At 45.2% G+C, this 143318-nt stretch overlaps 3 protein-coding genes across 8 annotated transcripts; 1 reads left to right on the forward strand and 2 right to left on the reverse strand.

Moving 5' to 3' along the window:
• Positions 1 to 968: 968 nt before the first annotated feature.
• On the reverse strand, positions 969 to 27195 carry LOC309395231 (uncharacterized protein). 5 transcript variants are annotated; one of them, XM_081959220.1, is made up of 6 exons: positions 27103 to 27195; positions 16900 to 17064; positions 13565 to 13720; positions 10218 to 10391; positions 2946 to 3752; positions 969 to 1374 (listed from the first exon to the last, which is right to left on the reverse strand). In XM_081959220.1, the coding sequence occupies exons 2-6, from the start codon at positions 16993 to 16995 to the stop codon at positions 1075 to 1077; spliced, it is 1533 nt and encodes a 510-aa protein (XP_081815346.1). In that variant the 5' UTR covers positions 16996 to 17064; positions 27103 to 27195; the 3' UTR covers positions 969 to 1074. The 5 variants fall into 5 exon arrangements, with proteins under 5 accessions (XP_081815346.1, XP_081815347.1, XP_081815348.1 ...); XM_081959221.1 differs by having other exon boundaries at positions 27083 to 27145; XM_081959222.1 differs by lacking the exon at positions 27103 to 27195 and adding an exon at positions 19450 to 19558.
• A 121-nt stretch (positions 27196 to 27316) lies between these two features.
• Positions 27317 to 78934, forward strand: SLC25A42 (solute carrier family 25 member 42). Of its 2 annotated transcripts, XM_081939137.1 has the most exons (10): positions 27317 to 27472; positions 54008 to 54219; positions 55081 to 55157; positions 58811 to 58936; positions 62784 to 62895; positions 68020 to 68045; positions 70215 to 70381; positions 71397 to 71513; positions 73126 to 73277; positions 74917 to 78934. In XM_081939137.1, the coding sequence occupies exons 4-10, from the start codon at positions 58850 to 58852 to the stop codon at positions 75240 to 75242; spliced, it is 987 nt and encodes a 328-aa protein (XP_081795263.1). In that variant the 5' UTR covers positions 27317 to 27472; positions 54008 to 54219; positions 55081 to 55157; positions 58811 to 58849; the 3' UTR covers positions 75243 to 78934. The 2 variants fall into 2 exon arrangements, with proteins under 2 accessions (XP_081795263.1, XP_081795264.1); XM_081939138.1 differs by lacking the exon at positions 55081 to 55157.
• Positions 78935 to 81692: 2758 nt separating this feature from the next.
• On the reverse strand, positions 81693 to 106545 carry TMEM161A (transmembrane protein 161A). Its single transcript, XM_081959438.1, has 12 exons — positions 106415 to 106545; positions 100934 to 101037; positions 97335 to 97415; positions 95857 to 95957; positions 93649 to 93805; positions 90690 to 90841; positions 90527 to 90587; positions 89793 to 89936; positions 87702 to 87815; positions 86697 to 86871; positions 84192 to 84288; positions 81693 to 83018 (listed from the first exon to the last, which is right to left on the reverse strand). The coding sequence occupies exons 1-12, from the start codon at positions 106415 to 106417 to the stop codon at positions 82741 to 82743; spliced, it is 1467 nt and encodes a 488-aa protein (XP_081815564.1). The 5' UTR covers positions 106418 to 106545; the 3' UTR covers positions 81693 to 82740.
• Positions 106546 to 143318: the final 36773 nt, after the last annotated feature.

Consider the following 143318-nt stretch of genomic DNA (forward strand, 5'->3'; position numbering starts at 1 on the left):
GAAGCACTCCCAGAATTCCCCAACTAGACTCTTCCTGTAGTCGAGCCTTTCTCAACCGCAGTTCAGGGGTGAGTTCCGGCTGCTGCTACTGCCAGTTCGCTCAGGGACATGCCATGTGCATGCTTGATGCACGCTACATATGCATGTGCGGTGCTAAAAACAATGTGGCGCATGCACAGAAGCAAAAAACAAGATGGCGCCACCGAGAGAACCGGTTCGGGGGCGTGGCAGGCCAAGTTACTACCTATTTGGCCAAACTGGTAGGAACCCACCTCTGCCTCAGTTTAATACGTGTGGATTTCAACTCCCAGAATTCCCCAGCCAGACCCTCCCCTTTTCCTGTAGCCCAGTGTTTCTCAACCTCAGTTTAATATGCGTGGACTTCAACTCCCAGAATTCCCCAGCCAGATTTTTTTTCCCTCCACATGGCTGGCTGAGGAATTCTTGGAGTTGAACTCTATGCATCTTAAACTTGCTGACCTTGCAAACATTGCTTTAGTCTGTGGAAATTCTTAGTCATCCAGACCATAGTTGTCTCAAAGGTGCTTTTTCAAAAAGCAATTCAACTGTTTTTTCCTTGAGGAACTTCTAATCAGCTTCCAATGAAGCTTTTTGGGGGGATAAAAAACAATTCGGTTGCCTTTTGAAAAAGCAACTTTGAGACTGCTATAGCCCAGGGGTCTCCAACCTTGGCAACTTTAAGACTTGTGGACTTCAACTCCCAGAATTCCTCACACCAAAGCTGGCTGAAGAACTCTGGGAGTTGAAGTCCACAAGTATTAAACGTTGCCAAGGTTGGAGACCCCTGCTATAGCCTACTTGACTTGTGGGGCAGCATAATAATTAAGTAGCCAGGACACTCCACCCAATACCCAATCTTCAGCGCCTTCACAGTGACAGCAAATATATATATATATATATATTCCACTCTTTCTTTTTTCCACTCTCCCGCTCTCTTTTTCGCACAAAAGAGGAAAGCAGAAGTTTTTAATGGAAAGCATCAGTTTCTGAAAAATATTTCACATCCCCCAAGGAGCTGTCTCCTGACTCTCCCCAGAGATGGGTGACAAAATATCACGGCGGCCTGGGGTGAATGCGGCTGCTGCGTTGAGTGAGCCACAGTCTTAGCCGAGAGGTTAGCGACTGCTCGCTGCCTCCCATTTCCGTTTCACCGCTGGTACTAGGCTGCGGCTGCGCCGATGGTGGTTTCTTGAAGATCTTCCAGACCCAGGAGACGATGGTGTGGAAGCTGAGACGGGAGGAGGCGGTGTGGGGCTTTGCAGAATCCGGGGGAGGCTCAGCTGCTATGGTGGAGCCCACAGCAGAAGGAAGCTGCCGAGGACTGGGGCTATTTTTTTCTTTTGTAGGTTGGACCTGCAAGACAATGAAAAAGCCACTTTCAACATCTGTCCATTAAAATCACAAATCTGTCTTTCTGCTCCATCCTTGGCATTGCTTGGCAAGGCCATGATGTCGCCAACCTGGATTGTGTGCTGTCAACCGGCATTGAGCCCAGATGAAATGGGTGGGGACACATCCTCAGAACGGATGGACGCATCACCAGTTCTTCTGTGGTGGACACGAGAAAAAGCCAGGCTTAATAGCAGTGACTGTGAGAGGGATCCACCTACTGTAAATACCGTGTTTCCCCGTAAATACAACAGGGTCTTATTTTCTTTTTACCTACAAAATATGGCTTGGCCTTTATTAGGGGAGGAAGGTTTATTGCTTTGGGGTTGCCTGCAGAGCATACAACCATAGAGCATACGCCCAGAGCGGCCACTGCCGAAAGACTCGGGTTGCAAGCCGCGGAAAAAGCCAGGCTGAGATGGCGGCGGTGGAGGTGCCCTGGCTCTGTAATGAGAGCTGGGCCATGCATCCTGAGGCTGGGAGGCGGGTGAGCGAGAGCAGAACAGCCGCTCGCGCAACCCCCCTCTCCAGCCGTGCAGAGCGCCATTCACTGGCATTTGGAAGGCGCCAAGCCGCGGGAGCCGGGCGGTGGCGAACAGGCGCTCACGCGGCTTGGCGATACCCCTAGGTCAGTGAATGGCGCTGTGCCTGGCTGCAAAGTGGGTTTGCCGGGTGGCTGCTCGTGAGCGTGGTCGCTTCATGGCTGTTGTGTTGCGCTGCTGCAACAGCGCAACACAGCCATTCGCCCATGAGGCTGCGCCCGGCTCTTTGGGAGCCCGCTTGCAAGAGAGCAGCCGCCCGGCTACCCCCCTCTTCAGCTGGCACCTTTGAGATACCGCTGGGTTGGTGAGTGGCGCTCTGCCTGGCCAGAGGTGGGGGGTTATATGCGGGGGAGGGGGGATTATACTTCTGCCCACCAGAAAAATGTGGCATGGCTGTATTATGAGGACATGTCGTATTTTCGGGGAAACATGGTATGAGCCAGCAGTGTGCAATGGCAGCCAAAAAGCCAATGCAATCCTAAATTGCATTAACAGAGGGATTCAATCAAGATCAAGGGAGGTACTAATACCACTCTATAAAGCCCTAGTAAGACCACACCTAGAGTACTGCATCCAGTTTGGGTCACCACACCATAAAAAAAGATGTTGAGACTCTAAAAAAAAGTGCAGACGAGAGCAACCAGGATAATTAGGGGACTGGAGGCTAAAACATGAAGAACAGTTACAGGAACTGGGCATGGCTAGTGAACAGAAGGACCAGGAGAGACATGATAGCAGTGTTCCAATATTTGAGGGGCTGCTACAGAGAGGAGAGGCTCAAGCTATTTTCCATAGCACCCGAAGGAAAGCCTCTGAATCCCGGGTAAGGCAACCACCCTCCCCGCGGTGCAGGAGGCTGACTAGGCTTCGCCCACCCAGCCACCGGGCAGGGCACCCCTTGGTAATAAGATTTTTGAAGCCCACCCCTGATGCCAGGCATCAATTAAACCTGCTAGAACCCTTCCAGAGTCTCTGCATGGGGTTCATACAGACCTGGTCGTCCTCCCTCGCTTGCTCTGTGCGATAGCAGCGGATCCCTAGAGATCCCGCCTTGGCCTCTGGACTCGGGGGCAGTGAGCGCTGGTCCTGGAGCAGCGGCTTTAGTTCCATGGCGGTGGCCTGCTCCTTCTCATCTGCTTGGCTGCTTCTGTGCTTCCGTTTCTGGGGAGATTTCCTGCTGAGGTTGGCCGTGGGCAGCAGGAGGTTATTCCGTGGTAGTGAGGCTGGTGGCTCTTTGGAGGTTTTGAGCCTTGCGCTCGACTTGTAGGGGGAGCTCCCTGGGGTGCGGGGTTTCAGCGTTCCCTCTTGCTCCTTCCGAGCGCTCCCTGACTCTTGGTCACTGCTGGATGGCCTCAAACGCCTCCCTCCAGGTCCTTCCAGCTTTCTCCCACCAGATCCAGGCCTGGAGCCCCCGGTTGGTTGGCGGTGGGGAGAATCCTGGAGAGCCACTGGTAATACCTTAAGCTCTTTCGTGTTATTATTTACTTCCGTTCCTCTTTTCTCCCTGCCGACAGTTTCTTCCTCCAGACACCCATCGCATTGGACACTGGCATCGCAGGGACGTCCTTTCTCCTGGCTGGGGCTGCTCGTGTTGGAAGGCTGGTAGCGGGGGAACTCCACATAGGTTCGATAGCAGGGATAATAGCCGGTGGAAGCACTGGATTCTTTTAAAAGGGCTTCCTCATCACACAGATAGTAGCCCTCGTGGTCCACGCAACTGCTGTCCAGGCAGCTGGGCTTGGAAGGATTGGTGTTTGTCGTGAGTTTTCCATCAGATTCAAAACTATCTATCAAAGATACCTGAAAGAAAGACACTTCGTTTTAAATAAATATTACTTGACACGGACCGTTATAACTTTGGGTAGGTCAATACAATACAATACAATAAAATAGAATAGCAGAGTTGGAAGGGACCTTGGAGGTCTTCTAGTCCAACCCCCTGCCTAGGCAGGAAACCCTACACAGTTTCAGACAAATAGCTATCCAACATCTTCTTAAAGACTTCCAGTGTTGGGGCATTCACAACTTCTGGAGGCAAACTGTTCCACTGATTAATTCTTCTAACTGTCAGGAAGTTTCTCCTCAGTTCTAAGTTGCTTCTCTCCTTGATTAGTTTCCACCCATTGCTTCTTGTCTACCCTCAGGTGCTTTGGAGAATAGTTTCACTCCCTCTTCTTTGTGGCAACCCCTGAGATATTGGAACACTGCTATCATGTCTCCCCTAGTCCTTCTTTTCATTAAACTAGACATACCCAGTTCCTGCAACCGTTCTTCATATGCTTTCGCCTCTAGTCTCCTAATCACCTTTGTTGCTCTTCTCTGCACTCTTTCTAGAGTCTCCACATCTTTTCTACATCGTGGTGACCAGAACTGAATGCCATATTCCAAGTGTGGCCTTACCAAGGCATTATAAAGTGGTATTAACACTTCACGTGATCTTGATTCTATCCCTCTGTTGATGCAGCCTAGAACTGTGTTGGCTTTTTTGGCAGCTGCTGCACATGGCTGGCTCATATTTAAATGGTTGTCCACAAGGACTCCAAGATCCCTTTCACAGTTACTACTATTGAGGAAGGTACCACCCATACTATACCTGTGCATTTAGTTTTTCTTGCCTAAATGTAGAACCTTACTTTTTTCACCTAAATTCACCAATTTAGGTCAGCTAAATTGGAAATGGTCATGAAATTGTCAGCGTGGGAATAAGAGATGGGGCCAGAGCGGTCTGACACTTATCAGCTGCCTTCAGTGTCCAACATCAGTGGGGCAGAAGGACAGCTGGAGCTTGTTCCCAGTGTGCACATGTGCAGAGTTGCCAGACGAAGGGAACAGCTAAAGAACAGGGGTCGACCTGGGAGTAAAGCCACAGGTGGATGATGAATGGTCCCTCCCATTGGGAATAAAAGAGGAGCGAAAGGGGAGGGGAGTTTGCAGGAGACAATTAGTTCAATTCCTTAGAATGAAGATCTATTCTTGACTTCTTGCCTAGTAATTGCTGCTACAGCATGGCGTTTTGAAGATATCAGCCTGGCAACTCTCCAAGCCTGGTCAAGGTCTGTAGTTGTGAAATCTCTTGAAAGACTGTTTGCCGGGACTTTGCTGGAGAGGAATTCCCTTTAAAACTAAATAAAAGGGGTTTTATTGGGACAAGGAGTCGGCTTCGTGCTTTTGGGAAGCCTAGGTCAGAACAGCACCTTAGAAGTACAGGTAATCCTCAACATACGACCATGGAACCCCACATTTCTGTTACTAAGTGAAACATTGGTCAAGTGCACGTTGCCCCATTTAATGATTTTTCTTGCCACAGTTCCTAAGTGAATCACTGCAGTTGTTAGATTAGTAGCCCAGTTGTTCAGTGAATCTGGCTTCCCCATTGGCTTTGCTCGTCAGAAAGTCTCAAAAGGTGATCACATGATCTTGGGTCACAGCAAACGTCATAAATATGAATCAGTTGCCAAGCGTCCACATTTTGATCACATGACCATGGGGATGCTTCAATGGTTATAAGTGTGAAAAACGGTCACGTCACATTTTTCAGTGCTGCTGTAACTTTAAACGGTCACAAAACGAAGGGTTGTAAGTTGAGGACTACCTGTGGAGATAGTCTTTGACGTCCGACCTCAATTGAGATCAATATTAACATTGCTAAGCAAGGCAGTTGTTCAATGAGTCGCACGCAATTCATGACTTTTTTGTTGCCAATGGTTGTTAAGTGAGTCACTGCAGTTGTTAAGCAAATCCAACTTCCCCATTGACTTGGTTTGCCAGAAGCCAGCAGGGAAGGGCAAACATGGCAAACATGGGATACATGCTACAACCATCGGAAGTACAGGCCAGTTGCCAAGCACCCGAATGATTTTGAACACATGACTACGGGGATGCTGCGTTGGTTGTACATGTGAAGACTGAGGTTGTAATTGTAAGTAACCTTTTACGGTGCCATTGTAACTTCGAATCAGGGGTCTCCAAAGTTGGCAATTTTAAGACTTGTGGATTTCAACTCTCAGAGCTCCTGGCTGGAGAACTCTGGGAGTTGAAGTCCACAAGTCTTTAAAGCTGCTGGCTGAGGAACTCTGGGAGTTGAAGTCCACAAGTCTTAAAGCTGCTGGTTGAGGAACTCTGGGAGTTGAAGTCCACAAGTCTTAAAGCTGCTGGCTGAGGAACTCTGGGAGTTGAAGTCCACAAGTCTTAAAGCTGCTGGTTGAGGAACTCTGGGAGTTGAAGTCCACAAGTCTTAAAGCTGCTGGCTGAGGAACTCTGGGAGTTGAAGTCCACAAGTCTTAAAGCTGCTGGTTGAGGAACTCTGGGAGTTGAAGTCCACAAGTCTTAAAGCTGCTGATTAAAGAACTCTGAAGTCCACAAGTCTTAAAGCTCCTGGCTGGAGAACTCTGGGAGTTGAAGTCCACAAGTCTTTAAAGCTGCTGGCTGAGGAACTCTGGGAGTTGAAGTCCACAAGTCTTAAAGCTGCTGGCTGAGGAACTCTGGGAGTTGAAGTCCACAAGTCTTAAAGCTACTGGCTGAGGAACTCTGGGAGTTGAAGTCCACAAGTCTTAAATTTGCCTACGTTGGAGACCCCTGCTTTGAATGATCACTAAATTAATGGTTGCAAGTTGAGGACTACCTGTATCATTTCTCCTGGGTTGAAGTAAGCTGATTTTGAAGAAAAACTGGACAATGGATGCCCCATGTGGGTGTGGCACCTTTCACTATTCTAAGTGGGCCACCTTTTGAGACTGCACAGAGCACCCTGGGATGTTCCACGCTGCCCCCAACTCAACTGCAGTGGTGAATATACCATTCCTCATGAAAAAGTCATGAATTTCTAGGGCAGTGTTTCTCAACCTTGGCGACTTTAAGTCCTGTGGACTTCAACTCCCAGAATCCCCCAGCCAGCTGTGGTGGCCAAGTGCTAAGGCAGGACTTCCCTCAGACCAGAGGTGGGTTGTTCCTGGTTTGGCCAAACCTATAGTGGAATTCAGGCCTGGGTCGCAGAATATAATCATAAAACCACACACACGCATTGGCAATATGCCCGCTGCAACTGGTACCATCTTCAAAGGCAGCCCTGTGTAGAATTTGTGGTAGTAGTCATGATATTGGATAACTACTTGCCTGAAATGGTATAGGGCCATGATGGCAAACCTATGGCACTTGTGCCATAGGTGGCACACAGAGCCCTCTCTGTGGGCACGTGCGCCGTTGCCAGCTGCTCTTCTGGCTTCCGGCACATGAATCTGCACTGGCCAGCTGGTGCACTGAAAAACGGCCTGAAAACAGCCAAAAACCAGGCCATTTTTCAGCCTGAAAACAGCCTGAACAACAGCCTGAAAATGGTTCAAAATGTGTGCACCAGCCAGCTGGTCTTTGGGTTTCCAGCGTTCCGGCACACACACACATGCAACAGTGGTGGGTTCCTGGCGGCATCCACATGGACGCAGCACACACATGCGCCTTAGTGCCTCCGTGAGCCTCTGCGATGCTCCAGCTGCTCAGCGGAACGTTGTGCAGGTTCTGTACGTGCCATGCGTGGAAGCACCGAAGACCTAAAAGACCGGTAAGGAGCTCTGGCAGGCAGGTGGGACCTCCGGAGCACCGTACCAGAACGGTATCTGATGCTCCGGGCAGGCTCCGGTATGTGCGTACCCACCACTGACATTCAAGCACGTTCTGCTAGGTTCACCATCACTGGTATAGGGTTTCCTGCCTAAGCAGGGGGATGGACTAGAAGACCTCTAAGGTCCCTTCTCCCAAAGGTGTTTCTTCAGTCTCCATAAGACATCCAAGGTCCTTTCTATTTCTATTTCTGTTTCTATTTCTATTCTCAGTGCTAATGAACAGAAAAGAGCCTTCCTGGTTTGGGTAGGGCAGTAACTGGTCCACTAGCTAAAGTTGGGTAAATAGAGGTAGTCCTTGACTTACAACAGTTCATTTAGTGACCATTCAAAGTTACAACGGCGCTGAATAAAGTGACTTATCACCGTTTTTCATGGTTATGACTTTTGCATTATTCCCCATGATCACGTGATCAAAATTCAGACGGTGGTTCATATTTATGACTGTGTTCCAAGGTCACGTGATCTGCCAAGCAAAGTCAATGGGGAAGCCAGATTCATTTAACAACCGGGTTACTAATTTATCAACTGCAGTGATTCTCTTAACAATGGTGGCAAGGAAGGTCGTAAAATAGAGCAAAACTCACTTAACAAATGTCCCATTTCACAACAGAAATGTTGGACTCAATGTCGGTCATAGGTTGAGGACTACTCCTGACCATGGATTTCACCTGCTATTCCAGTGTGAATCGCAGAGAATTCCTAAGTCTTTTTTGTGCAGGAGTCACCAACCTCTGAGGTGTTTGCAACCGGATCACAGAAATGGGCGAGCACGCATGGGCATCCCCACTTGTGTGAGTAGCAGGCGAGTGCATGCACGCACACTCCATTTGTGTGAGGAAGGGGCATGTGTGCATGCCACTCATGCAAGCAAAGCTGCAAACATGCACTTGCTGGCCACCGGGGGTGGGATTGAAATTTTTTAGCAACCAGTCTGGTTGCTTGGGGGGCGGAGCATGGTAGGCATGGCCTACTCGGCCTCCTGCACCATGGCGGGGGTTGCATTTTCACCCTCCCCAGGCTCCGGAGGCTTTCCTTGAGCCTCCGCGAGGGCGAAAATGGCTTTCCCCAGGCTCCGGAGGCCCTCTAGAGGCCAGAAACGGGACCGTTTCCGGACTTCTGGAACTTTCAGGAGGCCCATTTTTCGCCCTCCCAGAGCCTTCAAGCGTAGCCTGCACTTACCTGGCAAGATGAACGGGTCACATGGAGACTCCTGGGAGGGGATGGATGGGCGGGGCCAGCCAGTCCTTGCAACTACCGGTTGGGTGAACCAATTATAAAATTAGCATGCGGTTCCCCCGAACTGGTACGAACCAGTTGAATCCCACCCCTGCCGGCCATTCACCTGCATCCATCCCCTCTCCCCACCACCCGCTGGTCCATAAGAAAGTTTAAGGGAAGTTGTTTTAATGGGAAGTTGATCCCTCCTAGGGCTAATGCTTGTAAAGAATGCCTGGATCAGGGATGTCCAACCTTGTCAACTTTTAAGACTTCAAATAGAACGAATGAGCTGGAAGGGACCTTGGAGGTCTTCTAGTCCAGCCCTCTGCTCAAGCAGGAGAATCTATACTATTTCAGACAAGTAACTGTCTAGTCTCTTCTTAAAAACCTCCAGTGAGGGAGCGCCCACAACTTTAGGGAGAGAATCTGCTCCACTGGTTAATTGTCCTAACTGTTAGGAAGTTTCACCTTAAGCTGCTTCTCTCTTTGGTTAGTTTCCAACCGTTGTTTCTTATCCTGCCCTTTAGTGCTTTGGTGAGTAATTTGACCCCCTGTTCTTTGTGGCAGTCCCTCAAATACTGGAATACTGCTATCATGTCACCCTAATCCTTCTTCTTTTTAGATTAGCCAAGCCCAAATCCTGCAGCCGTTCTTCATATGTTTTAGTCTCCAGGCCTTTGATCATCTGCATTCAGTTTTGGTCACCACGATGTAGAAAAGATGTGGAGACTCTAGAAAGAGTGCAGAGAAGAGCAACAAAGATGATTAGGGGACTGGAGACTAAAACATATGAAGAACGGTTGCAGGAACTGGGTAGGTCTAGTTTAATAGAAAGAAGGACTAGGGGAGACATGATAGCAGTGTTCCAATATCTCAGGGGTTGCCACAAAGAAGAGGGAATCAAACTATTCTCCAAAGCACCTGAGGGTAGAACAAGAAGCAATGGGTGGAAACTAATCAAGGAGAGAAGCAACTTAGAACTGAGGAGAAACTTCCTGACAGTGAGAACAATTAATCAGTGGAACAGAAGTTGCCTCCAGAAGTTGTGAATGCCCCAACACTGGAAGTCTTTAAGAAGATGTTGGATAGCCATTTGTCTGAAACGGTATAGGGTTTCCTGCCTAGGCAGGGGGTTGGACTAGAAGACCTCCAAGGTCCCTTCCAACTCTGCTATTGTATTGTATTGTATTATCTTAGTCGCTCTTCTCTGACCTTTTTCCAAAGTCTCCACATCTTTTTTGTAGTATGGTGACCAAAATTGATTGCAGTATTCCAGGTGGGGTCTTACGAGGGTTTTCCAAGACTTGTGAAACTCAGCTAGCCATGTTGCCTAGCGTGTTAAATATGAGTAACCACTGCTGACATCCTATAGCTGAGACGTCCATAAACCGGGTTACGTGTGAAGTTTCCAAAAGATGACCTAATTATTTACCTCATTCAGTCTGGTCTCCAGATGTTCTTCAGTATTGTCCCCAGGTGGAGGCCAAAGCCCTTCCTGAACATCACATGCTGAATGTTTCGCAAATAACCCGTGGCTGCTAAGATCCTCCGTCACTCTACTAGAGTCATCTTGGTGAGCTGCCTCTTCCTCCTCCTTCTCCTGTAGCTGCAGGACGAACAATACTTTTTTTTTGGTTATAAATATTATACAGGCAGTCTCGACTTACCACAGTTTGTTTAGAGCAGGGGTGTCAAACTCGATTTCATTGAGAGCCGCATCAAGGTGGGGGGGCAGGAGGGGGGCGGACCTGGTCATGGTGGCTGGGGGGGGGGGCATTTGACACAGGCTCAAGATCGGGGGTGAAATCCAGCAGGTTCTGATAGGTTCTGGAGAACCAGTAGCAGAAATTTTATGTAGTTTGGAGAACCAGTAACTGCCACCACTGGCTGGCCCCAGAGTGGGGAGGGAATGGAGAATTTTGTAGTATCCTTCCCCTGCCATGCCCACAAAGCCACACGATGCCCACAAAGCCACGCCCACAGAACCGCTAGTAAAAAAAATTGAATTTCACCACTGCTCAAGATGCGCTTTTCCCCTTCTTTCTTTCCACAGTACTCCCCGGCCTCCAGAAGAACACTGCCAGCCAAAAATGGGCTGCATGGAGGCCCTGCAAGGTCCCTGCACTGTCCGTTTATGGCCTCCCCGGCCTCCAGTAGCACTCGGCCAAAAACAGGGCCCGGGAGGTCCCTGCGTGGCCCATTTCAGACAGCAGAGTGCTCCTGGAGTCCATGGAGGTTGAAAACCGGCCAGGCGGGGGCTGCATGTGACCCCCCCCTGTGGCCCGTTTCGGCCGGCAGAGGCACCGACCGGTCCTTCGATATTTCCAGGCCGGCCCCGCGGGACACACCTTGAGTTTGACACCTCGGATTTAGAGACTGTTCAAAGTTACAACGGCACTGAAAAAAGTGACTTATGACCATGCTTCACACTTAGGACCATCGTAGCATCCCCATGGTCACATGATTTACATCCGGATGCCTGACAACTGACTCATATTTATGACAGTTGCGGTGTCCCAGGGCTTCGTGTGATCCCCTTTTGCGATCTTCTGACAAGCAAAGTCAACAGGGAAGACAGATTCACAATCATGTTAACTCATATAACAACGGCAACGACTGACGTCACAAACGTGGCAAGAAAAGTCGTAAAATGGGACGATTTAACACATTTCTCCCTTAGCAACATAAATTCTGTCCTCAATTGTGTTCATTGGGAACAACCCCACCAAATCAGGTCAAATGTTCACCTACGCTGTTTTCTCACTTCCAACATGAGCTGTTCAGATGCTTCTAAGCTCAGCTAGACAGGAAAAAATAGCTCTCTCTTTCCTGTGTTCTATCACTTCAGCATTTAACTAATTTCAAGAGACTGTTCTCATGCAAGAATGATCTACTTTTGTTCTCATAAGATAACCTCAGGACGTGCTTTATCTAACCAAAAAGTCCATGTAGCACTTGCTTTCATTTGATTCTGATAATAGGTAATCAGTTGATCAAAGGGAAGCCGCAAAAAAAAAGCTTGAAGGAACCAGTTCTCTTCTATTAGACTTATGATAGCATCTCTTGAGCTTGGAAGCCATGCTTAGCTGTCATGACTAGTGTTGTTGTTAGTTGTGAAGTCGTGTCTGACCCATCGCGACCCCATGGACAACATTCCTCCAGGCCCTTCCTGTCCACTACCATTCCCCAAAGTCCATTTAAGCTCACGCCGACTGCTTTGGTGACTTTATCCACCCCTCTCATTCTCTCCCGTCCCCTTCTTCTTTTGCCCTCAATTGCTCCCAGCATGAGGCTCTTCTCCAGTGAGTCCTTCCTTCTCTTTAGGTGGCCAAAATATTTGAGTTTCATCTTCAGGATCTGGCCTTCTAAAGAGCAGTCAGAGTTGATCTCCTCTAGGATTGACAGGTTTGATTGCCTTGCAGTCCAAGGGACTCACAGGAGTCTTCTCCAGCACCAGAGTTCAAAGGCCCCAATTCTTTGGTGCTCAGCCTTTCTTATGGTCCAACCTTCACAGCCATACGTTGCAACTGGGGAAACCACAGCCTTGACTATACGCACTTTTGTTGTCAGGGTGATGTCTCTGCTTTTTAGTATGCTATCTAGATTTGCCATAGCTTTCCTCCCCAGGAGCAAGCGTCTTTTAATTTCTTGGCTGCAGTCCCCATCTGTGGTGATCTTGGAGCCCAGGAAAATAAAATATGTCACTACCTCCATTTCTTCCCCATCTATTTGCCAGGAATTGAGAGGGCTGGATTAGTTTTCTTAAAGATGAGTTTCAAGCCAACTCTTGCACCCACATCAAGAGACTCTTTAGTTCCTCTTCAGTTCCTGACTGACAGTGATGATTAGTAGCTCTTGGTAAAACAAGACAGCTATAAATGTTTCTAAACCAGTGGTTCTCAACCTGTGGGTCGGGACCCCTTTGGGGGTCAAATGACCCTTTCACAGAACACGTATTTTCGATGGTCTTAGGAACCGAGACACCAATTTTAAGGTTGGGGGTCGCCACAACATGAGGAACTGTATTAAAGGGTCGCGGCATTGGGAAGGTTGAGAACCGCTGCTCTAAACCCTTCTTAAAGCTGTCCAAACTGATGGGCCTTATACTGAAATGAAGAGCGCCCCAAATATGGAATTCATTCAATGCTTAATTGACCTGTGAAACATAATCATAAAACAACTAGGTTGTTGGAGTTTTTTTCACATTAAATATAACATAGCTTGTTTGGGTTCAACTTAGACGTGCATGTAAAAACAGGATGGGACCCTTGCCATCACAGTCTCTACCTTGACTTTTTTGACCCCCCATCACTCTGGACATTCTCAAGGTTCAAGTACTACTGCTTCAGGCCAGTTCACCCAAACCAGTAGTAAAAAATGCTTTAAAAGTTAAAAAAAGTTCCGATGATCAGCTGTGCGACAATTAGCTGTGCCTGATTGTCTCTGAGGTTCCTGCTTGTTGCTGGGGCCATTTTGTGTGAAGTCCAGCTGCTTTTACATTGTGTGTGAGTCAGTTGTGCCGGTCACATGACCACCAAGTCGTGCCTGTCCAGTCACATGACCACCAAGCCACACCCACATACCTGGTATGGAAAATCTTTCAAATTCACTACTGGGTCAAGTGACATCATGCATATCATGACACTGTTTACATTATACAAAGAGTATACTTTGCACGATGGTATTATGATTTATGATATCTGTGTCATCACAGCTTCTGCAGGGCAGTTAAATCCCGTCCCCTTCCCCCTCTCCCAACAAGAAAGAACTTTCACCTACCCATCTAAAATCAAGCAAATTGGCATATTGTGTTTTCTGTTGCTCTTGATTTCCTTCCTGTTCTTCCTTCTGATAGCTACTGGGCACTTGCTCTGTCTCTTTGTCTTTGCCAACATACACCTCCTCATTGTGGGGAATTACTTCAGAAGTCAATTGCTGGTAGAGACAGGGAGAATAAAAAGAATAAAAAAAGAGAAGAATAGAGGACAAAATGTAAACAATGAAGAAAGTAGTAGAATAGAAGCCTTAATGCTGGGATTTCTGTGTGTGTGTGAGAGGGGGGGGGGGGAGAAATGATCCAGAAGAACATTGATGTCAGGATTAATCTGGATTCTCTGGAAGGCTGCTTTATAATACAGAATCTCCTCCCAGGCTCAATGTCCATAATTTGATGGTTGTGTAGAATTATAAGGAAGCCAAGGTGGCACAGTGGTTAGAGTGCAGTACTGCAGGCTACTTCGGCTGATTGCTGCCCTGTTTCCCCAAAATAAGACCTCCCCGGATAATAAGCCCTATCGGGCTTTTGAGCGTGTGCGCTAAAAATAAGCCCCCTCCTGAAAATAAGCCCTCCACGAAAATATTGCAACACAACAGCAGCCATGAGGTGATGGCGCTCGCCGCCTCCTGCACCTCAAAAGTAATAAGACACCCCCCAAAAAAATAAGCGCTTATTTCAGGGTCATAATAAAATAAGACCCTGACTTATTTTCGGGGAAACACGGTAGCTGCAGTTCGGCAGTTCAAATTTCCCCGGCTCAAGGTTGACTCAGCCTTCCGAGGTAGGTAAAATGAGGACCCAGATTGTTGGGGGCAATAGGCTGACTCTGTAAACCGCTTAGAGAGGGCTGTAAAAGCACTATGAAGCGGTATATAGGTCTAAGTGCTATTGCTACCGTGTTTCCCTGAAAATAAGACAGTTTCTTATTTTCTTCTGACCCCCGAAATAAGCGCTTGGCCTCATTTTCGGGGAGGTCTTATTATTTTTGAGGTGCAGGAGGCGGCGAGTATGGTCACCTCATGGCTGCTGCTGTGTTGCAATATTTTCGGGGAGGGCTGTGTATTCAGATGTCTCTGTCTTGCCTCCTCCTCCTCCTCCAGCGCAGCCAGCACAAGCGGTTTGAGAAACTCTGGATTTGATTAACTGCTCAATTCTGATGAATGGCTACACTTCCCAAAGCCAACAAAATATGGCTATGATTAACTAGGGTAGGCTTGCCAACACACTGTGATTTAAGTTTGACAAACACTCCAATTACACTGATAGAGAATTGATAGTGGCAATGACTGTGCCAGATTGAAGGATCCAAGTCTGAGGAAATCCACGTTTTATACTCCGAAGTTCACATGTGGTCAGGAGTGAGATTTTACCGGTTTGGATCAGTTTGGGCGAACCAGTAGCTCCGAAGATCAGCTGGGAGCGAACTGGTTTGCTCCCACTTGCAAGTGGGCCCACACGCTCTGCGCCTCAGGTGTTTTCCTTCCCAAGCAGTAATCCGGAAGGTAAGTTTTCTCTAAACTGCGCATGCACACACTGCATGCGTAAGGAGTGCGCTCAGCAAACTGGTTGTTCAATGCCTCCTTTTACAACCTTTCTTGCCACATTCGTTAAGTGAATCACTGCAGTTGTTATGACAACACGGTCGTTAACTGAATCTGCCTTTCCCCCTTGACTTGGTTTGTCAGAAGGTGGCAAAAAGGTGATCACATGTTCCTGGGACTGTCATAAATATGAACCATGAGATGAATAGGTTGGCAATGAAAATAAAGGATAAAGAGGAATCGGAGCACTTCAAGACATGGGGAATTTTTTATGATTGGCTAAAGAAAGGAAACTAGAAAAGAAAGTAGGGAGAAGATAAAGAACCCCGACGATGCACTATTAAATGGAAAGGGCGGGGGGGAGAAGGAGAAAACAGAAAATATATATAAGTATATATTCAAGAGCGAGATATAAAGGGGGGTGGAATATAATTAGGATAGATTAGCAAAGGTAAGGGAATAAGAAATGATACCAAATTATATCTGGGTTTGCGGGGGGGAAAAGGCAACACAGTTCTAGGCTGCATCAACAGAGGGATAGAATCAAGATCACGTGAAGTGTTAATACCACTTTATAAGGCCTTGGTAAGGCCACACTTGGAATACTGCATTCAGTTTTGGTCACCACGATGTAGAAAAGATGTGGAGACTCTAGAAAGAGTGCAGAGAAGAGCAACAAAGAGGATTAGGGGACTGGAGACTAAAACATATGAAGAACGGTTGCAGGAACTGGGTATGTTTAGCTTAAGAGAAAGAAGGACTAGGGCAGACATGATAGCAGTCTTCCAATATCTCAGGGGTTGCAACAAAGAGGAGGGAGTCAAACTATTCTCCAAGGCACCTGAGGGTAGAACAAGAAGCAATGGGTGGAAACTAATCAAGGAGAGAAGCAACCTAGAACTGAGGAGAAACTTCCTGACAGTTAGAACAATTAATCAGTGGAACAGCTTGCCTCCAGAAGTTGTGAAAGCCCCAACACTGGAAGTCTTTAAGAAGATGTTGGATAGCCATTTGTCTGAAAAGGTATAAGGTTTCTGCCTAGGCAGGGGGCTGGACTAGAAGACCTCCAAGGTCCCTTCCAACTCTACTATTGTATGGTATTGTATGGTATTGTATTGTATTGTATTGAAATACCATCCCAAGGAAACATAAACTGAGATTTGAAATAGACACCTGTAATAATAGAAAAAGAAAGGGAGAGAGGAGAGAATGAAAGGAAGACGGGAGAAAGAAGAAAGAGGCAAGGAGAGGAGGATGGGAGAGAAAGAGAAGGAGGGTAGGAAAGGGAAGAGTAGGAGTAGGAGAAAGGGAAGGGGAGAAGGAAGGGGAAGGAGAGGAGGAAGGAAGAAAGTAGAGAAGGGAGGGAGGGAGAAAAGAAAAGGAAAACAAGGAGGTGTTACAACAGGAGGAAGGGATGGTAAATAAAGCAACCTAAACTGTATATTATAACCTATTAAATGGAATAACAAACGTATAAGAACGACAAATGTAAAGAAGAATAACAATCATGTGAATGTATACTTACAATGGTCTGCTAAGAGAATAAAAAATAATATTTTTTTGAACAAAAATAAATAAATAAATATAAACCAGCATCCGAAGTTCGATTACGTGACCATGGAGATGCTGCAGTGGTCATATGTGTGGACAAACGGTCATAATTCTCCCCTCCCCATGCCATCGTAACTCTGAACAGTCGCTAAACGAACTGTTGTAAGTCGAGGACTACCTGCATTCCCCTCAAAGCGGCTGCCTGTGCAGCTCCATCCCTCTCTGGCCCTTCTCCTCTGCTGTACCTCCTTGAGTTCTCCAGAATCCACCAAAGTCTCACTATCATGAGATATGTTATCAAAGCTCAAGAGGCTGGCAGACTTGATGTCTCTTTGGGGCATGTAATGCTTTTTTCCGGATGGATTTTTTCTACACGCTTCCTCGGAATCGCCGATATACGTTTCAGGAAACTGTGGGAAGATACAGAGGAAAAGTCTACGTCAGCGGCATCCTAGAGATTATGTTCACGGCATTTTTGGATGACATTTGGAACACGATTCCTAGCGATCCGTGATCAGGCAAATTTGAGAGGTCGCTAGGCCTTTGGGACAAAACTGAATTTTTTTTTCCTCTGAAAAAGAAAGGCATTGAGTTCCACCTTAAAGATGGATCATGGGAAGCCACAATGAAGCTCAAAATTAATGTTGCTAAGCGAGGCATTTGTTAAATGAGTTTTGCCCCATATTATGACCTTCCTTGCCACGGTTGTTAAGTGAATCACAGCAATTGTTAACTTAGTAACACTGTTGTTAAGTGACTCTGGTTTCCCCCATTGCCTTGCTTGTCAGAAGGCCGCAAAAGAGGATCGCATGACCCCGGGACTCTGCAACCATCATAAATACATGCCAGTTGCCAAGCATCTGAATTTTGATCATGTGACCATGGGACGGCTGCTGCAAGGGCCGTAATACAATACAATACAATAGTAGAGTTGGAAGGGACCTTGGAGGTCTTCTAGTCCAACCCCCTGCCTAGGCAGGAAACCCTATACTGTTTCAGACAGATGGCTATCCAACATCTTCTTAAAGACTTCCAGTGTTGGGGCATTCACAACTTCTGGAGGCAACTTCTGTTCCACTGATTAATTGTTCTAACTGTCAGGAAATTTCTCCACAGTTCTAAGTTGCTTCTCTCCTTGATTAGTTTCCACCCATTGCTTCTAGTTCTACCCTCGGGTGCCTTGGAGAATAGCTTGACTCCCTCTTCTTTGTGGCAACCCCTGAGATATTGGGAGACTGCTATCATGTCTCCCCTAGTCCTTCTTTCTCTTAAGCTAAACTGTGTGAAGAATGGCCATAAATCACTTTTTTTCAGGGACGTCGTAATGTTGAGGGGTCACTAAATGAATGCTCAAAAGTGGAAGACTACCTGTACGGAATGCCTTTTAATATTTGAAGCAGATCAAGTAAAAACTCTGCTTCCACCTAAGAATAACTTGCTGAAGAACTAAAAAAAAAAAATCCCATTCTGAAGCCTTCCAGTCTGAAGTTTCAAGATGTAGTCCTACATCCACCCACCTTCCGTTAAATTTAAGGAAGGTAGCAACTAAGACCTGTGATGTCGAACTTATGGCAAGGGTGGCACGGGTGGCACGCAGAGCCCTCTCTGTGGGCACGCAGTCGCCCCAATCCAGCTCCACTGCGCATGCGTGCACGCCTCCCATTGGCCAGCTTATCTTTGGGTTTCTGCCACACATGCGCAAGGCGCATGGGGGATGCATGCACGGGGGTGGGCTGCATACGCAGGAGGCGCTTGCATTGCATTTTGAGGGTGTGCACACTGCCTTCTCCCCATGCCCCATTTTGGGCCTGGAAGCAGTGGTAGGTTGCAGGCGGTACACCCTGGTATGGGCATACCGGAGCCTGCAAGGAGCACCGGGTACCATTCCGGTACAGTGCTCCGGAGGGCCCACCTGCCCACCTGAGTTCCTTACCATGTTGTAAAGCTTTTGGCGCTTCCGCGCACACTGGCGCGTATAGTGCCTGTGCAACGCTCCGTCAAGCAGCTGAAGCATCGCGGAGGCTTGCGGAAGCGCCGTTTGCAGCTGCAATGCATGCATGTGCCGGAACCCACCACTGCCTGGAAGGCTTCCTGCACCAACTTGGAAGCCAAAACGAGGCACAGGGGCAGCATACGACAACCCCCTCCCCTGTGCCCCGTCCTGCACCAACCTGGAAGCCAAAACAGGGCGTGGGGGTGCATATGTGGTGGATGGGGCGCATGCACAGTGGGGCGCTCATATTGCATTTTGGAGTTTGGGGCACGCGCTTTGGGTCCTTGGCACCAAAATCGTTAGCCATCCCTGAGCGAGACACTGCGACTATTAAATCCCCAAGATGAAAGATGGCAGAGAAGAAAAGATAAACAGTCTGAAAATCTAGTCTGGCTCCAGCTGGGCTTGGGATCAAGCCCCCCCCCCCCCCCAAAAAAAAAAAAAAAGCGGTGCGGCTTTGGGAAGGGTTTTGAAAGGAGAAAGGGAACAACTTTCAATTACACAAGCAAAAAGATAATTCCTTACCAATTTCCCAGCCATAATTTTCTACACAATCCCTGGATTTTTCCTAGCCTTTTTTGAAATGATTCGATTCCTTCTCTTCTTTGTCTTTTGTGGCGGGATTAGTTTGCTTGTTCACCCCCTTTCCATGGGATCCCCGCTGTTAGATTCTGGCCCATCAAAGCCAAGCCACCACCTACTGTTGACTTAGGCTGGGCTCCCAACTGAAGAGTGAGACAAAAGTTCTAGATTGGTGTCACAGACAGGTTCTAGATTGATTCACTTAGCCAAGAATCCATACCTGGTGGAGTCACCATAGAAACCTGCAAAGCCAGCAGAGATGGAAAACCTTCACACTTCTTCAATATCTTTTCCAGTTGCAGCTGAACAGGACATGAGCATGCCACCCTGACAACAGAATAGAATAGAATAGGAATAGGAACAGGAGAGGAGAGAATAGAATAGAAATAGGAACAGGAGAGGATAGAATAGAATAGGAATAGGAATAAAATAGGAATAGGAACAGGAGAGGATAGAATAGAATAGAATAGAATAGAATAGAATAGGAATAGGAATAGGAACAGGAGAGGATAGAATAGAATAGAATAGAATAGAATAGAATAGAATAGAATAGGAATAGGAATAGAATAGGAATAGGAACAGGAGAGAATAGAATAGGAATAGGAACAGGAGAGGATAGAATAGAATAGGAATAGGAATAGAATAGGAATAGGAACAGGAGAGGATAGAATAGAATAGAATAGAATAGAATAGAATAGAATAGAATAGAATAGGAATAAAATAGGAATAGGAATAGGAACAGGAGAGGATAGAATAGAATAGAATAGAATAGAATAGAATAGGAATAGGAACAGGATAGAATAGAATAGAATAGGAATAGGAACAGGAGAGAATAGAATAGAATAGAATAGGAATAGGAACAGGAGAGGATAGAATAGAATAGAATAGGAATAGGAACAGGAGAGAATAGAATAGAATAGGAATAGGAACAGGAGAGAATAGAATAGAATAGAAATAGGAACAGGAGAGGATAGAATAGAATAGAATAGAATAGAATAGAATAGAATAGGAACAGAATAGGAATAGGAACAGGAGAGAATAGAATAGAATAGAATAGAATAGAATAGAATAGGAATAGGAACAGGAGAGGATAGAATAGAATAGGAATAGGAGTAGGAGTAGCTAGAGGAGAGGAGAGGAGAGAATAGAATAGAATAAAATAGGAATAGGAATAGAATAGGAATTGTTATAGGAATAGGAGGGGAAAGGATAGAATAGAATAGAATTCCCATGGTCATGTGATTAAAATTCAGATGCTTGCATATTTATGATGGTTTTAGTGTCCTGGGGTCATGTGATAACCCTTTGCAACCTTCTGAAAGGCAAAGTCAATGGGGAAGCCAGATTCATTTAACAACCATGTTATTTTAACAAGTGCAGTGATTCACTTAACAACTGTGGCAAGAAAAGTCATAAACTGGGGCAAAACTCACTTAACTAATGTCTCACTTAGCCAGATAGATTTGGAAGTAGAGTAGAGTAGAGTGGAGTGGAGTGGAGTGGAGCGGAACGGAATGGAACAGAACAGAACAAACCTTTATTGTCATTTTCCTGTATACATAATGGCATTAAATTCTCATTCAATTCTCATTACATTTTCATTCATTAAAATGAAATTCCGATGCATCACTCTCGAAAGAAAACATTCCACCCATCAAACAATATCACCTTTCCAAGGATAATAATAATAATAATAATAATAATAATAATAATAAAGTGATAGAACCTGCATCTAAAAATGCCAAATTGTACAAAGATGACATGCGCGCACACACACACACCCTATGTAAATTCATCACACTCCATCTTGAATATATATACTGTCTGAAACAGTATAGGGTTTCCTGCCTAGGCAGGGGGTTGGACTAGAAGGCCTCCAAGGTCCCTTCCAACTCTACTATTGTATTATTGTATTATATAGTGGAAAAGAGAGTCTTGAGAATTTACAAGGTTGATACTACAGGTAGTCCTCGACTCAACGACAATTGAGTCCAAAATTTATGTGGCTAAGTCAGACGTTTGTTAAGTGAGTTTTGCCCTATTTTACGACCTTTCTTGCCACCCTTGTTATGTGAATCACTGCAGTAGTTAAATTAATAGGGGGGGGACGACTCAAATGTCTCCAGTGATAAGACAGGATAGGGACTGGCAGTGGGGACACCACAGTTCATGCTGGCCTTTCTGCCAACTCAAGAATGGGTGAAGGGCACCAACTGGCAATCAGGAAACAGCGTCAATAACGGGTAATGATTCTAATAATAGCTGTCTTTCCTAGTCTGGTGCATTCCAGGAACATTTGGACGATAACGTCAGAATCCTTACTTAGTCAGCAATCTCAACAGATCTGAGAAAGATTGAGTTATATAGCTCAGTTGCAAATGATAGAATAACAGAGTTGGAAGGGACCTTGGAGATCTTCTAGTCCAACCCCCTGCTTAGGCAGGAGACCCTACACCAAATCTAAGCACTTATCTAGAATTGAAGGAATAATGGAGTAGAGTTACTTCAGATCTTGTTTTAGTGAACTAATTGCTCTTATCGTTTGTAGAGATTCCCTTCACATTCCATTCCGAGTTATACACAGTTAGTCCTCGTTTAGCGACTACTGTTAAGTAAGTAAGCTCCCCGTTAGGAGAGCGAGTGTGCAGAGAAGCATAAGTATGAGAGTGGTATGGAAGAACACGCACAAAACAGCATACAGGGACACTGAATAGTATAAAATATAGTAGTTTACTATGTGGAAATATAGAGGTATTCAGAGTTCAATTTACAGTCCAAGTCATACACAGTTCAGTCAGTCAGTTATCAATGTTCTCAGTTAAGGAATGATCCTTTGAACACAGTCCAGTATCAAATAATCATTTAGCACACAAAGCAGCTAACAGTAGCAAAAACACAGTAACTCATGATACATCCTCCGATCAGCATCTAACAAACAGAGAGCCAACGGTCATTCTGGCTCCCTCTTATGGCTGCTTGAGGTAACAGCAACCAATCACATTACAGCAGTACTTAAAGAAACAGTACTACCATCCTGGTTTATATATTGCTAACCCAACTGTTAGCTTACATTCCTAACAACTACTATTAAGATTAGCAACTTGGTCACTGAGTGGAAAAATCACGTGACTACGACTGTGCTTATGGTTTTACTTCAGTTTCCATTTACCCCCCACTCCTCCATCCTAACCAAACATATCTAACACAACTTCCTCCTCCTATTTTCCCCATAACAACCCTCTGAGTTGAGTGGGGCTGAGAAAGAGTGACTGGTTGAAAAAAAATGCCTTGTTCACTGTTTTGCTCATGTCTTCATTAGCTTTCCTTCTGTTAAATTTATAGTTTAGCATGTTAGGTAATCCCAACAAACTGTGCTTTTCTCAATAATCCAGGGCTGAAGAAGCCATGTTTGGCACAACTTGGGTGGTATTTACTTACTTTCCCTACCGGTTCGCAAATATGAGTGTGCGCGGCCATGCGCCTTCCACGCATACACTTTGGCTAAAAAAAGGGCCTAAATGGGATGCCATAGAACTGGGGCATGGGGGGGGGGGGCACCCGTGATTTCCACTACCGGTTCAGTTGAACTGGTCCAAACTGGTAGAATACCACCTGTGGTGTCAAAGCAACTTGTGATTCCCAAGGCACAGCATCTATAAACATAACTTACTCAATCGACCCAAATTGACGTGGTTGCATGAGACGCATAATTATATATTTATGGTATATAATAATATATTTATCCAGCTATGCTCAGTACTCCCTGCTCCAATTTTTCCTGCACAAGGATTGTGAAATAGTTTGGCTGGAGAGGGTGACTAATCCAAAATCATCCAGCGATATTTATTTATTATTTATTTATTATTATTTTATTAATTCAATTTATAGGCCGCTCCCTCTCCACAAAGGGACTCGGGGCGGCGTACAATTCAATATACAAACAAATGACGAGGAGGAGGTATATACAAAAACATTTTACAATACATAAATAAATAATCATGAGTTAAAACAACACAGTAAGATTAAAACAATTAAAATACCCAAAAAGTCAGAATTAATTTAAAATTTAAAATTGTCCAGGGGGATTAGAGAATGTAATTATAATTCAAGCCAGGCCGGCTAGTTGGAACAGGTGGGTCTTGAGTTTTGTGCGGAAGGAGCGGAGATCGGTAGTTGTCCTAATGTCGGGGGGGAGGTCATTCCAGAGGGCTGGGCCCATCACAGAGAAGGCCCTACTCCTGGGCGCCGCCCTCTGGCACTGCTTAGTGGACGGCACCCGGAGGAGTCCCTCTCTGTGAGAGCGAATTGGTCGCAGGGATGTATGGGGCAGGATACGATCCCGCAAGTAACTAGGTCCTGTGCCATGGAGCGCTTTAAAGATAGTGATCAACACCTTGAAACGCACCCATAGCTAAAGGTGGGATTCCATAGCTAAAGGTGGGATGGAAATCGAGTTTCCTTGATGTTAAACCAGTACCCCTATCATCACACCCTCTTGGCCCTTTGGCCATTTAGGACAGGGACTGTCCTAAAGTCATCCGGGAAACTGACCAAGTCTCCAATCATAGACCAACACCTTAATCATTAAACATACAAAATGAGCTAGGTTAACATAATGTAGCATTCAGGGAATCCATTGGTTTAAGGTCCAATGTATTGTGTAATCCTAAACAACTGATTTCCTTGAGTAAAATCAAAGGTCATCCAAGCATGGGAAAACATGTTACACAATTATTTATTTATTTAATTTCTATAGTTACCCATCTCAGTCAATGACGCTGGGTGGCTCACAATTCAAAAACGACATTACAATTCAAAATACTAAAAGCATTAAAAACACTAAAAACATTCAGATTAAATATACACGGGGCAGGATACTTGACCAGCTAGCAATATAACCCGAGAAATGGGGCCCTTAACACATTTAGCATCCCAGACACGAGAAGATAGGCAGGGTTTTAAGGGCCTTATGGAAGGCTAGCAGGGGGTTGAGATGATTATAATCTCTGAAGGGAGAATTCTCCATAGAGCAGGGGCCACTGCAGGAAAATCTTGTCCTCTGGTCATCACCAGCAGACACTTTTTGGCTAACGGGATGTGCAGCAGGTCCATTCTGCTCGACCTGGTTGGATGGATATAAATTCTTAGAAAAAGGTGCTCCCCCAGGTACCCCAGTCCCAGGCCATATAGGGATTTAAGGTAATACAATACAATACAATAGCAGAGTTGGAAGGGACCTTGGAGGTCTTCTAGTCCAACCCTCTGCCTAGGCAGGAAACCCTATACCGTTTCAGACAAACAGCTATCCAACATCTTCTTAAAGACTTCCAGTGTTGGGGCATTCACAACTTCTGGAGGCAACTTCTGTTCCACTTATTAATTGTTCTCACTGTCAGGAAGTTTCTCCTCAGCTCTAAGTTGCTTTTCTCCTTGATTAGTTTCCACCCATTGCTTCTAGTCCTGCCCCCAGGTGCCTTGGAGAATAGTTTGACTCCCTCTTCTTTGGGGCAACCCCTGAGATATTGGAAGACTGCTATCATGTCTCCCCTAGTCCTTCTTTCTCTTAAGCTAGACATACCCAGTTCCTGCAACCGTTCTTCATATGCTTTAGCCTCCAGTCCCCTGATCATCTTTGTTGCTCTTCTCTGCACTCTTTCTAGAGTCTCCGCATCTTTTCTACATCCTGGTGACCAAAACTGAATGCCGTATTCCAAGTGTGGCCTTACCAAAGGTAACCACCAGCACCTTGAATTGCACCTGGAAATGTACCTCTGCAGCTCACACAGAAGTAGTGTTACATGTGCATGGGTGTGGTGCCATTTACTACCCACATAGCTGCATTCTGCACTAGTAGAAGTTTCCAAATGGTCTTCAGGGGCAGCCCCATGTAGAGCTTGTTACAGTAGTCTAACGTAGAGGTTACAAGGGCATGATACTCTGTAACTACCATGGGTAGTTTTCAACTGATAATCATTCATTGAATGACCTTTTGGAGTTATGACAGCAGTGAGAAAAAAGTGATTTGCAATTAGCTCTTGCCCTTGGAATTGTTGTAGCATCCCTATAGTCCCATGATCAAAACTTGTGCGCTTGACAAAATGTGAGTGCTTATGGCTCGGTTATTTCTGTGAATTAATGGATAATAATTTGCCAGAATTATTTGTTAGTCACAACTTATTGGTTTATCAGTTCCTGGTTACAGGAAGGTGTTTGTAAGCATTTACACAATATTCTGTGACACCGGTGAAAGTATCTAAACTTTGGTTTATCTCTTTTTCAGTTGCCTTTAATTGTTTCAAGCATCAGGGTCTTCTCCAATGATTCTTGCCTCAGTCCATAATAGCTTTATTCTTAGTGTTTCCAGTCATCAGCCTGTTTTTCTACATCTATAATAAATTATTAATTCTTGTGGTTCAGGGAGCAGCATTCACACCCAGCCAGAACAATCCCGTGGTAATGTGAAACACAAGATGATGTTATCTTACATATTTGCGTAACAATTTCTGATACAATTTTCTACAGCACCACATTGATGTGGTTTTCATCGTCACGTTACTATTGGGAAAATAACAGTCTTGGCAATATATTGCCTCTGCACTTCGTTATTGGGTCTGGACTCCCTCTGATTTTTCCAAACATCAGGATATTCTCCAATGACTCATGCCTGCACATTATGCATCCAAAATATTTAAGACTGAGGTTTTATATTAATGCTTCCTCACAAGATTGTTTTGTGGAGAAATAAGAAGGCGAGAGTTTGTATGCCATCTTGTATTCACTAAGTGTATTCACTAAGTGAATTCACTTGTATTCACTAACAACAAATCATGTTCTTTCTGCGCCAAATCAAGAAGCTCAAACTGCCCAAGGAGCTGCTGATCCAGTTCTACAGAGGAATTATTGAGTCTGTCATTTGCACCTCTATAACTGTCTGGTTTGGTTCTGCAACCCAACAAGACAGACATGGACTTCAGAGGATAATCAGAACTGCAGAAAAAACAATTACTGCTAACCTACCTTCCATTGAGGACTTGTACAATGCATGAGTCAAAAAGAGGGCCATGAGAATATTTACAGACCCCTCGCATCCTGGACATAAATTGTTTCAACTCCTACCCTCCAAACAATACTATAGAGCACTGCACACCAAAACAATTAGACACAAGAACAGATTTTTCCCAAACGCCATCACTCTGCTAAACAACTAATTCCATCACCACTGTCAAACTATTTACTAAGGCTGCATTACTATTACTATTAGTCTTCTCATCGTTCCTATCACCCATCTCCTCCCACTTATGACTGCAGGACGGTAGCTTTGTTGATGGAACCTTACGATTTATACTGATTGCTTATTTGTACCCTATGACTATCATGAAGCGTTGTACCTTATGATTCTTGATGAATGTATCTTGTCTTTTTATGTACACTGAGAGCATAGGCACCAAAGACAAATTCCTTGTGTGTCCAATCACACTTGGCCAAAAGAATTCTATTCTATTCTAAAAATAAAGGCAGGGTAAAAATCTAATCAATAAATGGCCTTGTCACAATATCACAAAGTTATACATATGTGGTGTCATACCTAATTACAAATGTGTACTAATTATATTATTAGTGATACTCAATTATTGGGCAAGATATGGATTTACTTTGTAAAATGCCTAGTGAAATTATTTATCACGCCACACACTGTTAAGTGTTTTTGTAATGAGTACAAACGCATAAATAAAGCTTAAACAATGCATAAATTAACCCAATACTTCTCATTCATATGTGTGTGTGAGTGGGGGTATATACATACACACACAGATTTAAATTAGAGTGATAAAAGAAATAACAAAACGAAATACCAGTCATCTACTTTACACACCTCCCATCTTCCTGTAGGCGTGGCCTCCCATCACCAAACCCCGCCCATCCTGGTTGAGCACCTTCCTCCAGGACTGTTCTGAGCCTTCTTTCCCCACCCGCCCGCGTCAGCTTTCTCTCTCTCTATTGGCGAGAGCAGCAGCCAATCACACAAACCGAAGCTCCCTCCTCCTCTGCGATGACCTTCCCTCCTTCCCCTTAGTTTTCGCCTCGCTCCTCGTCCACCTCCCTCCTCCGCCTCTTTTTGAAACGGGCCGCGCTGATTGGCCAGGACGAGGGCATAAGGGGCGTGTCTCGAAGGGACGAGTCTAGACGAGACGAGACGAGAGCGGCGACAGCAGCTGGAAGAGCAAACGCACCTGAAGGGAGGGGTGAGTGCGCATGTGCGATATGCAGTTGCTCCCCTTTCCTCCAAAATAAATAAATAAATAAGAGAGGGGGGGTCGTCTGAGTGTTTCTCCCCTCTTTAGGGGCAAGTTTGGGGGGGTGCTATGAAGGCAAGTGGGAAGGGAAGATTTTAAAGTCCTTCTCGTTCTATTGAAATGAGGGTCTTAGAGACTGCTGAGTTGTGCCTGGAGGGGGGGGGGAGAGGCATGTAACTTAAAAGCCAAATTCCTCCTCCCCCCCCCCCTTGATGTGACAGTGGCTAATTTGTATTCTCCTAAAGGGAAGGGAAGTCTTCAGACTTATTTGGATCAGATGAGAGAGAATATAAAAGCTAATTTCCCTGCTTCCAAAAGAGACTAGGGGTGAAAATAAAGGCTTAATTGCCCCCCCCACTCCTTGACAAGGAGGGGGCTATAGAGGGATCATCTCCACCACCTTGGATTTAAAGGGTGGGGGGCTCAAATGCTTCTTTCCCCTCTCTTTAGAGGAGGGGGTCCAAAAGATAGGGAGGGGGAGAAAAGCAAATGTACCCCCTGGTTCTAATAGGTGGGTGGTTTTAATTCAAATATTGCTTCTTCCGAAGGGCGGAGAACTTTGAGTTTCTCCCTTCTTCATATTTACCAATAGAGAAAGGGTTAATAGTCACTCCTCTTCCCTTGAGAGGAAAGGGGGAGGGGGTCAAGGGCTGAAGGTGAGTTGCTCCCCTCTTTTTCCTCCTCTTAAATTGAATTGGGGGAGGGGGCTTGAGGCTATTCGGTTTCCAAACTTGAGTGTTTTTGCTGTATGTGTTGTTGAAAGTTGACCTTTGTGTCTGCAGGACACAAAAGGAGCCACTTTCCTTTTGCCCCAAATTCCATCCAGGATAGAGAGGGGAATCCCCTTCAATCTAAACAATATATAATTAAATTGGGGGGGACGATGACAATTAACCTGTATTTTCTTCCCCCTCCCCAAAATAAGGACTGAAGGAATGAACTTGTTGAACTGCAGTGCAATGGATAATTCCTCCGCTTTCCTTCTTGACTTAGTAGACTTGATTTGAAAGGGGACAACAACAAATGTTTAAAACCTCTTTCTTTTTCTAATGGGGTTTTGTGGGGGGGTTAACAATTAAAACGGTTTCTAGTGTCTTGTTTCTTTGGCTAAAAAGCAGTGGAGGCTGCAGGTTAGCTCCTCCCTCAGTTGAACGATAGAGGATTGAAAAGCTTAAATCTGACCGCATTCATTTGAGAAGCAGATGATGGATCAAAGTTTAATTCCCCATTCTTTGTGGTTGGGAAAAGCTTAAGGTTAATTGACCTCTTGTTTAGAAGAACAGCTGGAAGATTGAACCGAAACAATGGTTAATCTTCCTGTCAATTTTTTTTAAGCACCCTCTCCAAACATTTGAGGATAAGGAAAGTACCCCAATCCCTAAATAGAGAAATCTGTAGTAATAACACACTGTATAGCACTTTCAACATAGTTTTAAGGAAGTGATTTGTTGAGGTACATAAAATTAAAACAACTGCTTTTGCAAGTTTTGGTGGAATCATATTATATTGGCTTTCTTTTTCAGTGTTGCAATTCACCACTCATAAAATCCCTATTCGTATACCCCCTCAGTGGAGAAATTAGTCTATCCTTCAGTGGTATTTTGTGAACAGACCTATTCCATTTGTAGCTTCCCTTCTGTCTGTTTTTTTTCCCCTCAGAAGAGTTCAATATTTCATTTTTGAATCGATCATCTGAAGTGAGGGTGAATAAGAGTAGCTAGCTTGATCGGTGAGCTTCAGGCGTGATTAATCTTTACACCATGCTAACTTTTTTTATTTTATGGAAATTATTTTTAATGAATTATTTTTGTGAACGATTGGAAGAAGCAAGTAATGAATAAAGTTGTCCTAGTTATCTCAGAATACTGTCCTAAACGGGTTGATAAGGGAATCTTGACTTGACAAACCAAGAAACATTTGATTGGGGGTAGAAGCCTAAAGATTTGGAATAAGTTTTCTTCTCTTCCCTCTATTTCTCTCCCCTTCCCTCCATCCTTGTGAAACCGTTTGCATTTTCTGTTTTTAAGGCAGGAAATGATACCATATATTCAGTTGGTTGAAACATGGTTTTATTTGTAAAGGTCTGCTCTTAGTAACTCTGGTATGCTCCCCTCCCTCTGTCAAAGATAAAATTGACACCAGTCTAAGCCTGCAGCACTGGAATAGAAAGACCAATGGTTATTCAGTGAAAATGGGTTTTGGCTGCTTAAAAGAAGGGCAAAGAATACATGAATACAGCAGCACCAGTCCTGGTGTTCTTTGTAAAACTTTCTTTTAGCTAGGGCCGTTAGCTCCCATTGGTAATGCTGAGAGTTATGGCCAGCCATAAAAGACAGCTGTATGAGTGGCCACTTGTATGAAATACCTTTCTGTATTTCAGAAAAAAGGGTTAGGGTACAATGGAGCTTGGTAATATGGGGCTGCAACAAATCAAATTTAGGGAAAATTTCCTCCCTTTCCCTTCAGGCTAACTTGCATTGGCCTAGACATTTTTCTTCCTTTCTATCACAGTGTGACAGAGGTGTGTATGTATGTATTTTCGTAAGGATAGAGAAGATAAGCAATGCTATTCAAGATAAAGCTGGTATCTGAATCAGCTGATGAAGCTCTGGTGTTACGGCTTTGACTTTAGTTGTGCTAAAAGTCTAACTTGCTAGTTTAGGGGTTGACACACCCATGCCATTTTATTTTCTGCAGAGATCCTTGAGTTTAATTCTCAGATTGTTGTGGGTGACTCGGCTGTCAAGGAAATCTTCAGGACTGACACGGGTACAGCCTCAGTCAACAATGCTTGAAAAGTATATGTTTTAATTAGCTACAGAAGTTTTAAATCCTTCTGGGAAAATTTCTCTTGTCGTGTGCATTTTGGTTGCATGGTTTAGATCAGGGGTGTCAAACTCGATTTCATTGAGGGCCGCATCAGGATTATATTTGACCTTGGCGGCTGAGATGGGCGTGGCCAGCTTTATGTCACTCATGTCGGGAGGGGGGGTCTGTGGTGACCCAAGCGCTCTGCCAATGAAAATGGGCTCCATTTTCAGCTGTGACAGCTTCCTGCCAAACTCTGCCAGTGAAAACCGAGCTCCGTTTTCACTGGCAGAGGGCGGCTGGAGGCCATCACAGCCGAAAACGGAGCCTGGCAGGACTGGGTGTGGTTGTCCTGAGCTCCATTTTTGCTGGCAAAGGCACTGTGAGCCAGTCTATGGTGGCCCTGTGGACCAGATCCGGTCCCTGGGCCTTGAGTTTGACATTCCTGGTTTAGATTTTCAATACTGAGACTCTGCAGATGTTTTAAAAGTTATTCCTACCTGGGCCACATTCTGAAACATTGTCTTCCTCTTGTACAATGCTTTATAGCTCTTCCCCCCATTGTATTCAATACAAACAGGTTGTCTTTAAGGCTTTGATTTCCACAGAGGTGGGGTAGTCAGTCCTGACTAATCACTTGGTCTTCTTGTATTGTTCATGGTGCGAAGGGACAAACCGGGAGCAAAATATGGTTAGCTGCCCAATGACGAACATCATTTTTGAGCAGTGTTTTGAATTAAATGTGCCTTTTGCATCTGAATTTTGAGTTCACTTGTTGAGCCACATTGCAACATTCCACTAGAAAGTCCACTTTTGCGAATTTCTGACAAGCAAAGTCAACGTGGAAAGCATATTCCCTTCACAACCGTGTCCCGAACTTAACAATTGCAGCGATACGCTTAACAACTGTGGCAAGAAAGGCCATACAGTGGGGCAAAATTCACTTAACAAATGTTTCACTTAGCAACGGAAATGTTTGGCTCAATTGTCATAAGCCGAGGACTACCTGCATTGCTCAGTGTAGGAAATCCAGATCTGGAGCATTCCCAGCCAATTTCTATCCAGTCAAGGGTGAAAAAAACCCCATTACTTGTCTAATAATTAGCTCCCTGATAATTGCCAGTCCATTTGATATACAGGTAGTCCTTGATTTACGACTGCAGTTGAGCTCAACATTTCTGCTAAGTGAATTTTGCCCCATTTTCTTGCTACAGTTCTTAAGTGAATCACTGCAATTGTAAAGTTAGCCACACGGTTGTTAAGTGAATCTGGTTTCCCCCATTGAGTTTGCTTGTCAGAAGGTTGTAAAAGGTGATCACATGACCCTGGGATACCGCAACCGTCATAAATATGTGTCAATTGCCAAGTGTCTGAATTTTGCTCACCTGACCATGGGGATGTTGCAATGGTCATGTGAAAAACAGTCATAAATCTTTTTTTTTTCACTTCCTTTGTAACTTTGAATAGTCACTAAATTCACTGTGGTTAGTCGAGGACTATCTGTATTGTCCAGCTTTCCAGTTGTAAACTGGAGTGATGAAAAGTATTCTGATAACATCGAAAGAGGGATTAGTTCCACTTCTGGTAAACTGACTGACAAGAACTATATAGGAATTTACGTTGATCTTTTCTAGGAATTGCAACTATTGAAAATGCTTTCATTTCCCGTCTTCGGTTCATTCTCAGTTTTTTTTTATTACCGTGCTGGCTTGTCTGGTTTAGGCATTGATTTTGTAACCATACCAGGTTAATTCTTTTTGTGTTCCTGGCTTCAGGAAGGTTTATTTATCCTTCCCGTTTTCTAGGTGTGACTGCTCTGAGTCTTTTAATTGCTCCCAGTTGCTGATTCTCTGGGAGCGATTTCTACATCCCTCGTCCCAAAACTTTCAAAAGATTCGAAAGTCAAACAAACTGTTCTTGTCCTGAAAGTTTATACAGACGTTATGGAAGCAAAGGTTATTTCCACACTGAAAGGTGAAATGGAAAAGTTTTCTCAACTAGCAAGAATTAAGGAAAGAGATGCCAACTGGAGCATTTAGCTGCTGGACTCTCTGCAAGAATTTCCAGCATGTTAGAAAAAACATTACAGATCGTATTGAATATTTACTAGAATGTGTAACTAATGTTGAAAATAAGCTGACAAAAATTACTCATCTACAGAAATATTTACCAGCTAAGGGTTGCATCCTTTTCTAAGCTGAATGAAGGCAAGACACTCTTCTCCCAAGCTAGTATGCTATCCACAAAAAAAGCAAAATGTTCCAGTTTGGTCTAGTGGTTAAGTTGTTGTTAATTGCAAAGTTGTGACTGACCCATGGAAAACATTCCTCCAGGCCCTTCCTGTCCACTACCATTCCCCAAAGTCCATTTAAGTTCACGCCAGCTGCTTCGGTGACTCCGTCCAGCCACCTCATTCTCTGCTGTCCCCTTCTTCTTCTTTTGCCCTCAATCGTTCCCGGCATTAGGATCTTCTCCAGTGAGTCCTTCCTTCTCATTAGGTGGCCAAAGGATTTGAGTTTCCTCTTCAGGATCTGGCCTTCTGAAGAGCAGTCAGGGTTGATCTCCTCTAGGACTAACCGGTTGGATCGCCTTGCAATCCAAGGGACTCGCAGGAGTCTTCTCCAGCACCAGAGTTCAAAGGCCTCCATTCTTTGGTGCTCAGCCTTTTGATGCTGTCCATGGGGTTTTCATGGCAAACATACTGGAGTGGGTTGCCATTTCCTTCTCCAGTGGATCACGTTTTTTCAGAGCTCTCTGCTATGACCTTCCTGTCTTGGCTGGCCCTACACGGCATAGCTCATAGCTTCATTGAGCTACACAAGCCCCTTTGCCACGACAAGGCAGTAACCCATGAAGGGGTTAAGACACCAGGCTAAAAAAAAATGGGAGATACTGAGTTCAAGTCTCGCTTTAGCCATGAAAAACGGCTGAGTGACTTTGGCCCAATCATCAGGAGATTTTGACTTCTAGTCCTGCTTTGGACATGAAAGGCGCTGGATGGCGTTTAGGCCAATCGTACTAGGAAATTGAGAGTTCTAGTCTTGCCTTAGGTACGAAAGCTTCTTGGGAGAGTCTCTCAGCCCAACCCACCTCCACAGGGTTGTTGTTGTGGGGAAAATAGAGAGAAGGAGGTATGTTGGATACGTTCACCACCTCGAGTTATTTGTAAAAATAATAAAGGTGGAACACCAATAATTAATTTGTGACATCATTCATTCACGTGCTTGGATTTCTTTATTCCTCTGTTCATATTTATCTGAGTTCTCTCCCAACTTCACTTTGTGTAACTCCTATTTAACCAGTCTAAGACTTAAAAAACAAGACTGGGGTTACTGGATGCTGGGCAAAGCAAATCCTGCCTTTAATCTCCTCAGGTGAATTTGAATTCTGATTTTTTTTTTAAAAAAAGAAAACTTTGGGACAATTGCAGTGCTGTGGAGAACCGACCATATAGCATGAACAGTAAAAAATCTGAGAAAAAACAACGTGTTTGCTTAAGCCAGGGGTGTCCAAACTTGGGAACTTTAAGACTTGTGGACTTCAACTCCCAGAATTCCCCAGCTGGGAATTCTGGGAGTTGAAGTCCACAAGTCTTAAAGTTCCCAAGTTTGGACACCCCTGGCTTAAGCCATGCTGGCTGGGGAATTCTGGGAGTTGAAGTCCACAAGTCTTAAAGTTCCCAAGTTTGGACACCCCTGGCTTAAGCCATGCTGGCTGGGGAATTCTGGGAGTTGAAGTCCACAAGTCTTAAAGTTCCCAAGTTTGGACACCCCTGGCTTAAGCCATGCTGGCTGGGGAATTCTGGGAGTTGAAGTCCACAAGTCTTAAAGTTCCCAAGTTTGGACACCCCTGGCTTAAGCCATGCTGGCTGGGGAATTCTGGGAGTTGAAGTCCACAAGTCTTAAAGTTCCCAAGTTTGGACACCCCTGGCTTAAGCCATGTTGGCTGGGGAATTCTGGGAGTTGAAGTCCACAAGTCTTAAAGTTCCCAAGTTTGGACACCCCTGGCTTAAGAAATAGGGTGGATAAACTTGCATTCTAAAGCAGGATTTCTCAACCTTGGCCACTCTAAATTTTTAAAGTTGCCAAGGTTGAGAAACATTGTTCTAAACCAGGGTGTCAAACTGGATTTCTTTGAGGGCCGGATCAGCATTGTAGTTCTCTTTCGTATGCCAGCCAGGGTGGGTGAGAGACGGGACAGATGCCACCTGCAGCACCCTGCTGGCCAAAATGCGGCAAAGGGGGGACTGCACAAGGCCCACCATACCCTGTTCTCGGCCTGCACGGCCTCCTGCAGCACTTTGCCGGCCAGATGGGGTTTGGGGGTGCTGTACGTGCTCCCCTGCCCCCATTTTGGTTGCCAGAGGCACTGCAGGCCAGTCATTTGCTGTTTCCAGGTTGGTCCTGGGGCCAGATTTAACTACTCCATGGGCCAAATCCGGCCTGCAGGGCCTTGAGTTTGACACCCCTGTTCTAAACCAAGCTTTAGATCCTTGGGGGCAACCCTCAATTAGTGGCATCTTCCACTGATTAGGAAGTCTGGGGGTTTAAACATCATTCCCTCCTTCCAATTTTTCTCCCCGTCATAAAACCTCCCCATGGAGTAATTAGACCAAGAGTTAGTGGTTGACCCATGCTTACTTAATGAAATGCCAAAAAAGCCAACGCAGACCTAGGCTGCCTCAACAGAGGGATAGAATCAAGATCACGTGAAGTGTTAATACCATTTTATAATGCCTTGGGAAGGCACACTTGGAATACTGCATTCAGTTTTGGTCGCCACGATGTAGAAAAGATGTGGAGACTCTGGAAAGAGTGCAGAGAAGAGCAACAAAAAGGATTAGGGGACTGGAGACTAAAACATATGAAGAACGGTTGCAGGAAATGGGTGTGTCTAGTTTAATGAAAAGAAGGACTAGGGGAGGTATGACAGCAGTGTTCCAATATCTCAGGGGTTGCCACAAAGAAGAGGGAGTCAAGCTGTTCTCCAAGGCAACTGAGGGTAGAACAAGAAGCAATGGGTGGAAACTAATCAAGGAGAGAAGCAACTTAGAACTGAGGAGAAACTTCCTGACAGTTAGAACAATTAATCAGTGGAACAGCTTGCCTCCAGAAGTTGTGAATGCCCCAACACTGGAAGTCTTTAAGAAGATGTTGGATAGCCATTTGTCTGAAACGGTATAGGGTTTCCTGCCTAGGCAGGGGGTTGGACTAGAAGACCTCCAAGGTCCCTTCCAACTCTCCTATTGTATTATTGTATAACTTCCATAGCTGAGGGTAGACTTTAACTTGGTCCGAGTCTAGTCCTTCAATATTTACCAACCCCCTGGCATTCTTTTCAACATAATTGTTTAAATATGGCATTTTAAAAGGTGGGTACAATTGTTGATATTTTGCATCCATTCCCATAGGGCAGGGACAGGGAACTATGGTACTTTTATGACTTGTGGACTTCAACTTCCAGAATCCCTGAGCCAGCCATTTCCTGGCTCAGGAATTCTGGGAGTTGAAGTCCACAAGTCATAAAGGGGCCAGAGTTCCCTATCTCTGTCCGTGGGATGTGCCCCTAAATATCAATAGTGTGCTGGAAGAATACTGAATGATTAGCAGAATGTCCCATTTTAAAGATAACACGTTGTCTTGGACACAGAGTACTTTATGCACTGTATCCAATTGTCCCTGAATGCCAAGAGACATAGATTGCATTTGAAGTTGGAAGTAGTATATTAAGAAATTTATAAGAATAGAAAAGCTTTTCTTTTATCTAAACCTCATCTTAAAGAGAGAGACTCACAAAAGTGTGTGTGAAGGATAGGATTGGGGTTGGACTAGAAGGCCTCCAAGGTCCCTTCTAACTCTGTTATTCTGTTTTGTTTCCCCAAGGATAGTCTACTTTTGTCTTTTAAACATATTCATTTATAGTAGTGAAAAACAATGCAGGAAGTGTGTAAAGACCCTTCTCCTTTTCTTTTTTTTTCAGTAATTTGCTTTCAGATCAAACAACTCACAGATGCAAGGCGAGGAGGCAGTCTCCCACAAAACATGCATTTTCCCTTGAGGTACAAGCACTCCTCCACTTACAACCACTATTGAGCCCCAAATTTCTGTTCCTATGCGAGACAGTTGAATTTCCCCCGTTTTAAGACCTTTCTTGCCATGGTTGTTAAGTGAATCACTGCAGTTGTTAGGTTAGTAGCCTAGTTGTTAAGTGAATCTGGCTTTCCCCTTGACTTTGCTTGTCAGAAGGGCGCAAAAGCTGATCACGTGACACCGGGACACTGCAACCTTCATAAATTGCCAAGCATCTGAATTTTGACCATGTGACCATGGGGATGCTACAGCGGTCATAAGTGTGAAAAAAACAATCATAAGTCACTTTTCTTCAGTGCCGCTGCAACTTCAAACGGTTATTAAATGAACTGTTGTAAGTCCAACTGTTGTATATGAAAAATATTTGACCCCCCCAGAAAAATATGAAAATGTATTCTTTCTCATTCTAAAGTATAGGATTCAGAACAAGGATCCCAAGTTATATAGGAATTCATTGTGTGAAAAAAACAGGAAGAGCGTGTGGGCAGTGGAACCAATTAATCAGAAAGAGTGGGCTTACTTTCACTGGAAGTATTCAGGTGAAGAGTAGAACCATCTGCTAAGAATTATTGAATTTGGGTTACTCATCTGAGTAATGTATTAGATTCGAAGCCTAAATCGGTGGCTTTCAAACTGGCAAGTTTAAAGTATGTGGATTTCAAGTCCCAGAATTCCCAATGTCGGGGAATTCTGAGAGTTGAAATCCACATATTCTAAAGTTGCCAAGTTTGAAAAAACACTGGCCTAAATAGCTCCTTTCAATTCTAGTTTGCTGGATTTACTCAAACCTGAGCTGTAGTATAGTGGTGTCAGAGCTTGTAGGATGTTAGATATAGAAAGCAATATCTATTTAAGATTGCAGAAACTTCCTTTTTTCCTTGAAAATCTGAGATAGCATGAAGTTCACCAGGATTTTATGGCAATTTACAGCTGTGTTTTTCAATTTCGGGAACATTAAGAAGCATGCTGGCTGGGGAATTCTGGGAGTTGAAGCCCATGCATCTTAAAGTTCCTGGAGTTGAGAAACACTGATCTATAGTAAATTGGTAGGTTTTCTGAAACTGGTAGCGGAATATAAATAAACCTTTCCTCTTTGGCGTTCTGAGCTGGTTTGGAGAATGTGTCAGCCCATTCTGCTTCTGTGCTCAATTTTATCCTAGAATCTATGTACCAGCTGGCAGGTGTAATCTGTCTTCTTTAAGTCTTGTCATTTGCAGTTATCAGATTGATGCATAAATATGAGATTGTAATAAGTTATTGCTTTGGCTCTGCAGGGTGTTTTTTAGAACAGCAATTATACAATACAATACAATAGTAGAGTTGGAAGGGACCTTGGAGGTCTTCTAGTCCAACCCCCTGCCTAGGCAGGAAACCCTATACCGTTTCAGACAAATAGCTATCCAACATATCCCACACTGCTAAGGGACTGCCATTAGTGGCAGTCCCTTAGCAGTGTGGTGGTTTAGTGATGAAGATGCTCGAAAGGTTGAGAGTTCAATCCTAGGTAGTGGGAGATATTTATCTCCTAGAGCACAAATGAAAAACATCTGCTGAGAACTACGAGTAGGCATCAGGAAGGGCATCCGGCCAGGAAAGACTCGGCTCCATTCACTTGTCCTGACTGTACCCCAAATAGGGAGTTTTTATTTATTTAGAGGCAATCCTTAATATGATGCTCACAGTGGTTTGCGTAGATGAGAATCATTTATTGAATAGTTTCTGGGGTGTATTTTGGCTGTACAGTTAGGAGCTTACAGGTAGTCCTTGACTTATGACTGGTTACTTAATGACTACTTGAAGTTTCGACAGACCACAAAAATATATTTACGACCCAGATTTGACGTTCTGATGATCGACACACCCTTTGCAGTGTCCCCTGGTCACACAACGAAAAATTATAACATTTTTTTGCCAAAAATCAACATTTACCTCTTGTTTCCATCAAAAAAATGTCCACTGCAGATAATGGATTTGCTTAAACATCGGTGGCATTCGTTTTACTGCCATGTTCACTTAATAAACTTATGCAAAATGATTGTAAAATCAGGTGTGGTCATATGATGATTCACTTAACGACCTTTATAATGTCATGTAACCTTAATGACTTATGACCATAATTGAGCCCGGAGTTAATGTTATAAGGCGTATCGTGTTTAAGTGCTGGGCTCTTTTTTTTGATAAAGTACAAAATTTTAGCAAAACAAGGAAGAAACATTCCACAAACTCTATGTTCTATCCATAGTTTTAAGTAACATTTGAAAAACTTTTAACTGTGGAAGCATGAAAACATGTGCAGGCAAAGCTTTTGAATATCTCTCTTACTGCAGCTTCTTCAGATCTGTGAGCCTTCCCCACTATTCTTTTCACCATTGCTGTTATTTTATCGCAGAATATTTTTTTGCCCTTTGCCTCTAGTTTGTGCATTTGTGTACTATGGTATTAGCAAATCGAAGGTGGATTATCCAGGCAGGTCAGTTAACCTGCCGAACAAGTTTGAAAACAAACGTACTTGTCATAACTCAGAGAAAAAAGATTTGTTTGTGGTGCATCTCTGGAATTGTCGGAGGTAACTTGCCTACGGACGGCCTCTCCTGCTCCCTCCCAATTGTACAAGACTCGGTTTCAACCTATTGTTCCTTCACCTATGAAAAGAAATCATGATTTCTTCTTACTGGAAGCCATATTCTTCTATACCAGGGATGGCAAAACTTTTAGCCACTAAGTGCGCAAAGTGCGTGTCCGTGCATGCCCAAACTGAAAGGTGCTTAAACGTGCGCATACACAAACATGCACACATACGCAGCAAAGACCCAAAGACCAGCTGGCCAGCGGGAGGCTGAGCACCGGAACACCGGCAGTGTGGCAAGAGGTAAGATCTTTTTCTTTTGTGACCTTCTGTTTCGTCTTTTGCAGGGAAACAGAAGCTCACAAAAGAAACGCCACAGAGATCTGACCTGGGGCGACAGCGCGCATATCAGCAGAGAGGGCTCTGCATGCCACCTCTGGCATGCGTGCCATAATTTCGCCATCACAGTTCTACACTAATGCCAAATCATGTGTGATAAACAATCCATTGTAATAATTGCCTAGGACAGTGATGGTGAACCTATGGCACGTGTGCCACAGATGGCACGCGGAGCCATTTGTCAGGGCATGCGCACGCTGGCCAGCTGACTTCACCCTTTTTTAAAGCCATTTTTCGCCCTCCCCAAGCTCCAGAGCCTTTATAGGAGCCTGGGGAGGGCGAAAAGAGCCCCCTCGCCCCCCCTTGGAGGCTTCATGAGCTTCCCTGGAGCCTCCGGAGCGCAAAAAACCGGCCCTACGGGCAAACCGGAAATTCGGAACGGACTTCCTGTTTGCTTGGAGGGTCATTTTGACTGCTCCGGAGGCTTCAGGGAAGCGTCCTGAAGGTCCCTCAAGCCTTTGGAGCTCTCAAAACGACCCTCCGAGCAAACCGTAAGTGACTTACGGTTTGCTTGGAGGTTCGTTTTGAGTGCTCCGGAGGCTTCAGGGAAGCGTTCGGAAGGTCCCCCAAGTCTTCGGAGCGCTCAGAATGACCCTCCGAGCAAACCGGAAGTCACTTCCGGTTTGCTCGGAGGGTCGTTTTGGCGGCTCCGGAGGCTTCAGGGAAGCATCCTGAAGGTCCCTCAAGCCTTCGGGGCGCTCAAAATGACCCTCCGAGCAAACCGGAAGTCACTTCCCGTGGGGGTGTGTGTTTTCGCCCTCCCCAGGCTCCTATAAAGCCTCTGGAGCCTGGGGAGGGCAAAAAAAGCATGCAAAAAATGGGGGGGGGGTCACGCCTGTAGTGCAGGCATGCACACTGGGGGGGTAGTGCATTGCATTATGGGTGCGGCACGCCCGCACACTATCCCCCTGCGCTCCCCCCACTTATGGCACGCGAGCCAAAAAAGGTTCATCGCTGGCCTAGGATAAGGGTCGGCAACCTTAAACACTCAAAGAGCCACAAAGGTCCTAACTGGAAGCCCCCCGTTCAATCCTGGAGCCGACCGGAAGTCCAGTTCCTCCACCATAGAGTCTCCTCCTAGCGTGGCGTCCTTTTTCCTGTACCTGTCCTAACCGAACATTCTATCAATTGTGGAGCCAACTGGCGACAGGGAGCCGCTGCCCAGGGATGAAAGAGCCACATGCGGCTCCTGAGCCACGGGTTGCCGACCCCTGGCCTAGGATGAAATTATTCCAAGAAAATAGATATGACACTTTTATCCATTTTAGACCCTTGATTTTGGCCAGAAACCAAAAAGAACCGCTTTCTATCGGATCGCTCACAGATTGCCCTTGCTGAACATTTTAAAGTTACAGTAGGGCTGAAAGAGTAACTTTAGGATTGGTCCTCGCACTTAAGACCATTGCAGTGTCCTGCGGTCATGTGATTACCATTTGTATGTTGTAATACTTACTAACTGAATTGAGCAAGCTGAGTCAATGGTAAAATTGCAAGTCGTGGTCCTACGATCTTTCGTCTAACAATCACATCGCTTAGCAACCGAGTTGTTGGTCCCAGTTGTGGTTGCTAAGTGAGGACTACCTGTGTTTGTCTTTCCATTCAGGATTCGTGATACAGGTAGTCCGCGACTTACATCAGTTAACGGCCGTTGCAGTATCCCCATAAGTTATGTAATCAAAATTCAGTCACTTGGCAATTGACTCGTATTTATGACAGTGTCCTGGGATTGTGGGATTCCCCTTTTGCAACCTTCTGACAAGCAAAGTCAATGAGGAAGCCAGATTCACTTAACAACCAGGCTACTAACTTTACATTTGCGGGGATTCACTTAACAACAGTGGCAAGCAAGATGATACAATGGGGCAAAGCTCACTTAACATATATCTCACTTAACAAAAGAAATTTTGGGCTCAATCATGGTCGTAAGTCGAGGACTACCTATACTATAGTTATACAATCAGCAAATCACCAAATGTGCAGTGTAACACCCTATGTCGCTCCAGATTGTGGAACAGCAAGTCTTCCATCTGCTTCTCCCTTGCTTCTCAGTTTTGGGAGTACGCATAAGGGAAAATGAAAGGGATGCAGTGGCTCAGTGGCTAAGACACTTGTCGATCCGAAAGGTTGGCAGTTTGGCCGTTCGAATCCCTAGCGCCGCGTAACGGAGTGAGCTCCCATTACTTGTCCCACTTTCTGCCAACCTAGCAGTTCGAAAGCATGTAAAAAAGCGCTGGCTCTTCGGCTTTGAAACAGAGATGAGCACCGCCCCCTGGAGTCGGGAACGACTAGCGAGGGGAACCTACTACCTTTACCATTACCTAATAACTCAAATGGCATCAATTATTCTCTTTTGACTTACATTTTAGCCCCTTCATATACCATTAAGCCCACCCTCTGACTTCCTTGTACATGCACTCCAGGCCAGCAGATTAGAGCATCTTCATTCAAACTTTAAATCAGGGGTCTTCAAACGTGGAAATTTAAGACAGAGGGATAGAATCAAGATCACGTGACGTGTTTATACCACTCTATGGTGCCTTAGTAAGACCACACTTTGAATGCTGCATCCAGATGTTGAGATTCTAGAAAGAGAAGAGGACCAAAGATGATTAGACAAAAACATATGAAGAACGGTTGCAGGAATGTTGGGTTTAATGAAGGGGACACGGTGGCCCAGTGGCTAAGACGCTGAGTTTGTCGATCAGAAAAGTCAGCAGTTCGGCGGTTCGAATCCCTACTGCCGCGTAACAGAGTGAGCTCCCATTACTTGTCCCAGCTTCTTCCAACCTAGCAGTTCAAAAGCATGTAAAAATGCAAGTAGAAAAATAGGGACCCACTTTGGTGGGAAGGTAACAGCGTTCTGTCCGCCTTTGGCATTTAGTCATGCCGGCCACGTGACCACGGAGGTGACTTCGGACAGCGCTGGATCTTCGGCTTTGAAACTGAGATGAGCACCGCCCCCTAGAGTGGGAAAGGACTAGATGCATGTGCGAGGGGAACTTTTACCTTTACTATAAGGGAAAATAGAAAATTTGGTGGTTGCTAAAAATATATATGTATGTATGTGTGTATTATGCATGTATGCATATATGTATTTTGCTTGATTCATGTTAAGCCTGGAAATTTTAAGTTAAATTTTAGCCGTGAATTAATACTAATAATGTTAATTAGCTTAGCTTTTGGTTCCCCAACCACTGCTTATTTTTTTCTTTTATGTGGTCCTTGACTTACGACTGTAACGGAATTTCCATCGTCAGTCATGATGATCATAAGTCAAGGCACCCACATAACTGGACCCGATTTTATTACTCCTTTTGTAGTGGTCACTAAGAGAACATTGTGGTTGTTAAGTGAATGCTGTGGTTGTTAAGCCAATAAATGTAACTATGGGTGTTTTTTTGCCGGAAATTGGCTGAAATGTCATAAATCGGTTGTAAAAGTGAGCTGGTTGTCAAGCACCCTAAATGCAATCGTATGATCCCGGGGGCCTGTGTGGCCATCGGGAACTCCAGAAACAGGTCATAAGTAGCTTTTGATGGGTGTGTTGTAACTTCAAATGGTCACTAAGTGAGGTCGACGTGTACTTGCTTTTTCAATTAGACTATTTGGAGTAATTCTTAACTCAATAAGAGTTGCATACCTCTGTTTACACTGACTAGCAAAAACTTTCCCCGAATGTTTTGTAAGTCCTGCCAACTGAATATTTATCCCTTTTGCAGATATAACAATTTCTTGAGGGCTGGAATTATTCGCCATGGCTACTTCTTGTGGCTTTCCTCTGCAGCAGAGTCCCTATATACATACCTAAGAAGAATATATCGAATTAAAAGTGAAAGAATTACAAGTAGAAGACAATGCATTTCTTTATGAATTTGTAATTGAGACATGATGATTGATTTGTTTTTTTTTTTAAAAAAATGATCTGGAAACAAGCCAAGTCTGTTTTGCCAGCAGGGTTGATGAGGCCACTTGGGTGTAAGATCAGATATGCTGCGAAATACATTTAATTTTTCTCTGCCTCTGTTTTTTGGGTTCTACCCTACTTTCTTTTAATTGCCTTGCATGTTATGACCTATATATGCTGATTTCCTAAGAATACTTACAAACAGTCCCAAAATGTAGGCCACTTAACAGACGAAGTTGAGCAAAGAAAATATGGCTTTTATGTGCGCTTATAGGAAAGAAGAACTTTGCAGTAAAATCAGTATAATCAAAATCTGAACAGAATTTATTCTACTGAAGCTCTTCCTCGTGGCCACATTAATCAGTTTTCCTTCTGTCCTCGGCAATTTCAGGCAGCCCGTTTATTATCTCAATTTACATGGCAGCCCATCTCAAAATCATAACTCTGGGCTGCTAACAATGTTTAAAGACACTTTTGATTTAAACCTTCCATTCAGTCATGTTTGATTCTGAGAGAATGCCCGGAGAAGTCCCTGCAGTTTTCTTGACATTTTTCAGAAGTGGTGTGTCATTGTCTCCTCCTTAGGGTTGAGAGAAAATGACTGGCCCAGCAGACTTCGTGACCAAGGTGGGATTAGAACTCATCTCCTCCCCGTTCCTAGCCTGATGCCTTTACTACTAAACCAAACTGGTTCTCAAAAACACCATTGAAAAAAATATAAAACAATAAAGACAATAATATGCTTAAAATCTACAATTCAGATAAAAACAGAATAACAGAGTCGGAAGGGACCTTGGAGATCTTCTAGATCAACCCCCTCTTCAAACAGATCTTCTAGTTCAGGGGTGCCAAACTTATACAATACAATAGCAGAGTTGGAAGGGACCTTGGAGGTCTTCTAGTCCAACCCCCTGCCTAGGCAGGAAACCCTGATACCGTTTCAGACAAATGGCTATCCAACATCTTCTTAAAGACTTCCAGTGTTGGGGCATTCACAACTTCTGGAGGCAAGCTGTTCCACTGATTAATTGTTCTAACTGTCAGGAAGTTTCTCCTCAGTTCTAAGTTGCTTCTCTCCTTGATTAGTTTCCACCCATTGCTTCTTGTCCTGCCTTCAGGTGCCTTGGAGAATAGTTTGACTCCCTCTTCTTTGTGGCAACCCCTGAGGTATTGGAAGACTGCTATCATGTCTCCCCTGGTCCTTCTTTTCATTAAACTAGACATACCCAGTTCCTGCAACCGTTCTTCATATGTTTTAGTCTCCAGTCCCCTAATCATCTTTGTTGCTCTTCTCTGCACTCTCTCCAGAGTCGAACTTGATTTCATTGAGGGCCACATCAGGGCTGTGTTTGACCTCGGGGTGTGTGGCCAGTGTAGGCATGGCCAGCTCGACATCACTCATGTCTGGAGCACGTGTGGGGGGGTAGGTGTGGCCCTCCCGACCTCCATTTTCTCTGGCAGAGGGCTGCAGGAGGCCGTCGTAGCTGAAAACAGACCTAAGGAGGCCCTCCTGAGCTTCATTTTCTCTGGCAGAGGCACCGTGGCCCGGTCCTTCATTGTTTCCAGAGCGGCCCTGTGGGCCAGCTCTAAGCATCCCACAGCTGGATCCAGCCCGCAGGCCTTGAGTTTAACATCCCTGTTGTAGTTCAACATCCTCATATACCATTCCAAACAAGTTGTCCAATCTCTTCTTAAAAACTTCCAGTGTTGGAGCACACACAACTTCTGGTGGCAAGTCGTTCCACTGGTTAATTGTTCTCACTGTGGGGACATTTCTCCTTAGTTCTAGGTTGCTTCTCTCTTTGATTGGTTTCCAATCCACCCATTGCTTCTTGTCCTGCTTTCAGGTGCCTTGGAGAATAGGTTGACCCCTCCGCTTTGTGGCGGCCTCTCAAATACTGGAACACTGCTATCATATCATCCCTGGTCCTTCTTTTCATTACCAAATTCCTGCAACCGTTCTTCATATGTTTTAGCCTCCAGTCCCCTAATCATCTTTGTTGCTCTTCTCTGCACTCTTTCTAGAATCTCAACAACTTTTTTATATCATGGCAATTAAAACTGCAGTATTCCAAGTGGGGTCTTACCAAGGCATTATAAAGTGGTATTAACACTTCACATGATCTTGATTCTATCCCTCTGTCAATGCAGCCTAGGACTGTGTTGGCTTTTTTTGGCAGCCGCCACACACTCCTGGTTCATATTTAAGTGATTGTCCACTGGGACTCCAAAATCCTTCCCACAATTAACTGCTATTGAGCCAGGTGTCACATATACGGTACCTGTGCATTTTGTTTTCCTTGCCTAAAGGTAGAACCTTACTTTTCTCACTATTGAATTTCATTTTGTTAGATAGGGCCTAGTGTTCAAGTCTGTCAAGATCCTTCCTGTATCTTGAGCCTACCTCCTGGACAAACAAGAAACAAACTAGAAAAAGTGAGAAAGAAACTCAAGATTGCCCCAACTTGATTCTCTTTGGCATAAGAAGGAGGGAAGAGAAAACAGTCGGGTTTTCTGATGTTTTTTGGTGGTCCCTTCCCGACCTGGCCTGCTTGGAAGGTGTGATACTGGATGATTTTATCGACAAATCGTTGGGCAGAAATATCTCAGCTGTTTTCTGAAAGGTAGGGCATTCTTTATCCTAAATAAGACAGTTGGTTGACAGCCAACTAAGGGTAGAGAAATGAGAGTCAAATGACAATAAATATTGTCTTTTGACAGTAAATAGTGTCACTCCATTGATTTTGAATCTGGATCTTTGAAAAAAAGCTCAAAGCGTCTCCATTTTCAGCATCTGATGCCACTGTTGTTGTTTTTTTGTTCAAGAAATAGCAAGAGATAATAACTTACGTTGTCAGCTTTCAGGAATGCATTGGGCGTTTAAATAATGCCAGTGGCAGCCGTGGAAGGAAATTTCAGGAGTGTCAGAATTGAACAGCAACTTGACAGAATGGGATGAAACAGCGAATTCATTATATATTAAACTGTTCGTTGTATAATGAAAGACTTGATGAAAGACTATATTTTTGTGCCAGCACCTGCCGGAAGGCCTCGTTTGCAATAGAAGTTAGAAAAACCAGAATGAGAATTGGGAATTACCTGGTTGTAAACCAAAGTGAATATCTATTGCAGTCCATCTATTTGTGGATTTCAACTCCCAGAATTCCCCAACCAGCATGGCTGGCTGGGGGAATTCTGGGAGTTGTAGTCCACAAGTCTTAAAAGTTTTCCAAGGTTGGAACCCCTGATTTATAGGTTTAACAATGTACCTTTATTAAGGGACAGTGGCTTTTTCTGTAAATGGGGAATGTAACAGCAATCACAAGAATATCCACAATAAAAAGATATCGCTCACCTATGGTTGGAATGGTAAATTATGATGATGTTGTACGTTTTAGTGCTATCCAAGCTGAATGTGGGAGACTCAAGATTTTTTTTCACAAAGTGTTCCTGGCTAAAATATGGAGATCTATGTCACTCTGGGCCGTGAGCCACCAGTGCAGTGTTTCTCAACCTTGGCGACTTTAAGTCCTGTGGACTTCAACTCCCAGAATCCCCCAGCTGGGATTCTGCACTCGTGGGCTATGAACTGTTTGCAACGGGGCCGTGGAAACGGCGGGCGAGAGCATGGATGCATCCTCACTTGCATGAGCAACGGCAGGCACGCAAGCATGTTGCTTGTGCAAATGGAGCTGTGTGCACATGCTTGCCAGCCGCTCATGCAAAGCCATCCCCTTCCCCCCTCCCCTGCCGGTCCCCAAGGAAAGGTTGGGGAACTGTATTCTATACCGTGAAATATCTGATGGCAATCAAGCTGGATGGCTTTAAAAAGAGATTGGACATGATTGGAGAAGGCTACAATATGGGTTCCCAGATTACTGGACTCGTGACTGCATTTTATCTTTCATTAATAGAGGTAGTGTGTTTGTGAATGGTGGGGGGACATGAACAAGAGCAGCGTTTTTTCAAACTTGCCAATATTAAGGTGGGTGGACTTCAAATCCCAGAGTTCCCCAGCCATGCTCCCAGGATTCTGACCTAGGCCTCCCAAGATCATGAAGCCAACTCCTCGTCCCGATAAAACCTCTTTTATTTCTGTTAAAGGGAATTCCTCTCCAGCAAAGTCCCGGCAAACAGTCTTTCAAGAGATTTCACAACTACAGACCTTCATCAGGCTTGGAGAGCTGCCAGGCTGATATCTTCCAAACGCCATGCTGTAGCAGCAATTACTTGGCAAGAAGTCAAGAATAGATCTTTACCCTAATGAATTGAACTAATTACCTCCTGCAAACTCCCCTCCCCTTTCGCTCCTCTTATTTCCTCTGGGAAGGGCCATTCATCATCCACCTGTGGCCTTACTCCCAGGTCGACTCCTGTTCTTTAGCTGTTCCCTTGGTCTGGCAACTTTGGGAACAGGCTCCAGCTGTTCTTCTGCCTCACTGATGTCTGACTCTGAAGGCAGCTGATAACTGGCATACGGCCCTGGCCCTATCTCTGCCTCCGACACAGAACCCTCATCAGAGCCTTCCCCAGACTCCAGGACTGGCCCATCTTCCTCCCCAACCTCCTCACTGTGAGTCTGCCGCCAGCTCCTCTGACCGCTGGTGGGCCACAACACCTTGCAAGTCCATACAGTTAGTCCTTGACTTATAACAGTTGGTTTAGTGTCGGTTCAAAGTTGCAGCTAAAAAATTAATGTATAACCTGTCCTTGCAATTTTGATTGCTGCACATCCACATGGTCACATGATCCCAATTCAAGCCCTTGGCAACCAGCTTGCACTTACAACCGGTTGTAGCCTCCTCCGGTGGTCATGTGACCATGATTTGTGACCTTCCCAACTGGTTTCCTGCAAAATATATCAATTGAGAAAGCTGGTTTCGCTTAACAATCACTTAACGAGTGAAGTGACTTGCTTTATGACCGTGGTAAAACGGTATAAAATTGGATTGTTGACACACTGGCTTAAGACAGAAATTGTGGTTCCAATTGTGGTCATAAGTTTGAGACGACCTATACGTCTTAAAGTTGCCAAGTTTGAAAAACACTGAATTAAGGAGTAGTGTTATGCTGTACAGGTAGTCCTCAACTTACGACAGTTCATTTAGTGACCATTCAAAGTTCCAAAAGCACTGAAAAACGTGACTTATGACCGTTTCTCATAGTTACACCCTTTGCAGCATCCCCATCGAAATTGATCGAAATTCAGACGTTTGGCAACTGCTTCATATTTATGACGATTCTTGTATCCCGGGCTCCCCTTTTGCAGCAAAGCAAAGTCAATGGGGAAGCCAGATTTGCTTAACAACTGGGCTACTAACTTAACAACTGCAGTGATTCACTTAACAAACGTGGCAAGACAGGTCGTAAAATGGGGCAGAGCACACTTAACAAATGCCTCATTTAACAACAGAAATTTTGGGCTCCATTGTGGTCATACGTTGAGGACTACCTGTGTTTGTCCTGCTTACGGTCTTCCCTGTTGCACTTGGCTGACCGTTGTTAAAAAGAATGCAGCAGCCTCTGCAGATGTTTGGTCCGATTCAGTAGAGATCTTGTGATTTTTCCTGGTCTATCTCTAACAAAAAATGTGCAGAGGAAACCTAAACGGGAAACAAATATTGAACTACTGGGTCAAAATGGCGTGGGAAGCAAGTGGAATGCTGAGAGTGCTAATTGAAGACAATATAATATGTATTGAGGAAATGTTGTGTTCAATCAGAATAGAGCTCGAAGGGACCTCGGAGGTCTTCTCCATAGTGAGGGGAGGAATATGCAGGATGCGTTGACCTTGTCCTCTCTTGATTGGACTGAGTCAGGTAAGCTCTTTTAGCCACGCCTTGGTCACCAGGCTCCATCCAGTTATCGACTCAGTCCATCTACCGACGGCTGTGTTCATCCTGAGATCCTGAAGAAACTAACCCCACCGGAGGCACTGAGGAGCCCTTAAAAAGGTTAGAAACAATCTTGGAGGCATCAGCCAAGGGCGGGAGAGGCACGACAAAGGCCAAAAAGGAAGCATATCTCCACCAAGGGGGCTAAAGAGGCAGGCTGTGGATCCAACCCCCCCCCCCCAAGCCTAGCTCCAAGTATGAAAGGCAGAGGCACCAAGCCTTCGAGCGCATCGGCCACAAGGCCAGCAGCAAGAAGACACCCCCCCCCTCCTGGGCCTGGAACCTGAGGAATGATTACCAGGTTTCTCTTCACCTGGCAGGGCTGCAGAAGGGGACCCCTCCCTCCAGGTGAGGATTCCCTTCGACTCCTCGGGCTTTGTCATCCTGTGTTCTGGCAACCTTGCTGTCATGATTTATGCAAGCCCTATTCAATCCTTTTCTGAGTGCCTGACTAGCCGGAGAAGCCCAGACAGGGCAACGAGGCTCAGATCACTGCTGAGGCTTTCCCTTTAAAGAAGGTCTTCCCTTTAAGGAAAAACTTTCTCTTTAAGGAAGAGAAAGGAAAGCAGCTGGAGGAGGGGGTGGCAAGGCTCTCAGCGAGCTGCTGTTAACAGCAGGAGGCCACAGGGGAGAGTGTGGCAACTGTTAGTAGTACAAGCCGCTTTTTCAAAGCCCTGACCAGCAGGGCTGTTGTATTTGCCGCGCAGCGCCATTTGAAAAGAAGGGGGAGGAGAGTCCCCACGTGGTCCAAGATGGCAGCCTCCTGCAGCTCGGAGGACACAGGCAGGAATCAAGTCCTCCCTTCTAAAGCCCACTGGAAGGGCAGAAGAGCTTCCAATCAGGTTAGAGATTACCCCTGAAGGTCCATCCAAGGATGGGGGCAGCAAGGCAAAAAGCAAAATGAAGCACACCTCCTCCAGGGCGGCTAAAGAGGCAAGCTCCGGCTCCAAACCTGCCTCTAAATATGAAAGGCAGAGGCATAAAGCCCTAGGGCGCATTTGCCATAAGGCCATCAGCAAGAAGGCTCTCCCTGGTCTGGAGCCTGATGCGATCACAGAGGAGGATCCCTCCCAGCAAATGAGGATTCCCGTTGATACCTCAGGCGTTTGGGGATCTATCCAGGGATGGCAGTCACCCTCGCTACAGGGCATTCTCCTCAAGCCTCCCGAGGCAGAACAGTGTAAAGATGAGGTTATTTTGAGTTCCCCTCGAGTAAAAGGGACATTGAAGTTGAATCCCAAACTCTGTTTGCAGTCTAACTGAAATCAGCTGCCGGGATTTCCCCCACCCCCTCTTGGAGCAAAGAGGAACATCCCCTTTCAGTGAGAAAGGCTGATTATCTCTCCTGAGATGAAGGACTCTGTTGTGATTAAGAAAATATGTTAAAAGGGGGCCAAGAGTTGCATGAGAAATGCAGCGTCTGCCACCTAGCTGATTCAATCTGCTCTGCAAAGCCTGTTTTTGTTCTTCTCTGATACACTGAGAAAGCAGATCCTGCAAAGTTAGAAAAGCATGTTTCCTCTCTCTCCTTGTTTGAAAGCAAGATCGACCTTGTTTCCATCTAACTGAGCTCCAGGAGAAGGGGTCCAGGAATCGCATGATAAAGCAACCCCACCCCCTTCCCAACCTATGTAATTGAACTGCTGTTGTTAAGGCCAAACACATGTGGCCTAACAAAGAAAGAGAAACCTGATGCAGATTCCAAGCCTTACTCCTTAAGTGGTTGTAGAAGCCTAGTGGAAAGATCTCCATGGAAACGAAACTTGAATGAGAAAGACGTCAGCTAGCCCAGACCCGGCCTTCCAAATCCTCTGAACTTTAATGAGAAGTTGTCCTGACAACGAGGGGCAATAAAGACGCCCCAACCATCCCAACATCAGCTTACCTTGTGTGTGCAAAGCCTTCGGGCAGCTAAAGGGCCAAAAGGCAGATGTAGTTCAGCTGAAGACATTGTTATGCTCTTGTGGATTGGTTACTATTGTTTATGAATTATTTGGGAAGGGCTCAACCCCTATAGAAAGTACCAAACTAGCCAGTCCAAGACGGTTCCGAGTTCGGGTAAAGACCCTTAGGAATTCCAAAATTGGAGAGTCAGCTTGACAAATTTAACCAGCAGAATAGCCTTGGCAACTAGAGCCGAGGTGGCATAGGGGTTAGAGTGCAGTACTGCAGGCTACTTCAGCTGACTGCTAGCTGCACTTTGGCAGTTCAAATCTCACTGGCTCAAGATTGACTCAGCCTTCCGTCCTTTAACAGCAAGGAAGGTGCCATTACCAATTGCTCCAAACAGTAAGCACAAGCAGCGCCCACTAAGGGCTCCTGTACAAACTGCAATCCAGTATTTCAGGCCAACACTTGCAATGCCTAGTGGCCAACAAGTGATGTGCGCCTGCAGCTACAAAGCATTGCATCGTACCCTAGTGGCCAACTCGTGAACTGCGCCTGCATCTCCAAAGCCCTGCATCTCACTCTAGTGGCTGACCAGTGAACTGCGTCTGCGTCTACTGAGTTTTGCAACGCACTCTAGTGGCTGACACATGAACTGCGCCTGCATTTACAAAGTCTGGCAACACACTCTAGTGGCTGACACGTGAACTGCGCATGCATCTACGAGTTTTGCAGTGCACTTTAGTAGCTGACACGTTAACTGCGCCTGCATCTACAAAGTCTTGCAATGCACCCTAGTGGCCGACAAGTGAATTGAACTCAAAGAATTCATAATACATTCAAGAAATTTTCTGAGCTAATCCTAGTCATAGAATCATAGCACCCTTCTAGCCAGCTTCAGGAATTACAAGTTGGACTCCTTTGCTTCTGCGGAAGCCTCATTCGGACGTAGGGTGTTTCAGGCTGTTCACAGGGGGGGGGGGACACGCCTCACCAGGCATAAGTTTGGGTATATACTCAAATGTGTAACCCTCCCTAGGGACGTGTAGGCTTTTGTACATCCCATCCTGGATATTCCTCCCCTCACTATGGAGAAAGGGCGTTGGTACTTACCTGATACGCCTGATTCTGATAGTGGGGGAGGAGTATCCAACCCCTCGCTGATATGGGTATTTTACGAAATTGTTATGTTGTTTGTTGAACTGTTCTGTTGAAGTAATAAATAAAGGTTTGAAACTTAAATAAAGTCTCAAGTGGATGACACACGGGAGTCGGATAGAGTTCTTCGCCAATAACTGGGTGGAGCCTGGTGACCAAGGCGTGGCTAAAAGAGCTTATCTGACTCAGTCCAATCAGGAGAGGACAAGGTCAACCCATCCTGGATACTCCTCCCCCACTATGAGAAGAGGAGTATCAGGTAAGTACCAACGCCCTTTCTAGTCCAAACCCCTGCTCAAGCACGAGATCCTGGACCAGTGATGGCTAACCTTTTTGTTGCCGTGTGCCAAAAGGGTGCACGCATGTGTGACGGTGCTTATACCCATAATGCAATGTGCTGTGACAACCCCGTGTTCCCCCCGCCCCCTGCGCTCCTCCCACGCATGCGCACATGTCCCCCCCTGCGCCCCGTTTTCGGCCTAACAGGCCTCTCTGAAACCTGGGATCACAAACTGGGTGAAGGGGGGAGTACCCCCTGCGCTTCCCCACCCCCCTGTGCATGCACACACATGTCCTGCATACGCCTTTCCCCCCCCACATGCTCGGCAGAGACCCAAAAATCAGCTGGCCAGTGGGAGGTACATGTGCATGCGCAGTGGAGCTTAGCTGGGGCGACGGCTCACGTGCCCGCAGAGAGGGCTCTGCATGCCACCTGTAGCACACCTGCCATAGGTTCACCCCCATGGTCCTATACCATTATCAGACAAGTGACTGTCCAGTCTCTTCTTCAAAACCTCCAGTGATGAAGCACCCACAACTTCTGGAGGCAACTTCTGTTCCACTGGTTAATTGTCCTCCCTGTTAGGAAGTTTCTCCTTAATTCCAGGTTGCTTCTCTTCTTGGTTACTTTCCATCCATTGTTTCTTGTCCTGCCTTCAGGTGCTTTGGAAAATAAGTTGATCCCCCTCTTCTTTGTGGCAGACTCTCAAATACAGGAACGCAGCTATCATGTCCCCACCGAGTCCTTCTTTCCTCTAGACTGGCCAAACGTCCATAGTTTTCGTGTGCAAAACCTGAGAAGGAAAGTCCTATTTTGTCCGATAGGAGCAAATTCGGCAGAGTTCGGGGGTGTACGAAGAGAATACTTGCGGGATCGCATCCTCCCACATACATCCCTGCGGCCAATTCGCACTCACAGGGAGGGGCTTCTCCAGGTGCCGTCCACTAGGCAATGCCAGCAGGCGGCGCCAAGGAATAGGGCCTTCTCTGTGATGGGCCCAACCCTCTGGAATGACCTCCCCCCCGATATTAGAACCACCACGGACTTCCGCTCCTTCCGACAAAAATTGAAGACTCACCTGTTCCGATTAGCTGGCCTGGCATAATTATAACTGTTATAACTGTTACCTCCTGGAAATATATTTTTAGCTGGTATTTTAAGGGTATTGTTTTAAATTTAATTGATTTTAGGGGTTTTAAAGCCATATTTATATTCTTGCTGTACAGTTCTTTTAATTAACCTCCTCCATATTTATCTATTTAATGAATTTTACTGTGGATGATGTATTTGCTGTGTGGACTGTACACCGCCCCGAGTCCCTTTTGGGAGAGGGGGCGGTCTAGAAGTGCAAATAAATAAATAAATAAATAATAAATAAATACCCCCAAAAATAAAATGTAAAGGAAGGGCTGTTCAGAGACAACTATTTAAACTGCCCCCTCCCATCCTTCCTCTGAAGTTTAATTGCAGCTGCCTTCTTGGGTTACTTTCTTTTTTAGGTCAGGATTTCTTGCCTAATCTCCCTGGGACAGGCAGACGCAGACAAACAGCTTCTATAATCTTCACTTGGACAGCCCCAGCTTCAAGTAACAAGAGCCGCTTTGTTGATTTGCCAAACTACGGAGCGATTTACGAGGGGTTCCGTTTTGCAGAAGCTGGTTGAAAAATCTCTCAAGCTCTCTCAGCACAAAGCTGCCTTCAAGCAAGGAAGGTATGTTTATTTTATTTTGTTTTTTAACAATCCTCTTTTGCTTTCTTTTATATTTTGTTTCCTCAGCTTGAATTATTGGGGAGGCGACTGTCTTATGGGACAGGAAGGAATCAGGATTGCATGACGCAGGTAGTCCTCGACTTACGGCCACTATCCAGCCTAATATTTATCTAGCTAAGCGAGGCATTTGTTAAGTGAGTTTTGCCCCCTTTTACGACCTTCCTCGTCGCAGTTGTTAAGTGAATCCCTGCCGTGGTTACGTTAGTAACACGGTTGTGAAGTGAATCTGGCTTCCCCATTGACTCTTTGTCAGAAGGTCGCAAAAGGGGATCACGTGATCTCGGGACACTGCAACCGTCATAAATAGAATCTGTTGCCAAGCGGCTGAATGTGACCATGGGGATGATGCAACGGTCGTAAGTGTGAAAATTGGTCGTAAGTCACTTTCAATAACATAACTTTGAACAGTCAATAAATGAACTGTTGTAAATCTAGGACTTCCTGCACGCATTCAATTACCCTGTTTCCCTGAAAATAAGCCCTCCCCGGATAATAAGCCCTCCCCGAAAATATTGCAACACAGCAGCAGCCCTTAAGTGACCACGCTCGCCGCCTCCTGCACCTCAAAAATAATAAGACCTCCCTGAAAATAAGGCCAAGCACTTATTTCGGTGGGGGGATGTCAAAAGAAATAAGACCCTGTCTTATTTTGGGGGAAACACTAGCATTATTTGAGAAATGTCTTCATATAGCCTGCCTGTTATGGAGTCCATAGTACAGGGGAAATAAATGAATAGCAAACGATTTAATAGTCAGCAGAGCATTCAACTCTCACCCAAATTTCTCTTCTTCCCTTGGCAGAGATTGATTGGAAGGCTTTTATTTTGGTAGATCGGGTAGCATTCCCAGTGCCTAGTTCAGGAGGGAGACCTGTTGAGGTAAGTGTGTGCGGCTAGTCCTCAACATCCAGCCATTTGTTTGTTTAGTTGTGACCCTTTGAAGTCACAACTGCATTGAAAAAAGTGATTGATGACCATTTTTCACACTTGTGACCGTTGCAGCATCCCTGTGGTCATGCGATCAAAATTCTGCCGTTTGGCAACTAGCATGCGTTTATGACGGTTGCGGTGTCCCGGGGTCATGGGATCCCCTTTTGCGACCTTCTGACAAGCAAAGTCAATGGGGAAGCCAGATTCACTTAACAACTGGGTTACTAACTTTGCAACTGCAGGAATTCATTTAACAATTCTAAGGAGAAAGGTCGTAAAACTCACCTAACAACTGTCTTGCTTAGCAACGGAAATTTTGGGCACCGTTGTGGTCATAAGTCAAGGACTACCTGTGGCATTTTGCTCCTTAGGGGCAGAGATAATTCTTTGATAAGTGGATCCCTTAGAAATGGTTAGAAGTTCCCCTTAGCCTTCCTTATCCTATCCTTGAAGATTAGTTGCAGGCCTCAAATGATCAGGCTCTCATTATCATGTTTTGAACCCACTGTCCGAAGTTTCTAATGCTGGGAAAGGTAGAAGGAAAATGTTCTGACCGAGGCTTCCCAAGAGCATGAAGCAAACTCCTCGTCCCGACAAAAAACCCTTGTATTAATTGACTGTGAATTCTGCTCATTCACATCCAGCAAACTCTTTCAAGGGAGGATTTACAGTCACAGACCTTCTCTGGCTTGGAGAGCTGCCAGGCTGATATCTGCAGAACTTGGCAAGGAGTCTCGGAGAGTCACTAACCAATTAGGGAACTTATTATCTCCTGCAAACTTCACTCCCCTTTCGCTCCTCTTTTATTTCCTCTGGGAGGAGCCATTCATCATCTGGCCTTATTCCCAAGTTCTTTAGTTGTTCCCTTCGTCTGGCAACTCTGAACAGGTGCACACAGGGAACAGGCTCCAGCTGTTCATCTGCCTCACTGATGTCTGATTCCGAAGGCAGCTGATAACTGGCATACAGCTCTGGCCCCCTCTCTGCCCCCGACACAGAGCCCTCATCAGAGCCTTCCCCAGACTCAGAACTGGCCCAGGTTCCTCCCCAACCTCCTCACTGTTTGAATGCTGACAGCTCTGCTGGCCCCTGGCGGGCCACAAAAAAAAAAAAGAGAAGAGAAGCAAGATGAATGGACTCAGTTACAATGGTGATGGGTAGGCCCTTGGAAGAGCTGAAGGGCCAGGTTGTCCTGGAGAAAATCTATGTTTATGGAGTCAGCACCAACCTAATGGTTATGAATGAGGGAATTGGTGGTTATAAATGAGGGAATTGGTGGTTATAAATGAGGGAATACACTGCAGCGGTGTGAAGCTCGATTTCATTGAGGGACGCATCAGGTCTGTGTTTGACCTCAAGGGGTCGTGGCCAGGGGGCATGGCCAGCTCGATATGACTTGTGTCAGAGCCTGCGGTGGCCCAAGCACTCTTCCAGCGAAAACAGGCTTCCGGGCTCCATTTTCAGCTGCAATGGCTTCCTGCAACCCTCTGCCAGCGAAAAGGGAGCTCGGGTGGGCCGTATGTGGCCCTCCCGAGCTCAGTTTTTGCTGGTACAGACACCTCAGGCTGGTTCTTTACTGTTTCCAGGGCGGCCCTGTGGGCCAGATCTAAGTACCCCACAGGCCGGATCTGGCCCACGGGCCTCGAGTTTGACACCCCCTGGAATACAGGTAGTCCTGGACTTACAACCATTTAGCAACCGTATGAAGCTCCATCCAAACTGAAAAAAAGTGGCTTTAAAACGGTCCTCACACTTACGACCGTCATAGCATCCACACAACTACATCTTCAAAATGTGGGTGCTTGGCATGCCAAGGTTCTGACTAATGAGCCCAAGCAAATCAGGACTTTTGTTTTCCTCAAAAGAATTCCTTTATTGGGCACATCATATCGGCACACTTAGCGTAAAACCAACTCTTGATTCTTTCCCGCAGTTTCAGCACAGTTCAAACCAGCAGCAACCCTTCTCCCCCCTCCTCTCCCCCCCCCCCAAGTGTCACTTGTCCCATTGGCCAATTAGCTAGGTTGGCTATATTTTTTTCCTTATCCTTGAACTTCCTAACAGATTCCTACCAGACGTTCCATGCCTTATGGGTGCAGACATAAAGGAACATTTGTAACCTGACAGCTGTTCATTCCAAGTCCCTCATAGCCAGAAATAAACTAGAATGAAAGAAGGGATGGGACAATTCTCCAGTCAACTTCCTTTTTGCAAAATAAGTTACAATACAGAAGTGGATGGTCAAAAAAGAACTACATAACCTATGGTGTGCTAGGTTGCACCCATGATTTTACACGCATAGACACACACACACACACACTCATGGGGAGGCCTCAAAGTAAATGTCGTCTCCTCTCTTTTGGAAACCGTGTAGAACTTAGAAGGTTCTCCTTAAATTTATATTACAGGTAGTCCTCGACTTACAACAGTTCATTTAGTGACCATTTATAGTTACACTACACAGAAAAAAGTGACTTATGACTGTTTTTCACATTTATGTTGTGGTCTGCCAGCAGAGCTGGTGGCAGATTCAGACAGGGAGGAACATGGGGCAGTCCTGGAGTCTGGGGAAGGCTCTGACGAGGGCTCTGTGTCAGAGGCAGAGATGGGGCCAGGGCCGTCTGACAGTTATCAGCTGCCTTCGGAGTCGGACATCAGTGGGGCAGAAGAACAGCTGGAGCCTGTTCCCTGTGTGCGCATGCACAGAGCTGCCAGGAGAAGGGAACAGTTAAGGAACAAGGGCCGACTCGGGAGTAAAGGCACAGGTGGACAATGAGTGGCTCCTCCCAATAGGGAATAAATAAAGAGGAGCGAAAGGGGAGTGGAGTTTGCAGGAGGCAATTAGTTCAATTCCTTAGGGTGAAGATCTATTCTTGACTTCTTGCCAAGTAATTGCTGCTACAGCATGGCGTTTTGAACATATCAGCCTGGCAGCTCTCCAAGCCTGATAAAGGTCTGTAGTTGTGAAATCTCAGGAAAGACGGTTGGCCGGGACTTTGCTGGAGAGAAATTCATTTAAACTAAATAAAAGAGGTTTTATCGGGACAAGGAGTCGGCTTCATGAACTTGGGAAGCTTAAGTCCGAACAATTTATGACCGTTGCAGTGTCCCCAGGATTATGTGATCCCCTTTTACGACCTTCTGAGCAGCAAACTCAACTGGGAAGTCAGATTCTCCTAACAACTGTGTGACTAACTGAACCATAATAGCGATTCATCTAACAACTGTGGCAAGGAAGGTCATAACATGGGACAAAATTCACTTAACAACTATTTCACCTAGCAACAGCAATTTTGGGCTCAATTGTGGTCGTACGTTGAGGACTACCTGGATGGTTTTAGTGTATTTTTTTTCTTTTGTTTTTAATTGTTACCACCCAGACATCCGTTTGGGTTACTATGCAAATTTAATAAATTAATATTGTGCTTTTTTAGGGAAAAAAGAACAGGTAGAAGGGCCAGCAGTGCAAATAAGGAGAAAGAGGAGACAGTGAAAAATGGAGCAATTGAAACAGATCCGTCAGATTGAGTTTCTTTAAAGTTTCATATTTTGAAAAACGAACGTTGACGTTTTCTTTCTTTCTTTCCTCGTTTTCTCTTTAGGAGGCTCAGTTCTCTTCCTAGCTAGCTTCTGAGCTTGGTATGGATAATGGTAGAGCGGTGGAGGGTCAAATGGGCTTAAAACAGAAAGATGCGGAGATCAGAGTCCATGGACGTATCCTGCCAGAGGTGAGCAGTTTGCGTCTTGCTTTTTCATAACTCTAGTGTCCGTGAAGCAAGTCAGTACAGGTAATCCTCATCTTAGGAGAATTCATTCAGTGAAGTTGCAAATGCACTGAAAACATGACATAGGCCAGTGATGGCGAACATTTTTTTCCTCGGGTGCCAAAAGGGCGCGCATGCATGTAATAGCGCACGCATGCGTGCCCACACCCATAATGCAATGCCATACTCCACTCGCATGCGCGCACAACAAGCACCACCCCGCGCGCATGCGTGCAGGCCTCACTGAAGCCTCCGGAATACCAGTAGGTCCTTTGGGTTGTTTTTTGTCCTCCCCAGGCTTCCGGAAAAACCCCTGAAGCCTGGGAAGGGCGAAAAACGGCCCAAAGGGCCTACCGGAAGTTCGTTTCTGAACCTCTGCTAGGCCATTGGCCTGTTTTTCACCATCCACAGGCTGCGGAGGCTTTCCTGAAGCTGGGGAGGGCGAAAAACGGCCCAAAGGGCCTACCAGAAATTCATTTCTGAACTTCCGGTAGGCTGTTGGGCCTGTTTTTCACCATCCACAGGCTGCGGAGGCTTTCCTGAAGCTGGGGAGGGTGAAAAATGGCCCAAAGGGCCTACCGGAAGTTCGTTTCTGAACTTCCGGTAGGCTGTTGGGCCTGTTTTTCGCCATCCACAGGCTCCGGAGGTTTTCCTGAAGCTGGGGAGGGTGAAAAATGGCCCAAAGGGCCTACCGGAAGTTTGTTTCTGAACTTCCGGTAGGCTGTTGGGCCTGTTTTTCGCCATCCACAGGCTGCGGAGGTTTTCCTGAAGCATGGGAGGGTGAAAAATGGCCCAAAGGGCCTACCGGAAATTCGTTTCTGAACTTCCGGTAGGCTGTTGGGCCTGTTTTTCGCCATCCACAGGCTCCGGAGGCTTTCCTGAAGCATGGGAAGGTGAAAAATGGCCCAAAGGGCCTACCAGAAATTCATTTCTGAACTTCCGGTAGGCTGTTGGGCCTGTTTTTCGCCATCCACAGGCTCCGGAGGCTTTCCTGAAGCATGGGAGGGCGAAAAATGGCCCAAAGGGCCTACCAGAAATTCGTTTCTGAACTTCCGGTAGGCCGTTGGGCCTGTTTTTCGCCATCCACAGGCTGCGGAGGTTTTCCTGAAGCATGGGAGGGTGAAAAACAGCCCAAAGGGCCTACCGGAAGTTCGTTTCTGAACTTCTGCTAGGTCGTTCGGCCTGTTTTTCACCACCCACAGGATCCGGAGGCTTTCCTGAAGCATGGGGAGGGCAAAAAACACCCCCCCACTTGGGAAAGCTGAAAATCAGCTGGCCAGCGCACGCATGTGAGTTGGAGCTGACAGAGGGCAATGCCTCGCGTTCCCTCAGATATGGCTCTGTGTGCTACCTTTGGCACGCATGCCACAGGTTCGCCTTCATGGACTTAAGACTGTTTTTCACATTTACGACCATTGCAGCGTCCCCATGGTCACCTGATCAAAATTTCAGATGCTGGGCAATTGACTCATGTTTATGACGGTTGCAGTGTTCCAGGGTCCCTTGATTCCCCTTTTGCGACCAGCAAAGTCAATGTGGAAGCCAGGCTCGCCTAACAATCGGGTTAGTAACTCAACAACTGCAGCGATTCTCTTAACAACGACGAGAAGAGAAGCCGTAAAATATGGCAAAACCCATTTAACAAATGTCTCACGTAGCAACATAAATGTTGGGTTCGATTGTGGTCATAAGTTGAGGACTACTTGCAAAAGACAAATGAGCAAGAAGCTTAAAAGTAGCAGCAAAAGAATTTTTTTGAAAAAAGTATTTCTCCCTTAAAGCTATATGCAGGGTTTATTACAATCGCTTAACAGACAGCACATAAAGAAGTATTTTATGCAATTTACGCATTGGGAAATAAAAGTTTCAGTGCCATTACTGAAAAAGCTTTGTGGAAATGAATAGTGTTGACGTCCAAAAGCAGCATTGCAACATGGAAAAAAAGGCTCCTGAACAAAGAGATGGGAGCCAATGCTCCTATAGAGTTAGTCCTCGACGTACGACCACAATGGAGCCCAAAATCTCTGTTGCTAAGTGGGATATTTGTTAAGAGAGTTTTGCCCCATTTTACGACCTTTCTTGCCACAGATGTTAAGTGAACGCTGTATTTGTTAAGTTAGTAACACGATTGTTAACTGAATCTGGCTTCCGAATTCCCCTCGTTGCTTGTTGGAAGGTTATATAATTGGGAGGGGGGGAATTATATAGACAGAGTGTGAGATATCTAGTCAAAATAATATTCCTTTCTCAGAGAGTCAAGGACACCTTGCCCTGCACCTGGAGCAGCGTGACTGGGAGGCATCTCCAGTTGGGATAGTGCCTGATTGGACCATGTGATGGACATGTGGGTGCTGGGCAAGGGCTTGGACTTTCTTTTGGGTGGGTAAAACCTGGAAGCTTTCAGATTCGGGTTTTCCCAGATGTGCCAATATGACATCTCTAATAAAATGGAACTTTGAGGAAACTCAAGCCTCGGAGTCTTCTTTTGCTGGGGGTGTTACTAGGATCCCTAACATCCTGAACACTGGATCCAGGGACACTGCAGCCGTCATAAATATGAACCATTTACCAAGGATCTAAATTGTTATCATGTGACTCATAGGGATGCTTCACTGGTCCTAAGTACGAAAAACAGTCATAAGTGGCTTTTTTTCAGTGCCGTTGTAATTTTGAACGGTCATTAAATGAAATGTTGTAAGTCAAGACCTACCTGTATGTCCTCTTCTCTTGTTCCTCTCTTGTGGTTTGAATCATATGGTTACAAGTTTGAGTCTCTGACTCTTAACTCTATATCAGGGGTCTCAAAACCTTGGCAACTTTTAAGACTTGTGGATTTCCAACTCCCAGCCAGCATAGTTGACTAAGGGATTCTGGGAGTTGAAGTTCACAAGTCTTAAAGTTGCCAAGCTTGGAGACCCTTGCTGTACATGAATGACTCTCTGAGTGTGTTCTGTTGTTTTTTTGGGCATCCCAATCCTACTGAAGACCCAGACTCAGGTCAGTTGAAGACTTACTGGCTGCATTCATGTCATATTTCAAAGCTTGTTTGGGTCACCCTTTGTTAGGTATTTTTTTCTCTTAGCATGCTGAGCAAAACCTGCCTGTGTCATTGTCATTCATTAATCCAGGGGAAAGTCTTTGTGTAAACGATTAACTATCATCATCACCTTTTAACGATCCCATAATCCCTTGTAGGGTGGGGTCTGGGCAACTGAATGGAGCTAGCAGAGTGTTTCATGGCCAGATGCCCTTCCTGTCGCCCATGCAGAGTTTTGTTCAGCAGATATATTCTCATTGTGCACAGAGAGAGAAATATCTTCCTCTACCTAGGATCAAACTCACAGCCTCCTGATTGTGAGGTGAGAGTTCACTCTAGGCACCACTTTGTGTAAATGATTACCGTATTTTTCAGAGTATAAGTATCCTCCCCCCCCGCCCCGAGCACTCTACAAGCCTCCTAAAGGCCATTCATGCCCTTTTTTTAAAATAAAAAATGGTCCCGTTTTTGTGAAAAACAGGCCAGTCTTGGGAGGTCTGCAGAACGCAAAAACTTTTTAAAAAATTTTTTCCTCTCCAAAATCTTGGTGTGTCTTATACTCCGGTGCGTCTTATACTTCGAAAAATACGGTAAGTATCCCCATTAGAAACTTTTGTACCAAGTTCTGCTACCAGTTTAAAAGCAAAGGAAAGTTACCAATGACTTCCACTAAATAAAAATGCCTGCCGTTGCTTACGAGAGAGGGAGAGCCCTAGCTGCTGTTTTTCTGCTCCATGATTTGGTCTCTAACATGTTCTGTTTTTTTGGTTCCAGAGTCCTGAAGAGAAAAAAAGTGTGATCAACTCCTTGGTGTCTGGGGCATTGGCTGGCGCTGTGGCCAAAACAGCCGTGGCACCGTTGGATAGGACGAAAATAATTTTCCAAGGTAAACATGAGAGTAGGATGGGAGAAATGGGGATGTCCTCCTATCTTTCTCACTTATGGAAGCAGTCCTAGCTTCCTCTAGATCAAGGGTGTCAAACTCAAGGCCTAGGGGACGGATGCAGCCTGCGGGGTGCTTAGATCTGGCCCGCAGGACCACCCTGGAAACAGCAAAGGACTGGCCTGTGGTGTTGTCTCTGCCAGCAAAAATGGAGCTTGGGAGGCTTTCGCTGGCAGAAAGTTGCAGAAGGCCGTCGCTGTTCTGACCCAGGCTTCCTTAAAAAGCATGAAGCAAAATCTTGGTCCCTGCAAAACCTCTTTTATTTACACAACTGTGAATTCCTTTCATTCACAGTCAGATAGGCTTGGCAAACAGTCTTTCAGGGGGATATTTATCCACACAAACCTTATCACGGTTGGAGAGTTTCCAAATGCAGGGCGAGGCAACGCTTGGCACAGATTTTGTACTTTCTATTTATTTATGTGTTTTATCTGACTGTACTCCGCCCCGAGTCCCTTTGGGGAGAGGGGGCGGTATAAAAGTCCAAATAAAGTAAAGTAAAGTAAGTTTCAGTGTGAGCAGAAAAGTATAGTGTTTGAGCGGCACATTTTTATGCCTGAGCACCTGAATTTTTTTCACAAATGTCACCTAAGACAACAACGAAATCAGTATTACAGTGGGGCAAAAAAGTATTTAGTCAGCGACCAATTGTGCAAGTTCTCCCACTTAAAAAGATGAGAGAGGCCTGTAATTGGCATCATAGGTAGACCTCAACCATGAGAGACAAAATGTAAAAAAAAACCCAAACTATCACATTGGCTGATTTGGAAATAATTTATTTGTAAATTATGGTGGAAAATAAGTATTTGGTCAATATCAAAAGTTCATCTCAATATTTCGTTATATATCCTTTGTTGGCAATGACAGAGGTCAAACGTTTTCTGTAAGTCTTCACAAGGTTGGCACACACTGTTGCTGGTATGTTGGCCCATTCCTCCATGCAGATCTCCTCTAGAGCAGTGATGTTTTGGGGCTGTCGCTGGGCAACACGGACTTTCAACTCCCTCCAAAGGTTTTCTATGGGGTTGAGATCTGGAGACTGGCTAGGCCACTCCAGGACCTTGAAATGCTTCTTACGAAGCCACTCCTTCGTTGCCCGGGCGGTATGTTTGGAATCATTGTCATGTTGAAAGACCCAGCCACGTTTCATCTTCAATGCCCTTGCTGATGGAAGGAGGTTTGCACTCAAAATCTCATGATACATGGCCCCATTCATTCTGTCCTGTACACGGATCAGTCGTCCTGGTCCCTTTGCAGAGAAACAGCCCCAAAGCATGATGTTGCCACTCCCATGCTTCACAGTAGGTATGGTGTTCTTTGGATGCAACTCAGCATTCTCTCTCCTCCAAACACGACGAGTTGTGTTTCTACCAAACAGTTCTATTTTAGTTTCATCTGATCATATGACATTCTCCCAATCCTCTTCTGGCTCATCCAAATGCTCTCTAGCAAACTTCAGATGGGCCTGGACATAGACTGGCTTAAGCAGGGGGACACGTCTGGCACTGCAGGATCTGAGTCCCTGGCGGCGTAGTGTGTTACTGATGGTAGCCTTTGTTACATTGGTCCCAGCTCTCTGCAGGTCATTCACTAGGTCCCCCCGTGTGATCCTGGGATTTTTGCTCACCGTTCTTGGGATCATTTTGACCCCATGAGGTGAGATCTTGCGTGGAGCCCCAGATCGAGGGAGATTATCAGTGGTCTTGTATGTCTTCCATTTTCTAATTATTGCTCCCACAGTTGATTTGTTCACACCAAACTGTTTGCCTATTGCAGATTCAGTCTTCCCAGCCTGGTGCAGGTCTACAATTTTGTTTCTGGTGTCCTTTGACAGCTCTTTGGTCTTCACCATAGTGGAGTTTGGAGTGTGACTGTTTGAGGTTGTGGACAGGTGTCTTTTATACTGATAACAAGTTCAAACAGGTGCCATTGATACAGGTAATGAGTGCAGGACAGAGGAGCCTCCTAAAGAAGAAGGTACAGGTATGTGAGAGCCAGAAATCTTGCTTGTTTGTAGGTGACCAAATACTTATTTTCCACCATAATTTACAAATAAATTCTTTCCAAATCAGCCAATGTGATTGTTTGGTCTTTTTTTATATATTTTGTCTCATATACTTGAGGTCTACCTATGATGCCAATTACAGGCCTCTCTCATCTTTTTAAGTGGGAGAACTTGCACAATTAGTAGTTGACTAAATACTTTTTTGCCCCACTGTATTTGAAACTCAAAGTTATGTTTCTTCAAGGTACTCGCTTAATTAAAAGTGTTATATAATGTCAGTATCACTTAACAACGCTCCTGCTTAGCAACCAAAATGTTTGCTCAGGAACTCTGGCATTTGAAGCACGCAAGTCTTAAAACTGTCAAGTTACAAGACCCTTGCACCCCTAACCCTTTAGGGAAAAAAAAACCCCAGGGGTCTTCAAACCTGACAGCTTGAAGACTTGTGGACTTCAACTCCCAGAATTCCTCCTCCAGTCATGTTGCGGCGACGTCATCTGCGTGGATCCATCTTCGGCTTTTTTTTAATTAGAGGGAGCATTGCCCGTAGGAATGAATTGTTTCCCGCAGAAGCCCACTCCCCGTTAACTCCTCTTTTGTTTCCTATGGAAGGGGCCTATCACCTCCAAGGTTTGGCTTTACTCTTAAGTCGACCCTGCTTTCTAAGTTGTTCTTCTGGCAGCTCTGTGCATGCGCACACTGGGAACAGGCTCCAGCTGTTCCTCTGCCTCACTGCTGTCTAGTTCCCTCTCTGCCTTCGATGCGGAGCCCTCGTCTGAGCTTTCCTCAGCCCCCAGGACTGGCCCACGTTTCTCCCCAACCTCCTCACTCTCCAGCTCTGCTGCCAGCTCTGAGTGACGTCGAGCTGGTCACCACAATCCCCCCTCCCCCGAGATCAAACACAACCCTGATGCGGCTTTCAATGAATCGAGTTTGACACCCCTACTCTAGATCAGTGTTTTTTAAATTTGACAACTTTAAGATGTGTGGTCTTCAACTCCCAGAATTCCCTAGCCATCATACTGGCTGGGGAATTCCGGGAGTTGGTCCACACATCTTAAAGTTGCCAAGTTTGAAAAACACTGAGGTAGATGCATGGAGTTCAGTTCCCAGAATTCTCAGTGGTAAGTCTGGTGGTTGAGGAATTCTGGGATTTGGAGTCTGTAGATCTGCAAATTTGGACAAAGAACTGCATTTATTCCTGGTTTGTCATTGCTCTAAACCAGCCTGGAAGCCAGATTTGAGGGCTGCCTTTAAAGTCTGGCTTGATACTGAAACTAAATGGCAGGATTTGGAAAGTCTGCATGCTTTTTTTCTTTTTTAAATCCTGGTTAATTTGTAATTAGTTTGTTCAACCCTCTTTCCCCAAGGCCTTTGACAAGCCAGGAATAAGAAGATTTTAGGTGTAATTGTTTGTGGAAGCAAGGCCAGCGTATTCTTTAAAAGCAGGAGTGGTGGGGAACCATGGCCCCATTAATTTTTGTGGACTTCAACTCCCAGAATTCCTGAGCGAGCATGGTCTCCCTGCGTTATTAGAGCATATCTAATAATTTTCTTGTTATTTTGGACAGGTGGCGAGAGTTTATAATTCACAGCCTTCTTTGAATCCACTTTGGTTTCTTTTTTCTAATATTCAGATAAAACTTTCTTTCCTATAACTTAAATCGATTATTTACTAACCTGCATTGTAGGATGGTACAAAAGACAATAAGGATCTCTTCTTATGACATCCTTTTAGGGATTTGAAGAATGTCCTCTTAAGACTCAATATTCTCACTTCCTTCGATCTATTTGCAGGACTTAGTTTTTGATCTCTTCTATTCTCTCAATCTGTTCTAGTTGTCTGACTCCTCCTTAAAATATGGAAACCAGAATTGGACATACTGTTTGTGGTGGGATTTTGATTAAGGTAGAATGGAGACAAATTTGAATTCCTCCTGTCATTGATAAGCATGTCCCTCCATCTTCTCTTCGTAGCTTGTAATAAAAATGTTGAAGAGCACAGGGCTAAGAACCGGGTCTTATTGTAGCCCTACACCAGTGGTCGTCAAACCACGGCTCGCGAGCCACATGCGGCTCTTTAGCCCTTTGAGTGTGGTTCTTCCGCCACCACTGCGCCACCTCACGTTCCTTGTCTTCCGGCCGTGCCCCCACTCGTGGAAAACATAGGTGCACGCACGCCCCGTGCAATTACAGCCCGGAGCAGGACCAAAGCCCCTCTCCCAACTGGCCCTTCCTCCCTCGGAGGGCTTTAGAGGGAAGCTTCTGCAAAAGCCTGGGTCAGTGAAAACAAGCTGTGCGCGTGCGCCTATGTTTTCCACAGTGTGGAGTAGCGGCGAGTCTCTGGAGTCATTGCTGGCCACGCAGAGCCTCGCCGCTGCTCCACGTGGTATTTTGTAGACAGACAGACAGACAAAGGCATAGAGAGAGAGAGAGAAAGAGAGAAGGAGGGAGGGAATCAGAGAGAGACTGTCAGACACACAGAGAGAGACAGAGAGAGAGACAGAGGGGGAGGGAGGGAGAGACAGACAGAGACACACAGAGAGAGAGACGCACAGAGTGATTAAATGAGTGAGTGAGAGACAGTTGGCCATGCCCACCCAGTCACATGACCACCGAGCCACTCCCACAAAACAGGCCACACCTTCTTTTGGCTCTCAAAAGAAAGTTCAATCGTTGTACTGTTGATATTTGGCTCTGTTGACTAATGAGTTTGCCGACCACTGCCCTACACCAATGTTTCTCAACCTAACTTTAAGATGTTTGGACTTCAGTTCCCAGGATTCCCCAGCCAGCATTCTGGGAGTCGAAGTCCACACGTCTTAAAAGTTGTCACGGTTGAGAAACACTGGCCTACACCATATCTCCCTCCCGGCTAATGTGGACGTTAGGTGCCAATTCACAAAGGCAGCGGAAACGGTTCCCTTCCTTGGTTGGGGTGTTGCCAACCAGAAACTGACTGAGTGCAAAAATGCTGATTTGGGGCATGGATTAGGTCTGCCCATAGATTTCTTAGTTGCAATGCTGATGTGTGTATGACTTCTTCTTTTTTCTGTTTTCAGTGTCGTCGAATAGATTTTCTGCTAAGGTAAGATGAAAGATCCTTCTCTTTTTTCTAAGCTTCATTGCAGGTTGAGGGAAGGATTTAATCTCACTGAATTGCTCCCATGGGTCACTCTCATTTTAACACCCCTCCCCCTTGCCCCTCCTTTTAGCCTCTTAAGAGCCAATGAAAATTAATCAAAACAGAACTACTTTTAACCGGTAGGCACATGTATGTGCCGTGGTGGCGCAGTGGTTAGAGTGCAGTACTGCAGGCTACTTCTGCTGACTGCCGGCTGCCAGCAGTTTAGCAGATCGAATCTCACCAGGCTCAAGGTTGACTCAGCCTTCCATCCTTCCGAGGTGGGTCAAATGAGGACCCAGATTGTTGGGGGAAATAAACTGACTCTGTAAACTGTACAGAGGGGGGCTGTGAAAGCACTGTGAAGCGGTCTATAAGTCTAAGTGCTATTGCTACGTGCCAATTGAAGTAAAACCGTGGGGTTAAAATTCCAGCAAAAGAATAGACATTAAAAGAGGAATGCAACCCTCATGAGGAGTCTGTGTAGCTGATTGCTAACTCCAACACAGAGAAAAAGAAGCCTTTGCTCTATGTAAGCAGGCAGATAATTGGATGTGACATTGACTTACCTTATAGTAGCATCTGAGTGGGTCTAGCGGCAAAAATCTTTCCTTCTCGCTTAATCGCCTCTCCTCCATCAAAAGAAAGGGACCCAAAGGTTCCCAGTGTTTCTGCTGGACTCTGCCTCCTCCTCCTCCTCCTCCTCCTCCTCCTCCTCCTCCTCCTCCTCCTCCTCCTCCTCCTCCTCCTCCTCCTCTTCCCCTTCTCCTTCGCTTTTGCCTCCTCCTTCTCCTCCTTCTCCAACTTTTCCTCTTCGTCTCCTTCTCTTTCTCTTCCTCCTTCTCCTCCTCCTTCCTCTTCCTCCTCCTCTTCTCATACATTTTATTGTCTCTCTTCCTCCTCCTCTTCCCCTTCTTCTCTTTTGCCTCCTCCTCCTCCTTCTCCAACTTTTCCTCCTCGTCTCCTTCTCTTTCTCTTCCTCCTTCTCCTCCTCCTTCCTCTTCCTCCTCCTCTTCTCATACATTTTATTGTCTCTCTTCCTCCTCCTCTTCCCCTTCTTCTCTTTTGCCTCCTCCTCCTCCTTCTCCAACTTTTCCTCCTCGTCTCCTTCTCTTTCTCTTCCTCCTTCTCCTCCTCCTTCCTCTTCCTCCTCCTCTTCTCATACATTTTATTGTCTCTCTTCCTCCTCCTCTTCCCCTTCTTCTCTTTTGCCTCCTCCTCCTCCTTCTCCAACTTTTCCTCCTCGTCTCCTTCTCTTTCTCTTCCTCCTTCTCCTCCTTCCTCTTCCTCCTCCTCTTCTCATACATTTTATTGTCTCTCTTCCTCCTCCTCTTCCCCTTCTTTTCTTTTGCCTCCTCCTCCTCCTTCTCCAACTTTTCCTCCTCGTCTCCTTCTCTTTCTCTTCCTCCTTCTCCTCCTTCCTCTTCCTCCTCCTCTTCTCATACATTTTATTGTCTCTCTTCCTCCTCCTCTTCCCCTTCTTCTCTTTTGCCTCCTCCTCCTCCTCCTCCAACTTTTCCTCCTCGTCTCCTTCTCTTTCTCTTCCTCCTTCTCCTCCTTCCTCTTCCTCCTCCTCTTCTCATACATTTTATTGTCTCTCTTCCTCCTCCTCTTCCCCTTCTTCTCTTTTGCCTCCTCCTCCTCCTTCTCCAACTTTTCCTCCTCGTCTCCTTCTCTTTCTCTTCCTCCTCCTCCTCCTCCTCCTCCTCCTCCTCCTCCTCCTCCTCCTCCTCCTCCCCCCTCTTCCTGAGAACTGTGGGCAAGAAGGAGCAGCAGAGGTATATTCGTTCTGGAGCAAGTTTCTTCTGAGAGTTCCCAGTCTTGGCATCTGTTTTTCTGGGCTTACCATGGTCCAACCGCCTTGTCCCAGTTTCTGCATCATCTGGATACCTCACGTATATTGCCGTCAATGAAAGAAAGGCGGATACCAACCCATTCTGTGGGAGTTTGGTTGGGACAACAGGAACCACATTTTGAGGGGACCCCATTGAGTTGCAACCTGAAAGCGTCCTACGCCCTGCCTGCCTGCCTGCCCTAACCCAACCTCCCCATCTCCAAATTCTCTCTTTAAAAGCTCACAGCTCCTTTGCCTTTCAACTGTGTCAGGCCTAATCCAGTTCCTCGTCTACCTAGGAGGCCTACCGGCTGATCTATCGTACCTACCTCAGTGAAGGCTTCTTCAGCCTATGGCGAGGCAACTCGGCCACCATGGTCCGGGTGGTCCCCTACGCGGCCATCCAGTTCTGCGCACATGAGCAATATAAGCAGCTTTTGGGCAGCTACTATGGCTTCCAGGGAAAGTAAGTTGTTACAGAGCCTCAGTCTGACTCAGTCTCAGTCCTTAAAAGTCTCGGCCTGAGCAGGTGGGAAAGACATTGTCAGGGGCAAGAAGGCAGGAAGCAGGAGAATTCAGAAGGGTTCAGATTTACTTCATGCTTCCTATACACAAGAATCTGAACTACTCACAAGGCAAATTTGTCCCAGATAACTGTTAACAGACTTCAGAGGGGGCTGTTGTGGCCCACCAGCAATCCGGCAGCAGATTCAGACAGTGAGGAAGTTGGGGAGGAACCTGGGGAAGGCTCTGATGAGGGCTCTGTGTCAGAGGCAGAGAAGGGGCCAGGACTGTCTGACAATTATCAGCTGCCTTCAGAGTCAGACATCAGTGAGGCAGACGAACATCAGGAGCCTGTTCCCAGTGTGCGCATGCACAGAGTTGCCTGACGAAGGGAACATGTAGGAACAAGGTCTGACTCGGGAGTAAAGGCACAGGTGGACAATGAATGGCCCCTCCCATAGGGAATAAAATTGGAGTGACAGGGGAGTGGAGTTTGCAGGAGCAATGAATGGCCCCTCCCAGAGAGAATAAAAGAGAAGCGAATGGGGAGTGGAGTTTGCAGGAGACAATTAGTTCATTCCTGCATTCTTGCCAAGTATTGCGGCGTCTGAAAGATATCAGCCTGGCCACTCTCCAAGCCTGATAAAGGCCGGTAGTTGTGAACTATCTTGAAAGACTGTGGGAGAGGAAAGACTTTGCAGGAGAGGAATTCACTGTAAATTAAATAAAGGGTTTATCGGGATGAGGACACAGCTTCATGCTGCTTGGGTTTTTGTGGTTTATAAATTTTGATTCATTGCTTCCCCTGATGTATGAATCCTGCCAACTGTACTTTTGTGGCAAGGGAACACAGCCAGAGTTTTGGAGTGAACAGTGTTCAGTTTGTAAGCTTTTTTGGCCCCGTCTGAGTGTTCTTTAGGATCTAGTTAGCCAACAACCAAAGAAATTCTCTTTTTCAAATACTACTTTTGCTGCAGGGCGCTCACCCCTCTGCCCAGATTCATCGCAGGCTCTCTGGCAGGGATCACGGCTTCCATGTTGACATACCCCCTGGACCTGGTCCGTGCCCGCATGGCAGTAACGCCCAAGGAAATGTAAGTAGTTAGGGAGGGGTGTGAGGTGTATTCTTTTAACTATTATTGTTCCTGAAAACCTACGTAGTGAAAGGTTGGGAGCACAGAGACTCTTCCCAATGAAGACTTGCTTTGATCACTTTCAAAGCCAAGAAAGTTTTGCCAGTTATGACAAAAAGAGATAATGTCTTCTGCAGAAGGCTTCCTTCCGCTCCAGGATTGTAATTGGTTCAATAATGCACTCATGCGCCATCTCCGACGTATTCTTGGCATCACCTGGCATGACAAAGTTCCAACTAGCGCAGTCTTGGATCGTGCTGGAATTTCTAGCATGTATACACTATTGAAACGGCGACGTCTCCCCTGGCTTGGGCATGTCATGAGAATGGCCGATGGTCGGATTCCGAAGGATCTCCTGTATGGAGAATTAGTGCAGGGAAAGCGCCCCAGAGGGAGACCACAGCTAAGATATCTGCAAGAGGGATCTAAAGGCCTTGGGAATGGACATTAACGGCTGGGAAACCTTGACCTCTGATCATTCAACTTGGAGGCTAAAGACGCAGCATTGCCTCCTCCAATTCGAAGAAACACTTGTTCGGCAGACTGGCAAAGAGGCAGTCCCAGAACCAGGGAAATCTGGGGGCTGGGCAGTGGACAGAATGTATCTTCCCTCAGTGTGGAAGGGATTGCCATTCTCGAATTGGCCTTTTTAGCCACACCAGATGCTGTTTTAGGACCTCTTTTCAGAGCACGATACCATAATCTTTTGAGACTGAAGGATGCCAATGAATGAATGCACTCGTCCATAAAATGGTTTGCTTGCTCATAATTTAGTTGGTGAACCCATCAAATATCTTGGGGCTCTACAAATCACAATGACAAAAAAAAAAAAACATTGACAGGACTGTAGTGGAATGTAGTCTGGATTCCCAGGAAGGAGGGATAAGGGATGGTTTTTGTTTTTCCACATTCTTCCACTGTAGTCCTTTTGTGAGAGTACTCACAAAAAGATTCAGCCTACCCTAATCTAAACAAAGATGACAAACATGGCCAACCTGCCAACACATTTAAATTCCCCACCCTTGGGAGATTCCCTAAAATACTGGCACATACCCCAGGACAGCTGTAGATCCTTAGGACTTTCTCCATCAACTGTCCCATTGCCATATACAGAAAACGAAACTCTTAGGACATTATTTTACCAAGAGTATAACTTTACTATAGATCCATATAGGCACAGTAGAAAGCAAAGCCAGCTCTGACTTTTAGTGAGAAAAACTGCATGGTTAAAATCCCCCTTCCCACCCGCCCCGAGCCACCCACTGTCCATTGTATCCACCAATCCAGTGCCATCTCTTTGTTTTGGGAAACAGTCTGCTCGGCTCTCATTGTTCGACCTTGAGGTGTTGAGATTATCCCAGGTCACAGATGGTGCACATGAATTCCTTAATTCCTTCCCATCCATCCATACATTCCAATCACCTCCCCCACCCCACCCCTGGTTGTCTGGCTGTGAGCGAAAGTGCAAAGCGAGTTGGCCTTGACTTACTTTCTGCGAACTTCTTTCTAACTTTTGTCCGATGTTGTCAGGATTCTAGTCCACAATGTAGCCTATTCCATTTTCCTTTGGCAGGTACAGCAACATAATTCACGTATTTATGCGGATATCTCACGAGGAAGGATTGAAGACCCTGTACAGGGGCTTCTCACCTACCATCTTGGGGGTGATCCCTTATGCTGGATTGAGCTTCTTCACGTATGAGACACTAAAGAAGCTACACGCAGGTAAGGACAATCAAGCCAACACGAATATATGCAGGTAGTCCTCAACTTGCAACCCGTTTGTTTAGTGTCCATTCTAAGTTAACAACATCACTGGGGAAAAAAATGACTTACAACCGGTCCTTGCACTTATGGCCATCCCAGCATCCCCATAAACAGTGAAGCATGCAAACCAGCATTTGCATTTCTGGCGTCCCATGAGGACAGCACATCTTTCTCCTTCTGCCCTGGCCACTTTTTACAGAGGCAAGATTGAGAGCGTTTTAACAAACATCATCACTGTTTGATTTGGTGGCAACAGTGACTCAGATAGAAAGTCCATACAGAGAGTGGTGAGGACAGCAGAGAAGATTATAGGAAGCTTGCTTCCCATTATTCAGGATACTCTTATAAGGGCTGTGTGCTTAGAGACCCCACATACACCCCTTCACAGTCTGTGTTGCTATTTGTAGCAGGACTGCCAGATTCTGTAACAGCTTTGTTCCCTAGGCCTGTAATGGCGGCATGCGGAGCCATACCTACCAGCATGTGAGCTGTCAGCTCTAGCGTGTATGCGTGCGCCGGACAGCTGATTTTCGGCCTTCCGGAGGGCCAAGAGAGGCCATTTTTTATCTCCCCAGCCTCCAGAGGCTCAGCTTAGAGGCGAGCAGTGCGGCGCACACGGGGGAGGGAATAAAGGGGGGGTTGTGTGCACATGCGCATGCAGGGGCAAGCTTTGCATTATGGGTGCTGGCACGCAATAGCGTGTGTGCCCTTGCATTTTTGGCAACACCCCCCCCCCCCAGAAAAAAAGGTTTGCCATCACTGCCTTAGGCTACCTGTCTGGTAAACTCCTAAGATTCGTTTTTCTTGCCATGTAAATGCATCCATCCAAACTACACTGTGTTGTTTCTCTGTGACATATAATAATATATGTGGGCATATACATAATTTTGCATGTATTTATTTATTTTGTCATGTTTATGTAGTGCATACTGATGGCGGTGATCCTTTGAGAGCTGTAGGCAAGGAAATTTCATTTTAATGCATGCCGCTTAAATTCACAGTGACAATAAAGTTATTCTAAGATCTAAGATAAGAACATGTGATCCAAATTCAGACACTTGGCAACTGGTTCATATTTATGACAGTTGCCATATCCTGGGCAAAAAAAAGGACTTTTTGCAACCTTCTGACAAGTGAAATCAACGGGAAAGCCAGATTCACTTAACAACTATAACACTAACTTAACGACTTCAGTGATTTACTTAACAGCGGCAAGAAAGGTCATAAAATGCACCACTAGAACCACCAGGGCTCCATGCTGGTCTCAAGGATTCCTTAGAACAGGGGTGTCCAAACTTGGCAACTTTAAGACTTGTGGACTTCAACTCCCAGAATTGGCAGAGCTGGCTGGGGAATTCTGGGAGTTGAAGTCCACAAGTCTTAAAGTTGCCAAGTTTGGACACCCCTGCCTTAGAATGTGCTTCTTCAGGAATAAAGAGCCAGCTTGGCCTAGTGGTTAAGGCACTAGGCTGGAAACTAGGAGACTGTGAGTTCTAATCCTGCCTTAGGTACGCTAGATAAGATAAAGACAAGCATCTGTTGGTTGTCTTTCTAAGCATCTCCACCTTGCCTCCTTTCCTTCCTTTTCCCTCTCCAGATCACAGCGATGGGAGAGAACCTTACCCCTTGGAAAGGCTTGCGTTTGGGGCTTGTGCAGGCCTGATCGGGCAGTCGGCCTCTTACCCTCTGGACGTGGTCCGCCGACGGATGCAGACTGCAGGGGTGCTGGGCCACACCTACGGGTCTATCCTCTCCACCATGAGGGACATCATTCGGGAAGAGGGACTCGTCCGAGGCTTGTACAAAGGGCTCAGCATGAACTGGGTCAAGGGTCCCGTCGCCGTGGGCATCAGTTTCACCACTTTTGATCTCATGCAGATTCTCCTCCGTAAATGGGAGCGCAGCATGAATGTGGAGAGGTAACACCAACCCTACTGCCCGGGGCTTTCTTGTGGAGAGGGAGTGACCGCCACGGTGGTGCCGGTCAGTCAGTGCTGACGAACGAGGAGGGGACAAATCCTCCTTTTTTTAAAAAAAACCCTTTCCCTCATCCCAGACGAGATTCTCACGGTAGATCTGAACGACCTTGGAGAATTTGATTTCAGACATGCAGATTCCTCTTAACTGTGGCCATCTCCTCTCCGGTTTCCAGATTAACGAATGTGCAAAGAAACGATAGTAGAAATCAGTGCAGGATTTTTTACTGTTTTTACGATGTGATCTACACCCCACCGCCCCTGAATTCTCCGAAATAGAGGAGAAAAGGGGCCTCAGCAGTAGCTGAGGTAATTTTATCCGTGTCAAACTTCTCCCCACACAACTCTTCCTAATCCCCTTTTATTTTTAAATAATTTTGTCCACAACTCTCCTCGCCTATCATTTTCCTCTTGGAAGTGCAGTGCCAGATTGGGGTGGGAATATTTTTCCACAGAGTTGACTAAAAAAGAAGGACGCCTCCTCTGGCATTTTTGGGTTGCTGGAAACCAGGAGACCTTAAATCGACAGCGGTTCAGGTCGTTACCTTCCAGAGCAGCGTTTAAATAAAGGATTTTGTGTTTCGTTTTGTTTTTCAAAGAAAAAAAGAAGAAGCAAGAACAGCAACCACTACCAGATAGGTTTTCCTTTCCCCATTGGAGATGGTTCCACTCTGGGGAGAACATTACCAGCGCACAGTGTTAACTGGAAACTCTTGCTGCCTTGATATGCTATCCGTTTTCATTTCTTCAGTATTATCCATATTATTTTCCGCAGTAGGGAAAAGGGTAGAGAACGGATGTCGTAAGGGTTTGGTTGGATGGAAAGAACGTGAAGGGAGAATCTCCTCTTCCTATTTTAATATTAACTTTTGCCGGGGTTCTCCGATTGAAGGAAGAGCCCTCGGGCCCTCCATGCTTCGTGCGTTTTTAAGATCTTGCTCGCTTGAAATTGGAGGAAACACACACCCGTTGGCAAAACCGACAGCCTCATGTTGTAGCCTCCTTCCTAAATAGTATAATTTTACTGCCTATTTTCCTTTTTTCTTTACTGCTGCTTGTCAGAGTGGAGAATACCATTGTGCCATGCTGAGCAAACTTCCTGTGGCAGCTTATATATTTCCTGCATTTAGGTCTCTCTGGGTAGTTTTTTGCTGCTGTTGGCTCTTTTTCTCTTTGCTGTTTTCTGCTTCATTCAACTTTTAATGCCACTTTGGTTTGGGGGTGAGGTGGGGGATAGCAACAGATTACGCCGATGCGATTCTCATGTCCTTCCCTTCTGGCTAAAGCAGAGGTGGGGAACTATGGCCCTTTTGTGATTTGTGGACTTCAACTCCCAGAATTCCTGAGCCAGCATGGCTCAGCTCAGGTATTCTGGGAGTTGAAGTCCACAAGTCATAAAAAGGCCATAGATCTCCACTTCTGGGCTAAAGGAAGAAAGAAGGAATGGTGTGTGTTACAGGAGGGGAAAGTGTGTCTGTTGCAAGGCTAAAAGACACTCGGTTGTAAACTGACATGGATCCTTCCCCACATTTTGCACAACAGGCTGGAAACTGACTCTGACATTTTGTGGGCCGCAACATATTTTGTGGTGATCTACATGCACTACGCCCCTCCACACACAGCATCCTAATGGTTCTTTCTATGATCCTAGAAATTCTACAAATTCACTTGTTGATTCTTGGCAACTTCGCCGTTCGAATTGATTCCTGCCAAGGGGCTCAGAATCTAACGGAAGGTTTTTTTGTTGCCGTAAAGCATTGGCTGCATTGGAGATGCTGTAAGCATCCACCCCCGTACTTTTTTTAAGAGGCAGAATGCAGAATGTGATGCGTAGGTGTTGTACACACAAAACACGTTGGCTGTGAAGGAAGATACGCGAGCAGCCTCAAGGCTGCTTAGCCTCCGACATGCACAAGCCAAATCACAAACCAATAAATGTGAAAGATGTCTCAAATTGAGACTTATGAATATGAAACTCAGCTCTTAGAAGGTTTTTCTTCCGATTTTAGAATTTTTTAGATCCCCCCTCCCTCCCCCACGTCCACTGCTTAAGCTTGGTTGCTAATCTAGCTTTTTTTAAAAAAAAAAAACCTGCTTTATATACTTAACATTGCACCACTTACCTTATGGTCTTGAATTAGAGCCTCTTCGCTAGAAACGTTAGACACGATCACAAAAATCCCCTGGTCATCGTAATCCAATCAAATTCATTGGGGTGTATTGGATGTTTAGCTGGGGGAACCTGCTACAATTGGGATGAGTTACCTATTTGTGGGGAGCTAATGTGGGTCTCCCTTTTGTTCCCCAGTATCTACTCAGCTGGAGAACTTTACCAAGGCAAGTTCAGCTATGTGGTTTTTTCTCCTCTGCGCATTCCTAAGGTAGAAGTGTCTAGACCAAGGCTCTCCAAAGCTTGACAATTTTAAGATTTGTGGACTTCAACTCCCAGAATTCCCAGAATTCTGGGAGTTGAAGTCCACAAATCTTAGAAGTTGCCACGTTTGAAGACTCCCTGGTCTAGAGCAGAGGGAGGGGGATGAAGGCCCCTTTATGACTTCCGAACTTCAACGGCCAGAATTCCCGAATCCTGCAAATTGAAGTCCACAAGTCAATAAAAGGGCCCCTCATTTCCCCCACCCCTGGACTACAGTAGTTTTTGAAACCCGGCCACTTGAAAATGTTGTGGACTTCCAACTCCGGGAATTCTGGAGCATGCTTGAGCCCACAGCTCTTAAAATCGCCAAGTTTGAAAAGCACCGCTCTAGCGTAAGAATAGCTCAAGGGCAAGTTGGCCTTCCCTACTTGGAACCTAGCCAGGGTTTTTCCTTGGCCTAATAATACTTTGGAAAGGTCAATACAAACCGGCGGCTCTAACCAGCACCTTTCCTGTCAGCTGCCAACCTCCTTGAGCTGAGCAAGGTGACTTAGCAAACACTCAATGTTGTTTTTCAGGGGTAACAGGTCAATTAGTTGACTGGTGTCTTTGCTCTAAGTTGAATGTGCCTTTAAAAGGTGCTGGGTGGGCCTCTGAGCACAACAGGGCTGTTCTTGTAGGACAGGGGTGTCCTAAGTTGGGAACTAATTTCCCAACTTTGGACACCCCTGTTGTAGAACAAGGGGAACTATTTTTTTGACAAGTAAATCGGCAGAAAAATAGGATCCATTTCAGGGGTTCCAACCTTTTTTTCCAGGGATTGTCTGGAGAAACTACCCTTGATGTATAAAATCTTTAGGATGTGTTCCAGGCAGGGCTAGTCCTCATTGCTTTGTGCAAACAGAGTATATGATTGCAAAGCCACAACATGTTTCCCCCTGAGAGAGTTGTGGGCCCTCAAGCAGTGTTTTGAAGGAAAGTGAGCTAGCCACTAAAGTATTTGGCACCCCTGCACAGCCAAGTATTATAAAGGGTGACTTTGGAGAAGCTTCTCCCGCCTTGGGGACAATGGCGTTATGGGACGCGACGCATTTGTGCAGAGCATTGAACACAACGGCCTCAGCCGACGAGAACCTCTCTGCATCGTGACTTTTTATCTGGCCAACGATACTTTGTTTTATATAGATGTTTATGGTGACAAAATTATAAAGATCTGTGCCAAGGGAGGAGGTATATTTAATAATAAAAAATGAAATTATCCAGTTTGTGGTGTATGTTGTGTCTTTTTTTTGTCTAATTGTATAGAATTAGACGGCATTACTAATAGAAGTATCCCCAAACCTTTTTGAGGACCACGACTAGTAAGAGAATAACAGAGTTGGATGGGACCTTAGAGGTCTCCTAGCTCAACCCCCTGCTCAAGCAGGAAACCCTTGATCATTTCAGGCAAATGCCTGTCCAATTTTTTTCCTTAAACGCCTCCACTGATGGAGCACCCACAACTTCTTAGGAACGGGGTGACTCAGGGGCTAAGACGCTGAGCTTGTTGATCAGAAAGGTCGGCAGTTCGAATCCCTAGCGCCGCATAATGGAGTGAGCTCCCGTTACTTGTCCCAGCTTCTGCCAACCTAGCAATTCGAAAGCGGGTGAAAATGCAAGTAGAAAAATAGGGCCCACCTTTGGTGGGAAGGTAACGGCGTTTAGTCAAACAACAAAGGACTGGTCCCCGGTGCCTCTGCCAGTGAAAATGGAGCTCGGAGGGCTGCGTGCAGCTCTCCCAAGTTCCACTTTTTGCTGGCAGTGGGTGCAGGAGACCATCGCAGCTGGAAATGGAGCTCGGGAGCCCGTTTTTGCTGGCAGAGTGCTCAGGCCACCACAGGCGCCCCAACACGAGTGACATCGGGTTGGTCACGTGCAGTGGCGTCCAGTCAGGGGAGGCAGAGCCTCATCGCTCTCAACATGAAAAGAAAAAAAATGTAAAAGGGAAAAGGCGAGTGCTGAGGTGAGGCTTAAAAAAGCCTCTAAAAAAGGGAGGACTGTGACAACTTTGATCTTTGCAAGCGTGCAAGCAAAATACCCCAGGATCACGGTGGCGGGGACAGCACCTCCTTCCACTGCACTGCGGAGAAGAACCACACTGTGCAGGAGGCTCCTCAGCGCTAGCCTCAGATCAGCGCGAGCAGCGGTCCCCTTCATGTTGGCTCAGGAAGGAGGGGAATGGGATCGCGTGTGCAGGAGGCTCCTCAGCGCTAGCCTCAGATCAGCGCGAGCCGCAGTCCCATTCCCCTCCTTCCTGAGCCAACATGGCTCTTCTCCACAGCGCAGCGGAAGGAGTTGCTGTCCCTGCCACCGTGATCCTGGGGTATTTTGCTTGCAAAGATCAAAGTTGTCACAGTCCTCCCTTCATGATGATCATTTGATGACGTCAGTGCCTCACCAGCCATAAACCTCACCGCACGTCACTGGTCACGTGCACCCTGGCCACGCCTACTCCTCCCCTGAGGTCAAAACAACCCAAATGCCGGCCCTCAATGAAATTGAGTTTAACATCCCTGATCCACGATATGCGAATCATACTAGGCTTTGGCTTCAAATAGCTCTTCCCTCCATTTTTAATTCCTGGCTTAAGCTTAGATCAGTGGTGGGATGCTACCGGTTTAACAACCATTCAGGGATTGTGCGCTTTGCGGTTTGGAGAAAACTTGCCTTTCGCATTACTGTTGGGGAGGAAAACAGCTGAAGCACAGCAATCCACGCGACTCAACTGAGAAGATATACCGTATTTTTCAGAGTACAAGATGCATCATTCCGCCCCTAAAAGAGTGTGGAAATGTTGGTGCGTCTTATACACCGAATACAGCCATTTTTGGCCTCCCAAAGCCCCGCCCCGCATCCCATTTTTGGGGAAAATGGGTAAAAAAACGGGCCTTTTTTCACCAAAATGGGGGTGTTTTTGCTTTCGCCCAGCCCTGCTGAAGCCTCCAGAGTGCTCCAGGAGGCCAGGGAAGATAAAAACTTTTTCCTTACTTACCTCTTCAAAATCTTGGTGCGTCTTATAGTCCGAAAAATACGGTAGGTCAGCAAAGCGCAGGGGCGGGCCCACTTGTTCGTGCGAGCGAACCCAGCTGATCGTTGGAGCTACCGGTTTGCCCGAACCAATAGAATCCCACCCTGGTTTAGAAGTAATATTAGGCTTAACCATCTCATAACAGACGGTGGCAACTTGACTGACGTGGAAGCTAAGTGGGACTTGGTCAGAATTTAGATAAAAGTAAACTAGGAAATTTCAGGGCTTGACTTTAACTGGGAAGTTAAAAGAAGAAAAACCCAAGAGGAGGTGATTTTTGAGAACCTCTTGTATTTCCTGTCACCAAGGAGTCAAATATAACGAGGGGACGTGCTCTTTAGGTCTGATCATGCCGTGATTTAAGCCTCTTGTGTGAAACAAGCTATGGCGTTCTGACCCTCCGGCTACAGAGAGTCCTCGGCTTATGACCACAGCCGAGCCCGCAAATTTCTGTTGCTAACAACGCACTTGTTAAGCCAATTGTGCCTAACGTTATGATCTTTTTTGCCACAGTACTAAAGTTTATCACTGAAGTTGTTAAGTGAAACATGCAGTCGTTAAGTGAATGTGGCTTCCCCCAATGACTTTGCTTGTCAGTACCTGGCTGGGAAGGTCACACATGGTGATCAGGCGATCCCGGGACAGTGCAATTGTCATAATGACATGCCAGTTGCCAAGCCCCCAAATTTTGATTACATGAGAATTGGGGCTGCTCATACGGTCATAAGTGTGAAAAAAAAATTCACTGCTGTTGTAACATTGAATGACCACTAAACAAATGTTGTAAGTCAAGGACTTACTTATTTTTCTTGATTATAATACTGCTATTTTTCTATTGTTATGCATTTTATGTCCCATTATTTGTAAGGCCTTTTTAGTATTTTTTCATTTATTTTTTCTCCAAAAAAAAGAAGAGGTATATAGAGTTTAAATTAATGTGCAGCTGGAATCCTTAGTTGAATAGAAAAGGCAACTTATTTCTTTTACCACCACAGATCCTGATTGTGGAAAACTTACATTTGTTACATTTCAACTTCTCATCATTCAAATCTGCTTATGGACAAAGATGGTTCTGCTACTTACGAAAAACGTTTTGTAAGTTTCACTTTTACCTGCATCAGTTACTACGGTATTTTAACTGGAGCCAGTTTGGTAAAGCACCAGACTAGAAACCAGGAGATTGTGAGTTCTAGTCCTGCCTTAGCTATGAAAACCGATTGGGTGATTTTGGGCCAATTACCAGGAGACTCTGAGTTCTTGTCCTACCTTAGCCATGAAAGCCGGCTGGGTGACTTTAGGCCAGTCACCAGGAGACTGTGAGTTCTAGTCTGACCTTAGCCATGAAAGCCGGATGAGTGACTTTGGGCCAGTCCCCCTTTCTCTCACCCCAACCTACCTCACAGGATTGTTGTGGGGAAAATAGGAGGATGAAGGAGTATTCGCTTTGTTCGCTGCCTTAAAATATACAAATAATAAAAGCCGAAGGTTTTTAAAAAAAAAATCTAACCTCTAAAAATAAATAAATTGCTAAGCGAAGGAAACATGAAAGGTAATGCCATTGCTCAAATTTCAACCTTGCTCCTGAATGTTTTTAAGCCATAACATCTGGGGGAATTTTTTTTTTTAATCAAAGCTGATTAAAACACTCCCTTTTTACCTCTTTTGGGCTAGCGTGGAAGATGTGTGTCCAGTCCACTGTGATTGGTCTTTAAAAAAAAGCAGTATTTGAATCCGGTTGGTTTCTTTTAAGCCAGGGGTGTCCAAACTTGGGAACTTTAAAGACTTGTGGACTTCAACTCCCAGGATGGTTGGGGAATTCTGGGAGTTGAAGTCCACAAGTCTTAAAAGTTCCCAAGTTTGCACACCCCTGTTCTAAGCGATGTTGCAAGAAAGCTTTTTCCTCAAGGATGACAACCCAGCTACCCGTTTGCAAAGCCTCGAAAAGAAATCCATATTCTGGACCCAAAACGTCTCGCTCCGAGAGCCAAAGGGAAATCTTCTCACTTAGGATACAGCCAAGTGCTGATGGAAATAGAGGCCAAAGAAGACGGAAACGACTTGACAGGCTGCAATCCACCAGACGTAGAAAGAGAACAGCCCCCGGTAGAAAAGAGGACTGAAGACGGTGCCCAAGGCACTAAGAGACGCGGTGATCTGTTCTACCGCTGCCTGGATATCTTCGTTCCCAGAGTCCTCTGAGGCTGCGGCCTGGTGAACCGGAATGGCATCAGGCGCTGGAGATGTTAGTGCAGGCTCAGGATACACGCCCCAGGAATAGTCACCTTTTGGGGAGAGAAAGGAATAGGGGAGAGGTTACTGTTCTGGCCTAGGCTTCACGAAATCACGAAGCAGACTCCTTGTCCCGACAAAAGCCCTTTTTATTAAGCTAATATGAATTCCTCTCATTCACATCCAGCAAAGTCCCGGCAAACAGCCTTTCAAGGGTGAATTTACAACCACAGACCTTATCAGGCTTGGAGAGTTGCCAGGCCGATATCTTCCAAGAAAATACTTGGCAAGGAGTCACAAACAAAACTTCACAATAATGAATTGAACTAATTGTCTCCTGCAAACTCCCCACCCTTTTCGCTCCTCTTTATTCCCTCTGGGAGGGACCATTCACTGTCCACCTGTGTCTTTACTCCCGAGTCGGCCCTTGTTCTTTAGCTGTTTCCTTCTCCTGGCAGCTCTGCACATGCACACATCGGGAACAGGCTCCAGCTGTTCTTCTGCCCCACTGATGTCTGACTCTGAAGGCAGCTGATAACTGGCATACGACCCTGGCCCACTCTCTGCCTCCGACACAGAGCCCTCCTCAGAGCCTTCCCCAGACTCCAGGGCTGGCCCATCTTCCTCCCCAACCTCCTCACTCTCTGAGTCTGCCACCAGTTCCACTGGCGGGCCACCATAGTTAACATGCACCCAAATTCTTTTATCAACCTGGTATATATAAACGTATATAAAAAAATCCGGGTGCCGCCTTCCTTCCTTTGGATGAAGTTGAAAACGACACATTTTTATTTAGCTTAAAAGATGCTGAACCAATGAGGCAACGTGAAATCGAATTATTTTTTTTTAAAATCGGCACATTTTGGGAGAGAAAATTACAGAGGGAAATAGGGACTTTTCAACTTATGACCACAATTGGAACTTCTGTTGCTAAGCGAGGCAGTTGTTCACTCTGTCGCTCCCAATTTCATACCTTTTTTTTTTTTTTGCTATGGTCGTTCATTGAAACACTACAATTATTAAGGGAAATAAATATATGGTAATAAATGAAGCGGACTTTCCCTATTGACTTTCTTTGGACCCGGGGCACGCAAGCGGTGGGCACTTTGCACAAGCGGTAGGCACACATATGCACATCCCCCCACTCACACACAACCACCCCCTAGCACGCACACACCCACACACCCCGTTCCACTAAGACACTTCAGTGACTAAGAATACTTTACCAAGAGTTTTGAGGACGAAGGTGCAGTGCAGGGTAAGAAAAATTGGCGCCAGGTATTGGAGGCTGACAACCGTTACATAGCAGTAGATTCTGGTGATCTGGAAATAACACAAAAAAAGGGAACAATGAAGAATGAGACTTGAGATCTGTGTCATTGGAAGTTTCACCCTGAATTAATGAGGCGTGGACCGTTGGCTTTCCAAGCAGCATATTTCCGAATAAGCAGAAAATAAAAAGGCGGAGCATATTCTAATTAAAAACACTTTAATATAAAATAAAATAAAATGCAAATCTTGCTAACTTAATTAACTACATTTTGGCAGAGTTATGTTGCCCACCCTCTCGGCAGGCGAACAGAAGGAAAGTAAAGAATGTGTGACGTATTATGTGACATGCGCATTAATAATTGTCAGATAAGAAACAGTTCAGTCTACTGTATAACTCAGAATATAAGCACAAGCTGGCAAACCAATTGACGCAGTGACAATCTGGTCATCTAAAGTCTTAAGTAGCAAACCAGATAAAGGTAGTCCTCCACTTATGACCACAATTGAGCCCAAAAATGTCTGTTGCTAAATGATTTTTCCTCCATTTTACGACCTACCTTGCCACAGTTGCTAAGTGAATCACTGCAGCTATGAAGTTAGTAACACGTTTTTTTTTTTAAAGTATGTTTTCACACTTATGACTGTTGTACTATCCCCGTGGTCACCTGATCAAAATTTGGAGGCTTGGGAACTGGCATGTATTTATGAGAGTTTTAACCTTTTTTGCATCGATGTATTAATTATTTATGAAATTTATAAACAGAGGCATAGAATCAAAATCACCTGAAGTATTAATACCGTTTATAAATCCTTAGTAAGGCCACGCCTGGAATACTGCATCCAGTTTTGGTCACCACATTACAAAAAAGATGTTGAGACTTTGGGAAAAAGTGCAAAGAAGAGCAACTAAGATGATTAAAGGCCTGGAGACTAAAACATATGAAGAACGGTTGCAGGATTTGGGTTTGGCTAGTCTAGGGGAAAGAAGGATTGGGGGTAACATGATAGCAGTATTACAATACAATACAAAAGCAGAGTTGGAAGGGACCTTGGAGGTCTTCTAGTCCAACCCCCTGCTTAGGCAGGAGACCCTATACCGTTTCAGACAAATGGCTATCCAACATCTTCTTAAAGACTTCCAGTGTTGGGGCATTCACAACTTCTGGAGGCAACTTCTGTTCCACTGATTCATTGTTCTAACTGTCAGGAAGTTTCTCCTTAGTTCTAAGTTGCTTCTCTCCTTGATTAGTTTCCACCCATTGCTTCTTGTTCTGCCCTCAGGTGCTTTGGAGAATAGTTTGACTCCCTCTTCTTTGTGGCAACCCCTGAGATATTGGAAGACTGCTATCATGTCTCCCCTAGTCCTTCTTTTCATTGAACTAGACATACCCAGTTCCTGCAACCGTTCTTCATATGTTTTAGTCTCCAGTCCCCTAATCATCTTTGTTGCTCTTCTCTGCACTCTTTCTAGAGTCTCCACATCTTTTCTACATCGTGGGGACCAGAACCACAATTATTGGTTCCAGTATTAGAAGGGCTGCCAGAAAGAAGGGGGGGGGGGGAGTCAACTTACTTTCCAAAGGAATAAGGGATGGACAAGGAACAAGGGATGGAAATTAATCAAGGTGAAAAGCAACCTGGAATGAGGGAGAAACTTCCCAACAGTGAGAATTAACCAGTGGAACAGCTTGTCTCCAGAAGTTGTAGATGCTTCATCACTGGAGGTTTTTAAGAAAAGATTGGACAGACAGCTATCTGAAATGGTATAGGGCCGTGAGGGCAAACCTGTGGCACGCGTGCATATGAGATGCATATGGGAGACATGCACACATGCGTGGGAGTCACGGCCATGGGGGGCGGGTCACACGGGCGTGGCACCCCTCCGCAGGAGACTGCAGGGAGGCCTACTAGGCCCAAAACAGGATGCGGAAGGGTGCGGCGCACATGCGCGGGAGGGAAATGGAGGGGGGGCGAGGCAAGCAGGGGGGTTTCGCATGCACATTGCATTATGGGTGCGGGCGCGCTGTCCCACACGCTTTTGGCACGCAACAACAAAAAGATTAGCCATCACTGGTATAAGGTCTCCTGCTTGAGCAGAGGGTTTGACTAGAAAACCTCCAAGGTCCCTTCCAGCTGTATTCTGATTGATGGATTGATCGATGGATTGATTACGGTTGCCGTGTCCCGGGGTCATGGAATCCCCCTTTGCAACTTTCTAACAAGGAAAGTCAACGGGGAAGCCAGATTTACTGAACAGCTGCGCTACTAACTTAAATAACTGCAGTGACCCGCTTAACAACCGTGGCATGAAAGGGCGTAAAATGGAGTCAATGCTCCCTCAACGACAATCTTGCTGAGCAACAGAAATGTTGGACTCCGTTGCGGTCCCAAGTTGTGGACTACCTGTAAATGGTTTTGCTTCACCTTGCCCTCTTTGCTGGGAACCATCTTGGACCTACCTTCCGCTGAATCTCCAGCACGGTGATCCGTCCGGCCTCCCGCTTCATTTGCGCCACCCAACGCTCAGATAGATTCAGATACGCCTGGAGATGGTAGCGGATGACAGCCAGGCGTAGCACACACAGCGCTACAATCGTCCAGAGGCGTACAGAATTGTAGGTGGTGTCCGACATGCTGTCACAAAGAGGAAGGGAATCCATTAGCGCTCTGAGGATGAGGAAGGACGCCTTTCAAATGCTGAGCTGACAAGCAACAGCCTGAGAATCTAGGCTCGTGTTCTGACCTAGGCTTCCCGAGACTCCTTGTCCCGATAAAACCTCTTTTATTTAGATTAAAGGGCATTCCTCTCTAGCAAAGTCCCGGGGAACGACGACAAACCTTCATCAGGCTTGGAGAGCTGCCAGGCCAATATCTTCAAAACTCCATGCTGTAGCAGCAATTACTTGGCAAGAAGTCAGGAACAGATCTTCACCTTAATGAATTGAACTAATTGTCTCCTGCAAACTCCCCTCCCCTTTGGCTCCTCTTTATTCCCTATTGGGGGGGAGGGCATTCACCATCCACCTGTGACTTTACTCCTGTTGGCCCTTGTTTCTTAGCTGTTCCCTTCTCCTGACAGCTCTGCACATGCGCACATTGGGAACAGGCTCCAGCTGTTCTTCTGCCCCAATGATATCCGACTCCGAAGGCAGCTGATAACTGTCAGACGGCCCTGGCCCCCTCTCTGCCTCTGACACAGAGCCTTCCCCAGACTCCAGGACTGGCCCATGTTCCTCCCCATTGTCTGAGTCTGCCACCAGCTCTGCTGGCCGCTGGCGGGCCACAACAGCTTGATTCCCAACCTCCCTTTTGAATCTAAGTTACTAAGCCTCATAGATGCAGGGATGCTAAAAGGAATGCTAAGAAAAAAATTACACAGAAATCACTTGAATTAAAGGTCAAAAGGAAACAGGTTTAAAAAGAAAGAAAGAAATCACAGCCGGAATGCATCCGGCTTAACTTACACCTGGACCGTCTCCTTGCCCATGGGAGCCTGCAGTAAGAGGTCTCGTGAAATGGGCTTGATCCACATCAGAACCACGATCACGGGAGCAAGAAAACTGGCATGGAGAAGGAGCCTGTGGGATGGGAAGAGGTAGGTTTGTTCCCAGACTTCTGGGCATCTCGTTAAAAAAAATTGGAGCATCTATCGGACTGCATTTATCTTTCTCTCTCTGTCTATCTAATTTACCTACCTACTGTCAGAGTATGAATATTCATAGACTGGAATAGACATGGCAACAGGTCAGCCAATGGGGACTCTTTGGAAACTGAAACAGTATTTACTGATTCAGACAGCAAGGAGCCTGGGCATAGCTTAGCTTAACTTCTGAACTAGTCTGCTGCTCTAATCTGAAAATGAAAGTCCTCTCCTCTGCTTGTGTTTTGCTTGTATTTGCTACCACGTTGGAAAATCTGCTTTTGGTATTGTATATTTACGTCATATTATATATAAAGAGAAGTTCATGAATCCTGCTGAATCCGTTACCTGTGTGTGCTTTCTGGATGTGATTGCTGCAACAAACTCTGACCACCTACCTACCATTTTAATAATTGTCAGCCATACAAAATATAGCTTTTACTGGTTCAAGGGTCATGCTTGTCCCTTGAACAATATGGTGCAGCCCAACTGACCCAACTTGCATTTCCTTTTTCTGTCCTTCCCGTCCTACATCCTGCTCATATATTCCTGGCTGGGGAGTTCTGGGAATTGAAGTCTATATATCTGGGATGGCGAACCTATGGCACGCCATTTGTCAGGGCACGTGAGGCGTTGCCCTGTCAGCTGGCCAGAGCGCGCATGCTGAGTTCATCCTTTTTTTAAGCCATTTTCCGCCCTCCCCAGGCTCCAGAACCTTTATAGGAGCCTGGGGAAGGCGAAAACAGCCCCCCCCTGCCTCCCCTGGAGGCCCTCCAGAGGCTTCAGGAGCTTCCCTGAAGCCTCCGGAGGGCAAAAAACGACCCTACGGGCAATCCGGAAGTTCAGTTGCTCTCTACATGGGGCTCCCCTTGAGATGCGCCCAAAGACTACAGCTAGTTCAGAATGCGGCCACACGGGCTATCATGGGGAGTACTAGGTACTCCCACATAACACCTCTCCTGCGCGAGCTGCACTGGCTGCCTGTGGTTTTTCGGGTGCGTTTCAAGGTGTTGATTACCATCTTCAAAGCGCTCCATGGCACAGGACCTAGTTACCTGCGGGATCGCATCCTACCACATACATCCCTGCGACCAATTCGCTCTCACAGGGAGGGACTCTTCCAGGTGCCGTCCACTAAGCAATGCCAACAGGCGGCGCCTAGGAGTAGAGCCTTCTCTGTGATGGGCCCAACCCTCTGGAATGACCTCCCCCCCGATATTAGAACTACTACCGACCTCCGCTCCTTCCGACAGAAACTTAAGACCCACCTGTTCCAATTAGCTGGCCTGGCCCATTTATAGTCCCATTTATACCTCCTGGCAAATATTTTTATTCTGGGAAAGTTTTTAGGGGTGTTTTTAATGCATTTTAAATTCCTAAATTTTAATCTAACTTTAACTATTGTACAGTAAACTACTGCTACCTCCTCCAGCCACACCTATATTTATTTATATTTATATTATGTATATTTACTGTTTTAATATGACTGTACACCGCCCCGAGTCCCTTCTGGGAGAGGGGCGGTCTAGAAATCAAATGAAAGTTAAAGTTAAAGTTAAAAAGGAACGGGCCAGTTTATGCCCTCCGGAGCCTTCAGGGACCTTCCGGAGGTTTTCCTGAAGGCTCCGGAGGAATAAAAACGGCCCTACGAGCAAACCGGAAGTCACTTCCGGTTTGCTCGTAGGGTCATTTTTTGCCCTAGAGTTGGTCAGCGGGAGCCGTGTGCGCATTCACAATGGAGCTGAGCTGAGCGACAGCTCATGTGCCGCAGAGAGGGTGCCATAGGTTCACCATCACAGCCATAGCATAAGGACACTTAGGCCCCTATATTTTAGAAGAAGGTGAGGCAGGTCTTCCTTCAATTCTCAGGATTTATGGGGCTCTTTTAAGGCTAAGCAATGAGCTTGAACGTAACTGGATCTTTGGCTGGTTGGCCACCATCTTGAGCGCATCCAACTGAGTCTGGGCCAGCCGTAGGCCCGGGAAAGTCAAGCAGGCACCAATGAACGAGCAGAGGCCCACGAGGCCCACTTTAATTCCGAGTTTTGTCACCGGGATCCTATAGGGAAGAAAACAAATGCCCCATAAAGCCAACCATGAACCCTGGGCAGAAACCTTCCAAGTTTTTCAGAGAAGATCTTGGTGTTAAGTGAAAGGAGGCAATCAATTTTTTTACACTTTGCCCGAACTGGTCAGAGCCAGTTTGGTATAGTGGTTAAGGAGCTGACTTAGAAGCCAGGAGACTGTGAGTTCTAGTCCGCCTTAGGCATGAAAGCCGGCTGGGTAATTTGGAGCCAATCCCCAGGAGATGGTGAATTCTAGTCCGCCTTAGGCATGAAAGCCGGCTGGGTGATTCGGGGCCCAACCCACCTCACAGGGTTGTTGTGGGGGGGAAAAAGAAGAGGAAGCAGCATTCTTATGAATGCTCTCTGCCTTGAGTTTCTTACAAAGCTCTAAAAATCTAATAAATAAAAAGATCTTTTCAAAAATGGAACGACATCCATTATTGATTATTGCCTTCAAAGCCCGACTTTCTCCTGAGGTTTCAAACCCAATACCATAACTACTGGGGAGGCTCCCACTGCCAATAGCAGCCAAAGTTGGATCTCAACTGGAAGAAGATCAAAAAGTCAATAAGCCAACACTTACATCCATTCCCATCCTTGGTCCATGAAGAAGACCTCCAAATTGTTATGGACGCTGGTGAGGCCTGGACAGGGGAGAGAGCTGATCAAGGGAGTGCAAAGGGCTTAATTTGGCCCTCCAAGATGGAAAGGGTGCCCAGTTAAGGCCCATGCCCGAGGTCACTCACCTGCATTGAGTCCAAATTCGAGGTAATCTTCCCGGATCACCAAAACCACCATTGCAATCAGAAGGAAGAGGAAGGCAAAGGAGAGGCAGACCGAACGCTCACCCCCCTCCTTGGAGCGGAAATAATGACGCATCACCATAACAAAAATTTTGCTGAAGCTGGTGTTAAGGGCATAACATCAACCATTCTGTCCCAAAGCTGCTTTTTTCAAGATGCAACTGGTTCAGTGGCCTATAGGTGGCGCTCTTGCCACACAAGCAGGAGGCTGTGAGTTTAACCCCCGAAATATGGCCTTGGCCTTATTATCAGGGGAGGGGGGGTTATTATTTTGGAGCCAGGCTCTTTGGGAGCCCGCTTGCAAGAGAGCAGCCACCCGGCAACCCCCTCCTCCAGCCAGGCAGAGCGCCACTCACTAACCCAGCGATACCCCGAAGGCGCCAAGCCGCGCGAGTGGGGAAAAGGGGGGATCGGTGCTCGTGCGGCTTGGTGCCTTCGGGATACCGCTGGGTTGGTGAGTGGCACTCTGCCTGGCCAGAGGGGGGGAAGGGATTGCGCGAGCACCTGTTTCCCCAACACCTCCGCTCACGTGCCTCCCTGTCCTCAACACGACCTGGTCCAGCTCTCCCTGCAGAGCCAGGGCCAGGGCTGCTCCTGCCGCCATTCCAGCACTGAGAATGGCTTCTTCTGAGAGGCTGGTTGGGCCAGCCTGCCGAGTCTTCCGGGAGCTGGAGCAGAGTCTTCTGGCAGCGGCAGCGGCTGCTCTGGGAGTGTACTTCCCGTTCTATGGTTGTGGCCCGGTTGCCAGAAGACTCTCTGCCCCGGTTCCTGGAAGACTCGGTAGGGCCTCTCAGAAGAAACCATTCTCAGTGTTGGGATAGTGGCGGTGGCAGCAACCCTGGCCCTGGAGGGAGAGCTGGACCAAGTCGTGGTGAGGACTAGGAGGCATGCAGGCAGGGTGGAGGGGAACAGGTGCTAGCGCAACGCCCCCTCCAGCAGGGCAGAACGCCACTCACAGACCCAGTGGTATCCCAAAGGCGCCAAGCCGCACAAGCACGGTCCCTCCCCTCCACCGCACTCACATGGCTTGGCGCCTTCGGGATAGCTCTGGGACGGTGAGTGGCGCTCTGCGTTTTTTTGTCCACTGGGCTTATTTTCGGGGGAGGGCTTATATCTTTGCCCACCCCAAAAATTTGGCATGGCCTTATTTTCAGGACATGACATATTTTGGGGGAAACACGGTAGGTAGAGGCAGATATTTCTCTCTCTGGGCACACTGAGAATATATCTGCTGAACAAAACTCTGCAGTGGTGACAGGAAGGGCATCCGGCCATTGAAACACTCTGCTAGCTGCATTCAGTTTCCCAGACTCCACCCTTCCAGGGATTATGGGGTTGTTAGATGAAGATGCTGAACTGGACTTTCTGTTTTTTCTTTGAAGGCGTTTGGCTTCTCCTCCAAGAAGCTTCTTCACCTCTATTCGCAACAGAGCTGAAGAAGCTTCCCGGATGAGAAGTGAAACGTCTTCGAAGAAAAACCAGAAAGTCCAGTTCCCTTTTTAAAAAAGGACCTTGGGGACAACCATGACCTGGATGGCTGAGAATCTCCATAGGCATCAACCATTCTGCTTCCAGTCTTTGAAAAGGAAATGACCGTATTTTAAAGTTTGCACAAGGAGTCCTGGAATTACGACATTTAGGTCATTTAGTAACCAAAGTTTGAATGAGACTGAAAAAAGGGACCTATGACCGTTTTTCACACTTACGACCTTTGCCGCCTCCCCATGGTCACCTGATCAAAATTCAGGTGCTTGGCATCATATTTATGATGGTTACAGTGTCATGGGGTCATGTGATCCCTTCTGCGACCTTCTGCCAAGCAAAGTCCAGGGGGAAGGCAGATTCATTTAACGACCGTGTTACTAACTTAACAACTGAACTGGTTCACTTAACAGCTGTGACAAGAAAGGTTGTAAAATAGGACAAAGTTCACTTAATGAGCCGCGGTGGCACAGTGGTTAGAGTGCAGTACTGCAGGCTACTTCTGCTGATTGCTGGCTGCCTGCAATTTGGCACCTCGAATCTCACCAGGCTCAAGGTTGACTCAGCCTTCCATCCTTCCATCCTGGGTAAAATGAGGACCCAGATTGTTGGAGGCAAGATGCTGACTCTGGAAACCGCTTAGAGACGGCTGTAAAGCCCTGTAAATGTTGTGGCCAGCTAGTGGTCAGCAGAGCTAGCAGCAGACTCGGACAGTGAGGAGGTTGGGGGGGAACATGGGCCAGTCCTGGGGACTGAGGAAAGCTCAGACGAGGGCTCTGCATCAAAGGCAGAGAGGGAACTAGACAGCAGTGAGGCAGAGGAACAGCTGGAGCCTGTTCCCACTGTGCATATGCGCAGAGCTGCCAGAAGACAAGAACAAGTAAGAAAGCAGGGTCGACTTAAGAGTAAAACCACACCTTGGAGGTGATTGGCCCCTCCCGTAGGAAACAAAAGACGAGCAAACAGGGAGGGGGCTTTTGCAGGAAACAATTTGTTCATTAGGTCATTTCAAGAGTGGAAAGTTCTGATTGTGTCTATAAGAGACTCTGTGCCAAGTTTTGCCTTGCCCTGCGTTTGGAAACTAGTTATCTGGCGGCGCTCCAAACAAGATAAGGCTCGTGTTGATAAATATTCCTTGGAAAGGTTGTTTGCTAAGCCTTACTGACTGTGAATGAAAGGAATTCCCAGTCGTGTAAATAAAAGGGGTTTTGCCAGGACCAAGACTCTGCTTCTTGCTTTCTCAGGAAGCCGGCGTCAGAACAGTAAAGCGGTATATAAGTCTAAGTGCTATTGCTAGGGCTGTTAATAACTATCCTGTTAGGAACAGAAATTTTGGGCTGGATTGTGGTTGTAATCGAGGGCTGTTCATACCGTATAAAAGTGGGGGCAAAAGGGAAGGATCCCTGGTTGCAAAGGATACACGGAGAATATGGCTGTCAGAAGGCACCAGAGGATTCCAATGTTGCTTTCTTTCTGGGGATCAACGAGGCAATAGTATCCTTCAGTGAAAAGGTAGACCAGAGTGGAATATCCTGCAAAATCCACATACCACTGATACTCCAGGAAATAGCACAGAACTAAAGAGAAAAACAGGAAATGCTTAGCGTCCAATCTCAGGTCTGATCTAGTTCAACACTGTACAGGTAGTCCTCGACTTACAACCGTTCATTTAGTGACCGTTCAAAGTTACAATTTAAATTATATCATTGTATATATCAGTGATGGCGAACCTATGGCATATGTGCCACAGGTGGCACGCGGAGCCATTTGTCAGGGCACGCGAGGCACTACCCTGTCAGCTGGCCAGCGCGCATGCGTGCGCTGGCCAGCTGAGTTCACCTTTTTAAAAGTCATTTTTCACCCTCCCCAGGCTCCAGAGGCTTTATAGGAGCCTGGGGAGAGCAAAAAGAGCCTCCCTGCCCCCCCGGAGGCCCTCCGGAGGCTTCAGGGACCGTCCGGAGGCTTCCCTGAAGCCTTCGGAATGCTTAAAACAACCCTCCAAGCAAACCGGAAGTGACTTCGGAGCGCTTAAAACGACCCTCGGATGGTCGTTGTAAGTGCTCCGAAAGGCGTCAGGGAAGCCTCCAGACGGTCCCTGAAGCCTCCGGAGGGCCTCCGGGGGGTGTGTGTGTGTGAGGGAGGCTCTTTTCGCCCTCCCCAGGCTCCTATAAAGCCTCTGGAGCCTGGGGAGGGCGATAAAAGCATGTAAAAATGGGGGGGGGGGGTTCGCGCGTTGTGCGCGCATGTGCACTGGGGGGGTTCGTGCATTGCATTATGGGTGCGGCACGCCCGCACATGACCCCCCTGCGCTCCCCCCACTTGTGGCACGCGAGCCAAAAAAGGTTCGCCATTGCTGGTATATATCATATATAGGTCAATTATACTGACCATTTTTCACAGTTGCAACCTTTGTAGCATCCCCATAGTCACGTGTGATCAAAATTTGGAGGCCTGGCAACTGACTCCTATTTATGACAGTCGCAGTATCCCAAGGGGGTGGGGTGTCATGTGATCCCCTTTTGCGACCTTCTGAGAAGCAAAGTCAAGGGAGAAGCCAGATTCATTTCAGAACCGTGTTCCTAACTGATCCACTGCCGTGATCCACTTAACAACTGGGGCAAGCAAGGTTGTAAAATGGGGCAAAACTCACTTAACAAACGTCTCATTTAACAACAGAAATGTTGGGCTCCATTGTGGTCGTAAGTCGAGGACTCACCATTCTTTTCCCAAATTAAAATCAGAAGTATAACTCTTAGTGGTGCAATGCTGACAGGTGGACCTCAACTTACAACCGTTCGTTTAGTGACCGTTCAAATTTACAACAAAAGGGCTTATGGCTGTTTTTCACACTTACGACCTTTGTAGCATCCCTATGGTCACATAATCAAAATTCAGAGGCTTGGCAACTGACTCGTATTTATGACTGCAGTGTCCCGGGGTCATGAAATCCCCTTTTTTATCCTTCTGACAAGCAAAGGCAAGGGGGAAGCCCGATTCACTTAACAATGGTGTTACTAACTTACCGTATTTCTCATACGATAAGACGCACCGGTGTATAAGATTCACCAAGATTTTGAAGAGGTAAGTAAGGAAAAAAAAGTTTTTGCCTTCCCCCAGCCCCCAGGAGCACTCTGCAGGCTTCAGCAGGGCTGGGGGAAGGCAAAGACAGGGGCATTTCTGCCTTCCCCCAGCCCTGCTGAAGCCTGTAGAGTGCTTCTGGGGGCTGGGGGAAGGCAAAAACGCTTCAGTTTTTGCGAAAAAAGGCCCATTTTTCCGAAAAATGGGATTCGGGGCAGGGCTTCAAGAGGCCCAAAATGGCTGTATTTGGTGTATAAGATGCATCAACATTTCCACGCTCTTTTAGGGGGGGGGGGGGGAAAGGTGAGTCTTAAACTCCGAAAAATATGGTAACAACTGAAATGATTCACTTTAACAACTGTGGCAAGAAAGATCGTAAAATGGGGCAAAATCCACTTAACTGTCTTGCTTAGCAATAGAAATTTTGTTTGCCGTAAGAGAGTACACTCTGTGTTTCTGAATTTGCAGCATCCTTATGAGACGACAGCCTTCCTGGTCCACCCCATACGATAAACACATAGCTAAGGAAGTCCAACCTCCACACATTTACCCAGAGCATCCACTGTCCGGATAGGGCTACTCTCCAGTTGCAAATCAATATCTCGGGGAACAGTCGAAGGCTTCCCATCCGTCACCCCGTTGATCCTCCTGCTGCAAAGAAACAACCGACATCCCTGGTTACTGCTTAACTTATTTTAGGCTTGCTGTAACTGGAAAATAGTATTGTGGCCCACCAGCTGTCAGAAGAGCTGTCTGCAAACTCAGATAATGAGGAGATTGGGGAAGAACTTGGGCCAGTTCTGGGGCATGGGGAAGGCTCTGATGGATGCTCAGAGTCAGACACAGAGATAGAGTCAAGGCCGTCCGACATTTCCCAGCCACTGGAGAAGCAGCTGCTTTTGGAGGCTGAGTTGAGTGAGGAGGAAGAACAGCTGGGGTCTGTTCCAGATGCACGTATGTACAGAGCAGTTAGGAGAGGTGGACAATGGAGGACAAGGAGTCAACTCTGGAAGCAAAGCACACATGGACACTGAATGGCCCCTCCCTGCCTGGGGAATAAATAGAAGGAAAAGGGAATGGTTGTCGTAGGAGACAACAGTTCGTATTTCTGAAGATTTTGCTCATAGTGTTTCGCGCGATCGTTGGAACCTCCCACCACCACCACTTTTTAAACCATTTTTTAACGCCTGGTTTGGGACAATAGGTAGTAAAAAAATGCTTTAAAAAGTGTGGGGGGGGGAAAAGGCTCCGACGATTGCGCAGCACAGCCGACTGTCACGGAACCTTTTTTTCTACTTTTTAAAGCTTTGTTTTACTACTTATTTGCCGGAACTGGTAGTAAAAAAAAATACTTTAAAAAGTATGTGCGTGGGAGAAGGTTCCGATGGTCATGCCGATCAGCTGTGAGCGGCGCGATCATTGGACCCTTTTCATTTCACTTTTTAAAGCATTTCCCCCCCTACCTATTCACCCGAACCGGCAGGAAAAATTGCTTTAAAAAGTGAAATAAAGAGGGTCTGGCAATTGGGTGGCTCACAGCTGACCCATGCGATGATCGGAACCATTTTTTTTCACTTTTTAAAACATTTTTTTTCTTGCCCGTTCGGGCGAATAGGTAGGAAAAAAAATGCTTTAAAAAGTGAAATAAAGAGGATCCGATGATCGCACGACTCACAGCTGGTCTGCGTAATTGCCAGAACCACTTTTTAAAGCATTTTTTTTCCTGCCTATTTGCCTGAACCAACAGGAAAAAAATGCTTTAAAAAGTGGAAGCTAGTTGGCTATGCCCCCCCCTGGTGACATGACCCCCTCCCCGCCACCAAGCCACACCCACAGAAACGATGGCAAAAAAAAAAAAAAGATTTTGCCACAGGGTAGGAATCATGCAATCTACCCTGGAAGCAAAGCTGGCTGGGGAATTCTGGGAGTTGACAACCACATATCCTAACGTTGCCAAGTAAAAAAAAAAAGCACTGCTTTAGCCAATTTACCTGACAAGATGATCGGCCTTTTGCTAATGGGACTTACCTGTCCCGTTTACCCTTCGGCTTCGGCTTCCCTGCCAGAGCAAGTAGCTCCTCTTCGGAAGGATGTTTGTAGCGGTGCAAGCTAGCAAAATATAAAACACCAGTTTGATGCCACACAGAAAGGAAAAACAAGGTGTCCTAGATACAGAACCTGTTTGTTAGTGAGTTGGTCATTATTTCATCTTTTTATGTTTTTCCGTTGAAAACCAGGGACAGAGTTTGTGTCGCAGGGACTTTTTTTAAAAAAAATTATTCAGTTATTAATTTTATAGGCCACCCATCTTACTATCAAGCAACTCTGACAAAAATAAGGCACCCCCTCCTGTGAAAAGTTAGGAGATGTTTGTTTAAGACATTCTGTAGGTCAATCAGAGTGGGTTTCACATACCGTATTTTTCAGATTATAAGACGCACCTGAGTATAAGACACACCATGATTTTGAAGAGGTAAATTAAAAAAAAAGTTTTTGCACTCTGCAGGCCTCCCAAACCCCCTGCACGCCTCGTTTTTTGCAAAAAAAGGGGGAGACATGCAGAGCTTTGGGAGGCTTATAGAGTGCTGCTGGGGGGGGGGGGGACCAAAAATGAGCAAAAACAGCCAATGTTTTGCTCATTTCTGCCCTCCCCAGCCCCCAGGAGCACTTTGCAGGCCTCCCAAACCCTCTGCACATCCATTTTTGCAAAGTGGGCAAGGTTTCGGCAGGCCAAAAATGCTGTATTCAGTGTATAAGGCGCACCCAGATTTTCACCCTCTTATAAGGTGCGTCTTATACTCTGAAAAATACGGTAATTTTACCACCTCTTCGCCGCACACCAAAAAATGTGAGCACATGTGTGCGACCTTCCGTGCATGCCCTTTGCCCCCATGCACAGCTTGCACGCATGCATGCTGTTTAGAAAACGTGGCTAAATAGGATGACATCGTGCTGGGGTGGGTGGGCCCGTCCACCTGCAGGTCACCACTACCGGTTCGCCCGAACCAGTCCAAACTGGCTGAATACCACCAGTAAGGTCAGTTTACAAAATCCAGGATTTGCACAAGAAGGTATTGGGGTATTGGAAGCCATGGGGGCACAGTGGTTAGATTAGAATGCAGTATTGCAGGCTGACTCTGCCCACAGTCAGGAGTTTGATGCTGACCGGCTCAAGGTTGACTTCACCTTCCAATCCTTCTGAGGTCAGTAAAATGAGGACCGAGAGTGTTGGGGACAATATGCTGACTTGGTAAACCGCTCAGAGACTGCTGTAAAGCACTATATAAGTCTAAGTGCTCTTGTTAACAAGAAATTGCTTTTCAATTCTGGACCCCAGTTGGGAATTCTGGGAAAAAAAGGTGTCATGGGGGTTTGATGATGTTACATTTATATATTCTTTCAATTTGAAATACAGGAAGCTCTTTATATATTCTTTCAATTTGAAATACAGGAAGCTCTTGCTTCAAGCATCATTTTTCCTTCCAAGGATGCATCTGTCTCCCGAAAACAGACCTCTAAAGTTATTCTTGAAGGATAAAGATGTTCTGGGGTTGGGTAATGATATGTGGGAATGATTTGGGAGTCAGGAAGAAGAGTCAGGTCACAGCCCTGCATCCAAGGGTGGGCTTCGAAAATTTTAGCAAGGGGTTCTCTGCCCGGTTGCTGGGTGGGCTGACGGCCACGGTGGGTGTGGCCGTCAGCCTCCTACACCATGCCGGGGTGGATGGGTGTTTTTGCCCTCCCCAGGCTCCAGAGGCTTTCCTCGAGCCTCCAGGAGGGTGAAAATGGCTTCCCCAGGCTCTGGAGGCCAGAAATGTGCCTGTTTCCGGTCTTCCCAAACTTCTGGTAGGCCCGTATTTTGCCCTCCCCAAGCCTCCTGTGGGCCCTCCATTTTCTGCATCCAAAACGGGACGTGTGGGTACTCCTGGGAGGGGAGGGGTGGGCGGGGCCAGCCAGGAGTGGGATTTGGGGGTTCTCCAAACCACACACAGAATCTTAGCTTAGAGTTTCTCCCGCACCCCAGTGAACTCCCAGCAGCCCACCGCTGCCTGTACCCTACTGGAAAACAGATATTCTAATAAAACAGACAAATGTAAGCTTATGCACCAACAGGGATAAATGATCTTGAAATGGGAAGCAGAGAAGCCATCTCCCCAAATTATCCCTATCCCCAAATTTCTGGGCACTGGCCACATTCACTGAGGCAGCTAATCTTGCAATGGTGCGCATAAGATGCTCTTAGAATTCCAAATAAGCCTCTCCACAGCCAGAGAAGCAAAAAGCATTTCTGCTTTTAAACAAAGCTTTCTCTGATTCACAGCACAGGTTTGTTTTTTTTAAAGTTGCAAAAACAAATCAACTTTCCAGGACATCTGCAGGAGTCGTCAAAAAATGTCGAGAGAGCAATCACAACTCTGCAATGAAAACACCACCCCTTTTGAATGAGTCCCATGTACAATCATCATCCTCTTCTAATGACCCCATAATCCAGCGATGGCGAACCTTTTTTGGCTCGCATGCCATAAATGGGGGGAGCGCAGGGGGGTCGTGTGCGGGCGTGCCGCACCCATAATGCAATGCGTGACCCCCCAGTGCACATGCGCACAATACAGGTGCGACCCCCCCATTTTCTCCATGCTTTTTTCACCCTCCCCAGGCTCCAGAGGCTTTATAGGAGCTTGGGGAGGACGAAAAGAGCCCCCCCCCAGAGGCCGTCCGGAGGCTTCAGGGACCTTCAGGAGGCTTCCCTGAAGCCTCCGGAGCAGTCAAAATGAACCTCCGAGCAAACCGGAAGTCCATTCCTGAACCTCCAGTTTGCCGGTAGGGCTGTTTTTTTGCGCTCCGGAGGCTTCAGGGAAGCTCATGAAGCCTCCGGAGGGCCTCCTGGGGGACGGGGGAGGCTCTTTTCACCCTCCCCAGGCTCCTATAAAGCCGCTGGAGCCTGGGGAGGGGGAAAATGGCTTTAAAAAAGGGTGAACTCAGGTGGCCAGCCCGCGCATGCGGGCTGGCCAGCTGACAGGGCAGCGCCTCGCGTGCCCTGACAAATGGCTCCGCGTGCCACCTGTGGCACGCGTGCCATAGGTTCGCCATCACTGCCATAATCCCTTGCAGGGTGGAGTCTGGGCAACTGAATGGAGCTAGATTATAAGGTGAGTCTTATAATCTGAATGGAGCAGATTATAAGACGCGTTTTAATGGCCAGATACCTTTCCTGTAGCCAATGCGGAGTTTGCTCAGCAGCTATATTCTCAGTATGCCCAGAGAGAAAGAGATCTGCCTCTACCTAGGATTGAACTCACAGCCTCCCAATTGTGAGGCGAGAGCTCCACTTCTCAGCCACCGCACCAATGAGTCACATGTCCAATGCACGTTCAAAAAAGGAAGGCCTTCAATTACTCGGTTGTCAACTCAGTTCGTTTGACACCCCTGTCGCAGCCTATGTTGCAAATTTGAGGGACCATTTTCTCCTCCTAAGCTTGCAGCAAGATGGGATTCGTTGAAGGCTTGCTAAAGGAAACCTGGTGTGCCAGGCTCAAAGGAGGCACCCCTTCTTTCCTTCCACAGAACAGTGCCATGTTTCTTAACTACAGAGCGAGATGACTGTCTCATTACAAAGGATGCGGTACCTTCCGTTGCAAAGGAGCCATCGGGCGAAGGACCAGTGGGGTGCCATCTTCTGAAAGACGCTGGCCACGAACAAGGAGAACAAAAGCTGTATCCCCATCAATGCCTGCCAAGAAGAAAGAGACACATCAGCTCATCAATGCCACAGGATTCTTCCTCCAGCAGCCATAGCTCATAAGTAAGACTCCCTTCTATTCTCCAAAGCACCTGAGGGTAGGATGACAAGCAATGGGTGGAAACTAATCAAGGAGAGAAGCAATTTAGAACTAAGGAGAAATTTCCTGATAGTTAGAATAATTAATCAGTGGAACAGAAGTTGCCTCCAGAAGTTGTGAATGCTCCAACACTGGAAGTCTTTAAGAAGATGTTGGATAGCCATTTGTCTGAAGTGGCATAGGGTTTCCTGCCTAAGCAGGGGGTTGGACTAGAAGACCTCCAAGGTCCCTTCCAACTCTGTTATTCTATATTCTATTCTTCCACCTAAGAGAAAACAGCCACTTTTACCAATTATCCCTGGTTTCTTCATCCTAGCAATCCTCCAGACCAGTGTTTCTCCAGCTAGGATGTGAGCATTTCAAATGTTTCTCTGTGTATCTATGAGTTTGGAATAATGTTTTTCAATAGTGTTGAAGTTGTGTGGACTTCAACTCCCAGAATTCCCCACACAGTATATGTGGCGCACAAATGCTGGCTGGGGAATTCTGGGAATTGAAGTCCACACACCTTTGAGAGGCCCAGACTGAGAAACACTGCTCCAGAGGCATCAGAATGTATCTCACTTCATCGCTGGCTGGGGATGATGGGATCTGCAGCCCTGCACATCTGGAGGCTCAAAAGGAAGTGCACAGCAAATACAATGGAGACTTTTTAATTTTTTTTATGTGGAAAGGAAGAGAGGGAGAGAGAAAGAGAGCATTAACTCCATCTTATTATTCTCTTTTCTGATTTTCAAAAAGGTAATATTGCTACCCAACTGTTACTCAGCATCAGTACGAGTTGATGATATTTACTCTTGCATTGATGATGTTACTTAGTTGGGTCATTAAATGTCTGCAAGCAAAGAGCCAAGCGCAGAGGGGACCAGGGACTCCACAATGATTTATTATTTTCCAACAAATAGGCTTTTAATTCTGTTTGGAGGCATGACTCATCCATCTTTTTTGCACATTTTTCACAATCCCCCCCCCCGACCCCCAGATCAAATACAAGGAGGCACCGCATTGCTTTAGGGTTGATACAATGTAGACATTTGTTGTTGTTAGTTGTGAAGTCATGTCCGACCCATGGACAACGTTCCTCCAGGCCTTCCTGTTCTCTACCATCCTTTGGAGTCCATTTAAGCTCATGCCCACTGTTTCGGTGACTCCATCCAGTCACCTCATTCTCTGTCGTCCCCTTCTTCTTTTGCCCTCCATCTTTCCCAGCATCAGGCTCTTCTCCAGTGAGTCCTTCCTTCTCATTAGATGGCCAAAGTATTTGAGTTTCCTCTTCAGAAGATAGATAGAATGATAGATAGAACAATAGAATGATAGATAGAACAATAGATAGAAGAATAGATAAATAGACAGACAGACAGACAGACAGACAGACAGACAGACAGACAAACGATAGATAGATTTGTTGTTGTTAGTTGCAAAGTTGTGTCCAACCCATCACAACCCCATGGACAACTTTCCTCCAGGCCTTCCTGTCCTCTGCCATCCTTTGGAGTCCATTTAAGCTCATGCCTACTGCTTCATTGACTCCATCCATCCCCCTCATTCTCTGTCGTCCCCTTCTTCTTTTGCCCTCCATCTTTCCCAGCATGAGGCTCTTCTCCAGGGACTCCTTCCTTCTCATTAGGTGGCCAAAGTCTTTGAGTTTCATCTTCAGAAGATAGATAGAATGATAGATAGAACGATAGAACGATAGAACAATAGATAAATAGATAGACAGACAGACAGACACACGATAGATGGATTTGTTGCTGTTAGTTGCAAAGTTGTGTCCAACCCATCACAACCCCATGGACAACGTTCCTCCAGGCCTTCTTGTCCTCTGCCATCCTTTGGAGTCCATTTAAGCTCACGCCTACTGCTTCAGTGACTCCATCCAGCCACCTCCTTCTCTGTCGTCGTCTCCTTCTTCTTCTTTTGCCCTCCATCTTTCCCAGCATGAGGCTCTTCTCCAGGGAGTCCTTCCTTCTCATTTAGACATTTGATAGGGTAGCAAAATGTTGTGATGTCAAACCCTGATCTATTTTTAAAAGCAGGACATTGATCCGAGAAGAACTTCAGAAAGCATTAGGGGCAGAACCAGCCGAGGAGAAAGAGATGGAAGAAACTGAGGGAAGGTTGTTACCTTCACTCAGCAACAGAATACTTTTCTTCTCAAAAGCATTATTGTATTTTTCGGAGTATAAGATGCACCCTTTTCCCTCAAAAAAAGGCTGAAAATCTGGGTGCGTCTTATACACTGAATACAGCATTTTCTGCCTCCCGAAACCACGTCCCCTTCGCAAAAACAGCTGTGCATAGCCTTTAGGAGGCTTTCAGAGTGCTCCTGGGGACTGGGGAGGGCAGAAATGAGTGAAAAACGAGCCGGGCTTTGCTCATTTTTGCCCCCCCAGCCCCCAGGACCACTCTACAAACCTCCCAAAGGCTATTCATGCCTTTAAAAAAAAACGGGCCTGTTTTCGTGAAAAATGGGCCGTTTTGGGGAGGTTTGCAGTGCAAAAACTTTTTTTTTTATTTGCGTCTTCAAAACCTTGGTGCATCTTATAATCTGAAAAATACGGCAACTTCCAGTTAAAAATCTTTTTCCTTCCCTTTTTTCTGACATCAGAAGAGCTGACAGATCTGTCTACCACCTACCAGCACCCTCACTAGTAGCCAGTTCAGTAAAAAGAAATATGTGGGGAAAAAATAGAATTGTCTTATTTCAAGAAATAAGCAGCAACAAGCAAGGTGATAATCCCCAATGCTGAGCTGAGGAAAAAGAATAGATATTTCCCTTAGAAGGCAGCATTTCTATCAAGATTCTCAAACTTGATTTCGCACCTGTCCATGGAAATACAGGTAGTCCTCGATTTACAACAGTTCGCTTAGTGACCGTTTGAAGTTACAATGGCACTGAAAAAAGTGACTTATGATCATTTTTCACATTTACAACTATTACGGCATCCCCACGGTCATGTGATCAAAATTTGGACACTTGGCATCTGGCACGTATTTACGACAGTTGCAGTGTCCCGGAGTCATCACCTTTTGCGACCTTCTGATGGGCATAGTCAATGGGGAATGCAGATTCACTCAACAACCGTGTTCCTAACGTAACTGCAGGATTTCACTTAACAACTGTAGCAAGAAAGGTTGTAAAAGGGGAGAAAACTCACTTCACTGTCTCATTTAGCAACGGAAACTTTGGGCCCAACTGTCATAAGCCGAGGACTGTCTGTACTGTACGAATCAACTCATTTGTTAATTAGAGTTGTGAATACAGGTAGTCCTCAATTTATAAGTATAATTGAGCCCAGATGTATGGTCGTAAGCTGTACCAGTTGTTAAGTGAATCTTCACAACACCGATTCAATTTTATGGCTTTTTTTGTGGTAATCATTTAGAAATCCACAGTCATTAAGCAAACCCATTGTTTCCACTTTGCATTTTTTTGGCTGAACACAAGATGAAAATGCCGCTTTCTGGCAAAAAGCATAATAAATCATAGCCACATGATTTGTGGGAAGCTACAAATGACCATAAATGATGGGCAATTGCTAAGTTTTCAAAAGGTGATCACATGTTCAACAGGGGCCGCCCACCAGAACTTCAAATCCAGATTGTAAGTAACTTTCATGGAGTTCATCTTAACTTCCAGTGGTTGCTAGGCAATTGGACGTAAAGATTTATCGATCAATCAGAAAGGTCGGCAGTTCGAATCCCTAGCGCCGCATAACGGAATGAGTTCCCGTTACTTGTCCTAGCTTCTGCCAGCCTAGCAGTTCAAAAGCATGTAAAAATGCAAGTAGAAATGTAGGGACCACCTTTGGTGGGAAGGTAACAGTGTTCCCTGTCCCTTTGGTGTTTAGTCATGCTGGCCACATGAACACGGAGACATCTTCGGACAGTGCTGGCTCTTTGGCTTTGAAACGGAGATGAGCACATACAATACAATACAATACAATACAATAGTAGAGTTGGAAGGGACCTTGGAGGTCTTCTAGTCCAACCCCCTGCCCAGGCAGGAAACCCTATACCGTTTCAGACAAATGGCTATCCAACATCTTCTTCAAGACTTCCAGTGTTGGGGCATTCACAACTTCTGGAGGCAACTTCTGTTCCACTGATTAATTGTTCTAACTGCCAGGAAGTTTCTCCTCAGTTCTAAGTTGCTTCTCTCCTTGATTAGTTTCCACCCATTGCTTCTTGTTCTACCCTCAGGTGCCTTGGAGAATAGTTTGACTCCCTCTTCTTTGTGGCAACCCCTGAGACAAAGAAGAGGGAGTCAAATTATTCTTGTTCTACCCTCAGGTGCTTTGGAGAATAGCTTGACTCCCTCTTCTTTGTGGCAACCCCTGAGACAAAGAAGAGGGAGTCAAATTATTCTTGTTCTACCCTCAGGTGCTTTGGAGAATAGTTTGACTCCCTCTTCTTTGTGGCAACCCCTGAGATATTGGAACACTGCTATCATGTCTCCCCTAGTCCTTCTTTCTCTTAAGTTAAACATACCCAGTCCCTGCAACCGTTCTTCATATGTTTTAGTCTCCAGTCCCCTAATCATCTTTGTTGCTCTTCTCTGCACTCTTTCTAGAGTCTCCACATCTTTTTTACATCGTGGCGACCAGAACTGAATGCAACCAGAACTGAATGCACATACGTGTCAGTGGTGGGTTTCAAATTATTTTACTACCGGTTCACTCGCGTGTTTGCGTAATGATTCTGCGCCTCCCGTCGCCGCTACTATCGGTTCGCTCTGATATGTGTGCGAAGGGAACCGTTACCTTTATCTATCGGTCTTTGGTGAGCAAAAGTCGCAGCCCAGTGCCAGAGCACTTTTTCCTTAATAAAAGATCAGTTCCAAGAATCTCAGACACCATATAACAAAGGGTTTTCACACACACACACCTCTGTTAATCCAAATAAGTTTTTTGGCTTACACCAGCTAATTATCAGGCTGATATATTTGTGTAAACCAATGTCTTCTTCTGCTGTTTATTCTCCATTTCAAGGTAGCCTGTTCCTGACCATGGGAGCTCGATTTAATGCGCCACGATTACCCCAAAGCTTAAGACCTGCGCGATCGTCTCCTCTTATCAAACTCAATTCGCCTTAAAAACGTCCCAAGTGCTCCATGCATTTCTATTTTAAAGCAAAATACCTGTAAGGGCACCAAAATAGCAAAGCACCTCCCCCCCCCCCTCCATAATCCTCAGGCTCACATTTTGAAAGGGAGAGTAAGAATTTTAGCGAAAGCAAATATAATCTGAGTTAAAATTAAAGACTTACCATTGTATTGGAGGATCACGATCCAGAAATTTAATATATATATATTTATATATTCAAAGACCGGGCAAAAAGAGAAAGTCAAATACAAGCGTGTCTTTCCTTCTAATCCTGTAGCCAAAAGAAGGCGTGAAATCCTCTGGACCAATCAAAAGCCGCACCAGGCACGATCGTCAACCAATGGCAAAAGAAGGAGGCAGGCGGTGATTTCCCTTTTCTTTCCTTAATGAGAATTCAAGGCCCACCTGTTTCCGCTTTTCAGCTGCCTGCTCGCCGCGTTGCATCTTGGGATTTGTAGTCTCATCCTCCCTGGCGGTGCAAGATTAGTGTACTTTTGGACAATAGAACGTGTTTTGTCCTCCTTTTCATTGTAAAAAAGTTGGTCACCTTAACTTTACAGCAATATTACAAAATGCTTGGGGTTTTTTCCCCCCTGCAAAATCTCTTATGTTTATATAGCAGCAACTATTCTTTTCTTCATCTCTCCCACATAATCTTGTAGGGAAAAGTTATTTATGCGTTGGGCACCAGCGTGAGGAGAATTAATATTGAAATGTGAATATATGCGTATGCATTGACATAAATGATATGGATTTGTTCAGAAAGCCAGAGTGTGAATGGAACATAATGAAACAGGGTAACTCTAGGTCAGCTAATGAGTCTCAATCTTACTTGTATTGTATTATTATGCATTATTTCCATACATCTTTACTGCTACTATTAATGCATGTGCTAAATAAGTAAATAAACTGAATATGTATTGAAGGCAGCTGGGGAAGGGGGAAGATAAATTGAGACCTGGGGGGAAGAAATATCAGTAACCTGGATTATGCTGATTTTACTACGCTGATAACTGGAAGTTCTTACTAATGCAAATCAAGGAACCAATGAAACAATGGGACCAGAATTGATTGTAAAAGAAGACCAAGTGAATGACAACGGGTAAAACAACCAGCCTCAGAATGACAATGAAGATATCAGAGCGGGTGAATAGTTTCTGCCTTAAAGGATCAACCACCAACAATGATGGAACAACACTCAAAGAATATGTAGCAGACAAGCTATTGACAGGGCAGCTATGAAGATCCTGGAAAAAATAATCAGATGCTGTGATGTACTGTAGGAAGTTATCACCCAGCCCTCTCCCAGAAAAATGAAATAGCCTAGGAAATATTGATAAGGCAGAATATTATATTTTCCTGGATGTGAAAAAGGGAGAAACACATTTTAAACACTAAATTCCTACAGCTTCCTGCCCATCCCCACTTTTGTCAATGGGCCATTAAGAAGGCCAAGCTAGTCCACTTTACATAATAAAGAGTTCTCCCCTTCAGCTCCAGGGGGATGGGAATGAAGGCATGATAATATAAGCCTTTACTCAACTGACCACATGGCATCTGAGAATTCAACCAAACCTGGATTCAAAACTCAGCCTAGAGCAGTGTTTTTCAACCTTTTTTGGGCAAAGGCACACTTGTTTCATGAAAAAAATCACGAGGCACACCACCATTAGAAAATGTTAAAAAATTTAACTCTGTGCCTATATTGACTATATATAAAGTAATTCTCTTGAATAGGAATCAAATAAACACAAAGAAAGTATTTTATAATTACTTTATTATGAAATAGTAAGTAAACAGAAATATGAAAAATTATAAAATACTTTATTCAGTGCGCAACCTGGGCCTGTTTGGCTGAACACAAAGCTGATATTCTGGCGTGTGGGGGGGTGCGGTTTGCCTGGCGCTGGGCTCACCTGCTTATCGGCCGCCCAGCTCCGGCGGGGGCTCCGGGCCGCTCGACTGCCGCTGGCTCCCTCCACCACCACGGAGCAGCGCCGCCCCCAGCCCCCGCGGGGCGCTCCAGCCCACAGCGAAGGCGTCCTCAGGCACGGTCGCGGGCCTGCCTCGGCTTACCGGAGCTCCGTCCGCAGCAGCCCCCGCGGTGGTGGCAGTCCAGCCTCCGGATCCCGCCTCCCGTCGTCAGCCCCGCAAGCCTCTTGCCCGGGCGAGAAGGCGGAGACGCTTGGCCGCGGTCCCTCCCTGCCCCTCCCGCCGCCCTGATGCCCCCCTCTCCCCGCTGCTGCTGGATCGCTCCCCTGTGCCAAGACGGCCAGGCAGGCTGGGGGGGGGGGAGGCCGCGTCATGCTGGGATTCGTAGTTTCCCCGGTGGTTTCCCTCTTCCCTCTTCCCTTCAAGATTCAAGATTTTCCCACGGCACATCAGGCAACATCTCGCGGCACACTAGTGTGCCGCGGAACAGTGGTTGAAAAACACTGGCCTAGGGGGTTGCCCTTGCATGGGCCCATGTGAGTCTGACAGCCAATCAGAATCCATTTCTTACACAGGAACAGGAAACAGATAGGTGGGGCCGAACAGATTATAAGAAGCCCTGCAAGCCCTTCTTCAGCCCTTCCTTTCCCTTCTCTTCTTCTCCACCAACATTGAAGCATGTGATCACCTTTTCTGTTCAGGGCTAAAGCCATGCGGTCCTGTCCACCATTAAAACCATCTTTCCAAGCAGCCTCCATGTCTCCAGTGTCTTTTTCCCCACTTGGAGCTGAACCCAGAAGGACATTTCTTTCCTCAGTGTCTTTCCTTATAAATACAGGAATAAATAAAGCAGAATATTTGTAGCTCAGGATTGAAATGAGGGGTCCTTGGTGCTCTCCGAGTTTGGTTGTTTTTATGCAGACTTTTCATTACCCTAACTAGGTAATATCATCAGTGCTAGTAAGGAGTGCTGCTTGCTGTCAGTTTATATTCTGGTGTCTTGCCTGTCTGCGTGGATGGGGAGTGGTCTCAGAGATCCTTTGGTTGGGCTGTTTACTGATGGCTTTTTGACAGTTTATTGATTGGGGTAGATATAGATAGGAATCATGCAATCCATGGTCCTCCCTGTGACTCTCCATGGAAGCAAAATTTAGACTTTGAAGACGTACGTAGGATAGGAAAAATATTGACGTTTTTGAACTTTTGTGTTGGAGAAGGCTCCTGAAAATAATATAGGCAGTCAGGAAAATGGACAAATGGACCATCAAACAGATCTATCCAGAGTTCTCACTCAAAGCACCATTAAATACATTGTATTACAAGGCATCCACTTTAATAAACTAGCTGATGACGAGAGATATAATTCACCAAAGCAAATCCCTTTGAATAAAAGGTGTCAATCAGAAAGGGAACTACCAGACCTTCTGACATATAATTTACAGTAAGCAAGACACATGTTTGTTTATAAGATATTTACACCAACAAGATCTGCTTTGGGTGAATTTAACTCGATGACTGATTAATTTGTTGAAATGCCCAGTTCCTGTCATTTTTATAAAATGAATTTGCAATTCCCTGCAGCATCAAATGTTATAAATGATGGACAAGACCATGATAGACAAATCAGACATGTACTTAATTTATACACTGACAAAAAATGTGTTGATAATAGCTGCTAGCGCAGATGACCTTTAAAAGAAAAAAGCTCCCCTTAATACTTCCAATTCTTTCTCTTCCATTCTCAGTTGTCCACCGACTCTCTTGTGGCATTCTGACAAGCTGCAGAGTTGTGTCCAAATGAGTCAGCCTCTGGCTGGGATATCCTTGGTTTGAAGTGATAAGGAGAGAGAGCAATGCAGGGTTGCCATGGATACCAGTAATGGGAGGTCCTTGCCAATCTTCAGCACTAGATGGAGCTTTGATCTTTTTGCTGAGAAATAGACAGCGGTTGTGTGTACCTTAAAAATATGAGAAGGGGAGAGGAAAAAATGATTCCGTAACTACATGCCCACCTCCAAGGAATTTGACTGGGATAATGTCAGATGTGCAAAAACTGTAGAATCTCTTGAAATGAACTAAAATGAAATTGCTGATGGGTTTAATATACTTATATTATCCACATAATTTAATATCAGGAATGGTATACAACAGGGGTGTCCAAACTTGGGAACTTTAAGACTTGTGGACTTCAACTCCCAGAATTCCCCAGCCAGCCATGCTGGCTGGGGAATTCTGGGAGTTGAAGTCCACAAGTCTTAAAGTTCCCAAGTTACAACAAAGTTTCTAGTCTAGAAAGTGGACAACTGTAGGTTGAGAATCGAGGTAGGTAAAGGTACTATTTATTTATTTAGGTTTGTCAAATATGTATGAGAAAACAAGTATAAGTATGAATATACAGTGGGGTAAAAAAGTATTTAGTCAGCGACCAATTGTGCAAGTTCTCCCACTTAAAAAGATGAGAGAGGCCTGTAATTGGCATCATAGGTAGACCTCAACTATGAGAGACAAAATGTAAAAAACCAAACAAAACCAATCAATCACATTGGCTGATTTGGAAAGAATTTATTTGCAAATTATGGTGGAAAATAAGTATTTGGTCACCTACAAAAAAGCAAGATTTCTGGCTCTCACATACCTGTACGTTCTTCTTTAAGAGGCTCCTCTGTCCTGCACTCATTACCTGTATCAATGGCACCTGTTTGAACTTGTTATCAGTATAAAAGACACCTGTCCACAACCTCAAACAGTCACACTCCAAACTCCACTATGGTGAAGACTAAAGAGCTGTCGAAGGACACCAGAAACAAAATTGTAGACCTTCACCAGGCTGGGAAAACTGAATCTGCAATAGGCAAGCAGCTTGCTGTGAACAAATCAACTATGGGAGCAATAATTAGAAAATGAAAGACATACAAGACCACTGATAATCTCCCTCGATCTGGGGCTCCACGCAAGATCTCACCCCATGGGGTCAAAATGATCATAAGAACGGTGAGCAAAAATCCCAGGACCACATGGGGGGACCTAGTGAATGACCTGCAGAGAGCTGGGACCAACGTAACAAAGGCTACCATCAGTAACACACTACGCCGCCAGGGACTCAGATCCTGCAGTGTCAGACGTGTCCCCTTGCTTAAGCCAGTACATGTCCAGGCCTGTCTGAAGTTTGCTAGAGAGCATTTGGATGATCCAGAAGAGGACTGGGAGAATGTCATATGGTCAGATGAAACCAAAATAGAACTGTTTAGTAGAAACACAACTCGTCGTGTTTGAAGGAGAGAGAATGCTGAGTTGCATCCAAAGAACACCATGCCTACTGTGAAGCATGGGGGTGGCAACATCATACTTTGGGGCTGTTTCTCTGCAAAGGGACCAGGACGACTGATCCGTGTACAGGACAGAATGAAAGGGGCCATGTATCATGAGATTTTGAGTGCAAACCTCCTTCCATCAGCAAGAGCATTGAAGATGAAACATGGCTGGGTCTTTCAACATGACAATGACCCCAAACATACTGGCCGGGCAACGAAGGAGTGGCTTCGTAAGAAGCATTTCAAGGTCCTGGAGTGGCCTAGCCAGTCTCCAGATCTCAACCCCATAGAAAACCTTTGGAGGGAGTTGAAAGTCCATGTTGTCCAGCGACAGCCCCAAAACATCACTGCTCTAGAGGAGATCTGCGTGGAGGAATGGGCCAACATACCAACAACAGTGTGTGCCAACCTTGTGAAGACTTACAGGAAACTTTTGATCTCTGTCATTGCCGACAAAGGATATATAACAAAGTATTGAAATGAACTTTTGATATTGACCAAATACTTATTTTCCACCATAATTTGCAAATAAATTCGTTCCAAATCAGCCAATGTGATTGTCTGGATTTGTTTTCTCATTTTGTCTCTCATAGTTGAGGTCTACCTATGATGCCAATTACAGGCCTCTCTCATCTTTTTAAGTGGGAGAACTTGCACAATTGGTGGCTGACTAAATACTTTTTTGCCCCACTGTAACATGTAAACATGTAAGTATAAGCAGGTCAGTGGTGGCTTGCAGGCGGTATGGCCCGGTACGGGGAAACCGGAGCCTGCCCGGAGCACCGGCTACAGTTCCAGTACGGTGCTCCGGAGGGCCAACCCGCCTGCCGGAGCTCCTTACCTGTCCTTTAAAGCCTTCGGCGCTTTAAAGCCTACAGCACCTGCGCTACGCTACGCCGAGCAACTGGAGTGTCGCGGAGACTTGCAGAGGTGTTGCTGGCAGGTACGAGGCATGCGTGCACTGCGCTCATATGTGCGCACGCTGCGCGCATCCATGTGGATGCCGCCAGGCCCGTTCCAACTGTATCGGTTGGAATGGGATCCAGAACCCACCACAAAAGCAGGTATACATATATACCAGGGGTGTCCAAACTTGGGAACTTTAAGACTTGTGGACTTCAACTCCCAGAATTCCCCAGCCAGCATGGCTGGCTGGGGAATTCTGGGAGTTGAAGTCCACAAGTCTTAAAGTTCCCAAGTTTGGACACCCCTGGTATATACATAAGAAATGAATATAAATAAATGGGGACAGTAGAACAGAGACGTTAGGCACGCTGGTGCGCTTATACACGCCCCCTTTACGGACGTCTTAGGAATGGGGCGAGGCCCACGGTAGACAGTTTAAGGTTAAAGTTTTGGGGGTTAGAGAATGTAACAATGGAGTCAGGTAGAACATTCCAGGCATTGACCACTCTGAAGTCAGACTTTCTGCAGTTGCATTTGGAGCAGTTTACTTTGAGTTTGTATCTATTGTTTGTCCGTGTATTATTACGGTTGAAGCTGAAGTAGTCGTTGACAGTGTGGAAAGTTATCACCCAGCCTTCTCCCAGAAAAATAAAATATCCTAGGAAATATTGAAAAGGCAGAATATTTCTCTGGATGCGAAAAGGAAGAAACGTGTTTTAAAAGACAGAATAGCTTCCTGCCCATCCCCCTTTTTTCAATGAGCCATTAAAGTCTGAGCTAGTTCACTTTACATAATAAAGAGTTCTCCCTTTCAGCTCCAGGGGTTGGGATTAAGGCTTGATAATATTGGCCCTTTACCCAACTCGCTACATGGCATCTGAGAACTCAACCAAACCTGGATTCAAAACGCAGCCTAGATAGTTGCCCCTGCATGGACCCATGGGAGTCTGACAACCCATCAGAAGACAAGCTGGAGATCAAAGGCTAGAGAGGGCACAAAACCAGGGACCCAGCTTCTCTTCCTTCCTTCTCTTCTTCTTCTCCACCAACATTGAAGCATGAGATTCCCCCTTTTCTGTTCAGGACTCAAGCCATGTGGTCCTGTCCACCATTAAAACCATCTTTCCAAGCAGCCTCCATGTCTCCAGTGTCTTTTTCCCCACTTGGAGCCGAACCCAGGACATTTCTTTCAACAACAGTACAATAGCTAGCTCCACGTTCTTCTCATATTTCAGTAAAGAAAGCTGGCCAATAATAGATTTGGGATTAATAAAAATGATTTTTTAAAAATCAAATGATTAATTTACACATTTGCAAAAAAAAGTGTGCTGATAATAGCTTTTTTTTAAAGAATTGTGTCACATGCCTACAGAACAAGGCCTGTTAGCCATGAAAACCAAATTAAAAAGGTAAGGATAGGGCACCTTGACTCCATCAAAACTTCTCAGCCTTATGGACATTCCGGCAGATTCCACGGCAACAGGACAGAAATAGTTTCCTAGGTACTTCTGTTAAATGGAAAAAGGTTTCCTCTGCGGGTTCAGATTTCCCGGCTGGGAGAATGAATTTAGGATCGAAGCACGCTGCGTTTGAAAGCAAGTTGACTTTATTATTTCAGGAAAGCAAGACCAACAGTGATGTGGATCAGCGTTCCTGGGTGAGCTGACCCCGACATACAGAAAGTGTACATTTTTTATACCATTTTCCTCTTTGAAGTCCTTTTGTTTTCTTTGTACTATTGTTTTATCCCTTTTTGTGTGTGCCTTTGCTAATGGTTCTAATCCTGTCCTGAGTTTTGTTATTCCTCTGCCCTAAAGTGCTTCCCATGGGACAGGGATGAGCCCTAGTGTCTTCTACTGTATTTCCTATTTTTCCATCTTCGCCCCTGAGCTAACCAGTCTTTGTTGTCACTCTGACCTTTTCCTTCTCTTAAAGGTAGCTTCTTCCTGCACTTCCTAGGTCTTTTGTCTTATTTGTACTCTGCAGCTATTTCTAATTGTCCTGATATCCTGGTAATTATTCTCAGGATGTTTCTTTTAGAATGTATGCTGGCTTTGTTATTCTAGTGACTTTTAGTTTGGCTATGGGCTGTATAGTCTTCCTAATACAACACTGTCTTGGTGAAGTTCCCTTCCCACACTTCTTTCAGATTTTCTTTGTAACTTCTCAGGGATGTGGTGTTTTATTCAAGTATGAATAAGGATTGAACCTGTTTCTCTTCCCAGTCCAGTCTGATCGAGCAAATGAAAATTAAATAGAACCTCAATTTTCAGAATCAGCAGGTCATTGAAAATCAGTTACTGCAGCCAAGAAAAGGCCTGAACCAATGTCTTGTTTAGATAGATGATGATAGATAGATAGATAGATAGATAGATAGATAGATAGATAGATAGATAGATATGATAGGTAGGTGATAGATAGATAGATAGATAGATAGATAGATAGATAGATAGATAGATAGATAGATGATAGATAGATGATAGATAGATGATAGATAGAGATGATAGGTAGGTGATAGATAGATAGATAGATAGATAGATAGATAGATAGATAGATAGATAGATAGATAGATGATAGATAGAGATGATAGGTAGGAGATGGATAGAGATAATAGGTAGGTGATAGATAGATAGATAGATAGATAGATAGATAGATAGATAGATAGATGATAGATGATAGATAGAGATGATAGGTAGGTGATAGGTAGGTAGGTAGGTAGGTAGATAGATAGAAGATAGGTGATAGATAGATGATAGATAGAGATGATAGGTAGGTGATAGATAGATAGATAGATAGATAGATAGATAGATAGATAGATAGATAGATGATAGATAGATGATAGATGATAGATAGATAGATAGATAGATAGATAGAGATGATAGGTAGGTGATAGATAGATAGATAGATAGATAGATAGATAGATAGATAGCTGATAGATAGAGATGATAGGTAGGAGATAGATAGAGATAATAGGTAGGTGATAGATAGATAGATAGTTAGATAGATAGATAGATAGATAGATAGATAGATAGATAGATAGATGATAGATGATAGATAGAGATGATAGGTAGGTGATAGGTAGGTAGGTAGGTAGGTAGGTAGATAGATAGAAGATAGGTGATAGATAGATGATAGAGATAATAGGTAGGTGATAGATAGATAGATAGATAGATAGATAGATAGATAGACAGACAGACAGACAGACAGACAGACAGACAGACAGACAGACAGATAGATGTAAAGGTTCCCCTTGCACATATGTGCAAGTCATTCCTGACTCTAGGGGCCGGTGCTTATTTCCGTTTCAAAGCCGAAGAACCAGCATTGTCTGAAGACATCTCTGTGGTCATGTGACTGGCATGACTAAATGCCAAAGGCACACGGAACACTATTATTTTCCCATCAAAGGTGGTTCCTATTTTTCTACTTGCATTTGTACGTGCTTTTGAACTGCTAGGTTGGCAGAAGCTGGGACAAGTAACAGGAGCTCACTCTGCTACCCGACGCTAGGGATTCTAAGTGCTGAACTGCCGACCTTTCTGATCTACAAGCTCAGTGTCTTAGTCACTGAGCCACCACCGCCTCCCTGAGATGGATAAATAAATAGATACAGACAGATGGGGGGAGAGAGAGAGAGAGAGAGAGAGGAGGGGGGAGAGGGAGGGATATGATAGCTAGATATAAACAGACAGAATTAGAATAGAATGGAATGGAATGGAATAGAATAGAATAGAATAGAACACAACACAACACAACACAACACAATACAATACAATTCTTTATTGGCCAAGTGTGATTGGGCATACAAGGAATTTGTATTTGTTTTTTTTAAAAAGGAGGCGGAGCTTCACATCGTGGTGATACGGCGACTTTTCTGGCATCTCCAGGATAACTGTCGAATTCGGATCGTCTGGAAGGTGCAATCCGGACCTAAACCATCCCAAAGAGACGGTGAAAGATAGGGGCAGGTCCTGTGGTCCCAGAGACACCCGCAAAGTCTCTGGTGACCCAGAAAAAGGCCCGATGATGGAGCTAATGGAAGTACTTAAAAAACAAAATAATGGAAAGGCCTCGGGACTGGATGGATTACCAGTGGAATTCTACAAAACATTTGAAGAATCCTTGTCTCTCCCACTCTTAGAAGTTATGAATGAAGTGCTGTCTGAGAGTAGAATACCTAAATCATGGTCAGAAGCATACATTGCATTGCTACCCAAAGAGGAGACTGATTTAACACAAACCAAGAACTATAGACCAATTTCCTTATTAAATTCAGATTATAAATTATTTACATTTATATTGGCAGAGAGACTTAAAAATACTTAAATAGTTTTATCCACTCTGATCAAAATGGTTTTTTACCAAAGAAACAAATTAAAGACAATATGAGGATGATTTTGGATACTTTGGAGTATTATGAGGCCTATCCCGAAAAACAAATGGCTTTTGTTTCTTAATGCACAGAAGGCTTTCGACAACGTGAATTGGCAATTTATGTTCTTACAATTGGAATAGATGAATTTTGGTAAGAAATTTATTCAAACTATACAAATGGTATATCATAAACAAACAGCAAAGATAATGGTAAATGGAGAACTGACAGATTCTATTGAAATAAAGAGAGGTACGAGATAAGGCTGCCCACTATCACTGTTACTTTTTGTCTTAACATTAGAAGTTTTAAACAGAAAGATTAGAGAAGAAGAAATAAAAAGAATGAAAATTAAAAAAGAAGAATACAAGCTACAAGCGTTTGCAGATTATTTGGTTTTTATTCTTGAGGACCCATTAGAGACAGCATCCAAATTGTTAGAAAGAATAGAGGAGTATGGAAAAGTAGCAGGCTTCAAAATAAATAAAGATAAAACAAAGATTTTGACAAAGAACATACCATTAAGACAAAAGGAAGAGTTGGCGATCTTGCAGATTCAAGTCACAAACAAGGTTAAATACTTGGGGATATACTTATCAGCTAGATGCAGCACTCTTAAGGAGGACTGAATATTAGACTGAAGCAGCAAATTGCGATTGACTTGATGAAATGGGAAAAACTACATCTATCAACACAATACAATAGTAGAGTTGGAAGGGACCTTGGAGGTCTTCTAGTCCAACCCCCTGCCTAGGCAGGAAACCCTATACCGTTTCAGACAAATAGCTATCCAACATCTTCTTAAAGACTTCCAGTGTTGGGGCATTCACAACTTCTGGAGGCAAGCTGTTCCACTGATTAATTGTTCTCACTGTCAGGAAATTTCTCCTCAGTTCTAAGTTGCTTCTCTCCTTGATTAGTTTCCACCCATTGCTTCTTGTTCTACCCTCAGGTGCTTTGGAGAATAGTTTGACTCCCTCTTCTTTGTGGCAACCTCTGAGATATTGGAATAATGCTATCATGTCTCCCCTAGTCCTTCTTTCTCTTAAGCTAAACATACCCAGTTCCTGCAACCGTTCTTCATATGTTTTAGTCTCCAGTCCCCTAATCATCTTTGTTGCTCTTCTCTGCACTCTTTCTAGAGTCTCCACATCTTTTTTACATCGTGGCGACCAGAACTGAATGCAGTATTCCAAGTGTGGCCTTACCAAGGCATTATAAAGTGGTATTAATACTTCACGTGATCTTGATTCTATCCCTCTGTTGATGCAGCCTAGAACTGTGTTGGCTTTTTTGGCAGCTGCTGCACACTGCTGGCTCATATTTAAATGGTTGTCCACTAGGACTCCAAGATCCCTTTCACAGTTACTACTACTGAGTAAGGTATCACCTATACTGTACCTGTGCATTCCGTTTTTGTTGCCTAAATGTAGAACCTTACTCTTTTCACCATTGAATTTCATTTTATTAGATAGTGCCCAATGTTCAAGTTTGTCAAGATCCTTCTGTATCTTAAGCCTATCTTCTGGAGTGTTGGCTATTCCTGCCAGCTTGGTATCATCTGCAAATTTGATGAGTTCCCCATTTATTCCCTCATCCAAATCATTGATGAAGATGTTGAAGAGTACTGGGCCTAAAACAGAGCCTTGGGGTACTCCACTGCATACTTCCCTCCATGTAGATGCAGTTCCATTGAGAACTACACGTTGAGTGCGGTTGGTCAGCCAGTTACCAATCCATCTGGTGGTGATGCTGTCTAACCCACATTCTTCTACTTTATCTAGTAGTAGGTTATGGTCTACCTTATCAAAAGCCTTACTGAAGTCCAAGTAAACTATATCAACGGCATTCCTCTGGTCCACTAATTTTGTCACATTATCAAAGAATGCAATAAGATTAGTCTGGCATGATCTGTTTTTGACAAATCCATGTTGGCTTTTGGCTATTACTTTGTTTGCTTCTAGGTGTTCGCAAATTCGTTGCTTGATTATTTTTTCCAGAATCTTTCCTGGTATTGAGGTTAGGCTGATAGGTCTGTAGTTTCCTGGATCTAATTTTTTCCCTTTTTTGAAGATGGGAACCACATCAGCTCTTTTCCAGTCCTCTGGTAGTTCCCCGGTGTTCCAGGATCTCTGAAAGATATAATTCAGTGGTTCTGAGATCTCGTCTGCTAGTTCCTTCAGAACTCTGGGGTGTAATCCATCCGGTCCTGGTGATTTGAACTCATCTAGGGTAGACAGGTGCTCACTTACCATTTTCTTCCCTATTTCAATTTGTGTTCCTAATTTTGTGGTGCTGCTTTTGATAGGTTGGACTGTTTTATCCCTTTGTGTAAAGACAGATGCAAAACATGAGTTAAATAGTTCTGCTTTCTCCCTGTTGCTTGTCACCTTCTTGCCACTTTCTCCTAGCAATGGACCAATTGTTTCCTTAACTTTTTTCTTGTTTTTAACATGTTGGAAGAAGCTTTTTTTGTTAATTTTTACTTTTGTGGCAAGCCTTTCTTCATTGTGAGCCTTAGCTTTCCTCACTTCATCTTTACAGGCTCGGGCTATTTGCTGATATTCTGCCTTAGTTATGTCCCCCTCCTTCCACTTTTTATACTTACTTTTTTTGTCTTTCAGTTTGTCAGATAGTTGTTTATGCAGCCATGCTGGTTTCTTTTGGGAGCTGTTGTTTTTCTTCTTCATTGGTATTGTGTTAGACTGGGCTTTTCTAATCTCATTTTTCAAAATTTCCCAAGCTTCTTGAGTTGTTTTCCCCTCGAGGATTCTCATCCATGGAATTTTTCCCAAGCTCTCTCTAAGTTTATTGAAATTAGCTTTCTTAAAGTCCAAGACTCTAGTTTGACTTTGTTCTACTACTTGTGTTTGGATAATGTTGAATTCCAATATTGCATGGTCACTTGCCCCCAGGGTTCCTATGGCTTCAACACCTTCTATCATTTCCTCTCTGTTAGTGAGAATTAAGTCCAGTATGGCTGATCCCCTTGTTTCCTTCTCTACTTTTTGGAAAACAAAGTTGTCTGCTAGGTTTGTTAGGAACCTGTTGGATCTTCCACTTGGTGCAGAGTTTGTTTCCCAGTTGATGTCAGGGTAGTTAAAATCTCCCATTACTATTGTGGTGTGCTTCCTACATACCTTAGTTAGCTGACTAGCAAAAAGTTCATCTTCTTCCTCTGCTTGGTTGGGTGGCCTGTAGTATAGACCTATGGCAATGTCATTTCCCCCACAACCTTTAATATTGACCCAAATGCATTCAAGATAGTTCTCATTATTGTTGTGCTCTATTTCTGTAGAGACATAGTTATTTCTTATATATAGTGCAACTCCACCTCCTCTTTTATTTGGTCTATTTCTTTTAAATAATTTAAATCCTTCTAGCTGTATGTTCCATTTGTCAGTTTCATCCCACCAAGTTTCTGTAATGGCAATAATATCATATCTGCCCTCTTTTACTTGAATTTCTAATTCTCCCTGTTTATTCCTCATACTCTGTGCATTGGTATATAGACATTTGAGTCCATTTTGATTGACCTTGTGTTTACTGTCTACATAACCTGTATTATGCCTGACTGCCCCTATTTTCTTGCCACTTGTGTGATTCATGCACATGGTATGACAATCACTATTACATGCTTGGTTTTGCTTGACAGCAGGAGTGATAATCTTACCCACACACACATCTATGTTACATGCATTTATAACCCTATGAATTTTAGTTTGCTGGGGACAGAGATGTTCTGTATCTATTAATTCTCTGTCCCCGCTCTTCAGTTTAAATGTTTATCAAGAAAATCTGTGAATTTAATGCCAAGTAACTCAGTTCCTTTCTTGGATGGGTGCAACCCATCTCTTTTGTACAGTTTTTCATTGGACCAGCTACAGGCTTCATGACTAATAAAACCAAAGCCTTCCCTTTTACACCACTCCTTTAGCCAAACATTAAACTCTGCTACACGCTGGCCCTTCCCTTTTTGTTCCTTATATACAGGTAAAACCTCTGAAAAGATAAGCCTACAACCTATACTATTAAGTTCATACCCCAAGTTCTGGAAATCATTCTGCACAGAAAGTACATCTTTCTGGGATAGATCATTAGTGCCAAGATGTATAATAGCATCAACGTCACAGTCCTTACTTGCATTCTTGACTATCTTAAGAATACGCCTCTTGTCTCTGCTGGCAGTAGCACCTGGCAGACACCTGACCTCTTTTAAAACCTCCTTATCCTCTCCTAAATTAACATCTCTTACGATTGAATCACCAACCAGAAGGTGACTTCTCTTTTTACATACCTTGATCTTCTTCTGCAACTGATGTGTGATACCTGGTTCCCCTTTTCGCCTTTCCGAAGAAAGGCAATCAATGATAGGAAGAATCTCTACAATTAAAATGAACATCTTACCCAGAATCTTATACCTGTTCCAGACAATCCCAATCAGATTGGGCAAGGACTTTTTTAAAGATCTAAACAAAAGAGTTTTGAAGTTTATCTGGCAGGGGAAAAAGCATGAATAAAACTCAAATTGCTACAAGATGCTAGAACAAGAGGAGGATTGGGCTTACCTGACTGGGAGCTATATTACGAAGCAACAAACCTTATGTGGATTAAGGAGTGGATAACACTAAAAAACTCTTATTGAATGTAGAGGGTCATGATTTACTGTTGGGATGGCATGCTTTTTTATGGTATAAGGGAACTAAAGCGCATGGTTATTTTAGAAGACATTATATAAGGGAGGCTTTGCTATTAAATTGGGAGAAGGTTAAAAGGTTACATTACTTAAAAACTCCAGTCTGGATATCAACCATTGAAGCATTTTCATATCCAATAATATATAGAAAGGAACAAACAGTTAGATATGTTGAAATATTGAATGCAGTGGGTGAACTCAAATCTATCCAAGAGTTGAAACAAGAAGGAACAGAAATGAATTGGTATTCATATGTGCAGATACACTCTAGATATAATGAAGATAGAAAATCAAAAGGTCTTTACAACAAAATGACTGAGCTAGACAAAATTTTAACAGGTACTGATGAAGAAGTAATTAAAAAACTATATGGATATCTATTAGAGGTTAAACTACAAGAGGAACAAGTCAAAGAAACTATGATAGCTTGGGGGGGGGATTTTGGACATGGGATTGAGTTAGAGAAATGGCAGAAATTGTGGTCTCAAAATTATAAAATGACAATGTCAACTGCACATAAAGAAAATTTGTATAAGATGTTTTACAGGTGGCATCAAGAATTGCAAGAATGTTCAAGAATAAATTGGAAAAGTGTTGGAAATGTCATCAGACACCAGGCTCATATTACCACATGTGGTGGATTTGCACTGAAGCCACAAGATACTGGTCTAAAATTCACATGTGGTTGGAGAAAATGATACATAAAGACATAGATCTTAAACCAGATATTTTTTTATTAGGAACCATACCACACACTTTCAATAAAGACTTGAAATATCTGATTGTAAACATTTTAGCAGCAGCTAGAATTGTATTTGCAAAAAACTGGAAAAATGAAACAATACCAAAACAGGAGGAAGTTATTCAAAAAATAATGGAGTGCGCTGAAATGAGTAAATTGACATTTGAAATTAGAGAACAAGAAGATGAGCAATTCTATAAGATATGGGATTTGTTTTATCAGTGGCTTGATAAAAAAACCTGGAAATGAAAAATGTTTTATTCATGTTTCAATTGAAGGAGATAAGTGATAATACAATCATGTTGTTAAATAGATGAATAACGACACAATGAAAGACTGACATATATAAAAATTGAATAATTTAGAATATTTTGTTTTAAAATGAAGGATAAGGATAATAATGAATCTATGTATATTTGATAGATGATTGGGCATATTATGCATAATTCTAAGTAGTGATGTATATTATAAAAATATCTTGTTGATAAACAGTTTAATAAGGAAGTAATGAAAGATTGGTACATGTATGAAGTGAGTATTTAGAATACTCTGTTTAAAAATGAAGGAATAACATTTGTGCTTGAATGTATGATGTACAAGGACAACAATGAACATAAGCATGGATGATGGATGATTGGCGGGACTATGCATAATCGAAAGTAGTGATGTATAAACATAAACAGTTGGAAAATTCTTTCACACTGTAAAAATAATCAGAATGAAATAAGTGATTATATAAAGGTATATTGTTATTAAATAGATAATTAAGGGTGCAAGGGAATTAGGTTTGCTGAAAAGAAAGAAATATTAAATGTAACTGAATATATGATGTACAATGAAAGTGAGATACTTAGTTATATTTGATGGAAATTTTGTGATTGTATATGTAATTGAAAATATGGATGCATAAACGCTTGTAACCAAACGACATGCTGTATGTAATGGATGAGAGTTGTATATGTTATGTGTTGTTGGTCTTTTATGTTTAAAAATTTAAAAAAAAAAATTTTTTTTAAGGAATTTGTCTTTGGTGCATATGTGCTTTCAGCATACATAAAAAGACAAGATACAAGATATAAACAGACAGACAGATGTAGGTGTGTGTAAGTAAGTACATATGTAAGTGATGTGTGTGGTTTTTTTCCCTGCAGGCAGAACAACCTTTTCCCAGACTTCTCTGGTGCTTCTAACAGCTTTTAGTCTCTGGGGGCTGGGATGATGGGATTTGGTGTCCCTGGAACTAATCAGAAGGACTTGAGAACCTCCGTACGTCCTAGACAGTGTCGAATTCTCATTTCATAGTAGACAAAAAGCAGAAGATGAATGCGTGTCTTCCCCTTTCTTCCCCCGTCTCCGCCTCTCCCTACCAGACCTTCTCTGGGCTCAGCCCCCAAAGCACCCCCCTTTCCAAATTGTGCCTGAAGTCTCTTCCCCCTCCACCACCACTTTAAACTCCCTTCCCATTTCTCTCCTGACTGGGTCATAAATTGACTTCAGCATCCAACAGGGCTAGACTCGAAGCGGTATCTTCTCGCCGTTGGGTCTCTGTTTTTAAAAGGGAGCTGGAGGAGATGGGACACATATGAAATCTTCCTTTTTTTGCCCTTTTGAGAAGATATCTGCAAAATATGGAGAATCTCTGCTTGTGAAGGGAGGCAGAACCAGAGAAGAGGACGAAGCTATCTAGAGTTGACTGTGAATGCATCCCAGCGGTGGGTTGCAGGTGGTATGGCCCGGTACGGGCGTAGCGGAGCCTGCCCAGAGCACCGAGTACCATTCCCACCTGCCTGCCCGAGCTCCTTACCATGTTTTAAAGCTTTCGGCGCTTCCGTGCACGCGCATGGCTCATGCAGCGCCTGCGCAATGCTCCGCCGAGCAGCTGGAGTGTCACGGAGGCTTGCGGAAGCTTTGTTTGCAGCTATAACACATGCGCGTGTTGTGCACATGTGCATGCGTGTTGTGCACATGTGCATGCATGTTGTGCACATGTGCATGTGTGCTGTGCGCATGTGTGCATGTCCTGTTCGCATGCCTGTGGGTGACGCCGGGGCCATTCCAACCGTACTAGTTGGAACGGAATCTGGAACCCATCACTGATGCAACCCTGCTCTTAAGCACAAGTATTCACTTCTAGCCCAGCAGTTCCAAAACTTTGGCTAGTTGGCAAACATTGTCTGCTAAATTAAAGAGAGAAAAAAAACCTGGGAAGCCCTGCAGAAACCAACTTCTCAAACTCCTGCTTCCTCTTTTCTCAGGAGGGAAAAAGTTTTTTTCCTCCCTTCTTGTCACATGTTGGTTCTATGCATGTGTGTGTGTGCGTGTGCTTTCTTCCCAGAGAGTAGTCAAGGTGGGATAAAGGGAACGGTTCTAGTGCTAGTCGTTCCCGAATCTAGGGGGTGGTGCTTACCTCCGTTTCTAAGCTGAAGAGCCAGCGCTGTCTGAAGATGTCTCCATGGTCATGTGGCCGGCATGACTAAATTCCGAAGGCGCACGGAACCCTGTTACCTTCCCAACAAAAGTGGTTCCTATTTTTCTACTTGCATTTTTTACGTGCTTTCGAACTGCTAGGTTGGCAGAAGCTGGGACAAGTAACAGGAGCTCACCTAGCAGCGCTAGGGATTCGAACCACCAAATTGCCAACCTTTCTGATTGACAAGCTCAGGATCTTAGCCACTGAGCAACTGTGTCCCGTTCAAGGTGGGGTACAGGAGTCCATATATGTGCTTCAGCTCATGCTGGATTGGTGCTTATGAATTCTAGAAAACAAAGACACCATCTTGGCTTTTTTTTTACACTCCTGGCTGTCCAGAAAGCCACATGGATGCAGCCATTGAGCAGGAGTGAAAATCCACCCTTTGCTAGCTGATTGATACAGCCTTCTTTCAGGGACAACAAAGCCATTCCCCAGCCAGAGAAACTACAGGTAGTCTTCTACTTACGACCATAATGGAGCCTTTCCATTGCTAAGCAAGACAGTTGTTAAGTGAGTTTTGCCCCATTTTACTATCTTGTCACAGTTGTTAAGGGAATCACTACAGGTGTTAGGTTAGTGTTGTGGCCCAGCAGGAGCCGTTGGAGCTGCCACCAGACTCCGAGAGCGAGGGTCCCTATGAGTCGGCTCTGGAGGACCCTGGGCCGGGTTCTGACTCTGAGCAGGGATCAGAGAGTGTGGTCGGCCACCAGGAGGCGCCTGAGGCATGGAGCAGCGGTGAGAGCCAAAGGAGGGGGGCCGGATGCCATGCCTTGGAGCAGTGGGGAGGAGTCACAGGACAGTGACTCAGACATAAGCAGGGAGTTCTTAGATGCCCGTTATCGCCACGCCCACAGGCGCAAGGAGCAAGGGCGCAGTTACCGGCAGTAATTGCTCTCAGCTGCTGATAAGTAGACTCCCCTTCAGTCTATAAAAGGATTGATTGAGCATACGCCCTTTGCAAAAGTCAACAAAGGAATTATTCGGAAAGTTCTGTCTTGGAAGCTTAGCATTTCTGGATAGCTGCTATCGTGTCTCTGTGCCGGAGGGTTCTGAGAGCCTTGTCGTGGTGGATTGCTGCCAAGAATCTGTCTGTCTGTCTGTGCAATAAATCCTGTTGAAGTAGTTTTGGTCCGGACTGTGTTCTGTGTTGGCGAGGGAAGAAGGGGGGTCAGAACAGGTTAGTAACCGGGTTGTTAAATGAATTTGGCTTCCCCTTCGACTTTGCTTGTCCGAAGGTCACAAAAGGTAATTAATTACATGACCCCAGGACACTGTAACCATCATAAATATGAGTCAGTTGCCAAGCCTCTGAGTTTTGATCATGTGACCAGTGGCGGGATTCAATTTTTTTTACTACCGGTTCTGTGGCCGTAGGCTTGGTGGGCGTGACATGGCTTGATAAGCGTGCCAGGGGAAAGATACTGCAAAATCTCCATTCCCTCTTGATCAGCGGGGACTCCGGAGGCAGAGAATAGATGGGGGCAGGGCCAGCCAGAGGTGGTATTTGCTGGTTCTCCAAACTACTCAAAATTTCCGCTACCGGTTCTCCAGAACTGGTCAGAACCTGCTGAATACCACCTCTGCATGTGACCATGAGGATGTCATAAGTGTGAAAAATGGTCATAAGTCCTTTTCTCCAGTGCCGTTGAAACTTGAATCATCACTAAATGACTTTGTTGTCCCGTTATTAACAGGGTTGTTAAGTGAATCCGGCTTGCCCATTGACTTTGCTGATCAGAAGGGTCTCAAAAGGGGATCACATGATTCCAAGACACTGCAACTGGCATAAAGCCATGCCAGTTGCCAAGCATCCAAAGTTTGATCACCTGACCAAGGGGCTGCAGGGGGGTTGTGCGTGGGCGCACCAAACCCATAATGCAATGCGCGACCCCCCCAGTGCGCATGTGCACATGAGAGGTGCTCCCCCCATTTTTTGCATGCTTTTTTCACCCTCCACAGGCTCCAGAGGCGTTATAGGAGCCTGGGGAGGGTGAAAACAGCCCCCCGCCCCCCGGAGGCCCTCCGGAGGCTTCAGGGACCTTCAGGAGGCTTCCCTGAAGCCTCCGGAGGGCTTAAACTGACCCTATGAGCAAACTGGAAGTGACTTCTGGTTTGCTCATAGGGTCGTATTTAGTCCTCCGGAGGCTTCAGGGAAGCCTCCTGAAGGTCCCTGAAGCCTCCGGAGGGCTTAAACTGACCCTATGAGCAAACTGGAAGTGACTTCTGGTTTGCTCATAGGGTCGTATTTAGTCCTCCGGAGGCTTCAGGGAAGCCTCCTGAAGGTCCCTGAAGCCTCCGGAGGGCTTAAACCAACCCTACGAGCAAACCAGAAGTCCAAAGTGGAATGAGTTCAAGATTACAATGGCCATGAAAAATGTGACTTACAACTGGCCCTCAAATTTACAATTGTTGCATTGTTCACAGACACATGATCAAAATTTGGGCGCACATTGGCAAATCTTCCCAGCTGCCTTCTGAGAAGCAAAATCAATAGGGAAGCCGGATTCACCTTAATGACCTCCTGATTTACTTAACAATTGCAGCGATTCACTTAATGACTGTAGGGAAAAAGACTAAAATTGAGCATGACTTATTTAATGGCTAAACACCTTGCTTTGAAACAGAAATTATGGTACCATACTTGTTAGAAAGCTGCTTGGCAAAGAATCTGATTATCCTTCTCTATAGAAGTATCAATAAAGGAGAATACAGGTAGTCCTCGACTTACAAAAGTTCACTTATTGACCGTTCAAAGTTATAACGGCACTGAAAAAAGTGACTTATGACCGTTTTTCACACTTATGACCTTTGTAGCATCCCCATCAAAATTCAGATGTTTGGCAATGGGTTCATATTTATGACAATTAGGATCATGTGATCACCTTTTGTGACCTTGTCAACCAGGAACCCAGATTCACTTAACAACTGGGCTACTAATTTAACCACTGCAGTGATTCACTTAACAAGTGTGACAAGAAATGCCGTAAAATGGGGCAAAACTCACTTAACAAATATCTCACTTAACAACAGGACTTTTGGGCTCAATTGTGGTCATAGGTCCAGGATAGTTGTGAGTTTCAAATTTTTTTAGAACCTATTCTGCAGGTGTGGCCTGTTTTGTGGGAGTGGCTTGGTGGTCATGTGACCTGTTGGGAGTGGCTTGGTGATCATGTGACCAGGTGGGAGTAGCTTGGCAGCCATGTGACCGGGTGGGAGTGCTTGGTGATCATGTGACCGTGTAGCAGTGGTTTGGCAGTCATGTGACTGGGTGGGAGTGGCCAAGTCGATGTCACTGAATTCTTTGCCCCAAAGAATGACCTATAAAAAGAAGATGTAAAAAAAGGAAATTTATTGTTTTGTGCACTTACTACTTAAATAAGAATAAAATAAGTACACAAAACAATAAAACAGCTACTTACAGAGGAAATATGCCTGTCCTTGCCTGGCTTCAACATTACTGACCACCTTACACACACACTTCCAGCCTCTCTGCCTCTTCCCTCTTCCTGGATTCACTCAGAAGTTTTTAAAACTCACAGCCTGGGCACAGCACACACTCTTCCAGCCCCTCTGCCTCTTCCCTCTTCCTGGATTCACTCAGACATTTTTAAAAGAGTGGAAGAGTGTGTGCTGTGCACAGGCTGTGAGTTTTAAAAACGTCTGAGTGAATCCAGGAAGAGGGAAGAGGCAGAAGGGGCTGGAAGTGTGTGTTCTTATAGTATCTTCCAGCCCCTCTGCCTCTTCCTGGATTCACTCAGACGTTTTTTTAAAACCCACAGCCTGTGCACATACACACACTCTTCCAGCAGCCCCTCTGCCTCTTCCCTCTTTCCCAACATCCTCCCCCCCCACCCCACCCCAGCCACTCACCAGTTCTTTCTTCTCCTGGTTCTTCTAAGAACTTTTCAGCAACATCGTGAGGATGGGCGGGGCAAGTGAAAGAGTGAACGAGGGAAGTGAACGTTCCGGTACGGGGCCTCCTGGCCAATGGGTATGGGAAGGCACACTAAATTTCACCATCTGGTACGGCTGTACCGGTCCGTACCGGTTGAAACCCACCCTTGGTCCAGAATTACCTGTGTTGTAGTTCAGGTTTGAAATGAGGGGTCCTTGGTGCTTTCCTAGTTTGGTTATTTTACTGCAGAAGTTTCATTACAACAGTTCACTTAATGACCGTTCAAAGTTACAATAGCACTGAAAAAAGTGAATTATGACCATTTTTCACACTTACGACCATTGCAGCCTCCCCATGGTCACGTGATTTAGATTTGGATGCTCAACAACTGACTCATATTTATGACGGTTTGCAGTGTCCTGGGGTCACGTGATCCACTTTTGCGACGTTCTCACAAGCAAATTCAATGGGGAAGCCACATTCACTTAACAACCGCAGTGATTTACTTAACAAACGTGGCAAGAAAAGTCATAAAATGGGGCAAAACTCCCTTAATAAATTTCTCACTTAACAACACAAATGTTGGGCTCAATTGTAGTCATAAGTCGAGGACGACCTGTACTGACACTAGATAACATCCTCAGCGGTAATGACATTGCCTAGTTTGGGTAATGAAACATTTGCAAAAAACAGCCCAGCTCAGAGAGCACCAAGGACGCCACATCGAAATATACAGGATTACTTTTAATGACAGATCAAGGTTTTACTGGGATTAAATGGGATCAGAGGTGGTATTCAGCAGGTTCTGACCAGTTCTGGAGAAACAGTAGCGGAAATTTTGAGTAGTTTGGAGAATTGGTAAATACCACCTCTGACCGGCGTACCCATCTATTCTCTGCCTCCCGAGTCCCAGCTGATCGGGAGGAAATGGATCACCCGATCTAGGGATTTTGCAGTATCCTTCCCCTGGAGTGGGAAGGGAATGGGATTTTACAGTATCCTTCCCCTGGAGTGGGAAGGGAATGGGGATTTTGCAGTATTCCTCCCCTGGAGTGGGGAGGGAATGGGGATTTTGCAGTATCCTTCCCCTGGAATGGGAAGGGAATGGGATTTTACAGTATCTTTCCCCTGGAGTAGGAAGGGAATGGGGATTTTGCAGTATCCTTCCCCTGGAGTGGGAAGGGAATGGGGATTTTGCAGTATCCTTCCCCTGGAGTGGGAAGGGAATGGGATTTTGCAGTATCCTTCCCCTGGAGTAGGAAGGGAATGGAGATTTTGCAGTATCCTTCCCCTGGAGTGGGAAGGGAATGGGATTTTACAGTATCCTTTCCCTGGGGTGAGAAGGGAATGGTGATTTTACAGTATCCTCCCTCTGCCATGTCCACCAAGCCACGCCCACCAAGCCACGCCACGCCCACCAAGCCACGCCCACAGTACCGGTAGTAAAAAAAATTGAATCCCAAAACTGAATGGGATCCCAGGGAAACTACGGTTGAAGCAAGAAATGTGAACTGAAGTGCTTAAGTCCCCGAATTCATGTTGAGTTAAAGACAACTACAGGATGACTTCAGGGAACAATAAATCGATGGAGAAGCGGGTGTTTATCGGTGTGTGATGCCTCAAGTTTTCTTCCCAATTCCTGTTGAGATTTCAAAACGTTTCGGATTATGGCGGGGACCAAACACCAGCTGGTGCCAAATCTGGTGTAGACGTATCTGAACTCCTGAGCCCTTCCTCGACCCCCCCTCTGGGTGTGTTTAAAAAGGCTTGAAGGCAGATACGGTACTTGAAAAGCCCATTCAATTGGCCTGCCCTAGGATGTGGGGGGGGGAGGAGGAGGGGGGAATGGGCTAATCTTCAGTCTGAGAGCAAGGGCAGCCAGAAGAGGAGGGGGCTGCTTGCAGGACAGAGAGCCGAGGAGACCTTTTGCACCACCGCCCTGAAGTCCAGCTAAACCTTTAAGTCGCTTGTAAGATCTCTCTGCATTTTATACTATATTAGGGATCTTGTATGGATGACTGCTCTTTCACTGGGTGGTCCGCACACAGAGTTAAAGATGGATTAACTCCAGCGACGGACGGGCTTTGTATTTGGCCAGCCAGCCAAAAGAGAAGAAGCTGTAACCCCACTTTTCCCTCCACCCCAGTCTCCCCCTTGAAATGTCTCAGAAACTAATGGGAACTATCTCCCTCCCGTTGCAAGGGGTGGGTTCCTGCCAGTTGTAACCTCTTCTATAGAAGAGGTTCCACAAATCTACAGTGCCGTTTAGAACCGGTTCCAGCTCCCTCCCCACCCCCGCCCGTCCTCACATCATCAAGATGAAGAGCGAGAGGAGGAATTCTGGGAGTTGAAGTCCACAAGTCTTAAAACTGTCAAGTTTGAACACCCCTGGGTTTTTTTCCCTAAAGGTTTAGGGGTGCAAGGGTCTTGCAACTTGACAGCTTTAAGACTTGCACACTTCAATGCCAGAGTTCCTGAGCCAACATGACTGGAGGAGGAATTCTGGGAGTTGAAGTCCACAAGTCTTAAAGCTGTCAAGTTTGAACACCCCTGGGTTTTTTTCTAAAGGTTTAGGGGTGCGAGGGTCTTGCAACTTGACAGCTTTAAGACTTGCACACTTCAATGCCAGAGTTCCTGAGCCAACATGACTGAAGGAGGGATTCTGGGAATTGAAGTCCACAAGTCTTAAAGCTGTCAAGCTTGAACACCCCTGGGTTTGTTTTTTCTAAAGGGTTAGGGGTGCAAGGGTCTTGTCACTTGACAGCTTTAAGACTTGCATGCTTCAAATGCCAGAGTTTCTGAGCCAACATTTTGCTTGCTAAGCAAGAGCGTTGTTAAGTGAGTTTCACCACATTTTACAAGTTGGCCACTTCCACCCGGTCACATGGCTGGCAAGCCACTCCCACAAAGCAGGCCACACCTACAGAAGAGCTTCTAAAAATTTTTGAAACCCACCACTGCCCGTCGTTCATCTTCTCCTTCCATGGTGTTAGAAAAATTTCCCTATATAAAAAACCACAAGCAACCACAGACAATAAATCTTACTTTAAGATCAGAGATTTATTGTTTCATGAACAATTTTTGAACATGAATAGCAAACATAGCATTATTTAAATTAGCATCTTATTGCAATAAGGTCCACTGTCATAGGTGAATCCAGCAAGGATTAGCTACGGCCAGTGGCCCTCAACTCTTCCCAAGACAGTCTTTTTATACTTTTCTGCATGCGTTTCACAACTTACTTCTTTGTTCTGCCTTACTGACCGTCACTCTCTGCAAACACCCGGGTACATTCGAAGTTCTCAGACACTTGCTACTTTCAGTTCCTCATTTCCCACCCTCTTACTCTTCCTGCTCTAAATATATCCATATCAAGTACAAACTTTGCAGAAAATGCAGACACAAGTCAGCCCATTTGGAAATATTAGTCTGGTACATTTTGCAATTATATTAAGTTTAAAAGTTTGGTTCAGTGAGGCTTGCAAGCTCACTCCTAAGCCTATTACCTGCAACTTTTCAATGAATATTTACTCCCCTCACAGTGGTACTGAGCATCCTGTAATGCTCGGCTTTTAAGAAATGTTTGCCTAAAGCTTGGGAAATTGCGGCCCCAAAAAATCCATGCTGTATCTTATAAGACCAGACCAAGCCTTTGGAGTCCCAGCTAGTCACCGAGACCTATGCAAATATCTCCTATTATTTAATCTCCTCAGATTAAATGATAAGTGAAGACAATTGACCAGTGGAACAGAAATTGCCTTCAGATGTCGTGGGGGGCTTCATCACTGGAGTTTTTAAGAAGAGACTGGAGAGTCGCTTGTCTGAAATGATATAGGACAGTGATGGCAAATCTTTTTCTTGCGCCGGGCCAAAATTGCACGTGTGTGCTATCATACGCATGCGCGTGCCCACTCAATCTCACCACCCACCTGCACATGTGTGCACGACCCCCCCCCCCGGCACATGCACACATGACCCCTCCCCAGGCTACGGAAGCTTTTCTGAAGCCTGGGGAGGGCGAAAAAAGTCTCCCATGGCCCCAACAGCCCAACCGGAAGTTTGGGAACGAACGTCCGGTTGGCCCGTTGGGGCTATTTTTTGCCCCCCCCCCAGCTTCCAGAGGGTTTCCTGAAGCCTGGGGAGGGTGAAAAATCAGACCTCGTCCAGCTCTATTCTGATTGATTTATGGATTGATTATGATTGCTGTGTCCCAGGGTCAGGTAATTTCCCTTTGCAACTTTCTGACAAGCAAAGTCAATGGGGAAGCCAGATTCACTGAACAGCTGTGTTACTAACATAACAACTATTGGCTCCATTTAGTTCCACTGTAGTTGCTGTCTTTTTTTTTTTAAGGAAACCAGTACACTTACGATCCAAGTTGAGCAGAAAAATTAAGTTGCTAAGTGAAACACTTGTCAAATGAATTTTGCCCCATTTTACTATCTCTCTTGCCACAGTCGTTAAGTGAATCGCGGCAGGGTTAAATAAGTAACACGGTTGTGAAGGGAAGGTGGCTTCCCCATTGATTTTGCTTGTCAGAAGGTGCCAAAAGGAGATCGCATGATCCTGGGACACTGTCCCCATCATAAATATGAGTCAGTTGCCAAGCGTCTGAATTTTGATCATGCGACCATGGGGATGTTGCAACGGTCGTAAGTGCGAGGACTGATCGGAAGTCACTTTTTTTTTTCAGTGCTGATGTAACTTTGAAGGGTTGCTAAAAAAAATGGCTGCAACTCCAGGAGCATCTGTAATAAAGTCGGTGCTAAGTAAAACTCCCAGGTACTTTAGATAGGACTCTGGATATAGCAGGATGGATGCCAGAGGTTTATGTGCATTGGCAATCAATCTTTGAATTAAAGCAACTGAAGAGAAATGATGCCAAACCGCTGCTATTTACCTGCTCTCCATTTGAGATGTGAGAACAGATGGGTAAAAAAAATATATTGAAATCCAAACACAATCCTTTAGCAAAATTATCGTTTGGCTCCCACGAGTGGTTATTCCAGTCAGTTGTTTAAGAAACAAGCAATGCCCTGCAGATATCTCTGAGTTACTTTCCTTCTGATTTATAAATATACACAAAACAAGATTTTTTTAAAAAATATATCCTCTTTTTTATTTGTTTGTTTGGATGTCTGTTACAAAGAACACTGTTATAATATTGCCACCTGACTTTTCCCACCAACTTTTAAAAAAAAGTTAATAAGATTAGCAGCTTCAACTGGAATGTTTCAGTGCTCAAGGTAAAAAAAAAAAGATTCTATTTTTTCCACACTTAAAAAAAAAAAGCACACTTCAAGAGGTGAAATTATAGTGGATTACCAACATATCCTAGGATGATTTACATAAATGTCAGTCCCATCAAATTCAACAAATATAATAGAATAACAGAGTTGGAAGGGACCTAGGAGGTCTTCTAGTCCAACCCCCTGCTTAGGCAGGAAACCCTACACCACTTCAGACAAATGGCTATCCAACATCTTCTTAAAAACTTCCAGTGTCGCAGCATTCACAACTTCTGGAGGCAACTTCTGTTCCACTGATTAATTGTTCTCACTGTCAGGAAATTTCTCCTTAATTCTAGGTTGCTTCTCTCCTGGATTAGTTTCCAGCCATTGCTTCTTCTCCTGCCCTCGGATGCTTTGAAGAATAGCCTGACTGCCTCTTCTTTGTGGCAGCCCCTGAGATATTGGAAGACTGCTATCATGTCTCCCCTAGTCCTTCTTTCTATTAAACTAGACATACCCAGTTCCAGCAACCGTTCTTCATATGCTTTAGTCTCCAGTCCCCTAATCCTCTTTGTTGCTCTTCTCTGCACTCTTTCTAGAGTCTCCACATCTTTTCTACATCGTGGTGACCAAAACTGAATGCAGTATTCCAAGTGTGGCCTTACCAAGGCATTATAAAGTGGTATTAACACTTCATGTGATCTTGATTCTATCCCTCTATTTATGCAGCCTAGAACTGTGTTGGTTTTTTTGGCAGCTGCTGCACACAGCTGGCTCCTATTTAAGTGGTTGTCCCCTAGGACTCCAAGATCCCCCTCACAGTTACTACTATAGAGCCAGGTATCACCCATACTGTACCTGTGCATTTGGTTTTTCTTGCCTAAATGTTTCCACTTTGTCTAAATATTGCCATCTACTTGGCCCTAGGAAAGGTGCCTTCTCTATGGTACCCCTGGTCCGTGAACCCCCTTCCCTTTGAGATCCAGCAGATCCTGCCAGAAGGCTGAAAAGTGACATCTCTTCCTTCAAATGTTGGGATAGGGTGAAGCTGGAGTTGGAAGATACAATTAGTCCTTGTTTAGTAACCACAGTTGGGATCTTTAAGACTTTATCTTTCACAAGCTGAGATTCAAAGAATGGAAGTGAGAAGCAAAAATAAATTAAAGTAAAGACAAGTAACCAAGATGATTAGGGGACTGGAGGCTAAAGCATATGAAGAACGGTTGCAAGAAGTGGGTATGTCTAGTTTAATGAAAAGAAGGACTAGTGGAGACCTGAAGGACTAAGAAGGACAATATTGAAACACTGCATGATAGCAGTGTTCCAATATCTCAGGGGCTGCCACAAAGAAGAAAAGGGAGTCAAGCTATTCTCCAAAGCGCCTGAGGGTAGAACAAGAAGCAATGGGTGGAAATTAATCAAGGAGAGAAGCAGCCTAGAACTAAGGAGAAAATTCCTGACAGAACAATTAATCAGTGGAACAAGTTGCCTCCAGAAGTTGTAAAGGCTTTAACACTGCAGGTTTTCAAGAAGAGATTGGACAACTATTTGTCTGAAATGGTATAGGGCCTCCTGCTTGTGCAGGGAGTTGGATTAGAAGACCTCCAAGGTCCCTTCCAATGCTGTTATTCTGCTCTCCTGTTAAATGTTATTCCCAAAGCAGTGGCAATATGTTCCTCCTATCCCTTACTGCAGTGTTTATCAACCTTTAAGAGGAAGCTTGGGAATGGTTTGGGGATTCTGGGATTTGCCAACGAGACACACTATACTAGATTCAAGACTAAATTTGAAAAAAAAAACATAATTGCAGTGTTAATATAACATGCTCTGTCTCCCACTCAAATAAACCTTATCGTGGTTTAACCTGATGGGCTGGTTCACATCACATGCTGCCACAGTGGCCAGGCTCCTAATGTGCTGCTCTAAAAACCTCCCCCACTCAATTGTAACTTGGTTTAGCACTTGGCTCAAACTTCGCTTGTGCTGCATTGTACGCTCCAAGGGCAGAAAACAAAAAGAGAGCTGGTGCAAGAACATGCTGGCTTGCTGGTTGGTCTCCCTGTTGGAGAAACTGGGATCTCCGATTCAGCTCGACTGCTCTCAACCTCCCATGTCCATCTTCACCGTAAAAACAATGCAAAAGCGCTTGGAAATAGGCTTCCAAGAAAGAAGGTATCAGCAGCGAAATCCTGGAGAAAAATTTGCAGGGCTGGTCCCTTGAACCTCTGACTTGTAACCTGTGGATGACAAAAGAGAAATATTAGTGGCTCTCCCGTAGACCATAATGGTGCATAAAGGAGCATAATCTCTAAATGCTGTGGCATAATCATAGGCTAATCCATGCCAGCACTGATACTAGATTATTAGGCCTTTCCTTGAGGCAGATTGGCATCAAAATTGGAAAAGGAGCAAGATTTGCTGAGGCGAACAAACAGCCTGCTGTATAATTTACTGTTGCTTATTATAGCTGTCATCGTAACAGAGATTGGTCATTTTGGGTTGTTGTTGTTTCTGCTTCCTGTGGATTTGAGAAGTTGGCACCTTGGGTGGGAAGGACACAGCTGGCTCTTCTAACTGTTGTGGCCGGACCTGAACAAGGAGGAAGGGATTGAGGACAAAGATAGATGCCACACTGGAACGGGAGTCTTGGATGCTGGGGGCATACACAGCCATAGCAACGTTTCTTAACCTTGGCAGCTGTGGACGTCAACTCCCAGAATCCCCTAGCCACCTTTTCTGGGAGTTGAAGTCCAGGCACCTTAAAACAGCCTAGGTTGGGAAATCCTGCCATGTTGGATGGCAGTGAATTCTGAAGCTAAAATATCCACAAAAATATCCATTTTTACCCTTCTACCAAACACAATCTCAGGTCCCACACAATTGGACAAGACCAACGAAGCAAGAGTAGATGGATTTCTGGGATAAATAACAACTTAATAGTAACATACAGCTCGTCAGCTTGGAATCCACACTGTTGATCCGACATAAATGCAATTGAGCGGGTCCAGAAGTATTTCACAAGAAGAGTACTCCACTTCTCTGCTCGCAATAGAATCCCTTACGCCACCAGGTTCAAAATTTTGGGCTTTGACAACCTGGAAGTACGGCCTCTACGGTCTGACCTAAGCGTACTACATAAAATTGTTTGCTACAATGTCTTACCTGTCAATGACTACTTCAGCTTCAACTTCAAGAACACACGGGCAAATGATCGATACAAACTCAAGGCAAACCACTCCAAACTCGATTGCAGAAAATACGACTTCCGCAACAGAGTGGTCAATGCCTGGAATGCACTTCCTGACTCTGCTGTTACATCCTCTAACCCCCACAGCTTCAACCACAAACTGTCTACGGTGGACCTCACCCCATTCCTAAGAGGTCCGTAAAGGGGGCGTGCGTAAGCGCACCAGCGTGTCTAACGTCCCTGTCCTACTGTCCCCATTTATTTGTATTCATTTCCTTTGTTCATGTTTATACTTATACCTGTTATCTTGTACATGTTGGACAAAACAAACAAACAAACAAACTTTGCAAAACTGTAGCGGGAATTTTCTCATGAGCTAACAGAGTTTTTCTGAAATGCTATTCTCCAGGTTTCTTTCCACCACTTCTGAGTTTGCCATTTATGAGATCAGCAGTCAAAATGGCAGCTGTGGCCCTATGATTAAAGCTGTGGCCCTATGATTAAAGCCCACCACTTATTTACAATGCAAAAGGGGTGGGGTTTCAGTGGCATGGGCACTGCCTCCATCTTGATTTTTTTGACACACTCTGTTTCCAGCCTGCCAACCATTTCCCACGGACAATGTGGCAAAAGCAGTTAAACTGAACCCTCAAGGGTGCCATTTGGGCCTGGAAATTTTGAGTCCAACCTCCAAAGAAAACTAATATTTTTGAACCAAGCTTGGGGGGGGGGGGGATTTATTGACTATTCCTGGAAAGTAATCACATTGACTCTATTTGAATTTATTTATTAGATTTTTATACATCCTTTAGAACTTTATGGATAACTCAAGGCGGAAAACAGACGTAATACTCCTGTTGGAAGATCAAAGGTTTCCTGGTTCGTTCCCAGCCGGGAGTCACCGCTTACGCTTAGAAGAAAGTTTCGTGAAGACAGCCACCTGAAAGTTATGAGCTTTATTGAAGGAAAAAAAGGAACGGGAAGGATGAGACGCAGCTCTGTCGTTCCCGGGTCTGCAGCCCCATATACAATTTGGTTTCTCCTTATATACAGTTTTTCTTGCCCCTGGCTACGGTGTAAATTTTAATGAGAATAAAAGTTCCTTTATTCTGGATGATCGTTCTGATATTGATTCTCTTGTCTTTGGGTTTCGTTTGTCTGGTATCTTGCCCTTATGTTAATCTTATCATAAAACCTGAAGAGGATGTTTTCCTGTTATTCGGGGCGCTTATACAAAGAGATCTGTTTTATGCAGATGGTCATGGTGTTCGTGTTATCTTGTAATCATTGCTAGATTCGGGGTTTTCCCAACTCCATTATCCTTTTCCTAATCCTATTATCTTATCTCCTTTGTGACCAAGTGTAACCTCTTCCTGTTTACATGTGCGTGTTTTTCTCTAGCTTTGGTCCCTGATTATGTATTCATTAATTCGTTCCTGTTCATGCTCTCTGGGTTATTTTCATTACCTTACTACACTCCTTCCTCCTTTTTCCTCACAACAACCCTGTGTGGTAGCTTGGGTCGAGAGTCCCCCTAGGGGGTCCCCTCGGATGGAACTAGAATTCATTGTCTCCTAGCGATTGGCCAAAAGTCATGCCACCCTCTTTCAAGCCTAAATTGAGATGAGATTCATCACATGAAATAAAAAATTTCATTCTGTTCTAGAATGCTACCCTGAACCAAGCATGATCATGGAAGGAAGTATGCAGTGGAGTACCCCAAGGCTCTGTCTTAGTCCCAGTACTCTTTAATATCTTCATCAATTATTTAGATAAAGGAATAGATGGGGAACTCATCAAATGCACATGGCACCAAGCTGGCAGGAATAGCCAACCCTCCAGAAGACAGGCTTAAGATACAGAAGGATCTTGACAGACTTAAACATTGGGTGCTATCTAACAAAATGAAACTCAGTGGTAAAAAAAAGGAAAGTTCTACATTTAGGCAAGAAAAACCAAATGGATGGATATAGTATACAGTAGGTGGTACCTGGCTCCAGTAACTGTGAGGGGGATCTTGGAGTCCTAGTGGACAACCATTTAAATATGAGCCAGCAGTGTGCAGCAGCTGCCAAAAAAGCCAACACAGTTCTAGGCTGCATCAACAGAGGGAGAGAATCAAGATCACGTGAAGTGTTAATACCACTTTATAATGCCTTGGTAAGGCCACACTTGGAATAAGGCATTCAGTTCTGGTCGCCACGATGTAAAAAAGATGTGGAGACTCTAGAAAGAGTGCAGAGAAGAGCAACAAAGATGATTAGGCATATAATGAATGGTTGCTGGAATTGGGTATCTCTAACGAAAAGAAGGACTAGGGGAGACATGATAGCAGTGTTCCGATGTCTCAGGGGCTGCCACAAAGAAGAGGGAGTCAAGCTATTCTCCAAGACACCAAAGGGCAAGAGAAGAAGCAACAGATGGAAACTAATCAAGGGGAGAACAATTCTAGAAATAAGGAGAAATTTCCTGTCAGTAAGAACAATGAACCAGTGGAACAACTTGCCTCGAGAAGTTGTTAATACTTCAACACTGGGAGTTTTTAAGAAGAGATTGGACAACCATTTGCCTGAAATGGCATAGGGCTTCCTGCCCGAGGGGTTGGACTAGAAGACCTCCAAGGTCCCTTCCAACTCTGTTATTCTGCGTTCTGTAAGTTGAGGACTATCTGGATTTTGCTCAAACGGTCTGGCCCAGCAAGTAACAGTGCCTTCCGTTCCTACTGGGAAAAACTGGATATTGCTTTGCAAATGCCCATCCCACCTTCTCCTCCGCCATCCCAAAGGCCCCCAGTCCAGCCTGAGACCTCATTTGCATATTTGTGGCAGGTGGAAGGCCATCTGCCCAAAGGCGGCCTTGTAGGCAAATTAGCAGCCCCTCCCTTTCAGATGTGCATTTAAATGGCCAAGGAGCTCTGCAAAGCACATGGCTGACACCAGGCTGTAATTAGAAAGGCTTGTCTGTCTAGGGAGGGGGTGCATGTCTAGATCCCCAGCCCCACCCCTCAATTTATGCCAATTGATGGGAAAGAGATGTCTGTTGTCTGAAAAAGCCATCCCCAAGCGGCTCATGGTGGCCGGGGAAGCAGAAGGCAATGCAGGCAGCCGAATTGAATGTGAGACACACTGCAGGACGGCTGAAGCTTTTTGAAAGTCTTGGGCATCTATCTTTCTCACACGTAGTGTTAATACCACTTTATAATGCCTTGGTAAGGCCACACTTGGAATACTGCATTCAGTTTTGGTCGCCACGATGTAGAAAAGATGTGGAGACTCTAGAAAGAGTGCAGAGAAGAGCAACAAAGATGATTAGGGGACTGGAGACTAAAGCATATGAAGAACAGTTATAGGAACTGGGTATGTTTAGCTTAAGAGAAAGAAGGACTAGGGGAGACATGATAGCATTGTTCCAATATCTCAGGGGCTGCCACAAAGAAGAGGGAGTCAAACTGTTCTCCAAGGCACCTGAGGGTAGAACAAGAAGCAATGGGTGGAAACTAATCAAGGAGAGAAGCAACTTAGAACTGAGGAGAAATTTCCTGGCAGTTAGAACAATTAATCAGTGGAACAGAAGTTGCCTCCAGAAGTTGTGAATGCCCCAACACTGGAAGTCTTTAAGAAGATGTTGGATAGCCGTTTGTCTGAAACGTTATAGGGTTTCCTGCCTAGGCAGGGGGTTGGACTAGAAGACCTCCAAGGTCCCTTCCAACTCTGCTATTGTATTGTATTGTAGGTAGTCCTCACAACTTACAGCACAACTGAGGCCAGAATTTCCATTGCTAAGCAAGGCGGTTGTTAAGTGAATCAGCTCCATATTTATAACTTTTCTTGCCAGGACTGTTCTATGAAACTGTTGTTCATTAAGGGAATCTTGAGGTCATTAAGTGAGTCCAGATTTCCCACCTGCCTTTGCTTGTTGGAAGCCAGCTGGGAAGGTCGCCAATGGTTATCACGTGTCTGTAACCATTGTAAATACATGGCAGGTGCCAAGTGCCCCAAATTTTAATCATATAACCGTGGTGGAAGCTGTGACAATTGAGGAGGGTGAGGAGTATTAAGTGTGAGAAATGGTCATAACAAGTCACTTTTTTCAGTGGTCTTGTAACTTCAAATGGTCCCTAAATGAATGGTGTTAGGTCGAGGACTACCTGTAGTTAGAAAATTCAATGGAGCAGCCAGAGAGGACAGTGAGAAGCACCAGAGAAGATAGGGGTAGAGGAAATTCTAAAAATTACAGTACAGTTAAAATTTGACTTACTAAAGTCGGACCATAAGAAAGGCTGAGCACCAAAGAATGGAGGCCTTTGAACTCTGGTGCTGGAGAAGACTCCAGCAAAAAATTCCAAAATTAATAAAATAAAAAATAAATTTATTAATTTATTTATTTTTTATTGCTGCAAATAATTTGAGCAGTTATAAAAAAAATCATAGAGGTAGGATATAAATAAAATAAATAAATAAAAAATAAGACGAGGGCTATGTTGGACTGGAGAAGACTCCTGCGAGTCCCTTGGACTGCAAGGCGATCCAACCGGTCAGTCCTAGAGGACACCAACCCTGATTGCTCTTTAGAAGGCCAGATCCTGAAGAGGAAACTCAAGTACTTTATCCACCTAATGAGAAGGAAGGACTCCCCAGAGAAGAGCCTCATGCTGGGGAAGATGGAGGGCAAAAGAAGAAGAAGGGGACGACAGAGAATGAGGTGGCTGGATGGAGTCACTGAAGCAGTCGGCCTGAGCTTAAATGGACTCCAGGGAATGGTAGAGGACAGGAAGGCCTGGAGGAACGTTGTTGTCATTTGCAACCTTCTTAGCTTCTAACACGCAGAATCAAAGGAGGATGCCAAATTTGCTTAACAACCCCATGACTCACTTAACAACTTCAGTGATTTGCTTAACAACCATGGCGAAATGCTGGTAAAATGGGACACGACTCAGTTAACAACTGTCATGTTGAGTTCAGTTGTGGTTGTAAGTCGAGGATTCACTCATGCAGTCCTCGACTTTCGACCGCAATTGAGCCCCATGTTTTTGTTGCCAAGCAAGACAGTTCTCAAGTGAGTTTTGCCCCATTTTACGAGCATTTTGCCATGGTTGTTAAGCAAATCATGGAAGTTGTTCAGTGAATCATGTGGTCGTTAAGGAAATCTGGCTTCCTCCTTTAACCCCGTTTGTCAGAAGGTCACAAAAGTGGAATCACATGACTTCGGAATACGGCAACTGTCATAAGTACGAGCCTGCTGCCAAGCCTTTTAAATTTGATCACGTCACAACGGTCGTAATTGTGTAAGATTGAAAATCAGGCTTGTCAGATGCTACACCTTTTCTATCCTCCTCTACGGAGTAGAGAGTTGGTCTCCAACAGAAAACCACTTGAAGGAACTCAAAGCATTTGAAATGTGGATTTAAAGGTGGCTGTTACGTATAAGCTGGGTTGACAAAATCACAAATGAGGAGGGGATAAGCCGCCTGGGAAAGCCAAGGGAGGTCATCAAAGCCATTAAAAAGTGAAAGTTGGAATATTTCAGACATGGGATGCGATACGTGGAAAAATACAGCATCCTTTGCTTAATCCTCCAGGGAAAGACTGAAGGCAAATGAGGTCCAGGCAGAAGAAGAACATCATGGCTTCAAACTGGTTTGGTCAAAACTCAGCAGCCCTTTTTCATGTGGCTGTCGATAACAATAGGATCTCCAACGTCTGATGACGGATATGGCACAAGAAGAAGAAGATAGAATAGAATAAAATAACAGAGTTGGAAGGGACCTAGGAGATCTTCTAGTCCAACCCCCTGCTTAGGCAGGAAAGCCCAAACCACTTCAGACAAATGGTTATCCAACATCTTCTTAAAAACTTCCAGCGTTGGAGCATTCACAACTTCTGGAGCAGTGGTGGGTTTCAAAATTTTTAAGAACCTCTTCTGTAGATGTGGCCTGCTTTGTGGGAGTGGCTTGCTGGCCATGTGGCCGGGTGGGCGTGGCCAACTTGTAAAATGTGGTGAAGCTCACTTAACAACGCTCTTGCTTAGCAACCAAAATGTTGGCTCAGAAACTCTGGCATTTGAAGCATGCAAGTCTTAAAGCTGTGAAGTTACAAGACCCTCGCACCCCTAACCTTTTAGAAAAAAACCCCCAGGGGTGTTCACACTTGACAGCTTTAAGACTTGTGGACTTCAACTCCCAGAATTCCTCCTCTTGCTCTTCATCTTGATGATGTGCAGACGGGCGGGGGGAGGGAGCTGGAACCGGTTCTAAACGGCACTGTAGATTTGTGGAACTGGCAGAAACCCACCCCTGTTCTGGAGGCAAGCTGTTCCACTGGTT

The sequence above is a fragment of the Natrix helvetica genome, assembly GCF_964273705.1.
Source record: "Natrix helvetica genome assembly, chromosome: 1".
Classification (NCBI taxonomy): domain Eukaryota; kingdom Metazoa; phylum Chordata; class Lepidosauria; order Squamata; family Natricidae; genus Natrix; species Natrix helvetica.

What these genes read in the sequence shown, in the direction of transcription:
- SLC25A42 (XM_081939137.1), top strand. Translation starts at nt 58,850, where the DNA reads ATGGATAATGGTAGAGCGGTGGAGGGTCAAATGGGCTTAAAACAGAAA. An exon ending in ATGGACGTATCCTGCCAGAG is followed by an intron (nt 58,937 to 62,783) that starts GTGAGCAGTTTG and finishes TTTTGGTTCCAG; the next exon opens with AGTCCTGAAGAGAAAAAAAG. An exon ending in ACTAAAGAAGCTACACGCAG is followed by an intron (nt 73,278 to 74,916) that starts GTAAGGACAATC and finishes TTCCCTCTCCAG; the next exon opens with ATCACAGCGATGGGAGAGAA.
- LOC309395231 (XM_081959219.1), bottom strand. Translation starts at nt 16,940, where the DNA reads ATGATAGTGAGACTTTGGTGGATTCTGGAGAACTCAAGGAGGTACAGC. An exon ending in TGGAGACCAGACTGAATGAG is followed by an intron (nt 3,753 to 10,217) that starts GTAAATAATTAG and finishes TCTTTCTTTCAG; the next exon opens with GTATCTTTGATAGATAGTTT. An exon ending in AAGCGAGGGAGGACGACCAG is followed by an intron (nt 1,375 to 2,945) that starts GTCTGTATGAAC and finishes ATTGTCTTGCAG; the next exon opens with GTCCAACCTACAAAAGAAAA.
- TMEM161A (XM_081959438.1), bottom strand. An exon ending in CGAATTTGGACTCAATGCAG is followed by an intron (nt 90,588 to 90,689) that starts GTGAGTGACCTC and finishes TCCCCTGTCCAG; the next exon opens with GCCTCACCAGCGTCCATAAC. An exon ending in CTTCGTCCTCAAAACTCTTG is followed by an intron (nt 83,019 to 84,191) that starts GTAAAGTATTCT and finishes TCTCCCCAAAAG; the next exon opens with GTGACTATTCCTGGGGCGTG.